The 144,179-nt window shown below is 39.7% G+C and overlaps 7 protein-coding genes across 12 annotated transcripts; 4 read left to right on the plus strand and 3 right to left on the minus strand.

Moving 5' to 3' along the window:
- Positions 1-11,143: 11,143 nt before the first annotated feature.
- Positions 11,144-40,186, minus strand: pgbd5 (piggyBac transposable element derived 5). Its single transcript, XM_086259221.1, has 7 exons — positions 39,425-40,186; positions 33,742-34,172; positions 29,356-29,490; positions 23,537-23,717; positions 19,943-20,140; positions 19,197-19,302; positions 11,144-17,803 (listed from the first exon to the last, which is right to left on the minus strand). The coding sequence occupies exons 1-7, from the start codon at positions 39,819-39,821 to the stop codon at positions 17,608-17,610; spliced, it is 1,644 nt and encodes a 547-aa protein (XP_086115347.1). The 5' UTR covers positions 39,822-40,186; the 3' UTR covers positions 11,144-17,607.
- cog2 (component of oligomeric golgi complex 2) lies at positions 39,472-50,915 on the plus strand. Of its 2 annotated transcripts, XM_086259218.1 has the most exons (18): positions 39,472-41,047; positions 41,870-42,031; positions 43,663-43,728; positions 43,814-43,894; positions 44,012-44,115; positions 44,360-44,468; positions 45,087-45,266; positions 45,459-45,583; positions 46,000-46,126; positions 46,240-46,379; positions 47,148-47,209; positions 47,300-47,451; positions 47,612-47,797; positions 47,951-48,023; positions 48,154-48,296; positions 49,334-49,473; positions 49,691-49,874; positions 50,024-50,915. In XM_086259218.1, the coding sequence occupies exons 1-18, from the start codon at positions 40,991-40,993 to the stop codon at positions 50,120-50,122; spliced, it is 2,190 nt and encodes a 729-aa protein (XP_086115344.1). In that variant the 5' UTR covers positions 39,472-40,990; the 3' UTR covers positions 50,123-50,915. The 2 variants fall into 2 exon arrangements, with proteins under 2 accessions (XP_086115344.1, XP_086115346.1); XM_086259220.1 differs by lacking the exons at positions 39,472-41,047; positions 41,870-42,031 and having other exon boundaries at positions 43,687-43,728; positions 43,814-43,893; positions 44,010-44,115; positions 50,024-50,911.
- A 1,191-nt stretch (positions 50,916-52,106) lies between these two features.
- Positions 52,107-56,315, minus strand: agt (angiotensinogen). The gene is made up of 7 exons (XM_086259222.1): positions 56,222-56,315; positions 54,538-54,992; positions 54,024-54,390; positions 53,525-53,649; positions 53,270-53,418; positions 52,875-53,031; positions 52,107-52,786 (listed from the first exon to the last, which is right to left on the minus strand). Exons 2-7 carry the CDS (start codon positions 54,952-54,954, stop codon positions 52,610-52,612), a joined length of 1,392 nt encoding a protein of 463 aa, XP_086115348.1. The 5' UTR covers positions 54,955-54,992; positions 56,222-56,315; the 3' UTR covers positions 52,107-52,609.
- Positions 56,316-60,366: 4,051 nt separating this feature from the next.
- Positions 60,367-68,109, plus strand: cuzd1.1 (CUB and zona pellucida-like domains 1, tandem duplicate 1). 3 transcript variants are annotated; one of them, XM_086259223.1, is made up of 23 exons: positions 60,367-60,430; positions 60,595-60,690; positions 61,620-61,758; positions 61,868-62,055; positions 62,235-62,333; positions 62,597-62,650; positions 62,731-62,829; positions 63,065-63,097; positions 63,196-63,294; positions 64,516-64,554; positions 64,643-64,741; positions 64,883-64,930; positions 65,012-65,110; positions 65,308-65,337; positions 65,428-65,526; positions 65,619-65,651; positions 65,737-65,878; positions 66,048-66,253; positions 66,468-66,643; positions 66,743-66,973; positions 67,060-67,220; positions 67,602-67,846; positions 67,946-68,109. In XM_086259223.1, the coding sequence occupies exons 1-23, from the start codon at positions 60,379-60,381 to the stop codon at positions 67,990-67,992; spliced, it is 2,514 nt and encodes an 837-aa protein (XP_086115349.1). In that variant the 5' UTR covers positions 60,367-60,378; the 3' UTR covers positions 67,993-68,109. The 3 variants fall into 3 exon arrangements, with proteins under 3 accessions (XP_086115349.1, XP_086115350.1, XP_086115351.1); XM_086259224.1 differs by lacking the exons at positions 60,367-60,430; positions 60,595-60,690; positions 61,620-61,758; ... (1 more) ...; positions 62,235-62,333; positions 62,597-62,650 and having other exon boundaries at positions 62,829-62,921; XM_086259225.1 differs by lacking the exons at positions 60,367-60,430; positions 60,595-60,690; positions 61,620-61,758; ... (2 more) ...; positions 62,597-62,650; positions 62,731-62,829 and having other exon boundaries at positions 63,043-63,097.
- ikzf5 (IKAROS family zinc finger 5) lies at positions 67,502-73,180 on the minus strand. 3 transcript variants are annotated; one of them, XM_086259227.1, is made up of 4 exons: positions 72,965-73,180; positions 72,223-72,389; positions 71,304-71,480; positions 67,502-71,227 (listed from the first exon to the last, which is right to left on the minus strand). In XM_086259227.1, exons 2-4 carry the CDS (start codon positions 72,353-72,355, stop codon positions 70,263-70,265), a joined length of 1,275 nt encoding a protein of 424 aa, XP_086115353.1. In that variant the 5' UTR covers positions 72,356-72,389; positions 72,965-73,180; the 3' UTR covers positions 67,502-70,262. The 3 variants fall into 3 exon arrangements, with proteins under 3 accessions (XP_086115353.1, XP_086115352.1, XP_086115355.1); XM_086259226.1 differs by having other exon boundaries at positions 67,503-71,227; positions 72,561-73,177; XM_086259229.1 differs by having other exon boundaries at positions 67,503-71,227; positions 71,304-71,477; positions 72,561-73,176.
- A 20,656-nt stretch (positions 73,181-93,836) lies between these two features.
- On the plus strand, positions 93,837-96,831 carry hmx3a (H6 family homeobox 3a). The gene is made up of 2 exons (XM_086258084.1): positions 93,837-94,467; positions 95,250-96,831. The coding sequence occupies exons 1-2, from the start codon at positions 94,179-94,181 to the stop codon at positions 95,870-95,872; spliced, it is 912 nt and encodes a 303-aa protein (XP_086114210.1). The 5' UTR covers positions 93,837-94,178; the 3' UTR covers positions 95,873-96,831.
- A 5,372-nt stretch (positions 96,832-102,203) lies between these two features.
- hmx2 (H6 family homeobox 2) lies at positions 102,204-104,292 on the plus strand. Its single transcript, XM_086258085.1, has 2 exons — positions 102,204-102,681; positions 103,296-104,292. The coding sequence occupies exons 1-2, from the start codon at positions 102,408-102,410 to the stop codon at positions 103,841-103,843; spliced, it is 822 nt and encodes a 273-aa protein (XP_086114211.1). The 5' UTR covers positions 102,204-102,407; the 3' UTR covers positions 103,844-104,292.
- Positions 104,293-144,179: the final 39,887 nt, after the last annotated feature.

A 144,179-nucleotide genomic window follows, 5' to 3' on the forward strand; every position in this document is an offset into this window, starting at 1 on the left:
AATACTGTTACTGTTAATTCTACTCTCTGCAGTGTTTAAATGCTTACATATACACACAGTTACTGTCCCTCCACACATACGACTCTGTTCTGCTTCTATGCCCCAGCTTTGTTTACTTTTTCCCACCGAGGCTTCTAGACTTCTGATTGGCCAACATTTCTGCATGGTTAGGAATCTAGCGCCACCTGCTGCTTTGGCATGTTCATAGCAGCGTTTTCCTTCATTTCTGCCTTTATGTGTGGACGGGATTATTTTTTAAAACGAAAACGGAAAATCTCCATTTTCAAAAATACCCGTGTACGTGTGGACGTAGCCTCAGTCTCTGACTGGAAGCGCTAATTCGTCATTCGGCTTTTGTCAGACTAAAGTAACTGTTAAAACTGTTTGAAAAGCTAAGCTATACAACAAGGAGAGATTGAGAATTTCCTTTTAGTTCTCAGTTTATTTGATATTGACAAAGGTTAGTCAGTTTTGTCTGTTCTTCTGTAAAACAAACTAAGATTTATTTTTAGAATTAATATTTTGTTTCTAAGTGGAATTGACAATTTAGTCTGTTTCGTTTGTTCTATTTTGAAACTTAAACGCTTTAGCGGCTGCCTTTTGTGTAGTTTGCAATATTTGCCTTTATTTATCTGAAAAAGTCTCATGTTCCTTAAGTACATCTACCCTGTTGAACTTATTATGGGAAATAAATATTTAAATAAAAACAAGCTGCTGATTATTTCACATTTTACTTGTGAGCAACGGCACATTTAAATCTTACAAATATAGCTATTTGGCTTATATCGTGATAGATATCGTTATCGCCTGAAATGAAAAAAACATATCGTGATATGAAAAAATCTCATATCGCCCAGCTCTACCTGAAAGTAAGGTTCAGTAAACCAGTGCAACGATACCCCGGTGTAAGGCTGAGTTATTGTATTTTTATTTTTTGAAGATGCAACATCTTTTTGGCGACGAGGACGTTTAGGGGGAAGGAGTTTGGGCGATCGGACTGAAAGAAAAGAGAAGAAAATAAAGTGATGGAGTCGGCTACAGGTTTGGCTAGCTTTTCAAAGAATGCAAAAGTTTTCGGCTGGAAATAGAAGGCAGTGACCTCGAAGCGGAAATGGCTACAATTGGTACGCTAGTAGCGTTCGATCCAAAGAATCAGACTTGGGATGAGTACACGGAAATACTCGAGCAGTTTTTCGCAGCTAACGGGATCGACGATGCAGAGAAACAAAGAGCGATATTAATAAGTGTCGTCGGAGCAGCGACGTACAGCTTGATGCGAAACCTTCTCAGCCCGGCCAAGCCCAAAGACAAAACCTTCCAAGAGCTGGTGCTTCTGATGAAAAATCACTTCGATCCGAAGCCCAGTGAAATTGTGCAAAGGTATAAGTTCGACTCTCGCTCCCGCAAGCCGAATGAAACCGTCATGGAATATGTAGCGGAGCTGCGTCGCCTGGCACAGGATTGTAACTATGGCAACACGTTACAACAGATGTTGAGAGATAGGATCGTCTGCGGAATTAAGGATGACCGAATTCAGAGACGTCTCTTGTCAGAAATAGATCTCACTTTTGACAAGGCTCTGTCAATTGCAGTAGCCATGGAGACTGCAAATAAAAATGCACAGGATCTGCAGACCTCAGGGGCGTCAGCAAAATGTTTCAGTCTCGCTAGAGGACAACAGGAGAGTCGTACCTTTAAAGCAGAAAATAAAGAGTGTTATCGTTGCAAAGGAACCAAGCACACAGCAGCAGACTGTAAGTACAAACAAGAAAAATGTCATGCTTGTGGTAAAATGGGACACATAGCTAGAGCTTGTAAAAGCAAGACTAAACTGAACCAGAAAAAGTATGGATCGACATATGTAAAGAAAGAAAAAAAGCAGAGTTCACACTACAGTACTCACAATGTGGGCGAGAAAGCAGATAACAACAAAACTGATAGCTCTGAAGATGACTCTTTTATGTTGAACTGTGTCAAGTGCAGTCAAGGGCACAAAAGAAAACTGTTCAAGTTAGGGCGTGGCAGTGCGGTACACTTAAGAAGAGTAGACCCCTACACTGTGGATATGCAAATTGATGGAAAAAAGGTGAACTTTGAAATAGACACTGGATGTTGCCTAACAGTCATGAACGAAGCAACATTCAGAGAAACAGGGAAAGACAGCAAGCCCCCCAGCCTGCAGCCCATCAAAATCAAGCTCGAAACTTATACAGGGGATCCTGTTAAGGTGATTGGTGCAACACGAGTCAGCGTCAAATACAAGCAGCAGAAAAAACATCTGCCCCTGGTGGTGGTCGAAGGCGACGGCCCCAGCTTGCTAGGTCGAGCTTGGCTCGAGGAAATTAAATTGGACTGGGGTGAAGTGAAAAACAGTCCTAACAACAGAAAGCTGCACCAAGTCAAAACAACAGAGAAAACACTTCAGCAAGTGTTAAGTAAACATGAAAATGTGTTCAAAGAGGAGTTGGGCACCCTGAAAGGAATGAAAGCTGCTATTCATGTGAAAAGTGATGCCACCCCACGCTTCTTCCGTCCGCGTTCTGTCCCCTTTGCTATGCGAGCAAAAGTCGACGAGGAAATAGACCGACTGTTGAAAGAAGGCATCATCTCGCCAGTGAAATATGCTGAATGGGCGGCACCAGTAGTGCCACTCCTGAAGCCCACAGGGACAATAAGACTGTGTGGGGATTACAAGCTTACTGTAAATACCGTGGCTTCACTGGAGCAGTACCCCATACCCAGAATGGAGGACTTGTTTGCCACACTGTCCGGGGGTAAGCAGTTCTCAAAATTAGACATGAGCCACGCTTACCAGCAAATCCTCTTGGATGACGAATCGAAAAAGTACGTGACAGTAAACACATCTCGGGGGCTGTTCACGTATAACAGATTGCCTTTTGGAGTGGCCTCTGCTCCAGCAATATTCCAGAGGACCATGGAAAGTCTTTTGAAGGGGATACCTCATGTAGCAGTGTATTTAGATGACATCTTAGTGACTGGAGTGGATGAAGTAAGCCATCTACAGAACCTGGATGAGGGGGTCGGTTGGAGGAAGCTGGGTTGAGGTTAAAGAGGTGCAAGTGTGCCTTCATGCAAGAGAAAGTGGAGTACTTGGGGCACATAGTGGACGCCCAGGGGCTCCACCCAGTGGAAAAGAAAGTTAAAGCAATCATGGACGCACCTACCCCCACAAATGTCACTGAACTGAAAGCATACTTAGGTTTGCTAAATTACTACAACAAATTCCTTCCAAACCTGGCAACCCGGTTGGCACCCTTACATGAACTTTTGAGACACGAGGTACGGTGGACATGGCAAAAGAGACAAGAGGAAGCATTCCAGAAATCTAAGAACCTGTTGAACTCAGCAGAGGTGTTAGTTCATTATTCTGCTGACCGTGAGTTGGTTCTCTCATGTGATGCATCCCCATATGGCGTAGGCGCCGTATTGTCACATAAGATGGAGGATGGAAGCGAGAGACCTTTGGGGTTCATGTCACGCACACTCTCTCCTGCTGAGAAAAAGTATTCTCAGCTTGACAAAGAAGGTCTAGCTGTTATATTTGGCATCAAGAAATTTCACAAATACTTGTATGGCCGAGTTTTCACGATTTACACAGATCATAAACCCCTAATCTCACTGTTCAATGAAAAGAAGCCTATACCTCAGATGGGCTCACCAAGAGTGCAAAGATGGGCCGTGACATTGAGTGCTTACGAGTACAACATCAGGTACAAGCCAGGAAAACATCATGAAAACGCGGATGCGCTCAGCCGGTTGCCGGTACCAGACTCAGCACCTGAGCGAGAGATGGCTGAGCAGGTTTTGATGATGGATGTACTGGATGACACATTAGTGGACACTGCACAGATCAAACGATGGACAGCTAAGGATGTCTTGTTGTCGCAAGTCCACGAGTACACCTTAAAAGGCTGGCCAACTGAGACCGACACCTGTTTAAAGCCGTATCGACAGAGAAAGCTGGAACTGAGTGTGAGGGATGGTTGCGTGCTCTGGGGAGCCCGAGTAATTATTCCCACCAAAGGCCGAGACAAAATATTGAAACTCCTGCACCAGACTCATACAGGCATGTCGAAGATGAAAGGCTTGGCAAGGTCGTATGTATGGTGGCCAGGGATGGATGAGAACATTGAAAGAGAAGTGCAGGCATGTGAGGAGTGTCAGAAACACTCCAAGTCACCACCTACTGCACCATTACACCCTTGGGAGTGGCCGGAGTCACCATGGTCCAGAATCCATGTGGACTATGCAGGGCCTTTCCTCGGGGAGATGTTTCTAATCATTGTGGATGCTCATTCCAAGTGGATGGACATTTACCCTGTGAAATCCTCTACATCACAGGTAACTATAGAGAAACTGCGCCAGAGTTTCAGTGTGTTTGGACTACCTAAAATGTTAGTTTCAGACAACGGAACATGTTTCACAAGTGCTGAATTTGAGTCATTCATGAAGCAGAATGGAATTGACCATGTAAGATCAGCACCTTTCCACCCTTCTTCAAATGGGCTGGCTGAGAGGGTGGTCCAGACCTTTAAGGAGGGGATGAAGAAAGTCAAAGGTGATACCTTGCAAACCAGACTGTCCCGATTTCTGTTCAGTTATCGCATCACACCGCATGCCACTACTGGTTTATCACCTGCAGAGTTGATGATGTCACGGAGACTCAGATCAGTTTTGGACTTGCTCATGCCTGATGTGAAAACAAAAGTGCAGCACAAACAATCGAAACAGAAAGAAAATCATGACACCAAGAAAAGACTGAGAAGTTTCACACCAGGAGACAAGGTCTTCATCAGAAACTACTCCTATGGCCCGAAGTGGATTCCCGCAGTCATTGTGAGAGCATCGGGTCCAGTGTCTTACATTGTTACCATTGGATCAGGTCAAACTGTGAAGCGGCATGTGGATCAGGTGAGAGCAAGAGTGGCTGACACTGTTCCCAGTACACTAGACAGGGAGGTGGAGCCATTGCTTGACAAAGAATCAGTGCCTGAGTGCTGCTTGCCATCAGAGTTGGACACATCGCCACAACCTCCGGCAATGGAGTTGCCTTATGCTCCGGAGACTCCAGCTCCCGGAGACTCCTCAGGGACACCCGTGTTGCGACGTTCCCAGAGAGAGAGACGTCCACCAGAGACTTTAAAGGACTTTGTTAGGTAGTGTGAGATCTTCCAGAAATAGAGCAACAATGCGCTCTGATCTCACAGGAAGGACGTACCTTCCTAGTTAGAAAAAAAAAAAAAAGAGAAACATGGAAACCTATGTACAGTTGTATGGTTGTATGGTTACCTTAATTACATGTTGATTGTTTGTTAAGCATTCTTTAGATAAACAGTTATTTTGTAAGTCAAGGGAGTTGTTGACTTAAGGGGGGAGGAGATGTGGTATCGCAAGAAATAAGTGGTTATATAAATATATGAGTATACATAATAGTTATTATTCATAGATACCTACATCCTAAGTTCCTGTTAATCTTCTGAAAGAAACAGAATGAATGTGTTGTTACAATGGTAATGCCAGGAGAGGCAGTATTAGTTCTGTGTTACATTAATGTGTAAGGAAGTGGAAGAAGAGTGTGTCCTGTAGGAGGCAGTAGAAAATGGATGCTCATGTTCTGTACATGCCCTGAAAGTAAGGTTCAGTAAACCAGTGCAACGATACCCCGGTGTAAGGCTCAGTTATTGTATTTTTATTTTTTGAAGATGCAACAGTCATGTTTTCATTATTACAGTTTACAGTATTCTCTCAGTGTTTCCCAATGCAAAAAAAAGGTCAGAACTCGACACTACCTGAAAATGCTCAAGGCAGCACTATACACTTTTTGTACAGCCATTTACAGTAAAATCTACAGTAAAGTTGGACATTCCTGTAGTTAGGCAAGTAAGGGAGTACAAGACACTGAATACGTATGTTTCATATTTTTACTGTTTAGGCTGTTTGTAATTCTACAACACTGTGTAAAAGAAAAATACCCTACAGCCACTTATTTAGAATAAACATAAATGGCCTGCATTTATATAGCGCCTTACTAGTCCCTAAGGACCCCAAAGCGCTTTACATATCCAGTCATCCACCCATTCACGCACACATTCACACACTGGTGATGGCAAGCTACATTGTAGCCACAGCCACCCTGGGGCGCACTGACAGAGGCGAGGCTGCCGGACACTGGCGCCACCGGGCCCTCTGACCACCACCAGTAGGCAATGGGTGAAGTGTCTTGCCCAAGGACACAACGACCGAGACTGTCCAAGCCGGGGCTCGAACCGGCAACCTTCCGATTACAAGGCGACCTCCCAACTCTTGAGCCACGATCGCCCCAACACTCTTTTGGTGGAGCTGTGCACAAATGTGAACAATATAACAGTACATATTGTAACTGAATATACGTAAATCATTCTGGCACATCCAGACGTTCCTGTCTGTCTTGCCACATATTTTCATCTACATCCCTTGCAATGCAGTGAGGAAAGTATCTCTTGGAGACGACATCACTGCATGACTCTGCTGTGATGTCGTCACATGCTGCATCCATGGCTGCTAGCAGGGCCATTTGCGCATGTGAATGCCGGTCATAAAGCTTCCACCTCCAGGCAGAGAAAAAAATCCTCTATTGGATTAAGGAACGGGAAGTAGGGAGGGAGATATTCAACCAGCATTGTGTCGTGTGCTGCAAACCAATGTCTGACCAGATGTGAGCGGTGAAAACGGACATTATCCCACACAACAACATACTTGTTGAGTTGGCCTCCACCCCTCTCATTCTCAGGGACTATGTCCCTGTAAAGAGTGTCTAAAAACGTCAGGAGCCGTTGTGTATTGTATGGACCAAGAAGGGGAATATGGGTGAGAATGCCATTGTCTCTCTGTCCAATGCCATTTCTTCCACGCCTTCTGCCTTTGGCAAGATTGAAACCCACCTCATCAACGTATATGAACGTGTGCAGTGGTTCCCTGGCTTCCAGCTCCAGTACACGCTTTAGAGAGAGAGAGAGAGAGAGAGAGAGAGAGAGAGAGAGATGTGTAGCATAATGCGTTCTGTATGTTCTGTGAATATATATACAGAATTGCTAGTCTACTACATAAAACTACACAAAGTAAAACAGTTTACAGTGCTGTACATTAAAGTATACATAGAAGACATGTTTTACCTGTACATACTGGTGATGGATCTCCTCCACTCTTTCACTGTACCGTTCAAATGGCACTTTGTACAATTGTTTCATGCACATTTCTTTCCTCTGGAGCACTCTGTCAATTGTTGCAATTGACGCAGATCCATTATTGTCACCGTTATCCTCTAAGACAGCACTTTGGATATCTTTCAACTTTATTGCATTCTTTGCAATCACCATTGCACAAATGGCTTCCTCTTGCTGCGGGGTAAAAAGGGGCCCTCTTCCACCTCTGCGAGGTTGTCTTTCAATCCTTTGTGGTGCAGATTACAGTAAAAATTACAGTGATGTACACTAAACATAAGATATTATGAGATGTTGGATTACTGTCCAATACTATACATACCTGTTCTCCCTACGAAATGTTTGAATGATTGAATTCACAGTGGTTCTTCCAACATTTGGTTGCACCCTCCGACCAGCCTCATCCATTGTGAGGCCGTGATTGACAACATGGCCAACAAGTGTTGCCCTAAGTTCATTAGGAATCTGCCTGTGTATTTGGCGTCTTTTCCTTCTTCCCCTGTTTTGTCCCCACCGCATCCTCACCCCTCTTCCACGATGACCTTCCATTTCTGTGTTGAGGGTTCATGGGATTGATCCATGAGTGACTGTGAGCAAGTGGCTTGTCATTGGTTACAACTAATACTTCACACACCTCCTCGTCAGTGAAAGCTGAAGTTCACCTGAGAGAAATTGTTCAATTTAGGAGACATTTCCAGGAAAAAATAATAACAAAAGGTATAAAATTTGCTTGACAGAATTTGATAACTAATTCAACAATTTTGTATGTAATGACTCAAGCAATCAAATGAAGACTATTAGTTTGATTAGGAACGACTATTCAGCATCCAAAAGTATAGTTCATTTTGACTGACATGACATAAGCAAATGATAATGTTATAAAATGGCAGAGAATTGTATGAAAGCAACTGATACATGTCCAGGAGCATTTGCAATTTGTTCAGAGGAAGGAGAAATTGCTACTATGATGTGCACAAATGACTAAATGTTGCGGAGGTTGCACTAATGGTTTTGAGAATTTTCATTCTGATCTGAGAAAAGCACCAAAGGAACTGTGAAAAACTGTAACAGCACAGTTCTCGTGCAGGGTATTCAGCTTTGCATTTGAACCTTCAAATCGGCCTGGCCTCTAGTAGTGACTTTCCTAACTCATATTATTTTATGTGGTCTCAACAACGATGTGAAAAGATGAAGATGAATATATATTTACAAGGACCATTATTTTCTGGCAACTTTGAAAAGTTTGAAAAGTAAAACTCATAAACTTTACGTTTATATCTTGTTAAAAGAAAAGAAAAGCTTCTATTATAAAATGTCTTACAATTCAAACCACAGTGTCTATAATATTAATGCTGCTTGTCAGGCATGTCCTATTTTCCTCTCCTTAATTCCAGCAACACTGAGGTTATTGTACTTGGTCCTAAAAATTTTATAAATGTGATGTACTCTCGATGGCATTGCCCTGACCTCCAGTAAAACTGTGAGAAAACATTTCTGACAAGGATATATCCTTCAATGTGCACATTAAGTAAAAATGGTAAATAAACTGGTACTTACATACCGGTAGTACTTTTCTACTCAGATGAAGACATTTACACTCACATTCAAACTCCGACGGTGACAATGCAGCCAACTGAGGTTTCAGTACTTTGCCCAAGCATACTCTGACATCCCAAAAGTCAGGGATCAATCCCCCAACCTTCAGACTGGTACACCTGCTCTACCACCTGAGCCACAGCTAATCCAACCATGCATTATGTTAATGCTGAAATATTGCAATTCTTTATTATCAGGCTATTCTCAAGACTCCCTGAAAAGCTTTCAGTTGATCCAAAAAAGGCTGCAATTAGAGTACTAACAGCAATTAGAAAGACAGATCATATTTCTCCCATGCAAGCTTCTCTTCACTGGGTCCCAAAATCTTAAGTAATCAGCCTCCCTTGAGCTTATAAGTAGGGATGAATCAGGTGACCCTGAACCCTGTGTTAGTTATGCTACTTATAGGCTCAGGGTGCAGGGGGACAACCCATGATACACTGAGCACTTCTTGTCCACTCTCCTATAGTGAATGTTTGGTCCCCTTCTCGTTCCTCTCATCCCTCAACTACTTTTAGGCTCTTTAACCTTGCAATTCTAAAGCACTTTGTGTCATCTGTTGTTGTGAATTGGTGCTAAATGCATAAAACAGAATATAAAATTGAATTGAATTTAGTTTCTTTTTGATTGATGTAGCTGCTCTTTTGTCACACCGAGTTCTGTTTTGCTGGTATTGTGGAACTGCAGTGCACTCAAACCTCTTTTCAGACATCAACCCTTTGCTTTCGTATTCTTCATGTCATGCTCTGCACAATGAAAATTATTTTTTATTGACATCATGGCCAAACTCTTAAAAGTGCCTCAGATTGATGTAGGGATGGAAGTCTTGCATTTAAATCTGGTGCAAGGGCAGTTTTTCCATACACTCTTCCCTCCCAGTTTCTTCACTTTCGCCTTGTCAATCCAATCAGCACTTAATATGTGAAATGTTGCTGTGGGGGCTTTAGCACTCTGCAAACCTTCTCTGAGTACTTTATGGAAGAATTCGTGTCAGGTTTTGCCACCTAATCTGCAGAGAAAAGCAGGAATGGGAAATGAGTCTGAGTCTGCTCAAATGTTTTTGAAAGCCTGAGGGCTGAAGGTGAATTTATTGTGTTTCAAATGACTTAACAAAATCATTATTTTTGGAGGGAAAACAGGAATATTTCATTTTTTACACGACTGAGTAAGACCGGATGAGATTATCACAGTTTGCCTTTAAGTAATCCCCTTTACCATGGCTCTTCTTTCAAAATCTTATTACATTGTCATGGCATTTAATTTCAATAACTAAATACTACTAAATCACAGCAGATACGAAACCATTTCTATGACATATGAGACCCATTAGTTATTCCCATGTTGTATGTAATTATGTAAAAACAGTTCCCATCACATACCTTCCATAAAAACAAGTCTCCTGACAGGACATGTTTGCCAAACCAGAAACATTTATTACATATTTCGTGTGGAGCTTTCAGCCCTGCCCTTCTTGAATTAAAACTTTGGAATAAAGGATATGTTTATCACGAGTGATGCCTACTGCTCGTAGTATAGATCTCCTACCATCATTGTGGGATAATTGGATTCAAACAGTGGCACTCTAAAGGAAGCATAATAGTATAATAAACCAGTTCTTTGACAGTAGGGGAATAAAATCATTTGTTCAATTACAAAACCAATTTGCACTTTCCCCAAATTACTTTCTTTTGCTACCTACAACTAAGGCACTATATCCCAAGGCTGAAGAGAGCAGTGGGTATTGAACAATGTTTTATTACTGGAACTGGAAAATATCTGCTAAGAACCATATTCTCGCACATATAGAGGATGCTAGTAAATAAGATTGCAGAAAACACTCTCAACAACAACAACAAAAAAATAGTGGGAACTTTAATTAAATTTGGACTCTGAGGACACATGTATGAATAATCACAAACCCATTAGTAGCAATATATGGAAGGAATTTAATTGAAGGATCAAAATGTGTGTTTTTTAAAAATCTGAACATTTTGTAAAGCTTCTCCATCGCCCTTGTTTTGGAAAAACTGCCGACTCATAGGTGATCTTTATGCATGTCTTGTGGAACAGTGCTCCAGAGGTATTGGAAGGATATAAAAGAAGAGATTGAAGAAATGTTGAATGTTATTCCTGTGGATCCTATAGTGTTTGCACTTGGAGTTCTTCCTCAGCAAAATAGTTGCGGTCTGTACTCTGTATAATAAAACTGATTGCCAAGAAAATCACAACTGTTAGTTGGAGGAACACTAATCCAGTTGACACAAAGACTGAAACAAATAGACATAATGAGGTACATGATGGATACAATTCTCTCAAAACAGTCATAATGCACTTGAATGTATAATTCCTTTAATGTGACTCTGCGCAGATATAGTCAGCTAATATATATTCAGTGTCCACTGTTCTGTACAAGATTTAAATAAAGCAAAAATGAAGATGGCATGCGGATTAAATGGGGGGTATTTATATTTATGCGGATACGATGAGACAGAACAATAAACAGGTGAAATGTTGCTAAGTGTTGCACATAATTTGTTTTGTTCTTTTGGCTGCTTGAAGCGTTGGCAGCTTTTCAAACTGAAAGAAAGATACTCACGGTGAGGCTGACAGTGTGTATATGAACGAGTACTTGGCAGGAACAGTAGGAGCTGAGTAAATCCACAAAGCGACAAAGGGAGCAATGCATGGGTGAGTCTGTATTTTACAATTCAAACAGGAGATCAGACAAAGTGAGAAATGGCATGAATATGCATCCCATCGAAACCAAAAAAAAAAGTGTAGTGAGCTGGCTGTGTAGCTTGCAGTTCTCACATTGCAAACGTCATGCTCTCTAGTCTTAATGCAGTTCTCATGTTAGCATTATCACAGTGTTTTTTGTGCATGCTGTTGTGGTTTCTGCTTTAGCATTAAAGATATTTGTTATTGTGTTGACACACTTCTCATTTGAATCTCACAACTCATCAAAACAGGTGTTACGTGTGTGTGTGTGTGTGTGTGTGTGTGTGTGTGTGTGTGTGTGTGTGTGCGCCTCTGTCAGTGCGCCCCAGGGCAGCTGTGGCTACAATGTAGCTTGCCATCACCAGTGTGTGAATGTGTGTGTGAATGGGTGAATGACTGAATGTAGTGTGACTAGAAAAGCGCTATACAAATGCAGGCCATTTATATATATGTATATGTTATTACATTATTACATTATCCTGGGTATTGCAAGGTTAGACCCCCTTTTTCTTCAGTGGTGCAGGGAGGTGCTGGAAACATTCCTCAGATAATTAGTTCCTTATTGACATCATAGCATCCCATAGTTGCTGCAGTTTTTGTTATCTATTTATTCCAAAGGTGCTCTACTGGACTGAGCTCTGTGGAGGCCACTGTAGTGTAGTGTTTTTCCAATCTTCTGTTGTGCAGTTTGTTGAGTCAGTGGGAAATGTAGCCTCAATTTCCTGTTGGTAGGTGATAGGAGTGGCCCCCGGTGTAGTCTTCCGCTGCTGCCCATCTACATCAAGGGCCAGTGTGTTGTGTGTTCACAGATGCTCTTCTGCATACCTCATTTATAACGAGCGGCTGACTGAGTTACTGTTGCCTCAGCTCAAAGTAGTCTTGTCGTTCTCCTCTGACATCAAAAAGGTATTTTCACCAACAAAACTGGATTTATTTTCTCCTTTTCAGACTGTTCACCGTAAAGCCTACAGATGGTTGTCCAAGAAAATCCCAGTAGACCAAATCTCTTAAGGAATGTTTTCACCACCTTGTGCTGATTTGATTGAAAACACTAATTCAATGCTCTTGATGAGTTGTGAGATACAAGTGAAAAGTGCAACAACACAATAACAAATATCTTTAGCAGTGAAGTATGCACAGAAACCATAGCAGGATGTATAAAAACAATGAGAAAGGATAATGCGTTACTGATTTGAGAATTGCATTAAGCGCAGTGAGAATGACTTCTGATTTGAAATTTCTTTATAAATGGATTGCATTAGATCCAAGTGAAACTTTGTGGAAAAATGAGATACAAGTCAGGCTCTGACGCACATTTGACACAAAGTCTCAGCATTCCTTGTGATTTACAGTTACCTGACGAATAATAAGTCTCTCCAACTCTTTAATGTGGCACTTATGAGTGGTGTTTTAATGAAAACACATTTACACGACAACGTTGTACAGCTCATCACCACACACATTTTAGAAAGTTATTTGGTCCAGCATACACCGGTTATTACATTTTTTTTTCAAACACAGCCAGCTTTAACATTACATGCACATACACACATCCTTCTGGCACTTCTGTGAAGCTAGATAACACTTAGCCCACAGTAATCGCTTATGCCACATCCTGCAGCCACCATTTCAATCCAGAATCATGGGAAGCGGAACATTTTTACCACATTTTGGTGTTTAGTAATATTGTTATTTCTGACATTTTATCTGGAAATAATAGCAGTACAACTCTTGCAAAAAAGCTCCTGATTAGAGCAATAAATCTACAGTGGTTTGAAAGCACCTGATAAGGGTATATATGCTATTTGTGTGAGTGAATATATAGTACAGCAATTAGTCATGAAGCCCTGAGGTCAGTCACTTGAAATCTTTAACATGTCCAAAGCTATCGCTCATCAAAATGCTTCAGTATTACATCCGTCTCACAGATAGCGACAGACATCTGTGAGACACTGTGTGGAGATGATAAACCGGTACATAACGCACAAACACACATGAAATGAGTCTGACTAATTTCACGTTATCTTTTTGTAATAATTTACATGCAGTTAACGTTTGGGCAACATTTTTTCTTCCTGACGAATTCAAATGAAAGTCAAATATTTCTGACCTAATGGCTCCACAGAATTCCCTTCTTTATCATTAACATCTTGTTTTCTCACGTCTACATATTATGTCTAGATGTATGAGCATTAATGGAAGATATCAGACTTAATTCAAAAGTAAAAAGACACAAAACACTCACATGTTTGTAGTTTATAGTTTTTTAAGGCTTTAAATGCCAATCAGATGTCAAGATTTCCAGTTTTAAGGGGCTTAGCCATACTTTTTTCTCCAAAATAGCAATCTATCGACAGTGACTGGGATGTTTTATTATTATTTATTAACAGATAAAATTAACCCCTTGCAATAGACTGGTAACCTGCCCAGGATATACCTCCTTTTTACCCTCTGACATCTGAGACAGACTCCACGCTACAACCGTGAACTGGATAAGTCGAATATATTAGAAAAAAGTCTATTGTCCATCTATTAATGGCCTTGAAACGTGTTCAGAAACTCACACTAATAGATGTAGTGTTGATACACAGTGACCCATAACAATCACTTAGATAGTTACTGCACAGGGATAATGATAGAGAGCTGGACTTTTTAGCATTAACATCTCTGCAGTAATTGATTATTTAAATAGGAGCAGGCTGACACAATTAAGAGCTCCAGTCAAACCTCAAATGATTGAATCTTATCATTTTTAAAATGTGCATAAAATGGAAACAGAGATTTTTAATTCATCTGTATAGAAATTAATTCTTCATTCCCTACAGAGTTAAAGTGAAAAAATCTGTCCTTACCCTTGCATAATAGAAAAAAACCCTCTATGAAACACAAGTGCTCATCAGTAGCAAGAGTTGCTTTGCATTTCCTGTGTAAATGATGCAGAATGCACAATTTGTGTTATTAAAACAAAATCCATCTAATGGTCCAATTTACTTTCATTGTTTCAGCTCGGAGAGTGTTGCCAGTGAATGCAGCACGGTGGCAGACGGCTTCTAAAATGTCTACGTCTGTATTTCACGTCGACATTATGATACACTTCAAGTGAATGGCAAACTACGCAACAAATCTGTGGATATCAAATATTGTAATCGAAGGAGGAGTTGACAAACATTTGACACGATAGAAGAGCCGGCTAAGATTCAGAGTGTTACTTCGGGGTGAACAATGCTACAACATTCAGTGGCTTTTTCTCACACACACACAGGCAAGAGTAACGGCGACAACAATGCTTTGGATTAGTGAAAAAGATTAATAAGAAATCACAATCTCGAGTGTCAGTAAGAGTGTGATTATGGACATACACTCACAGTAATTTGTAAACAAAATATACACAGACGTACAGTACTGCACTTTCTCTAAATCTACAGTGGAAGTAGAATTCTCTGTTTTGGTTACAGTCATTAAATTTCATTCATATATCATTGGTGTATTTTCTTTTAATACAATCTATTTCATGTATCTACTAATATTTACAAAATTCATCTGTGAGAGCAGAGAGTCGTTTATTTTTTCAATTTGAAATCAAAATAAAATTATTATTTAATATGTGTGTTGCTGACTTTATAGCTCTCCTCAAAGTGCAAGAGTGTGACGGGGGTGGGACCAATTCGCTCAGCAACTCTGCTTTACCAGCATAAAGACTGTCATCATACCAGTATATGAATACACACTTTGAACCATGCTGATGGGGCAAGCACGCACCGACACCTTTCACTTACAGTCTTCATGACACGGTTCAGCACAACAATAAAGTGTTGACCTTGTCCTTGTTAAAGCTACAGACAGCAGTGTTATAGCCTGGGGGGGGTGTTTTTGGCTCATTTACTGATTGACAGTTGAACATATTGAAACAACATGAAATCAACTTTGAAACAAAGTTTTCAGGGGCTTTAAGAAAGTTTCTTTCTGTCGTGTCTAAACTCTTTAGCGTGGGATGTTGTGAACTGGTGGCGTACTGCAAATCATTTAGCACATTTAGCCTGATGACTAATCACTATTGTCTCGAATTTTTAACAGTTATTAACTGTATGTGTCTTTTTGTTCGAGGCAGGTCAGCTTTCTTTATATTTAGTTTTCCGCTCCAAAGTAAGAAGCTTCATGGTGTTTGGTTTAACACATTCCTCTCAGATCAACCGATGGGATACACGATCAGGTTAGCATAAAAGGTGTAATTCAGGTGTAAGAGTGCTATAAAACACATTCATAGAGCTACAGTGTGACAGCAGGTTGTTAGAAACAGGCAAAACCTGCAAAGGGAGACATTTTTTTGGTCTGTATTGTGCTATGTAAAGTTGGGAAAAACATTTTGGAAATGACAAAGATTAGGAACACACGTCTAGTCGGTCATTCTGATGAAAAATTCGTTTTCAGCAGCTCGGTTTACCGTTGTGTGATTTGTGAGGACAGAGAGTTATTCACTGACCGAGTAAAATTTTGGGACGTGCATTTTTCAAAAATGTGCTGAGAAATAATGTTTGGTGAAATGTGCCAAAAACAACTGAGAAAATATAATAATATATAATTTGTTCAAACATTTGTTTTGTTAAGACGTTTTATAAGCCACCAGTGATTTAGTTTTTACTTTCTGGACCTAAACGCTGCCAAGGAATATTACCCAAATCCCTGTCCATTGGCCAAGATTATACTCATTGCCTAGCAACACTGGCTCATTTAATCGAGGAGATTTGAACATGTTCTTCCTTGCAAAGCTAAGTACACTAAAGTGTAATGAATCACATGATTATGACGAGTTTCCTGCCAAAAAAAGTGTTCTTGGTACAAAAACGGGACGCAGATGTGACAGCATTTGTTGTTAGAGTTGTTGTTAAAGACCCTGAATGCCTGTTTATTAACTAGTCTATTAATTGCTTCCTTTGTATAGGCCTTTCAATCCTACAGAAAAAGTCACATATATGTGTACCAATCAAGATTGGGTAATATTTGGTAACAGTTGTGGAGTTGTTAATTTCTGTGGTCAAATAAAATCAACACCTACACACACAGCTAACCTGAGTTCAAGAAGCAAACTCTTTGATAAACAAAACAAAACCTAGGAATGTTTTCCTAGCTTTAACTTTATTGCCGTTTATTTCATATTACTTATTACAATTAAAAAAAAAATGGAAGAAGGAACTTTTTAAAGACTCTTTTGGTCTTTTCTGGGAGGCTGTGGAGCTGTGGCACACTGCTGGGTGTGGCTTTATAGCGACTGACTTTCTCTCATAGGTACAATATGCAGCAACACAACACATCTGGGTCACAAAAGCCATACATTTACATCCTCTGGCTCAATGTCGCACACACAAACGGCAGTTTCCACTTACTAAATACACACGTACAAATTTTCAAAACTCACCTGGAGCAGAAATCATTTTCACACCGAACAAGTAAACATCACAATCGAGATTCTTAACGCATGCAGCGTGTGAACACACCTTATTCCTGGTTTACTAAGACTTTGTTACAGGTGTTTTTGCAGAGTGTAAATATTGAGCTACATGTAGCCTTTCAGCCTGACGGTTATGGGGTTTGGACACTTTGTGCAGAAGTTTCATTCAGGCTTGTATAAATAATTTAACTCGTTAAAACTTGAAGCTGACATCATTTAGGAGTGAAATCTTCTTGCTTTTCCTGTTCCATCATTCAGCTCTGCTTGTGAAAAAGCTCCTGTTGACAAATCCTTAGTAAATCTGCGGGGTTAATGATTGCAGTCGAGTCTCATGGCTCACGATTATTGTGTAATATGCAGTTGTGTGTTAATGAATATTTACAGAGCCACAAAAACCACTATAGGAAGAGAGAAATAGGCTTGGCACTGCTTCAGTATTATCACATAGACACAGAGTGCAAAGTCTGTAAGGTTGAGCGTGAATGTATGTATGTGTGTGTGTGTGTGTGTGTGTGTGTGTGTGTGTGTGTGTGTGTGTGTGTGTGTGTGGGGAGGGGGGGGGGGGGTTGTGTTAAGTGTTTTTGTTGTGAGCTCCTTCTGTCTTCATCAACCTCCTCCTTCTCTTCCTCACTGTGTGGGGGAGCAGTCGTCTAGATCAAGCAGCTCTCTGACCAGTCTCTCTCCAAACTGCGCTCGACTGTAGCGTTTGACTGTGTAGGCGTCAGACATCTTGTATAGGATGTACGCGTTGTTGATGGCAATACTGATGCTCAACCAGAACACCTGCTGCCATGTCTTGTTAGGCTTGTGGAAGATGAAGTACCTGTGTGGAGAAATGAGCCGGTTACTGCTGAATCTCTTTGCAAAGATGTAAATAATATGATTTCGTTTGACTATCTATAGTTATTGTCCAAAAACATATAGGCCCAACAGATTTTTCAATTTTGTCTCTGGGTTTTTAAATCAAACAATCAAGATGTGATCGAAGTGCAGACTTTTAGCTTTAATTAATTAATGTTAACTTTTTTTACAGTCATACATAGTCCTCCATTTTTTTAGAGGCTTAAAATTAATTGGACAATTGACGGATATAGTTTTATGAACGGGTGAACACGTTTATTCCAAGTGTTGAACTTGCGCGTTGTTTTCTTTTTTAAATATGAGATCCAAAGCAATTTCAGTGCAAACAAGGGCCAAATCAGCAGGTTTAAAAAGAAGAAATGACCTGGATGGCTCAGTAACACCCAAAAAAGACCACAGAAGAAAACTAAAAAAGGACACAATCATAGAATTATTTCTGTAGTGGAAAAAAAAAAACAACTTCACAACATCTAACCAAGTCAAGAACACTCTTGAGAAGGTGGATGTATCGTTGTAAAAGTCTACAATCAACAGATAACTTAATGAATGAAAATACAGTGTTCACAACAAGGTGCAAACCACTGGTTACAATCAAGAACAAGAAGGCCAAATAAGACTATACAGGAAAACATCTAAAAAAAGTTTGCAAAGCTCTGAAAAAATATATTTGGACAAATTAAACCAAGAGAAAAGTATTGAGCAAGACAGAACAGTTCATGATCCAACATCATCTGTCAAATATAGTGGAAGTAGGGTCATGTATGGCTGCCAGTGAAACCAGGTCACTAGTGAGATGAGATCAGATTCAAATTCAGACAAATGGTGAAAAATTGATCGGACAGTGCTTCACAGTGAAAAGGAATAATGGCCCAGAGCATACTGCAAGCGCAAAGCAGAGAAGAAGGATATTCTTCAATGGCCAAGTCAGCTACCTGATCTCAATCCAATAGAGCACGCTTTTTACTTATTAAATTCAAAAGTGAAGGTAGAAAGACCTGAAGGTGGCTGCAGTTAAAGCCTGGCAGAGCATCTCATGGCAAGAAACTCAGCATTTGATGATCTCCATGGGATGTAGACGTCAGGCAGTCATTGACTACAGAGGATTTTTATCCAAATAATAAAAACAATCACCACATTTGAAATAATTTCGGTCTGTTTAATTACTTTGAGCCTCGGAAAATCGAGCACTACGTATAAAAATGTGTGTAAAACCCCCAAATCTAATGTAACACTTTAGTCAAAGCCCCTGAATTAAAGTTGAAAGTTTGAAAACATCTTGATTGTTTGATTTAAAATCCATTGTGGTGTAAAATATTCTTGGTAACAAGTAATGTTGTGTAAAACGGTGCACATACTTGCTATACTTGTCGTCGTATTTGCAGATGTAGCTGAGGTGTGCCGCAAAGGCCTCAACAGCCAAAGGACACGGGATCTCCCCACTTTTCCTCTTAATGATCAGCCCTGACGCAAACACAGTGAGAGGCAAAAACTAGACCCATTTAAACTAATTACCGTATAATTATTGGCAGTACAAAAGTAAAATCCATCAATTAAGTACTACAAGCACAAAGTGAAAAACAGTCACACACATATACACGCAGAGGGGAAAGGAAAATCAATGCCGGATGATAACAGCCTAACTTTTCCTGCTTCACTGCAGCACTCTTCACTCAAAGAGCACAAACGCAGACTGCAACCTTCATTTAGAGTTAAAACCTAACAAAACTGGATAATGAAGAGTGGATTATTCTATAAGAGGAAGGGAATATCATGATTTTTGGCGCCTCCTGGAAATGGATTACCACGGATTAGAAGCTCGCACTGATTCTCTGTGACATAAATGCTTAATGATGTGCCAGTTTCTCTAGATGGTGACTTGCATCCACAAATGACAGTACAGTTAGCCAAAGTTTCCCCCAAAAAACTCCTAATTCTTAATAACGACAACCGAAAGTCTTTGCTTTTGTGTTTTTCTACTAAAATTAATGGATTTTGTGCACTGAAATATTAATAATTTCTAATAGTAAGCTCCTTTTATTTAATTCCAGGAAAAACGAAGTTTCCTGTAGTGGAGAAATGCTTTGGGAAATGATCTTCTTACCTTTTTTTGTTGGGGAATAGGCATTGGCAAGGAACCTGAAGTGTCCTTTGTTGTACCAGCTGATCAGCGACATGCTGCCTTTCATCATTATGCGAGACTGGCCACGCTGAGCAGGCGTGGAGCCACAGACCAGCATGCTTTGCGGTAAGCCTGTACAGTCGCTCTTCCTGGTGCTAAGCAAACCACAGCAATAGATATCTGGAGAGGGACAGAGAGACAATTAGGATGATCGTGGCAAATAGCAAAAACTGCAGTTCCTAAAATGGCCACTTGAGGGTAAAACCACGTCATCAACTATTAAAGAGGCGTTAACCCAGAAACATTTGCAGAACTGTGCTGCAAAAAACAAATACATTTTAATTTGAAAATGCAGTAGATATGATTCATTGTCTTTTTCCTATAACTGGGCTGTACAAGGCAGGGAGGACATGCATAAAAAAAGAAAAAGAGTCAAGTTTGGATTTTATGTTCTCCCATTCTTCAGGGTTGAAGCAGATGTGCTCCAGGCAACAGTCCTGTTTACACCTGACAAAGATAATCACACCATTTCATACCAGTGACCCCCCCATCTGTCCAACCATCTGGAAATAGTACTCATGGGTGGTCTTAAAGGTGTAGGTGCGATCATCCTTCCACAATAAGTATGCAAAGTCTTTGAAACTGTCCTTTCCTGGACATTTGATTACTAAGAATCTGTAAATTAGGGTTGCTCTAAGGTTATCTCCGGCGATACAGGTGCCAGAGCTTTCCGCAAAACAGCTTAGGGAATTTTGCAGTCATCATTTCTCCACTTTTGAGCCGTTTCCATGGTTATTTGAGGAAGGGTTGTTTTCCAAACTGCAAAGGTCTCTAATGGCAGTTCCACCTGCTTTCTGACTCCTGGAGAACTTTCAGTTTGTAGGCTCTTTTTGGTTTTCGACAAGGAGAATATACTGTCATGATAAAATGGACAATGTTGCAGTAGAAATAAACATCTTTACATTCTCTATGGATAATTTCCCCCATTCATAGCCAACGTCTGGAGGTGAATTTTTGTATAACCCACTCGTATATATTGTACTAAGGCTTAAAATGACTCATAATTAAGGGCAAACCACCTTGGGATGACATGTTGCTGCAGGCACAGCTGGCAGCTATTTGCTTCGTGCTGCCTCAATTTATTTTTACTGGACGTCTTCATTGTGCTTGTGATATTCTTGCCTTTTGATGCATTTTGGACACAATTATCCGACAAACTGGCTTCTGAGCAGATAATTGTACTAATAGACAGTTTCTCAAAAGACTTCTGTTGTGTGAAATGAATGCTTTTTTGCAGTCTTGACTGGACTAATCAAATCTGTCAGCTAGGGCTTTTGGGAAATTGCTATGGGCATTAGTCATTTTATACACTACACTAAATTATTGAGTGATTCTTTAAGGGAAAAAATGAGTCAACAATTAAAGTCAGGAGTGATTGTTAGTTGCAGTGATTTTTGTGTATCCCTTTCTTTCCTGAAACTTTCTCTTTTTTTTCTTCCATCCAGCAGACACAAAACAATCATCTGGCTGACTGCCGCTGATTTGGTCTCCATTTGCAAACTGATTTCTATCTGTGTAGTACATGCACGCATGTCCACAGTAAGTACTGCGGAGTAATATGGAGTAATTACCTCAGCTAATTAATCCAGCAAGATAAATTTGAAGGAAAGATGTCAGACGATGCATTCACAGGCTCAGAACTGGGCTTTTTTGGGCTGATTCAACTAATTAGAAAAAGAAAATGATGATTATATCTGCAGGCTTCATTTTCTTGACATAATGAAGCTCCGCTTGGTTGAGTTTAAAATTGCCAATTATTCTTCAGCAAAAATACAACAAAAAAAAAAAAAAATGTAAAAATGAAAACTTATCAGAGGAGCTGTTGAGCTGAATGTTTATTCTCTGCTTGCATTGATTGTGTTTAGCTTTTATAGCATGTTCACATTATCCCACTTTCAGTATTAATGTAAAAGAAGCAAACAAAGTAAATGTATATTTTCATATTAAAATAAAAATGTATAATGAGCACAAATATCAGAGTATCACAGCTGGATTGACAGCATTAAAACATTTAAATCCCAATATCTCCGAAACAAAAGCATCGGTTTTATGACTCCCGCCACAGATTATGAATAAAACATACTGAGAGTGACTCAAACACTTTTGATTCAGATTTTCATTGTCAGGTGTTTGAATGAAGTGTCCGGTAAAGTGTCTACTTTACCTGTCTATTGATTTTTCAAGCTCCAACAAGGCAAAACGCTTAATCTTTCATGATTTACTATGTAAGTCAAAAGGCAATAAACAATCTTTTGCAGTGCATTGCAAACCTGTAAGGATCGATGTCGAGCACTAGTAAAAAACACATCCATCCTAACAGTCATGACAATTCGTTCAATTTTTTAATGCTACACTCACATTAGGAAAACCAGTTGGAGACTGGTACTATCAAACTTGGCCACTCGTAGTCATTTGCCACTTTCAAAGAGACTTTGCTGTGTCTGCTTCAGTCTGCTATTGGTTTGTGACAGAACTGCATCAAGTTGGCAAATACATGCAATCTTTTTATGATAATACAGGGATCAACTGTGTCAAATTGCCAAAAATCACAAATATGTTGCATATCTACCTACACAGAAATTCACACAAACTCATTAGTTGCTTACATTCAAAGTCCAGGCCGAACCTGGCTGGACGCAGTTGCTGCTAGACAGCAATTGAACTGCAAAGTCGCTCACCAAACTTGTTTTTATCTAGCAAATACAACCAGCAACTATTTGAGTTGACATCTAGTGATGTTTCGAGCACACCTGCTCTTAATCAGATGATGGTCTGATGACCAACGTCACTAGATGCAATAAATAAGGAATCTGGAGTTCTTCAGTGTGTGAACTGTTATTTCTTCTTCTCTCACATTTTTTTTTGACTCAGCACCTGCCCAACAGGATGACGAGGGTGTGCGTGGATTCTTCTTTGTGACTCTGATTGACTGCAATGTGTTGCCTGCTTTTATAAAATAGATGGCAATTATTTGCAAACATTAATCAATCTGACTGAGTGAAATTGCAGACACTCTCAGACAGATTGGCTATTTGGAGACGATGCAATCGCCTTATAATGTTCCACACTCAAAGTTCCTTTAACTCAGATTAGTTAGCTTAAATGCTAGTTAGCTTTAAAAAAATAGATAATTTGGGGGACTGACAAGTTTGGTGAAAGCACTGTTGGGAGAGTAACAAAGGCATCTGTGTAATTTAGCAAGTTCATCCTCAGTATACGGATAAGAGATGAAAAACTAAATTATTCGACATGCATACTGTCTGGCTTTGTAGTTTTATCTTAGAATAGAATAGAGAATACTGCTGTCCTGTGCGTGCTGTTTCGCCTGGGGATGGTATAATCACACCATCATTAAAAATGAATAACCACATTTTTTTAAAGTGCAAAAAGGGGAGGTATGGAGAGATGGAGATAGATTACAAAGTGCACAAAGTAACAATTAGGGAAGGGAAAAGAACAAGACCAAGCAAAGAACAAGCAGCAGACATAATCTGCTGCAGAAACTTCTTTGCATACCTTGTTTGCTGAATTCTGTGAAGAGGCTGAGGCTCGTGATGGATGGCCCAGTGAAGATGATGGCGTTTTTTCCGGAAATGTTCTGGCAGAGCTGCTTAGCCACAAGGCTGTGGAGCTGAGGTTTGTTCTTCAAGGTGGCCAGACCATCTGTACCCTGGCCATCTTTCAGATGGACTGCGATCTGCAGAAGAGGGGGGGGATCAAGTCAGGACGTGTGGATGCAAACATTTTTACTTTTCTAGCTTACAGAGGCTGCTGTCTAAACCCTAGAGAAACTGTAATGTTCAGTTTACAAAATTGCAGTAGAGACTTTGAATTAAAGTGTATCCTGAGGGAGAAAATACTGTGGAACTGAAATAAAAATGTATTTGGACTCATAAAACATCGGGTTACATTAAGATGGAGACTCCAGCATGAAATATCAGGGGTATAAGTACAACACTAAAGGTAATGCCAGTGGCATGAAATAATATTTTGGTGCTTCTTAGGATATTCTGTGAAATTTCAAACCAAATGTAGCTGGTTTGATCTGTGAGTCAAGCTACTGTCACACCTGACTCTACAGTGGAGATTTGAGGAGGCTTGTTTTTCCAAGATGAGAATTACCCCTTTAAAGCCTGAACCATAAAATGATTGGCAGAAAAATTTTATTTTTGTGGATCAAAATTTCCTTAAATATCTCAGTTTCTGGATTTATTTTCATGATCACCCACTTCAAGCCACTTCAAGCCATGAAACGAGGGGCGGCTCAAGACTTTTGTACAAACTATAGATCAATGCAAGCTGAGCTTTGCCTCCTAGTTTAACATACATGAAGCATTTGTAGATATGATTCCTGGAACATGATGCAGTCCTTAGGGCCCAAAGAAAGCTATTATCAAGACTGAACAAACAGAAATGTACACCCATAGATGGCTCTGTGTGCCTTTTGAACTTTCTACTATCGTTTGGGAGCTGATTGGCATTAGCCTGATTAGCCGGCATCTACGCAAGACCCATAGCTATTAAACTAAGTGGCCTGTCCATGCGTTTGTGTGTGTGTGTTTTGTGGATCCCTGTGTGGTACACTGGCTAATGGAATCTCATTGATTCGCTCCATTAACTCATTTTATTTCTTTGATTTTTTTTTCCCCCCTCTCCCTCGACGCAATTAATTTAGACACAGAATTCAATGGAGACACACGTCAGTGTACAGAGGACTGGTGAACACTGAGTGACTGCCAAACGCCTGCAGTCACCGTGAATGCTAATGCTTATTTGTTAAATGGATGGGATAATGGAATACGGCTTTAAATGACAGGCTCTGCGATGCTTCTTGCACACAACTTGTTTTAAACGGTCAGATTACAAGAAAAATAATGAATGGTTTGATTATTTTATTTTATGTAAAGCAATTTAACTAAATGAAAAAGAAAAAAAAAGAAGGGAAATTAACATTCTGTGTAGGATACTCCTCACTCCACTAATGCTATTCTGGCCTACTTCCAGGCTAAAGAAGGAAACACTTACCCTTTAGTGTACACAGTTGTATGCCAAATGTTGATCTCATCATAAAAAGTATCTGACTCTCAAAGTTGTATTATTGTCTTCTTGTTCTTACAACCCAACTGTCCAAAAAGTCTGGGTCAATTTGTGCATGAGCAGAAAAATGTTGGCATGCTCTACTGCTAATCTCTGTGCATTCTGTTTCTGAAGTTGCACAAGTATTGGTCCAATCTTGTCTTGTCTCTCTAAAGAGTCTTTATGTTGTTCTCTCTGCTTCTGTATATTTTTCCCCTCTATTGAAACTGTGAATTATGCAACTGAGTTTTATTCAATAGGTCGTTTGATCCTACTCCAGATCATGTGTTTACATTCTTTAATCATCTTGCTTTTCTCTCCTTAAACAGCTGTACTCATGAACATCCAGCCCTTGAAAGTTGTTCTGATATTTTGTCGATTTTTTCCATTGCAGCATTTTTTCTCTAACAAAATCAAGTGATGGAGGTTCTCAAACTTAGGCTACGTCCACACCAGCCCAGGTAGATTTGAAAACGGCGTTTTCGTCTGAAAACGCTCCGTGTCCACACTGGCGTTTTCAGTCGTTTTCACAGTTGCGCCTGAAACAGCCGAAAACGCTTAAGGTTCCAGTCCTGCGCATGCGTGAAACGCAAGAAGATTCGGCCTGCTTCATTTCTGTCTGCCGTTTATTTACTTTCCGGCTCTTTGAAACGTCGCTGCAAAATGTCGAGGAAAAGCACCGAGTTTTTTAAATGGATTAACAATGAGGTGGAGTTGTTGTTGCGAGTAACACAAAAGTACAAAGTTGCAAAAGCGAGTGAGAGTTAAAGAATTTGAAGAAAAGCTATCTGGAGCATGTACAAACTGATATTAATCTTTAACAGGGCAAACAAAACTGCTGTATAATGCCCTCCGCTATCTTTGTTTAATTGGTCACATGACTGCATCACATGACTAACATGCGTCTTCGTTTTCGAAAGTCTCGAAAATCAAATGTATGCATTTTCGAGAGCGTTTTGAGAATGATGCGTTTTCCTTCGGGAAAAACGTAGTTTCAGTGTGGACGGGAAGCCAAAACGGAGAGAAAACGATGCATTTTTGAACAAAAACGCATTAGTGTGGATAAGGAATTTGAATTTTGGGTGTCAGGAGTGATTTGTGACACCAAGTGTGAAAGGTTTACAGGACGGCAGCGACATTTGCTATGATTCATGGTTTAGAGACAAAAGGATGCTGACAAAGAGACAAAGAACTGAACCGGAGATGCCAGAGTTGCAGGTGCTCATTTAATTCTAAGTGACCATAATATACACTGAACAAAAATATAAACGCAACACTTTTGTTTTTGCTCCCATTCCCCATGGGATGGACGTAGAGACCTAAAATTCATTCCAGATACACAATATAACCATCCCTCCCAGACAGTGGTCACAAATCAGTCCAAATGTGTGGTAGTGGGCACATCTGCTATATTGAGATAATCCATCCCACCTCACAGGTGTGCCACATCAGGATGCTGATCTGACATCATGAGTAGTGCACAGGTGTACCTCAGACTGCCCACAACAAAAGGCCACCCTGGAATGTGCAGTTTTGTCTCACAGCAAAATGCCACAGATGCCACAAGCAATGAGGGAGCGTGCAATTGGCATGCTGACAGCAGGAATGTCAACCAGATCTGTCGCCCGTGCATTGAATGTTCATTTCTCAACCATAAGCCATCTCCACAGGCGTTTCAGAGAATATGGCAGCACATCCAACCGGCCTCACAACCGCAGACCTCATGTAACCACACCAGCCCAGGACCTCCACATCCAGCAGGTTGACCTCCAAGATCGTCTGAGACCAGCCACCCAGACAGCTGCTGGAACAATTGGTTTGCACAACCAAACAATTTCTGCACAAACTGTCAGAAACCGTCTCAGGGACGCTCAACTGCATGCCCGTCGTCCTCATCGGGGTCTTGACCTGACTCCAGCTCGTCGCCGTAACAGACTTGTGTGGGCAAATGCTCACATTCGATGGCGTCTGGCACGTTGGAGAGGTGTGCGCTTCACGGATGAATCATGGTTCACATTGTTCAGGGCAGATGGCAGCTGAGAATGTCCCAGTTCTTGCATGGCCAGCATACTCACCGGACATGTCACCCATTGAGCATGTTCGGGATGTGCTTGACCGGCGTATACGACAGCGTGTACCAGTTCCACGAATATCCAACAACCTCGCACAGCCATTGAAGTGGAGTGGACCAACATTCCACAGGCCACAATTGACAATCTGATAGACTCCATGCGACGATGTGTTGCACTGCATGAGGCAAATGGTGGTCACACCAGATACTGACCGGTTCTGGGTCCCCAGACCCCCAATAGCGCAAAAAACTGCACATTCCAGGGTGGCCTTTTGTTGTGGGCAGTCTGAGGTACACCTGTGCACTACTCATGATGTCAGATCAGCATCCTGATGTGGCACACCTGTGAGGTGGGATGGATTATCTCAATATAGCAGATGTGCCCACTACCACACATTTGGACTGATTTGTGACCACTGTCTGGGAGGGATGGTTATATTGTGTATCTGGAATGAATTTTAGGTCTCTACGTCCATCCCATGGGGAATGGGAGCAAAAACAAAAGTGTTGCGTTTATATTTTTGTTCAGTGTATGTATATCAGAGCATCGAGGAGCTTGGAGACGAAGTTAGAGAGGCAAGGCTGAGATGGTTTGAACATATGAAGAGGAGGGATAACAGATATACTGGACAGGGGATATTGAATATGGAGCTGTCAGGCAGGAAGAAAAGAGGAAGACCAAAGAAAAAAAATCATGGATGTAGTGAAGGAGGAAATACAGAGGACGGTGTGAAAGAGAAGGATGTTGGGTATAAGGGGTAGATGACCCGCTGTGGCGACCTCTAAATTGAGCAGGAACAAGACTTTCTTGTTTAAGGGAAAATAAAATACATACTGCATTTGTGTTTGATCTCTTTTATTTTTACTTTAAAACCCAGAAGACTTTAAAAACGAGTTCTCAGCCTTCATTGTTGGTGGTCAGAATAAGATTTAGGTTAAGGTAACGGTTGGGGTTCCTATTTACTTGATGACATAGCTGTGGTGATTGTTGACCAAATAAACGAAAAAACAAACAAACAAACAAGTTTCACCCTATAAAACTCTTCCTCTAACAGAAGTGATATGTCTGAGTAAGTAGGGCAGTCTTTCTGGAAATATGTGTTGATGTTGAATTTCTAATGTCGTTTTTCATTGCTGTGAGCACAAGTGAAATTCCATTCATCTCCACTGAGGGAGCAGAAGCCTTTAACTAATAAACTGTAGCTGGGTATCACTGGTATTAAAAACATGGTCTCCTGTCAAGTATACCAATGCAAATGTTTGTGTGTTTGCTTGCGTGAGCTTGCATGTGTGTGGGTGGCTGAATGTGGGTGACCTGCACAACATGCACACTATGATTAACACTGAGGAAGGCTGATGCATAAAAAGTGCATCAAGTTTAGCAAAAAAAACTGCACGAACAAAATCTTTTGGGGCATGTTCTCTCTTGTTTCCCCCCATGTCATACTGTGTATGGTTGTGTGTGTGTGTGTGACAAATAAAATTTGAATTTGAATTTGTTTTCCCACTGTATAATGAGCTCTGTAATGCTCAGAGTTGGACAGGTCTGTTAGTCCTTCCATGCAGGGTCTCAGTTAAATGGGTGTATTACATAACCAACCGGCGTAGGAGTGGAAGGTTGCAGTAAGGACAAGGTTGTTAGTCAGAGCAGCTCTGCCTGCCTGAGATGTGCCTGCTTGAGCTAGTAGCGCTTCCACTCAAAACCAACATCAAAAGACAATATTTTTTACCCAGAAGGCTTTTCATGTGATCCATTTTAAACTCAAACCGTGCAGTTTGTTGCACATAAATTTACCAGTATAAAAAAAATATATAATAATTTTCTGTGAAAAGTAATAGATTGAATGCTAAATGATGCAACATTCAAAGAATAAGATTTGAAATCTAGCGAAGATCAAAGCCTCTGATATTTTCATGAAAGCCTTTCTTACTTGACTTCAGGCACGCTCGAGACTTCTGTATGCCATATTTAATAAAACAAATTTTATATTTCTGCCATGAAGTTGCAAAGCAGCAAATCAAAATAGAATCAAAGCAGACAAAGACATGCAATCATTTCTTTTTCATCTCCTCTAATGTAATTTTTCACTCTCAAATCACACCTGAAACAATTGTGATTCTGAAGGAAGTTTCCCACCTCCGTGTCTCCAAATCACATACAAACACATCGAGTATTGTGTGCAGATACCTGACAGATAAAACCGGTGGAGGTGCACTGTCGGACCCAGAGGCTGAACTTCCTCTTCTTTCTCTTCCTCAGCTCTCTTTCTGTACAAGTGGCGATGAACACTGGGTCCTCATCTATCAAGGGCTCATGAAGAACCTGAAACATGGGTCTAAGTGAATTTTTACATACATACATTGCATAGCCTCATCAAAAGCAAAAAGGTGCTAATGAACATAACTAGTTTTCCCTTGTGAGGCTTCCTGTGTGAGAGATAAGAATGAGATTGTGTATGATTTAATACCACACCAAGAGTTTAAAGAGAGAAGGCGGCCAACTGAAGATTCTCGCAAGTCCTGTATGTGTTTGAGCGTGATAGTAAAAAAACAAAAAACACTTTGTCAGCAGAAACATGTTCTCACTCGTGCAGCTCTGTTTGCAAACCCCTCCGAAAAATAACTTCTGCCTTGTCACTTTCACTTCATTTTGATGTTTCATCTTCACGTTGTCCATACCTTTTACATTTATGCATTATAACTTCCTTCTCTGCCTGGATTCATCCAAACAGTGGAAGCCTTTTTATATTTAGTTTTCTTTTTAGCATGGATGATTCTCCATTCAAATGAAAATAGACAAAAATATATAAAAAACAAAATAAAATCCCCAAATAAATAAGGTGTGACTAACTTTTTCTCGGAGTGGCAAAAATAGAGAGAGAGAAAAAAAGGTGTTCATTTGTATAAGAAGAAAATTCAGGGTGCCCTTAGAAACACACGATTTTATGATTCTCATTCTTTAAGACAATCAATTTAACACACACACACACACACACACACACACACACAAAAAAGAGTTAAATTACTCATTACTCATAAGTTCTTTAACTAAAACTGATTTTCTTTGCTTTCTATGACACTAAGCTGAATATATTTGCATTCTGGACAGCTGTCAGAATTGGGTTTGATATGAAATGTACAGTTGTTACAAACTGATTTTTATTTGTATGTTCTATATTATTTCCCCTAAGCCCACAGTCATTAAATACTAGGATGAATGTGCAAGTCTCCCCCCCTTATTTTCCTAATGAGTCATATCAGATACTGAAGAGGAATTTCCAAATGGTGAACGAGAAACAAAGAAAGTATTTTAAAAGCCAACAGTCATAAATCCAAAGATACACATTGGTTTTGATACTCGGCAAATATTTGCATTTTAAATTTCTCAGGGCTCTCCCTTCCTCCGGTGTTTTCCCTGCCTCTTCTTCCCGCCCAGCCCATCATGATTTGACTAACCGAGTGGCGACCAGCACTTCTGTGCTGCTCTAGCAACAAGTCATTTTCCAGTCAAATATGGAATCACGGAGTCATAAAAGTTAAAAATAAATGAGGCCATCTAGACTTCGGATGGATGATGTCACCCAGACCACAACAGCCTAAGAAATAATTCATGTTGTAGCTGCGGCACAGCTGCACAGTGACGTCTTCTCTCATCTTATTACAGCTGAAACCAAAGTGATTACATTTCAAAATGTTTGAAGTAAATCATTTGTCTGAGAAAATAAAACCATTCATTTGTTCACCGTCTTCGAGTGGATGTCTTCTAATGGCTTTCTGAATAATTATTTTACACTTGCAAATCAATACAGCAGCAATAAAGCAGTCCAGACATGATCTGAGCGAATGCAAAACTAACCCCAGCACAGATCTAATGGACATAGAATATGTGACGCATCACTGTTAGGAGTATCTCGAGGAACATGCTAGAGTTTGTTAGAGAAAAAAAAACAGAGCGCATTTTTCCCCCATAATTCTTCTCTACATGATTAACTGTTAGATGCAAACTATGTCTATTTTCAATATTGCATTGCTAAGCCCCCCCTACTCCTACATTTACCTGTCTGGGAGCTGACCACCTAGCTGTTACCCATGTATATTAGTGACCTCTGAAATGGGTCTCTTGATTTGTTCTCCTGGAGAGCTGAACAATGACTGTTTCCCCACTGTTGGAGTTGCACTATATTCAATTTAGTCTAGTTCAATTTTATTCATGCAGCAGCAGTTCACAACAGCTGTCACCTTCAGGGCCTTACTCCATACTCACTGGAGAGGCAGCTCAAGGACTGCGTGGAGCCCAACAACAGCAACAATAAGATAAGATAAGATAAGCTTTATTAGTCCCAAACGTGGGAAATTTGTTTTGTCACAGCAGGAAGTGGACAGCTGCCAATGCTGCCAATGCCAATCTGTAGGCGTCTTCTTAACCCCTGGTTGAGAGCCTGGTTCTGCTGAGGCCTCTTCCTGTCAAAAGGGAGTTCTTCCTTCCTACTGTCACCCACTGGGATCGTCTGATTGTTGGAAATTTCTCTTGAATATTTTGTAGGGTTTTTACCTTGCAATATACAGCCCCTTGAAGGTACTGCTGAAATAAAACTGAACTGAAAGGATCGAGCTACCAGGCTAGCAGCAACATGACTAAAAAAATCAAATACTTAAATACATCCCATTTAAAACCATTATTATCTGCCATTCAGAGTTCAACAACTACACTTGTTTCTTTCCCTCTTTCTCAGAAGGCAGTCATTTATTGAGAAGATTGCTTTTTCCTTGCCAGTGGAGCTACAGTTTCAGACTGTCTGTATTTTCTAGTCCACTCTGAGAGACTATCGGGAGCAGAAAATACAGAAAATGAACTGATAAAACAAACTGGCCTAGATTCACATAAACCCGTCACTGCCAACGACACTCACTTGCTGACCTCACTGGCTCAGTTTTGTCATTTTTAGATTTAAGTTAACACACTTCACCCAACCAGTGACTATGCTGCAATGAAATAAAGAGTAAAATATTGATATTTAAACTATTTACACAGATGAATTAGATGTGGATGATATATGAGGAGGGCATTGCTTTTAAGTGCCTGTGTTCCCAAATGCTCCCATCACAGAACTGGCATCATCTTTCATAATGAAGATGATGTTGTAGCACTCATACAGTAGAAAGACAACAGCAAATAAATCAACTTGTTCACTTATTTTTGAAAGCAACCCCAGTGTCCTGCGCAAAAGACTGAGAATATTAAGTTGCAATATTTTAGCTATAATTATGAAAGAAAGAAAAGCCCTTATAGGAACTGTATGCAATGCCGTATCCTCTACTAACAAATACTTTAAGAGTAAACTGCATCTTATGTAAGATCTTTGTTTTTTGCTTGAACTCTGGGAGCAATCAGACACATTTTTAATGTTACATTTTCATCAGATTTACGTAAACAAGGTCGTGGTAAATTCTGTTGTGCCTTTTTGCTCAAGAAGAACACACCTAAAGAGAAAACTGATTCAAAAGCTTCCTCTTTTTGCTGTCATGTCAAAATAATACAAAAAAAATTAAGTTAAAAAGGGCACAGTGGTGAAAGATCAGTCTGATTTTAGGCAGGCTGGTTATTTGGGGTACTTTTAAATCTCCAGTGATGCAGAGTGATGAATTCATCCAGAGAAGAAAGTAAAGTAGGAAAGTTGAAAAAAAGTCCAGCCCACCCAAAATAGAGAAACAAGGCTGGCGCTCCACTGGCCTCAAACAGAGACTCATTGCTGGAGCTATGAGCTGGTTTGCAATACTTGAAGCATTGTTAAAAAATTTACTCGCCGATGCACATCGGAGTGTGAATGCGAGTGAATGTTAGATAGAAGCACTAAAAAAAGCCTTAGATAAAGTGCTTGTGTGAATGCACGAGTTGTATAAAGCGCTTTCAGTGCTCAGTGAGAGTAGAAAAGTGCTACATAAGAACCAGTCCATTTACCATATTTAAACATATCCTCCAGTGAAACTGCAGCACTGCATATAGCTTTCTCAGCTATATGGCTGGCCTTGTGATTTGGTGCTGTATAAATACAAATTGAATTGAAAACAGTCATTCAACAAATTTCTCTTTTGCTTTACATCTAAAACTAAATAGCTCAAATGATTTTGTCAGAGAAGAGATAAACTAATTAAATTACAACTATGTATAAGACAATCTCTTGGCATACCCCTTGCAACTACACCTACATGCAACTCATACCCCACCTACTGATTACTGTCCTCTTCCTTCTCATTCTGCATCTGTGTAAATGTGTTATGGCTCCAGGTCAGAAAGTTAATATTGCACTGGAACACATAAACATGCTGACACAGCAAAACTTTGGATGTGGATGGCTAAAAAGTGATTTCCTCAACATCATCACCTGTAAATGACTTCTGGAACTTTGGTCGTTTCTTTTTATACTACGCAATTCATGAGGCATAATAAAATGTAGCTGTGCTGTTAAAATGTGGTGCTCCTAAAGGCAAGAAGAATCTGTTGCCAGCTGAAAGAAAGCATCTAAAAATATCAAGAGAGGCTTGAAGAAAACGCCACCTGTCGCAACGCACACACCTGTGTTTGTGATGGTCTGAAAGTGCAGCTGAAGGACTGCTGCAGCGAGTCCAGGAAGGGCTGGATCTTGTAAAGGCCCTGGTTGCTTCCTTGTGATGGCCGGAAAGCCACAATGTGGAAGTACTTGAGGATCTTCTCAAAACGCGACTGACTCATCTTCAAGGCGATGCTTTGGTTGCTGAAAAAGCCCGAGCTCCAGATGCTGAGCACTGACTCACAGCGGTGCACACTGGTGGAGGTAACAAAGCCCAGGAACGCTTTCATTTCCTGGGCCGTGACGGGACGCCAGCCTTCGTCTGAGCCGAACCGCTCCTGAAACTTCTTGGCATACATGTTAGTCTGAGTGACCATGTTTTGGATGCAGTTGTCCGGGACAAAGAGCTGGAAAAAGTCCAAGGCTGTAGCGGTGGCCGGCATCTTTTGAGCAGGTCCTGTGTTGGGAAAAAGGACAAAAGTGAAATGTTATGACAAAAAAAATTATGCTGATTGACAGACAGAGAATCGCACATGGGATAAGTCGCACACAGCACTGTCACTTACGCCCAGCTTTTTAACTTTGGTACGAAGCCTTCAATTTCATTGACTTTGCTGAGTAGAAGGGTTTTTTTTGACACAATAAAATATCATTTTGTTGAGCTGTCATCTTCAAAGCTGTGTGGGATGCACACAGGCTCATTCTTGCTTATATAAACTCCAGTGACATCTCAAAAGAATCTTGAGAACAGTAACGTAAAGCATCAATTAATTTTAGGTGTTACATTGTAGCAAAAAACACCCCCAAAAAACAAAACATCAGAGGAACGCAGTACACTTCGTGCATCAGCAGCTTTTGGGTATGAATGTCATAAGCCCAGGGCAGCAGTTAGAAAGTTTACATGACCTGACAGCCACCACACTGTGGTGCCAGTCAAAGTGTGGCATTTCTATGCTTGCGGAAGGCTTCAGTGTCTTGTTGCTTTTGTGTTACGGCAGGCAATAAGTCAAAATCACGCTTTAATGTTTGCGAGCCATGAGCCATTAAAAAACATCTGCACTATTTCAATTAATTTGACTGATGGTTTTGTTTATACAGAATGATTTGCCTTTTTATTAATGAAATTTGAATGTATCTAAACCTGTGGAATAACACAGAAGCTTCACTTCATCTGTGTGTGGTTGTAAAGTTTGTGTGATCAGTGTACAGTGTTTAGTCCTTATAATGTACTACTTAAATCTATTGAAAGTCTATGTTATCAAGCAAGAAGCTTCTTTTTGGAAACTGCAGCATAAGAACAACTTAAAAAGATGTCTAAAAGTGTAGGCCTTGGTCACATAGGCAGAGAGAACAGGTGGCTGTGAAGTGACAGTGACATGAACCATGCTAATTGTGCTGATGATCAAACCGCTCACAAGAAACTTGTCTGTGCAGCACCGTATATCCCTTTTAGATCAGTTTCACCTAGTCACTGCCAGCAACCACTCACTAACTGGTTGAGGCATGCACAATTTTCCCTAGGAAGCGGTGGTTGCTAAGAAGTCGCCAACTGGTCTCTATGCCAGACTGTGGCCTATGTGTGACTGTGGCTAACAGCTTAAAGAATAAACATTCAAAATAACACTCACGTGGCCAAAATTTCAAATAACAACACTGTTTGAGTCGTTTTTTCCCGCTACTTTTAGACATTGTCAAATACAGGGAATACTCTTAATATGGTGTTCACAACCCACAGCTCTAGACACATGCTGTTCAAACCTTCTGTTTGTCAGGTGCTGCCAATCTGAAGAGAGTTAGCCCAACATAAGATAAATAAGGACGCGGTTAAACTGTAAAATATGGAGATGGGACTGATCCATCCTTTAAAGTACTGAACGAAAACTTAAATTGTTGGCTTAAAGTAAAGAAGCCCTGACACAATTAAAATAACTGTATTTACAAACATTAACATCAAAGAATTGTTAAAAGCAATAGATAAATGCTCAAATATGAAAAAAAAAAAGGTTCATCAGCTGCGGTATAAATGTTTGAAATGGCATAATTAATGAATTAGCAGCAAAACTAGCTAAAGGCAATGGATAAATAGGTAATTTAACTAAAATTAATCAACAAAGAATCAGAGCTGTTTTCTAAAATGTGCTAATGGCAGCAACAGTGAAGCGTAGTCGGGACTTTTCTGCCTGACCTAATTATTCTCCCTCGCTGGTTAAGGACGAGATAACATTTATCTCCCATTTAAAAAGCTCTCCGTCCGTCTGCCTTTGGATGTAGCTTTGGAGCCACACAGTCAATACTCAGTGCAGTTAACTGGCTTTGGTTCACTCTCAGGTTGTTGGATCCATGAGAGGTAATTTGGACTTTGAGCAGAACATCTTTTGGCTCGATTGAACAGCACAATCTCATTATCTCAGAACAACATAAAAAAAAGGCTTTTACTCTCCCTTCTCAGGCCCTGTGTAGCTGGCTGCAACTAAAATAATGAAGGCTCTTTTCTTTGCGGATTTAACGATAACACACACGACTTCAACCTATATAGTACACTGTTAAAAGTGTGCAGGAGGACAAGACATGAAGTGTAGAAAAGACAGAGTGGGATACAAGCACTCCCACTCAGTTGATGCTTGCAGACAAGACAGAAATAGCCAGGGCACAGCTCAAAGATCAACTCATTCACATCCAATTAGACTTGAAAGCTGAAGGTAATATTCAACATGACTTCCAGTCCACCCCTGAATAAAAACATCAGACGTTCAGACTGAAGATCTACTGAGGCAAAATGATTTAACACGACTCATCTCAGAAGGGAGGTACGAATACAGCGTGAGGAAGGACTCGTCATTTTCCTGGATAATAGAATTGTCTCATCTGCTGCTGCTGAGCAAACACAACCTTCCTCTTTGAGTAGCCCTGCCAGCTCATCGTCAGTCCAGCCCGCATCAATCAGATGAAACAGGATTAATCATTTACATAACTCTTCTTTCAGCTGATGCTAGTCTATGTGGCAGTCCTATAAATATCGATTTCCCACATTGCTCAAAAGAAAAATCCACCTACAGTGCACACACAGACAGGTATAATCCCTCGCGATTATCAGCTGTTGTGGCATTTCCATTGTCCCAGGACAAACATCTGTCTCATAGAGCTTTTATAGCCATGGATTTAGTAGGAGAGATTACTGTGTATTTGAAGTGCATCAACCCTTACATAGACTAAATGTGTTCCGAGTTCAGTTTTTAGTGGAAATTAAAGAGACAGCACCTAAGTGCAATTTCTCACCACCGCGACTATTGATTACATTTTTTTTGGACTTACAAATAAAACAATATCTACTGTCTTTAAGCAAAAACGTTTTCATTTGTGTTGTTTAGTCCAATTACTTCAGCGTTCTACCTTTATGTGATTGATAGAGAATATTATGTATAAATATAATAAAATGCATCTTTGTCTAAGTGTTTTTAATGGCTGAGAGATCTCATGCAGACAAGGTAGCAATACACAGTCAGGCAGATGAACTGACATATGGACAGGAGCAGTAATCTTTCAGTCAGCTTCAGCAAAGTGAAGCAATAAATAGTTCTTTAATTCCCTTCGACATCATGATAAAGTGCTTATATAATCTAAGAGCTACAGTTCATAATCTTTGGTCTAGTCATTTGCCACCCGCCTCGCACTGCAGGGGCAACCATCACAAACTCATTTGAAGACAGCATATTACATATGAACATCCTGTGTCAGCACGCACTGACTGACATAGAAATGGGCAGGCAGACAGATGGGCACTGACCGACTTTGCTGAAACGTCATTCGTGCCATTAAAATCTGCGGAGACGCACATTTATGCAGACATGCTGCTCAGGATGGAGTCATTCTTATCTGTTCGGGCTGATTAAGTCAGAGTAAGGTCTTGGCTACTTGAGGTCTGAAGTGTGATTATGCGCTCTGGCAGTACTACATCCACGCTTTTAATCATACCTACCCTGATACAGGATGGCAGGCCTAGAGTTGCAGTGGCTTGTGCAAACAGACACTGACTGCATTTTTAACAAATCAGACCAGACCATACAAACACACCTGCTGCCACCCTAGCTTAAGTCAACAAAGTCACAACAGCTAAATAGAGTCAGACAGTCCAGGATGTAGAAGTACTGAACATCCTCTAACATTTGTGGCACAGCAAGAACCTCTTATGGTACCCCAGCTCAGTGCAGCTTGGTTCAGACTATTTTGGGTGCTTAAAACAGACACCACTTTATATACAGGCTCAGATTATCCCAGAGCAGGATTACTAAAGTTAGCTGGATCTGAAAAAAAATAAAATAAAATAAAAAATCCAGAAATAAATGTTATTTAGTATGTGTCTTTTTTTTTAGTTTTCTGTTTATTGGAACAGGCTGTTTCTTGAACCAAATAGCTCCAAAACAACATTTAAAAGCTTTATCTCATTTGTTCATATGTGGGTTTTTTTTTTAATGATCATGTAGTACATTTCGGTGTTTGCTGCACTGGAACAGCTTGGGAACAATTCTTTGCAAACAGCGAGTGCTGTTCACTTACTTTGCAGTGGCATCTTGGCAGGTTATCTACAGCCAGGGCTTTTTATTCATTTGAATAAGTGTGTTCCTACTAGGTAGTGTGCCAGCACACTGGGGCTTGGTCCGTATCTACTACAGCCATATGCCGATTCCCCTCCAAGTCTGCAACAGTGCATCCTGTCACGGTGGAAACAGGATGGCATTCTCACAAATCGTTTTGGCTTCAGCGGAGGCAGGAAAGATGGACAAGGAGAACCAATCCAAACATAGCTTGACTGAAAGAGCTGCACTATAAACCCCAAACCCCACTCTCTGATCTATAATGGACTAAATAAATAAATACTGTTCTTAAGACTGACAGTCTAATGGTGTGGTAGAGAGGAAGGAGCAGTGTGGGTGCACACACTGCTGTTTAACTGTCACGATTCATGCACACAAATGTCTCTCCTTTGCGCACACACACACAAACAGACCTGCAGAAGTGTGCAGTTAAAAAGGAAAATAACCGAATGAATAAATCAGGATTCTCTGAGCTTGTGTCTCACATTTAAGCTGTTGGTACCAGTGGACAAAGGCTGGCATTTGTGCGTTAGTTCTGCATGAATGCACACACCTACATAGCATCAGAAGGCATGCATGCTAGGTTAAGTTGTGGCTCTACAAAGTGCATAGATATTTCTTGTTATGCACATTGAGTTTATATGCAACAAAATGTGCCATTTATTTATTTATTTTATTCTAAAATTTGCACATAATACATGTGCATGGAGCCAGGAGAGGCTTCATGCCGTTTCTCTAAACGAAACAGCTCTGAAACATGAGCACATACACATAAGACAGCATGTCTACAACAGCACCAAGGGGTGATGCATCAAAGGTTAAGCCTTTGCCATTAACTTAATAAAGCAATTAACGATGCATGTGTCACTACACACAAGCAAGAAGCGCACACATACACAGAGAGAGGGAGAGAGATAAAAACGAGAGCAGTATTCAGTTGTTTAAAAAAAAAAAAGCAGTAGTTGCTTTGTGGCTGTTGTGACAAACAGAAATGGCCTGCCTGACCTGAAAAATGTGAACACGGACGGCACTCCTGTCTGTGTCGATCCAATCACTACACAGCCGTGAGCATTTGCTCCCCACCAGTGCAAAAATTAGCCCATCCATCGTGCCTCACCGTATGTATCATTGTACGGCGGGACCGTGACATCCTGCAGAGTCTCCGTCCAGCCCTCCTCCTCTGCCTGACTACGGGATAGGGAGCCGGGAGGTCCTGCTGCGCTGCCACCTCCTGTCCCCCCGCTGTGTCCACTCTCCTTATCGCCTCGTTTCTGGTGGTGATGGTGGTGGTGGTGGTGCTGCTGCGGTGTCTGTTGCTGCTGCTGCTGCTGATCCTCCTCACCTACCTCGGCTATGTAGTTATCAGAGTCGGAGTCTCCGGAGGTGCTGTAGAAGGGATTGTCGCTGCTGTCGTCCCCGGACTCGCCGAACACGTCGTCGGATATCTGCAGGCTCTCGTACCGGGAGCGGGCCGCTTCCAGGAGAGACAGCGCCTTTCGCCCGCACTCCGCCATCTCTCTCTCTGTAGTGATGCTCCTCTCTCCTCCCCCCCTTTCTCTTTCTTCCACTCTCTTTCTCACCCTTTCACTACCTCCTCAGTGGCGTGCAAGTGGTCACGATCTTGCAGGAGCAGGAGACGTGTTTGCCTTCAGTGTGGCGATCACACCCTCCCCTGCCGTCCCGGCTCGGATGCGGAGCCCGGTGGTCAGCAGAGTGTAGATCCGGTGGCAGCTGTCCGCTTCAAGGGTACTGGAATATTTCCGCCCCCTTGCTCTGCCCACAGCGCTGCTCACTGGGCAAAATCATCAATAGTTTTGGCTCAGCATCCGGGTTGAGAGACCAGCAAGTTATTTATCCACTCCGAGGAATAGCGAGAGTAGTGGCTGGCACTGAATCACCTGACGCCGTAGCGCTGCACCGCCAGCCAATAAGATTTCACTTTCTAAAGCAAACTCGGACAGGAGCGGTGCGGCTGATGGCAGCTGCTAAAGCTGAGGTGAAGGAAGATTATGATGACTAACGATAATTCAGTGCTAGAATAATAATGATGGACGCAGAAAATGACAACGAGGAAAATTAAAATTCAAAATTATTTTATTAGATTATAGATATAATAAAATTACAACTATTATTTATTAATTTATTTTGATATTTAGAAGCATTTTTAGCGAAAACAGACTCATATTTTGGCCATCGCGAATTATTAATTAAACAAGACCTCAATATATGGATTAAAATAGATTTTTCTTTTCATATCTACTGCAAAGAAAAGAGAAACGCTGTTGATGTTGGAAAGGACTGTCACAGTGAATGCGGATTTAGTTTTAATTATTTTTTTTCTATATACTGCAAATTAACAAAATGGCATTTGGAAATAAAAAATTGAGCACCTAAAAGTTTTGAGCAATTTTATGTGACTACTCTGAAATCCAAAATTATTAGTAACAAACCATTTTATTTATTTACATATTAAAATATTTAGGTTATATTCAACAGCGACCCCTGCGGTCTTAATGCACTGTGGTCACATTGCATGGGGCCTCTAGGGGGCGCAGGAGTATTATCTTAATCATTGTCTTCTTCGTCGGTGCGCTTGCCATGTTTGCGGAAGCTTGACTGCAGCTAGCTCAAGGCTGGTCGTCATTTCTTTGACTGTAGCTTCAAGTTGTGTTTTCTTATAAAAATGAATCTACCAAAGGGACCGGATTCTCTGTGCTTCGATAAGGATGTTTTTATGAAGGTAAGAGTGTGTAAATGCTGGTTAAAGCGTTACGTTGTCAAACTAGCTAGCATTAGGCTAGCTAAATGTCGATAGTGGACGTTCATTCTGATGCTCCTGTGTCAGTAAAGGTTTACCAGTCAGTAGATATGAATGTTTTTACCGAGCCAGCAGAGTAACCTTAAATAACAGGCAACATGCAGGCGTTTCTGCGTGAAACAGTCGACGCCTGAGGATTGCAGTTTGAGCACTTACCTGACACTTTGTTAGGTACACCTGTCCAAGTGCTTGTTAACTCAGAAATGTAAATATGTAATTAGCCAATCACATGGCAGTAATCCAAAGCGTTTGCTCGTGTGGACGAGGTTTAGACTTGGCTTGTTGAAGTTCAAACCGACCATCAAAAGGAGGGATGAGACTGATCAAAGTGGCTTTAAACGTGGCATTTCCCTACACGACCCTCTATACGGTTCAGAGAGAATGGTGTAAAAATAGAGAAAATATGCAGTGAACAGCTGATCTCTGGGTGAAAATTCCTCGTCGATGTCACAGGAGAATGGCTGATAGAGCTGCAAAAGTAACTAAAATAACCAGATGTTACAACCAAACTATGCAGAAGAGCATCTCTGAATGCACCACACACACCGGTGCCTTTCCTGTTCTTGAAATGAGTGGCATAGCAAGAACAGGAAAGGCACCGATCTTTCCGAATCTATGTTCAGTCTATCACCAGTCAATTAAGGCAGTTCTCAAACCAAAAGGAGGGCCAAGATGTACCTATCAAAGTGACCAGAGTTAATGTGTCGTTGAATGCATGCTGCCTTCTTCCCTTTGTGTCTGCAGGATGACTTTGACGTTGACCAGTTTGTGGCTGAGTGTCGGAAACAGGTCCAGCTGGAAGAACTGAGAGAGGACCTGGAGCTCTACTACAAGCTGTTGAAAACAGCCATGGTGGAGCTCATCAACAAGGACTATGCAGACTTTGTTAACCTCTCTACCAACCTGGTCAGTTGTTATTCATGTTATCTAATGGCAGTAACTGTAATTTTAAATGTGTAAAGTTTAGAAACAGTAGCCAACAGGAGGATGTCCCTTGGTGTAATTTAAAATTTAACATAATTGTAAACTGCCTTGATGAAATGTAGCTAATAAATCAGTCATTATTATTGGTAGGTATTGTTTTATTTATGTAAATAAACAGAATGTATGTCTTGTCAGTTATTAGATCTACTCAATGATTTAATTTGTAAATTAAGTGATGGGAAAAATGGCCAAATCTGTAGAACTAATCAAGCAAACCTTTGCTGGTTCAACTTCGAAAATGTGAGCACTTCATACTTTTCTGTTTCAATAAGGAGAGGCCGTTGGGAACAATGATTTAGTAAGAAAGAGAATTGAATTGGCGTTTAGACTCTAGCCCATCATAGCAGAACAAAATCCTAGCAGTGTACAGGACCCTAACTAGAGGAGAAGATGAAGATGGAGGCTTGGATTGGGCTGTAAGTGATCAGTGTGAGATGGCAATGGGGAGAAGGCGGCTGCCTGAAAGGCAGAAAGATAGAAGAGCAGTGAGGTTTAAAGCACATTGAATGGGGACTGATTGGTGTGGAGATAGCAGGCAAGAAAATGATTGGATTAAAGTAATGATGGCTGTACTGAGTTTGACAGCGTATCAGCCTGAACACCCAAGAAAGCAGGCAGATGAGTGATTACGGATCTTACTTATTGAACTTGCATTCAAGTTTTTAACTTTTCATGCTTACTAGACTTCAAAACTTTGAGATGAAACTGTAAAACAAATCTTTCTTGGTGTATCTTTTAATGATTATTTTTAACTGGAAAATGTCAAACTGTATCCATCCTTTGAATTTCTGTGGTGCAGAACTTATCCAGAAAGATGAATACTCATTTGTAGTATGTTCATAAATTATTACACTTGTGGTTTAAAAATGCCAAAAGGTATTCAAGCCACCATTGATCAGTCACAGTCCACACAGCGTTATCGTCACAGGCTAAGTGCGCAAAAGTCTGCTGCGTCACAAAGTTGGCAAATTTTGGCAGAGCCAAACATGGGGTTTTCCACTTATAGTTGAGAGGTTTACCAGATAAGGCCAGTGCACTGTTTATTTGCAGTTTTTGCACCCAAATAATTGTTACTGTTCAGTAAAAAATAATTGTTACTGTTCAGTAAAAAATAATTGTTACTGTTCAGTAAGAATTATTATTTGGATAGTTTTGGGAGATCTTTGCAGAGTTTAAGATTATAATAATAAACATTACAAATATTGGTTGTTCTTGATTGCATTTGGCCATTTTTGAGTGCAGCTGGGGCTCTTGTGTCCTTCGCTGGCTTTTCCCATGCTGAATCACAAATTTGTTTTGGACAAAGTTTGACTATAAATTGTCAGCTTGTGGCAAGAAATCATAACAGGAATTTCCATCTTTTCCACTTTTTTTTTTTTTTTTTTTCCCCAGAGCAATGTATTCCGCAAAATATCTGTGACTTACTGTTATTAACAGTTATGAATCTAGTATTTGGTCTGTTAATATGCTTCTGAACAGTTAAACAAATCCTACAGTTTTAATATTCTTAAATAAAGCCTGGGCCTAATCTGACATCTGCTCCTTCATCTTAGGTTGGGATGGACAAAGCACTCAATCAGCTTTCTGTGCCATTAGGACAGTTACGTGAGGAGGTTATGGTACGTTCTTCTCTGAATAAATATACTTCCGACTGTAATTACTTCCTGCCACTGAGTACTTTTCTCTGGTTGCTATTTGTTGCAGAGTCTGCGGTCCTGTGTTAGTGAGGTGATACAGGCGATAGATAACCAGCTGTTGAAGCACGAGGACCTGCAGAAAAAAAAGGTTTGGCTCCTCTTTTTACGGTCAGACTTTATGCTTTGACCAAACTGTATTTTGTGTTAATTTTATGTTAAGCCCATAGCAAGCTCAGTTCTCCCTTTCATTGTCACCATCAATCAGGTGTGTGTGATGAGGCTGATTCAGGTTGTACGATCAGTGGAGAAGATTGAGAAAATCCTTCACTCACAGAGTTCCAAGGAATCCAGCTCTCTGGAGATCAGCAGGTAGAGAGCTGACATGCTAATCTAGTCAATCTGTGTATTACTTGGTAGATTGTTAAATTATATCTGAAATGATTAAGAAAAATTCAAACCAGATCCCAGGCATCACATCAGGAGTTATGTTTTGTTGAGCTTGGTCTTTGCAGGGACATAATGCTATCTTGCGAGTCAGACCATTTTCCATAGATCCTCTTTTTTTATTATTATTTTTTTTATTGTGAGGGTTTTTATTTTTCTTTATTCACAGCCCCTTGTTAGCAGGACAGATCCTAGAAAGGATTGCAACAGAGTTCAACCAGCTGCAGTTCCACGCTGTACAGAGCAAAGGCATGCCCCTGCTGGACAAAGTCAGACCTGTAAGTATTAATGAACCAATCACTTAGGGTGTTTGCGGACCTATAATTCATTTACTCTGGTCTGAATCAGTTGATGAGTTTGTAAACATGTAGCTTTATTCTGTGGTTTGGATATGTTCCCACAGAGAAAAATCAAAGTGAACTCCCAAATGTGTCACTACAACTCATGTGAAAAAGTTCAGTCTGCTCATTGGCCAGATGTGTCTGGGGTGGGAGCATAAAAGTAAAGACAGGAAGAAAGTGTTGTGTGAGAAAATGGAAAATTTACATTCATTTCACAGCTAGTTGCTAGCTCGTGCAGAGGTTTGCACATCTATAGTAACTTTCCACATCAAGAATACAAAGCATGCGTGGCTATCTGTTCATTCTTTAGCTCAAACTTGTAGCACACACCTAGTAGTTGGTCTGGATCGGGGTTAGATCACATTTACCCCCAAAACAAACTGCACTGGGGTTTGTTTGGAACATACTGAGACTAACTCTTTTCAAAGGGTCTCAGTGTTTTTTTTTTTTTTTGGGGGGGGGGGGGGGGGGGTTGTTATGTCTGCACCTGAGTATGACTACTGTGTTCACACCTGCACAAAACGAACCGCACCAAGTGGGAATGTCTTCTGCCAGCGTATTGCAGGGATCACGTCTATGCTGCAGCAGTCTCTGGAGGGTCTGCTGATTGAGGGCTTGCAGACATCGAATGTGGACATGGTACGTCACTGCTTGAGGACTTACGCCACCGTAGACAAGACTCGAGATGCTGAGGCCCTGGTAGGACAGGTGCTCGTCAAACCATATATGGACCAGGTAAATATGACACACATACCTCAGCTTTTTGCGTAAATATGTTTTAGATATTATCTAACATGAATGGGAGCATTATTAGTTTATAATAAATATGGCAGAGAAAATTCTGACTTTTTAAAAAGACAGATTTCGATGAAATACTGAAAAAGAGATACAAAATTAATTTAATCCCCTGTCATGTTCTTTCTTTAGGTGATAGTTGAAGAAGTGGTAAAGTCCAGTCCAAGTGGTCTTCAGATGATGTACTCTAGACTTTTGGAGTTTGTTCCACACCACTGTAGACTGCTCAGAGAGGTGACTGGAGGAGCCATATCCAGGTATTAATGTTACGGGCGTATTCATCCAAAGCACATTCAGTGTCACTGCATTTAATATATGAACCAGGTTATGTGATTATCTTTACACCATTTTGGTAGCTATTTTTTTTAGTTAAGTGATGTCATTTCTTGGCCATATGCTTGGGGACAAATAAAAGGACATTTTGGGATAAATTAAAAGTTTAAGATTTGTGTCAAATAGGATATTTTTGTCCTAATTCTGAAAATTTGGGAGAACAATTTTGAAAAGCCAAAAAACAATATATTCTAATAGTTTCACTGAGTAGTGGCTTTCAATTTTTGTACAAAACTGATAATTTCTACTAGTATTACGAACACAAAGTAAGTCAGTGGCTATAATAGTGACTACTGAATAAAGTTTCAAAGCATATTTTAAATGTACCCTTTATTCTCAGTGACAGAGCTGACATAGTGCCAGGTTATGATTTCCTGGTGAACTCTGTTTGGCCAGAGATGGTCAAAGGCATAGAGGAAAGGTTGGCCTACATCTTTAACCCTGGAAACCCCGACATATTCTACGAGGTAAAGCTGCAGTGACACAATTAGACTGTGTATGCATGTGTATGGTCACATAATGCAAGGTTTGATTGTATAATTTTTTCTTGCGTTTCCTTTTCGTTTTATCATCTTTTTAGCGTTACAGTGTAACTATGGAGTTTGTGCAGAGGTTTGAACGACAGTGTAGCTCACAGGCCAGTGTGAAGAGACTGAGAATACACCCTTCATATACAAGCTTCCAGAACAAATGGAACCTGCCTGTCTACTTTCAGTTACGGTGAGTATTACCATAATACACTCAAACACTCTGTGTCTATTTTCCAGAAGAAGTTTGTCATTTTTATAAACATAAAGGGCCTTAACTGTTCAGTCATGTTCACAGTGTTACTTTAAGTATGTTTGTATATTGTATGTTTGTTACCCATAAGCTGAAAATCCAAAAACTTTTTAGGGAATTGGTTGAAGTAACATTTTTTTTTAATGTAGAATAAAAATCATACACAACTTTTAGTTATACATTTTTCTAACAATATTGATATTATATAAATAAAGATGTGTACAGCATGTACTTTTGAAAAAAAAATTGAGTCTTTCTTCAAGAACTTAAGAGAAATGTTTGGATTAAAATGGCAACCTGTCAGCAATTTTGGGGGATAATACAAGTTGGCAAATGGTCAGGAAGTTACTAAACATAGTCCATAAACATGCTGCTGGACCTTGGCTGAAAGGTGATTGATCTCTGTGGAAAAATAGAGAAGTTGTTTTTCAACCTCTTTCCACCCCCACAGACTCGCACACTGTAAAGCATACAACACAAATACACACACACATTCATCATTGCACGTCAAGAGAAAGATTAGGGTTCATGTCTTTATTTCACAACCACCACGGTTAACCTTTTCTGGAAAGTTGAAAGTTTCCATTACACGTGTTGTTGCTTCACGCTATGAGCACGTACACATCAGAGCTGATGCAAGAAAGAAGCTGATAACAGATTGATTGTCTTCTTCCTTCCCTCTCTGTGTTGCTAATTTTGTTTTTCCAGATACAAGGAAATTGCAGGACGTCTAGAGAATGCTATTAGTGATGGATTGGTGGCAGCACCAGGTGGATTTATTGTATTTTTTAAAATTGTATTTGAATTTTATCTGTTCCTTATACAGTACTTAGAGTAACTATGTATCTGCTTACGTTCAGCTGGCAGTGCATACCACCTGCAGGTATCTGAGGTGGTGTGGTCCTGCTTAGTGAGATGTTGGTCAGACAATGTCTATCTGTCACCTCTGGCACATCGCTTCTGGAAGCTTACGCTGCAGCTGTACTCAAGATATGCCAAGTTTCTTGATGAGGTAAACTTAAAATATATGAATGATTATTTATTTATTTATGTGATTATTTATTTATTGATTATTTTTTTTATTTATGAGATTTAAAAAAAAATGCCAAAGAAGCCAAATTAAAAGCCAGTTGTTATAACCTGTTTCTCATCTTGATTGTTGTCTTGTGCAGGTGCTGACTAAGTCTCCGCCCTCTGAGGTGACTAAGGAGCCAACCAGGCCTCTGCCGAGCTCAGCTTCTTCTACATCTAGCAGAACATCACTGGAGGAAGGCGGCAGTGAGAGTGGGAGTCCTGCCTCCCTGTCCACCAAACAGCTGGTTTACATTGCAGCAGACATCCAAAAACTGCAGGAGCAGGTGCTCACAAACAAACTAATTACATTTTTATCTGTGTAGTTCCAACTTGTTTACATTTAATATATTACTGTTTAGCCTGATTTGCAGTTTCTTAAAGGATTTTCCTCTTTAGTTTCCTTTTTTTCATCTCACAATTGGCTTGTCTTTCTTTAGATCCCAGAGTTGTCAGAGATGGTCAGAAAGCGGTTTGAAGCCATTGGATTCAAAAACTTTTCTCTTGTGGAAGGTGACTTACAGTTTAGGTTCACTTCTTATGCAGTATTTCCTATCATTTCTTAAATCTCAGGTTTTTCCACTTCCTGATGTTAGCTCAAGTTGACTGTATGTGCATTAACGAGTGCTCTCCTCTATGTCAGATGCTCTAGCAGACTCCAAGGCTTCCCTGTCAAGCAGCATTCCCTCTCTGAACACTAGGATGACCCAGCATCTGACCGAACGCAGCTGTCGATTCCTGAAGAGTGCCTCAGAGGTTCCACGACTCTACCGCAGAACTAATAAAGTAAGAGAAGTTGCAATTATGTATACAAATGTCTTTATCCAATGTTTTCATAAGGTGCACTCTCACATATCATATCTTAGATGCCGTTGCGTTCAAATGGTTGTTTATGCAGGAAACACCATATGTAAAATTCAAAATCTTATCTTGGAAATGCACAACATATTCAACTCAAAATTAAGCTGAATTAACAACCATGGGTAGATTTTCTGTTTGATATTCAAATCCCAGAAGGCTTTTATTGAAATGAATAACGCTTCAGTATGGGGCTGATTTGATTTATTGATTGTGTGTAAAGTCGTGTAGTCACTGAGCATAAAGTTTCATTATGATTTTGTTGTAAATTGCAGTTTCATCAAAAAAAAAAAGCAAGAGAAATTTACTGGACTTTTAAATGCTTTGACTTTATTTTTCTATTGAACATGTGTGTTCTTGCATTCATTCACCAACTTGCATGGTAATTTGCTGCAAGCCCTTTCAGCACATCACTGCAGTGCTGCTGGACTTTGCATAACTACATACATCTGAAATAGTCTGTTATTCTGATTAATCAGTCATTTCTGTGGCAATGTTGGCAGACTCCTTTATTATTAGTGATTGATAATTGTAGAGTGAATATCAGAACAATATCTGCCAAGTCTTTATAATCAATGTGATCCAAATCATTGCAAAATGAGTTCCACTTTGTAAACTCGGTCAATATATAAGGCAAAACAATGCTAATCTGAGTTGGTTAAAATATATTAAAAAGAAACTCATTAAATATCTCTAATTAAAGGTTTTTAGACATGTTGCACCTGTGACTGGTTGTTTTTTTTGTCTGATATTTGATCCACTATACTTGTAACTATGTACCAACTTACACTGCAATACTCGCACAACAAAGCAAGTGGTTCACAATAAGAGGCCAAGAAAAATAATTCAGTTTATATTAATTTATTTTTTACATTTGGTCAAAACAGTATTAAAATGCTTAATATAAAGCTTGTATATTGATTTATAGTATATAATATCATACTTTGTACCTCCTCTCCATGTAGGATATACCGGTGCGTGCATCAGCGTACATGGATAATGCCTTACGCCCGTTACATCAGTTACTGACTGATTCGACAGGGCTGGTCACCCCTCACACAGCACAAGAGTGGCTGCGAGTTTCACTGTCTGAGTGCACACAGAAGTAAGCATTACACATATCCACCACTAAACCCTGATACAATAATAGATTTGATGACTTAGAAATATGGCCTGTGATGATGTTACAATAATGTTTCTTTATTGCAACAGGGAGAATATTTTTTTCTAAAAGCTGGATTGTTTACATTTTATAAAGATTTTTCCAGCCTCAGCCAGCGAATTAAATTTGTTTCTGCTTTCCCATCTCGTGTTGTGTTCAGGTACTATGAGACCATCTCAGAGGTGCTGAGCTCAGTCAGAAAGATGGAAGAGAGTTTGAAACGCTTGAAACAAGCCAGGAAGGGTGCAGCCGCGACTACAACAGCAGGAGCAAATGGTGGACTAACAGATGATGGCAAGATTCGTCTTCAGCTGGCACTAGATGTGGAATACTTGGGGGAACAGGTGGGTGCTATTCCATGAGTGCACAACCACATGTAGTCCAAGTATGAAGACACATATATGAACATGTGACAAGCAGTGCACATTTATCAGTCAACAAAAATATGTTTTTAGAAACTCATGTCATAACTTTATACTGTTGTGTGCCTCAGATTCAGAAGATGGGTCTTCAGCCAACTGACATCTCTATGTTCTCCACTCTGATGGATCTTGTGAAGGAAGCCAGAGAGCTTGCTGAACAAAACCAATAAAACAGACTCTGCAATGACTGAAACACTGATATGCAGCACTTCACATCTTCACATTTCCTTGAGACTTGTGGAGGATAAAACTTGTCCGAGTCATGGGCTGGTAAGAGGTGGAAAATAATGGGAAGAATTAACGCTACTGTAATCATTTTCAAACATTTGTACCAAATCACTTAGTTCAATGTAAACTTTGGAACTAGGCTGTAAATTGTTGGCTGACACAGCATAGAAACTACTGCTGGAGCATCAGCAGTTCTGGTGTAGGCAAAATGGAGAAAAGGGACTGGATGGTACTATGATTATGTAATTTTATGTAACTACTGTATTGTACTTTCACTGGGCCAGAAAGTTGCATAGCAAGAGGCTCAAAATAAGTTACAAAGGGAGTACATTGATCATTATTTGGTGATGGATTAATCTAAGAGAAGTCTGTTAATTTGTCACGTGTGCAAAACAGTTGTATAATATAATATGTTTAACATGAAGGTAATGAAGAACTTTGTACAGAATGTTATACTGTGTGTGGTTTTATTACAAAGACACATTAGCAAGTTATACTTAATGGCCACTTTTATTAGGTAAACCTGTTCAACTGCTCATTCATGCAAATATCTAATCAGCCAATCAAAATGCAGTTAACCTGCTGAGGTTCAAACCAAGCATGCGAATGAGAACAAAAGTGATTTCAAAAACTGCTGATCTATTGGGATTTTCCCCACATAGCCATTTTGAGAGTTTATAGAAAAAAAATGTTCCAAAAAAGAGGAAGTATCCAGTGAGTGGCAGGTCTCTGGGTGAAAATGATCCCAGAGATCAGAGGAGAATGCCCAGACAGGAAGGCAAGAGTAATTCAAATAGTCATTCGTTGCAACCAAGATGAGCAGAAGAGCATCTCTGAATGCACAACATGTTCAATCTTGAAGGAGGTGACCACCTGAAGTCTCACTTCCGTGAGCTAAGAACAGAAAACTGATGCTAAAATTCACATAGGCTCACAAAACTGGACAATGATATACTGGAAAAGCATTCTCTGGTCTAATGAGTCTCATTTTCTGCTGAAAAAAATCACATTTGCAAAATGAAATAGAAAATGGTTTCATGAACATGAAAACACTAAACTCAAATGGCCTCCACAGTCACCAGATCTCAATCGCTCAGTCTTAACAGAGCACCTTTGAATGGTGGAATGGGATGTTCAGAAATTCCGAGACAAATCTGCACCAGTATGGACAATGGAAACATTCCTCAGAGTAATATTTCCATGGTCCATTTTGACACAATAGCACCTTGTTGAATCTATGCCATGAAGAAATTAGGCAGTTCTGAAAGCTAAAAGGGGGTCCAACCACATACTAGCTTGGTGTAACTAATGTAGTGTCCGGTGAGTGTATACGAGTCATTGTTTTCACCGCATGCATGCTTATACTCAGTGCTACCAATAACGCTGCAGGACCATGAACCTTTAATAAACCGCAACATTATTACATGCACAGGAAAGCTAAACGGGAGAATAACATTTGTTTTTGTGAATGCTGAAGCAAGTTATTCAAACCCTATAAATCACAGCCAGCCTTCAGTAATGCTGACATGCATGTGCATTATTTTCACTCATTAACTAACGTATATAATTATGTGTAAAAGGTGATAAATAATTGCTAGTACAGTAACCTTATTTTAAGCCATGCCTTATAACATCTTAGTTACAAATTTGCTGAGATCTACATTAAAATTATTTTTGGGATTATTTTCAGTAGATTTTCTCACTCTGTAACTGCTTTTCTATTAAATCCACAACCTGTTCATTACTTTTAGTTACATGGTATGGTGATGGTACGAGAGGCTTATTCCTAATACTATAATCGTTTTACGCACAGAATGTATGAGAATAAATATGATAGTCTGGACTTTCCTTACCTGTTTAAATGACTTCCCACAAGTCTCACAGATTAAGTAGGTCAATTGAAATGCTGATTAAAAACCAGTGAACTTTGTTTGCATTTGGAAACAGATGCTTTATTTCAGCAAAACCAAATCATAACAAAACAAAAATAGACTCTTAGTTACAATATACAACATGCTAGCCGTGCATCACAGACAGTCGTGGTTACTGTACTTCCTGTACTCTGCTGAAAAATACTGTACAGAACTCTGCTATAATAAATTTTACAAAAAAAACTAATTAGGATTTTCACATTATGCTTGAAAACAACTTAAAGTAACATGTTTTCATAAATACTGCAAATCAGAGCCATCAGTAACACTGTTAGATCCTTATTCCGTGTGAGTACACTTAATTCCTCATGCACTGTATGTGAGAATTATTTCAGAAGGAAAACAAATCTATGATTTTAAACACAATGTCTGCAGCATGAGAGATTTCCTGCAGAAATGAAAGCTGTAGATGATAAAGTACGTTGTAAAGAAATAGTCCTGGTATGTGGGAAATTTTTCATGTCAGGGGGGTTTGTTCACTTAAAGCACTATATATCATTAGACCAGAGGATTTATGATCTTGCCCAGCATAAGGATGGAGTTAGAATTTCCTTCTACAACAGAAAAAAAGAAAGGCCTGTTAATGGACAGCTTCAGAGGGACACCCTCTTCCTGTGTCTGGTCCTGAGGTTCTGCTCCTTCCTCTGACATCTCAAACAGCACTTTGTTGATGGCCTAAGAGGAGACATGAAGGTCTATTAATGTCTCATAAATATACAGAGAGTGATTTTTATATTATGACAAGCTGACTACTCAGGCTGACCTTATCTATGGTGAAGGGTTTGGTGTTGCTGAGTTGGCCGAAATCTGCCTCGGAGCCGAACAGTTTGGCCTCGATTTCAGGACTCACGGTAGTCAGCAGGTCACGCAAATCAGTCACAGAGGACATAGAGAACTTGGGGAGTGACAGCTCCAGGAGACTGGAAGAGGGAGACAGAGTTTATAATGAGTGTGTTTTTTGTTTTGTTGTTGTTTTTGTTTTTTAAATTTTAACAGTATTGGACCTGAACCTAAAAATCCATAGCTTTTTTTTTTCTCCTATTTTGATCTTTTGAGTTAAAAACAGCATATAGGCACTACGTTTCTGTTCAAAAAAACAACAACCGTTCAAGGTCAAAGTTTATTCTAAGTCTAGTACTAGTAAAGTTCAATAATCACCCTTCCTGAAGGTTTTGGTGCCAGTCAAAAATTATGTCTGTGCGCAGCTTTGACTCCACATCACCGAGTTTAACCCCCTCATGAGGCAAGACCAACAACATGTAGGAGCGTTTGCTCAGAGACAGCTTCACAATGGTGCATTGCCACGCCTTCAAAATAAAAGAACAAAAATATTAGAGTCAGGTCGCTATGACTTTAACAAGCTAAATCCACCAACTTGTTATTAATCTTTGTTTCTTAAATACAAAGATTTACCTTATCGTTGAAGTAGTGATACTGACCCGTGTGGGTCATCAGTGGAGCCATTACTGTAGTTGTTTGATCCACATGAAACTCCTTCAAGGTCGTTTCCTCTGGTTGGAAAGCTTTCTTCCAGTTTCCTAAAGAGACGAAACCAAACACAGATTCGAATTTTCTATATACGATAAAGACATTTTTAATGTGAGAGATTTAAGCAAAAGTCTGAGGAAAGGAAATGCTCCATGATGAAAAGGCTGAGACTGTGGCCCATCGATATCTCTATGGTACAATCAGCATTGTTATTTGTGAAGTTTGGCATCTGGATCAATGCACATAAAGCTGGTAATTAGAGTCACGATTAATAGAACTGCAAAAAGTTATATATTTATAGATTAGTGCCATACATAATGTACCAGGGTTGACAAGCTGGTGTAGGCTGCAGAAAGCTAGTTTGAACTTTTAATTGTGAATTCTAATCTACGTACTTTGTATAATCAACTTAACAGAGACAGACCTTGGAAGTTGAAGGAGGTGATGAACAGAAGGTTACTGGTGGCATTCAGATCTTTGAAGATGTCCTTCACCTTCCTATCTGACGTCATCTCCACAAAGCTGTTGACCAGCTGCTCTGCTTCCTGAGGTTTGGAGAAGTCCACACCTCGGATAAACGACGTGTCTGACAAGTCCTGTGTGCCTTGAATAAAGTCCTCGGACAGCTGAGCATCCTGACGAGTGAAGGCCCAAACCTGGGTAGTGATTTCATCTCTGGGTCCATCGTCCACTAGAGAATTAATGCCCTGCAGGGTCTTAAGAACTTTGTGTCCATCCATTAAGGACACGCAGTCCTTTCCATCAGTATCCCTACTCAGGCCTAGTAGAAGCTGGATAGAAAGAAATGAATTGAGGTTGTTTACTTCTTTGTAGAGTGAAAGTACAAGACATAATCAAATAATCAGATGGATGGTCAGACAGATAGCCTAGGCTCAGCAGGTTCTACTTCAACAGTGACAACAAAAGTAAATAAATACCTGGAATGAACCGGCTGTCTTCTTGGAGGCTCCCAGGTAGAAGGTGACCAGGGATCCAAAGGTGTTGACTGGAGATAAGAGCGTGTTAGTGCTGTGCTGCTTGCTGCTGAGAGCCTGGTACATCCTCAAGCCTAGAACATTTAATAGCGCTGCCAAAACTGCTGTCCTCTCTGTGATGTTTTGCCTCTGTACATCAACTTTTGATGGATCCCTGTGGTCTGGTGTCAAGACTTCATTGTCAAGGGGAGCCACAGGAAGTGTCTCCAGAGGCTTAACCGTGGGGGCCTGCAGGGACTCACAGCTGACATTCTCGGCAGCAAAAAGATAGAAGGGGTGAACGTAGACTCGGTTGGCTTGGCTTCCTGAGAGGCAGCAGTATAGTAGGAGGACCAGAAGAGGTGACCAGAGTCTCTGCATTTTACCTTTGGTTGGAAGTTACCCTAAAATAGTTGTCTCTGTTGGTGGGGGAGACACATATTTAGTTAGTTCAACCTCAATCACCTCAAGTATAACTGACCATTTTCTGTATCAGCCTGGTTAGGAGAGCGCTGAGTTTGACGTCTTCTGGGAATGTTACGTGACTTTTTCAACAGCTTTCATCACAAATCAGGCTCAATCTGGTTTTCAGCTTGTATATGATTGGCTGGCAGGAACACTGGATGTCAGAGATTGATTGAATTCTTTGTGCGCTTTCTCTCCTGCTGGTCAGTGAGTGAGAGCAGACATTACCCTCGGCAACAGAGGTCGCGTAGATAATGAAGACGTGTTTGTGTGTGTGTGTGTGTGTGTGTGTGTGTGTGTGTGTGTGTGTGTGTGTGTGTGTATTTGCATATGTTCACTGACCCAAATAAGATGGGAAACTTTGTATCCTATAAAAATTTATCTTGCAACGACAGGTACAAACTTAGTGTGCTTAAAATAAATAAAACAACTTATTTATATGTTGTTACTAACTTATTTGTGTGTTTACATAACAAGTCTATTAAAAAAACCATATAAAAAAACCCAAAACACATAGAATGAAAGAATCAATAGAAGTACAAAACAAACTTTCACAGCTGTATAAATGCATAATTTATTTTATAGGTCCAATTTTACTGGACAGCTTTCAAGTCAAGTGACAATTTTCATTAATTCTTTCAAGGATTAGTCTAAAAAGCTGTGAAGCAGAGTGACTTTGGTAAGTGCTCTCTTATGCAAAAATAGGACTTTATCCTTTGACTTGAACATGCATAAGTGTGGACTGATGAACTCTTAGAAGCGGTAAGTAAACACTAGATTTTCATCTATTAGGACATGTAACACAGGACATGGCCTTGGTCCCTGATCAATAAAACCAGTGCATTCGATGTTCCTATACACAACTAACCTATTGTGTACCTGCTTACCTTATTACAGACGTGGTGAAAATATGGGCTACTTCACGACTTATGTTATGAGGTTCAGATATGTGAATAGTTTTCTTGAAAATCTATTTTTCATAAAATCTCTTTCTGTATATAGAAATTTTCAGAAACAAATTTCAATTTAATTTCAATTTCAAACATTCTTGCTTTTCAACACATTTAGTTTTTAATTCAGCAAAGCACTTTGGAAAAAAAAAATCCCTCCTCATCTTTAACAGTTCAAACTACCACACAATCAAAAAGCAATTACTGAAATAAAGAAAAAAAAATTCTCTTACCAGATGGGTCTGCCGTTGTCGCTGGTGAATGAGGTGCTAAGTGAGGTCCTGACTCCTCTGCACTCTTACTTTAACCCACCCGGCCAGCTGTGTGCTCCCACTCTAGTTACTGATTAACCAAAGTACCATTGAGTCAGTCAGGGGCTCTCCTGTCATGACTCATATCCTGCTTTGTACAGACAGCGCTTGAGATATAGATAAATAGGTTTGAGAGTAGGTTTGGGAGACCACCCAGTGCCCTTTTATATAATGACTTTAGGAGAATGGTGCAAGAAAATCCTGAATGGGGTGAAAAGGAGAGCTCAACTTCTATAAAGAATTGGGAAAAGGAGGGATAAACAGTCTTGTTTCAGTTTGTCACCTTTCCAGGGTGATTCACTGAAAAGTCACCATATTGCACACGTATTTATTTGTATGGGGGGATATTGTGTTCTGTATTGATTACGTATGTTCTTTGGAGTTTTTGCTCAACCTAGACGTCAAAGAGGAATTGAGGAAACAAGTTTCATTCAACCCTTTTAAGATTTTCTTGCTTTTTCTTTTTATCATAATGGATCATATGTCTCACATTATTCATTCCATATAATGCAAATTTCTTTTTTAGTGTACTTTTAAAATAACACTCACTAAGCCAGGTTAACAGAGAAACTCTGCGGACATCTGTGTAAGATTTTCATGAGTCTTGAGGGTGTTATCATTGGAACAAGAACTATAAAATAACCCCACCTGTTCTGGGAAAAGAGCAAACACTTTTCAAATGTTCAAATAGCTCTTTATGAGACAATGCATATCATATTTTTTTATCTTAAAATTATTATCTGTGACTACAGTACAGAAAATCCGTCACACTCACACCTGATTCAACAGGACAGGGCACACTAGATTTTCTCACCGGAGAGAACCATCATCAGGTCAAGTGTTTTACACTCCTGCTTTTATCTTTAACAAACACTGTTACAACGTTAATGGGATAAGAAATTTTATTTGACCTTTCACTTCATGTAATGTTTATAACAGTGCGAAGGATTGTTCTTTTATTTGTCACTGATCTCAGACTAATACAGTATGTCTTTTCTAATATCACAGTCTCTGCAATTGTCCTTTAAAATATATAATAACTTTCAGTTCCATTCAGATATTTTTTTAAATAGTGCCTCAAGATGCTTTAAGCTACAACAATAGAAAGAAAATCCCAATAATCAGATGAACCTCTGTGAGCAAGCGCTTGGCAACAGTAGGAACGAAAAACGTCTTTCTAACAGGCAGAAACAGACTCAAGGAAGTGCAGCCATCTGCTGCAACCAGTTGGGGGTGAGGAGAAAGAGAAGAGACTCAAGAGAGACCGGACACGCAATGGGAGACAAAGCCAGAGCTAAATAATGACACATGGAGAGTGAAAAGGGAGTAGAGAAGAAATGCTCAGTGCATCATGGCAGCCTAGGCCTATTGTGACATAACTATGGATGGTCTAACAATAAGCTTTATTGTAAAGGAAAGTTTGGACTCTAATCTTATGGTAGAGAGGGTGTCTGCCTCCTGAATCTGAACTGGAAGCTGGTTCCGCAGCCGAGGGGCCTGAAAGCTGAAACTCTAGATCCACGAGTAAGCCAGCAGTCTGGGAGCAAAATGCTCTGTGAGGATAATATGGTAATAAGATATGATGTGTCTTGATTATTGAAGACTTTGTATATGAGAGGGAGGATATTAAATTTAATTCTGAATTTAACTTGGAGCCAATGAAAAGAAGCCAGTAAGCTAGAAATTTGAGCTCTCTTTCTAGTCCCTGTCAGTGCTCTTGCCACAGAATTTTGGGTTAACTGGAGGTATTGTGTTTTTTTTCATGGCACAACCAATAATAATGAATTACAAACATCAAGCCTAGAAGTAATAAATCCATTAACTAGTTTTTCAGCATTACACTCAGGCAGTAATGGCAGAAATCAGTCCCATATATTTGTTTAATGTGGACGTTAAATGACTTATCCTGACCAAAATACACACACACACACACACACACACACACACACACACACACACACACACACACACACACACAATATATATATGTGCACACACTTACTGTATATATGTGATGTGTTTTTTATTTGAATCTTCAAATGCAATTTAACTTAACTTTTAAATGCACCTTACAACAGACATGCATCAACACTACACATGAGTGGGCGGAAGTAGGTTTGGAGTCTTTGCAGTCTCAAAATTGCAAAGCTTCTGAAGCGTGATCTTCGAACAATCAAGCGTTTCATTTAAAATAGTCAACAGGGTCGCAAGAAGCGTGTGGAAAAACCAAGGCGCAAAATAACTGCCCATGAACTGAGAAAAGTCAAGTGTGCAGCTGCCAAGATGCCACTTGCCACCAGTTTGGCCATATTTCAGAGCTGCAACATCACTGGAGTGCCCAAAAGCACAAGGTGTGCAATACTCAGAGACATGGCCAAGGTAAGAAAGGCTGAAAGACGACCACCACTGAACAAGATACACAAGCTGATGGATGGGCCCGTGGCTGGATTGGTAAAGGTCAGAGAGCTCCAGTCCGACTCAGACGCCAGCAAGGTGGAGGTGGAGTACTGGTTTGGGCTGCTATCATCAAAGATGAGCTTGTGGGGCCTTTTCGGGTTGAGGATGGAGTCAAGCTCAACTCCCAGTCCTACTGCCAGTTTCTGGAAGACATCTTCTTCAAGCAGTGGTACAGGAAGAAGTCTGCATCCTTCAAGAAAAACATGATTTTCATGCAGGACAATGCTCCATCACACGCGTCCAAGTACTCCACAGCGTGGCTGCAAGAAAGGGTATAAAAGAAGAAAAACTAATGACATGGCCTCCTTGTTCACCTGATCTGGACCCCATTGAGAACCTGTGGTCCATCATCAAATGTGAGATTTACAAGGAGGGAAAACAGTACACCTCTCTGAACAGTGTCTGGGAGGCTGTGGTTGCTGCTGCACGCAATGTTGATGGTGAACAGATCAAAACACTGACAGAATCCATGGATGGCAGGCTTTTGAGTGTCCTTGCAAAGAAAGGTGGCTATATTGGTCGCTGATTTGTTTTTGTTTTGTTTTTGAATGTCAGAAATGTATATTTGTGAATGTGGAGATGTTATATTGGTTTCACTGGTAAAAATAAATAATTGTAATGGGTATATATTTGTCTTTTGTTAAGTTGCCTAATAATTATGCACAGTAATAGTCACCTGCACACACAGATATCCCCCTAAAATAGCTAAAACTAAAAACAAACTAAAAACTACTTCCAAAAACATTCAGCTTTGATATTAATGCGTTTTTTGGGTTCATTGAGAACATGGTTGTTGTTCAATAATAAAATTATTCCTCAAAAATACAACTTGCCTAATAATTCTGCACTCCCTGTGTATTTTTTGTCTGTTTGTTTTGTTAGTTTTTGTTTTTTGCCCTTTATCACTGTTCCTCTTCCCTGCTGTTTTTTTCCCTACCTCTTTCTTTCTCCCTTTTCTTTCCCCCAGTCATGTCTATCCCATGTGTAGTAAGTGAAAATAAAATAAAACAACAACAATAACAACAAAGGTGAATCAAATAGACCAATATGGCAAGGCCGGGATGGTCCATTTGGTAAAGTAAATTTGTTGGGCATCTTTCTTTGCCTTTAGACAAGAATTCTGATGGCAAAAGAACCAAAAAAAAAAAAAAAAAAAAAAAAAAAATGCAATTTAACTTTAATCTCTTAAACCCTGTTTAAAATTCTCATTTTTCAATTCATTTTAAAATTCTCAGTGAAAACCCCTCCAGATTTACTCAGCTCCTTCCCTAGAATCCAAATTTGAAAATAGTTACACCTTTATAACAGTTATTCAGCAAACACTGATGTTATTGAAGTTGATATTAGAAAAAAACTCAGCTTTATTATCAAGTTCCTGAAACTCTCATGTATATCTTAAGCAAATACATTAAAACATATCCTAAAACTAGACTGAAAAATATTTGCACACAATTAAACAAGTGTGTGGTTCTCATGGAAAGGATTAATGGGTAATCTCACTAAACATTTGGTGATATCAGTAATTTTGTAGGTGCTAAAACAAAGTGTCTGAGTCGGCTGCTGAGTATATAAGCTGCAATGCTCAGTACCTCTGACAAATTGGAAGGTGAACGAATACAAACATGTGGACTCTCTTGTTCCTTTGTGGTGTGCTCATCACACATCAGGTGCAAGGTACTTTCCATTCGTTTCTTATCATGCTTTTTTTCTTTTTGGATTTTCAAGCAAATTTGTTATTTTGTCATTTGATATTTTCAACAACATTTGCAAGTTGATGGCTTGTCGGTGCTGCATTTGTAGTCTGAAATTGATGTTATCTTTATGTCATTATCCATCAGGTGTAGATCGTGGCGACGCTGCTCGTTATTGGTGGACTACAGCAGATTATTGGGAAACTTCAAGAGATTATTGGGAAACTACACCAGGTTATTCAGGTAAAAGGAAAGATATATGGTACTGTCTTTGTCTGTCTTAATATTGTTCATTTAATCGCTGTGGTCAACAGTTTACATCAAATAACAGTCATGAACAAAACAGAGTATTAGAGAGATTTTTTAAAATGGACATGAAAGCTAAATGTATAAAGGCTAATTTACACACTGAAACAGTTAATTTACACAAACTGACATAAATGTAACAATGTAGCTGGAATTAAGAAATAAGTGCTACAAGTTAAAGTTTTTAAAACATGTTTAGTGCCATCTTTTTCAGTACAGAACCTGAGTTGGTTGGTTGCAATCAACTGACTTACATTAGTTCATATAGCTAACTAATAACAGAACCAGCTAAAAATCTCTTTTGTTGTAAACTGGTTGGATGTACTTGGGAAGAGAAAGATTATTTTATTGAATAAAAACCACTGATAGCATCGGCTGATTCTGACTCCAGCTAGTAGATCCAGTGAACCACCTGTCACCTGACTCAAACAGGTTCTCCTCCACACTGGTCTCTTTTATGAAGTGCTTTAGAAACCCGAACATTACGGCTAACAGCTAGATTTCCCTGTGTCAGAGCAGCTAGCTAAACAGCTAAGAGCCACTTACTGCTAAAGGTAATGAGACAACACCTACATACAATTTTTTTTTTCAATGCACCCGTTGCTGATGCAACAAATGCAAATTGTGCAATACATTCATGATTCTGGGCCAATTTGTTTTCTTTAGAATTTATATATATGACACATGCATATAAAGTTTATAAATAATATTATAGTTCTGGATATCTGTTTATGCTGTAGCAGTTACAATCTTATACATTCAAACAACTAAAATGTTAAACTCACTGTCCACAAAACTTATTGTTAATTGATTAGCTTTTTAACATTTATTTAATAGATTTTTTTAATGACTCTGTGTTATTTCAGGATGTGGTGGTTACCTGTATGGCAGCAGTGGCAGTTTTTACAGCCCCAACTATCCAAACCTGTACCCAGACAATTCTGACTGTATATGGTACATCAGACCAGGCAATCAAATTATTCAGCTGGAGCTGTCAGATGTAAAGTAAGCAAGTATTTTTCCATACCTAGGATGAGTGTGATCACTCTTTACTTTGGTTGTATTATGGTGACTTTTAATTCAAAGTTGTGTTCTTGGTTTGTGTTAATCACAGCACTGAGTGTGGATATGATGATGTTTACGTCTATGATGGCTCCAGTACTGGAAACCGGCTTCTGGGAAAGACATGTAACAACACCAAAAACAACACTTTCTATTCCACCAGTTATTATTTGACTGTGCGCTTCAGGAGTGATGGCAGTGTAAGAAACACAGGATTTCATGCTTCTTACAGAGTTGTGTGTAAGTCACACCTGTTATGATACCTTTATAAATAAAGTTAGGTACCATGTCTACAGTTTATTTGTGGATTTTATTGTCAGTGAAAGAAAACAAACAAGCAAAAAAGAAGTAAAAATCATAATCTTGAGATTTTAATTAATGGGAATTTTTTTTGTCTTTTTTGTCTATCCTCCTTGAAGCTGGAGGTTCCTGCATTCACAACTGTGGTTACCAGGTTGGATATTGCTCTTGCTCTTCGAGCTGTGTATACAGAGGGGACTGTTGTTATGACTACGAAGGTAAGCAATGCTGAAAAGTGCCAAAACGCATTTATTCAGGGCCTGTATTTAATGACAATTTGCGCAACTTGTACTTTATTTTGTGGAACGAGGTATACAAACAAAATACGATAAATAATTCATGAATAAGAAAATATAGTACCCAAATATTTGAAAACAGCATGATCAGAGTATGTTTCTTTTTCTTCTTTCCTGACCCAACGTGCCTGTTATGATACACACAAACATAAAAGAAACTAGATCTTAAAATCTTTATCCCACAGATCACTGCGGATCCACAACAGTAACAGATATGCCAGAAACAGATGCAACAACAGGTAAATAAAAAGAATTAAGTAAAGATGCTGTTTAAAAAAAAAATTAGATTAAAAGCTATAAAGTAAATGTTGTCTTCCAGATCTGTACTCATGTCTTTACAACTGTGGCTCACACCTGGGAAGCTGTTCCTGTACTAGCTCTTGTGAATACTACGGCAACTGTTGTCATGACTACTACTGTAAGTATTCTGTCCTTCAAAGCTCAGCAGAAGGAGGCCCTGCTCACTATGATCACACTTTACAATGAAAATAATTTTTTCTTGCACTACAGGTGTGCTGCCACACTTCCAACGGTCTCACACTTACCCAGCCTATTAAACAGTCACGTTTATTCAAAAACAAAGGGGTGGGGTGGGGGGGAGCCAAAGATAAACTGTTGAGTTTTAATCTGTATGGTTTGCTCCTTTGTTTCAGCTTACTGCCCAAGCACAGGAGATCCAGTCACAGGTATAAAAGTCTGTATGGGGAAACATTTTTAAAGCAGCAGCTCAGTAAAAGCCATCTCATAGATTTTTTTAAATACTGTATCTCTCTCTGTTTTCAAGATCAGCCATCATGTCGTTACAACTGTGGCATGCACCTGGGAAGCTGTTCATGCAGAAGCTCTTGTCAATACAATGGTGACTGTTGCTATGACTACTATGGTAAGTGGCAAGTCTTACAGATCAACGTTGTTAACCGTCTCTGCAGCCATCTCTTGCAGGAGCAAACAGTCTGTCAGATTCCAGTGTAATGGTTTTCTGAAAATGACACATGACATTGTGACTTTGTGTTTAAAGAGACAATTTTCTTTGGCCTTCAGTGGGATATACTGTATGCATCTAGATTGTTTTGGTTGCTCAGTTTTGGAGATATGTCTGTCATGTTTTGAATATAATGAAACTCCCTTGTCATGCTAAGAAAGACAAATAAATGAGTAATAAACATAGTTTTTTAAAAAAAGGAAAAGATCAGCCGTAATGTCTCTTTTCAGAAATTATGACCCTTGCATAATGGGTCATAATGCACAAACCTTGTTATGAGCAGCTTTATCCACTGACCCATACTTGCTTGTGTCTGTGTGTGCATCCTGGTAGATCTGCTTTTCCTTCTGCAGAATGATATACTTGGTAGTTGCAATTTGGTAGAAGACAAACAAACAAACAAAAAAACCCAACAACAACAACAACCAACTGCTTACTTGTTTGTGCTCATCTGAACTTGGGTTGCAGTGGCAACAAGCTAATGCAAGATATTCCAGACATCCTTCTCCCCAGCCTCAATTTCCAATTCCTCCTGGGGGATCCTGAATCCAGGCCTTATTAGAAATGTAATCTTTGCAACACATTCCCTGGGGTCTCCTCCAAGTTCAGCGTGCCCAGAACACCTCTGAAGATAGGCAACTAGGAGTGATCCAAACCAGATCAGAATCACCTCAACAGGCTCCTTTTGACATGTTGGGGAAAAGAAAGTCCCTGCATGAAACTGCTCAAAACAAGGTTTTACAATATTTCTTTGACAAACCTGGTCCTGATTTCTGAACAGAGACATTCCTGTTGAGTTTTCAAAAATATTTTAGTGCTTTACACACCACAACACAATTACCATTTAGTTCCATTATATACTGTATAAGAGAAGGGAGACATCTGCACAGCGGACGTCTCCAAAACTGAACAATCCAGATAAATAAATGGCACTCCAGGCTGGAGGGAAAATTAGTGTTTGTAATTTTAAAACTGCCCCCATCAGACTGCAAAGCAACAATTTTTGTTATATTTTTTGGAGAGTGTGGGAATTATGTATCTAATTCCCACATCCACAATAATGCCCAATTATTTAAATACTATGTTTTATTTAGAAAACCTTTTCTTCTTTCTGTCAAATAGATTACTGCTCATCAACCACTACGTGGCCTGATGTTACAGGTGCAAACCCTTACTTAATTTTTAAAAAAATCAATAGTTTGATATTTAATGATTTGCCTGTAGTCTTATGTCCCCATGTGTTTTCTAGCTCAGCCTTCGTGTCGATACAACTGTGGCTGGAGCATGGGAAGCTGCTCCTGCTCAAGCTCTTGTGAATACTATGGAAATTGCTGTTATGACTACTACTGTAAGTGTTCAGCCCATCGAATTCATTAGTGCTCATATTAACATAATGTGAATAAGCGGTTTGTTAAACAAGCACATTAAATAAGTAAGAAAAGGTTAAACTGGCAAAAAGTCAAAATATTTTCTTTCCTCTGTCATGTAGCATACTGCCAATGGTCTACTGACATGCCCACTACCATGCCTGTTACAGGTATGACAATCTCTCAACAGACTGAATGACAAAAAAAAATTAAACACACCAATTATTCAAACACACTTTTACTCCCCACAGAACAGCCTTCATGTCAATACAACTGTGGCTGGAACATCGGAAACTGCTCCTGCTCAAGCTCTTGTGAATACTATGGAAATTGCTGCAATGACTACTACTGTAAGTAAAGCTCAGACGAGAACGTCACTGCAAATGGTGATCACAGTTCCTGCTCAACAGTATAGTGTATGGCTATAAAATTCACTGTATTTGCTGTATTATTTAAATCAACTTACGATGATGCCCATAAAATAAGTAAATTCCTGACAGTAAGTAACTTGATCTAATGTTGTAATTATTTTCTTCACTTCTTCTAGATTACTGCCAGTCTCCTGACTTTACCACAGGTACGAAAACCTCAGTGACCTCGAGTAAAACCAGAAACTGTTAATGCCTCTGGCGAGAAAGCTTACTGAAATGATTTCTGTGTCCCTCAGCTCAACCCTCATGTCGATACAACTGTGGCAGTTACATGGGAAGCTGTTCCTGCTCAAGCTCATGTGAATACTATGGAAACTGTTGTTACGACTACTACTGTGGGTATCTGGTCAAGCAATCTCAACATACATTTATTGCAATATTACTTAAAAAGAAAGTATCTAAAACCTTCATTTCTCCCTTTAAACAGCCTACTGCTTAGTCTCAACTAGGGAGCCAACAGGTAGGGTCCTCGATGTGCAGAATTAGTCTGGAGCAGTTTTGGTCATTGCAGTGACACTTTTTGCTATTTTATTAACATTCAACAGGGTCATGTGGAGGCAATCTGTTTGGCTCTGGCACCTTCTCTAGCCCTAACTATCCCAGCTACTATCATGACAATGCCTACTGCATGTGGCAACTAAGAGCTGCATACGACCAAAGAATCTTCCTGCAATTCACATTCCTACAGTAAGTAAATAGAAAAATGAGCAGCATTGTTATGTGAGGCACAGATGGATCAATCATGTGAAGACAGAAGTTACATGCAGATCTTCTTTTTTTAAAATCTAGATCTATGTTTCAACTTTTAAGCTAATTTCTAATTTATGGCTTTTATTGTGTTTAAAAAAAAACACAGGCTGGAAAACTGCTGTTCCTGCGACTACATTGAAATCTATGATGGGCCATATGTTTATTCACCATTTTTGGGCAAAGTCTGCAACAACAGTCTGAGCACTTTCTTCTCCACTTCCAACTATATGACTGTGGTCTTCCGGACTGACGGTTCTATGGTTGGTCGAGGTTTCAACGCCGAGTTCACGAGCTCTTTGACACCAAGCTCAGGTACGCTTATTAGGAAGTAAAAGTCGGGCTATTTTGGCCTCTGCTTCTTTGATTATATCGTTTTTCTTTTTTAAAACATCATGCATATCTGTACCATTTTTCATACTGTAAAAAGTGGCTGAATAATAATTCAATAAGAACCAAAATGTAGGACCGACAAACCCTGAAAAAAATTCAAGCTGCTGTACCAATCTTGTTAACAACATGCTGTCAGGTCGAGTGGACTGCTCCTCAGACAACATGAACATCGTGATTGAGAAGTCTTACTTGAACAGTTTGGGTTATGATGGTCACAGCCTGTACCTGAACGACCCACACTGCAGACCCCAGATTTCCTATTACAATGTGGTCTTCAGTTTTCCTCTCAACACTTGTGGCAACACAAGAGAGGTAGGAACCCCAAAACTTTCTAAAAACAACAAAAAAAAAAAACCCATTAACAGCAGTATTTTATAATTTTCAAAACAACTGATCTTCTTCCCTGAACAGTTTGAGAATGGCAAAATTGTGTACACAAACAGTCTTCGTGCCTACAACTCCAACTACGGCGAGATCACACGCCAGTCTAACTTTAAGCTAAACGTCAACTGCCGAATGGAGGAAGACTCGGTATCTCAGATTTTATACGAGGTCCGTGAACTAGAGAACACCACCATAACGGGCACAGGCAGATACAATACCAGCATGGTTTTCTACCAATCCAGCAGCTTCTACTATCAGGTGTGTTTGGGCAGTGAAGGTTTGACTAGAGAGAAAACTCCTATCGTTATAGTTATATGATGCTGATAATTTTCTTTCACGCTCAGGTGACTCAATTTCCATATGAGATAACACTAAACCAGAACTTGTATATTGAAATCGATATGAGGAGAGGTGACAGCAGTCTGGTCCTCTTTATTGACACCTGTATAGCATCACCATCAGCCTTTGATTTCCAGTCAAGACCCTACTACTTGGTTCGCAATGGGTAAGATAATGAGTGCCCTCCACGGGTCAGTTTAATTCGCTAACTACACTGGTTTTTGTCCACAATAAGAACAAAGGGATTTGTGTTGTAAATACTAAAACTCCCAGTGAAAATAACTGAAAAAAGTACAATATTTAATAAGCACTATAATTTAGTATGCTTTTGAGATATCTGTAGCTTATACTCCAGCTATGGTTACTTTAAACATTAGGATTTCACAGATACAATTTAAAAGATACAATGATCTCATAAAAGGACATTATTTTATAATAAATTAATTGTTCCACCACTTTATCTAAATAATGGTCTCTTTTTGTAAGCAAAAAACAAACCAGTAATGCGTGTATTTTCCAGTAACATCTCTTTCTTTATCATTCTCAGTTGTCCAATAGATAACACCTACTATGCCTACACTACTGGCACCAGCCCGTTTGCTCGTTTCACTTTTAAGGCCTTCCAGTTCTTGCGGGCCACAGAAGACGTGTACCTCCAGTGCAAGGTCCTAATATGTCCAGCCTCCGACTACAACTCCCGCTGCCGCCGCGGATGCACCAAACGAGTGGCCAGAGACGTGGGGTCTGAACATGAGAGTGAAACTCTGGTTGTGGGTCCCATTCACCTTTTAGGTAAGTGCGACTTTGTACTTTGTTTTGAATTCTTGTGCTAGAAGAACAAAAAGTGAACAAAGTATCTGACTATTACTTACTTTTTTTTTTTTTTTCTAGACCCTGAGAAAAAGGAAGATGCGAATGATGAGCAGAAAGAAACTTAAATCTTCTCCACTTCTCTCCCTCTTCTTCACACCTTCACTCTAACACTGAATATTATCCACCCTTTCTTTTTTTTCCTTTTCTTGCATTACATGAATAAAGGCATCATCAAAAGACAATATGTGTTTTTGTTCATTATGTCAACTGTCATCATCCTGTAATAAAAGGACAGTGGTTGATTTTTGTTCTTGAAAACAAAACAAACAAAAAACGAAACAAAAACAAGAAGACATACCACAACTCAGTTAGAAAACACTTTACTTATAAATTAGTTAGATTAATCCATCTCACAATGATTCACCATCCCAGAGGGATGTCACCGCCAGAAGGCTTAAACATTCACGATTACCTACGAACCTACGACACAATGAGAGAACATAAGGCAGTCATTACTGGATGCCCCCATTACTGGTAAGTAAGGTAACAAGGTGGTCTTAAAAACAGATAACTATGTTCTTCACACATGTTGCTAAGCAACAGACAACAGTACCCAAGACACAGGACAATCTCGCTAAAGGAGCAGTCTTAACTGCGGCACGGTTTTGCTCGACACTGAACATCTATCCAACCATTCAGAATACAATACTCAGTAAATATTCAGAAAAATCACTGGGATCAATATGATGAATTGGAAATCTCAGCGTGTGTAAACACAGAGGCTAAAACGTGGCAACCCAGTGCTACGTGGCCATTCTGAATGTGTTCACATGACACACAAGACTTTGTAATTCTGTCCTAAACATGGAGATACTGGATATTAAAGTGACTTCATACAATATCGAAAGGTCAGAAAGTGACATGATGCAATTAAAAGGGTCCACAAAACCCTTCTGACAAAGTAAGTGGAGCTACTAGGATGGATTTCGGGAAACGGCACTCTCTGGAGGAACTTCAAAACAACAACTTCAAATATGGTCTAGGTTGACAACTTAGCTGGCTGACCAAAAACCAGTGATACACAGTTTGGCCAGATTTTACTCTCAATGCCATCTTTATAGTACAGCTGGCACTGATTCTTACGTTAGTTAGCAGCATTCATGTAGCAGAATTTTGGCAAAAAATCAAAAATAAATCATGGCTACCATAGAAAACTACAATGGCCAAACTTTTTTTTCCTAAGGTTCTGGGTCTGTTGGTTACAATAAGAAGAGGCTAGTGTAACAATAAATCTATTCATCTTCAAAGTAACAGTCCTTTCTATCTACTCAAGAAAGTGACTATATCAGGCACTGCAAAGAAATTGTAAAAATGCACCAAGCACTGAAATAATTTCTACAAGGCGGCTTAACAAAGATACCTCAAGGCCAACAGTGTCACTCCTGAGTTAGTAATATTAGAGCAATACTTGGTTAAAGCTCCAGGAGTATTGAGAATTTATTTGTGTGGAGTTTCTTTTTTTTTTTTTTACAACTTTCTAATTTTGGGAAAGGGACATGTTGTTAATGCAAATTTGATATTCTAGTAGACCTTCCCTCTTTCACTCTCTTGGCAAGCAAGCAAATATTATGCAGTACTGTTTACAGAGATTTCAGTGAATACAACACTGAACACTGGGCGCTGTCAGTGTTACCCCTCATCCTGTAAGATGCCTCTATGGCATCAATTTCAAGTTTTGAAACTTGACGTCTGACCTTGAACTTAAGGTCAACGTCACTGGGATGGGAGCTGGGATTTTTTGCAGGATACACCCAGGGTATCAATTTCAAAATCCTATGTTGCCTCATTCTTGCAGCGTTTCACCTGTTCCATTCCCAAATGCAACATTAAAAGATCATCTACAAGAAACTGCCAAATAGCTGAAAGTTATTCATTCAGCAGTCACTGGTTTTACCTTGTAGAAAAAATCTGATCCGTTTGCCTGTGGGGGAAAGGTCCACTTTGAGCAAAGTTCTTTTTCTTTTTTATACCAAAGGAAAAAGAAGATTGAAACCAACATGGTAAATTTAGTAGCCTTGAATAAAGTGTCTTACATTTCACTACATAGTCAAGCTTTTTCCTGATCAATGACAGTAGGTGAATGTCACTGCAACTGCTGTCACAAATAAATTCTCAACCTGTTAAAAACACTGACCATCCCTTTGTAATACACTTGAATGGGCACCTTTAACTATACAAAATTCATCTGAATGTTGCTATTTTCCTGTTTAAGTACAACTTTCAAAGACAAGGCTACATAAAGGCCAAATGAAAGATAAATAAATAATATTACTATAGAAATAATAAAACATAGGGGTCCATTAAAAGTTCTTTTAAAGTTTTCCTCATTCATCCATTACTTGTGTTGCCCGCGTGCAAAGTGGCAGGCAAAGTCGTACTTGCTCTTGCACTTGTGGCCGCAGATGTTGCACTGGAATGGGTTCTCGTAGCCATGGCAGCCCATGTGAATGGTGTAGAGGATGTTGTCAGGGAAGTAGATATCACAGTGCTGGCAGTGATGCAGCATGTGGGGGTCCTGAAGTGGGGCGGACAGGCCGGGAGCTGGCGTACTGGGCTGGCTGTTGGAGATACTAGGGGTGCTGGTGCGCCCACTGTGCTCGCTGCACGGTCCCGCTCCAGGACTGCAATTACTGTGGGGAGGAGCCCGGGGTTCTGGGGGGATTGGGGATGAGGAAGAAGCATGGGCCATATTGGCTGTCACAGCAACAGGAGCCGTGGCAGGGTGTGGCTGCTGGATGAGGAATGGCTTCTCATCAATGATAGACTCTGCTCCTGGAGACATCGAAGGCTGAGTCTGGGGCTGGGACTCTGAGGGGAGACTGGCCAACTGGCCTGCCAGAGTAGACAACTGGTTCAGGGGGTTATCCACGACCATATCATGGTGATGGTGATTTTGGTTTGCGGAGAGAGCGTCCTCGCCTGCTCGACTTTGATTATCATAGGTTTCCTGACGTAAGTGGGGCAACTCATGGGAGAAGTCGTTCACATTGTCAGCCTTGTGCACCACCATAGAAGGGGGGCTGAAATTGATAAGGAGCCTGCGGCCATAGCCCAATGAACTGGCTTTTTTCTGTAAAACACTCAGCATCTTCTTATGGGACAGTGAGCGGGCGCCTTTCATTGGCAGGAGTTTGTGACGTCTCCGGCGATGGTGTGACAAGTTGCTACGATCGCTGCAGCGGAATGAGCACAGCTCACACTTGTAAGGCTTCTCGCCAGTGTGCGATCTCATGTGGGCCTCCAGGTGACGCTCGTAGGCCGAAGCAAATGGGCAGAGGTGGCAGCGGTGAGGTTTCTCTCCTGTTCAAAAGAAAACAAGCTGAGCACCAAAATCTCATCAGTGTTACCTCCTGGAGATTAGCCGTTTTAATCTTACCTGTGTGAATTCGAATGTGTTCAATGAGCCGTGCTGTGCCTCTGGTAGCATAGTTGCAGTAGCGGCACTTGAGCTTGCCATCATAGGTCCTCTCGAAACCATCTACCAGGATCCCTGAGTTGTCCTCCAATGACATGTCCACTGAGGGGTGATCCAGTCCATTCTGACTGCAGTCTGCTTATAGGAAAATTAAAATGATTTTTTACATAGACCAAAAATAAATAAATACATACATACAAAATAACAATAACTTCCTGACCCCTGCTTGCCTGCAGCAGTTGTGGCAGTTTTAGGGTTTGGGATGGGGTAGGGGGTTAGGGTCTTGTATTGGACTTCCAGTGTCAACAGCATCTTGGCTTTGCACTACTTACGTGAAATCAATTACTAATCCCTCATAGTTGTTTTACAGATTTTACACTGGTACTTGCTGAGTTGATACAATTTAAACTTCACCTGAATGGAAGGACTTGTCCTTGTGCGGTAGGTCTTGAAAAAAAAAATTAATATCAAAATAATTCAACAAAATTACCTTGTCAGTTATACAGCACCATCTGGAAATGCAAAGATTTTGTTCTACATGGACAGTAACATCTACTGGTATTTTTTTTAAATCTTTTGTAGTACCTGTCATATTTGCTCAAACTAGAAGTAAAAATTTAATTTAATTTTTTTAATCTTTGTGATTTTCTTGTCAGTCGGCCATATAAAAAAAAAAATCTTCAAAACTATTTAATAAATGAAGCTAAAATTTCACAGCAATAATTGTATATGTCCAATCCTTGAACCATAAGGTTTTTAGGCATATCTGAGATGGTCGAGCAGAAGGCCTACGGGGATTTGAGATGGACTCATCCTGATTCAAACTTCACCACAAAGCACACAAAATTAATAGAGCGTTACAAACACAGCTTCTTGTTACCTGCTGGCAGCTCATCCGCCTCCTTGACGCCGCTGACAGAGCCTGATATCATGTTGACATGTTGAGTCTGCTGGCTCAGATACTCCTGAAAATCCTTCACAAAGTCCAGCGTGTCCGGTTTTTCCTCCCCCATCGAAAGAATGTGCGAGTGATGCAAAGGTCCAACACTAAAAAGACGTTCAGACACGTGTTACTGACCAGCAAAGACGAAGACACGCGAGGTCGGAAGAACAATTTTCTGAACTGTTTAAGTAAAAGATTACAGGAAAACAACCGGATTTGAAAAAGTCAAAGCATGACCATCATCAGCTAGCGGATTTTAAAAGAAGCACACCCACCTCTTCAAAGCTAAAACAACGACTTAAATGTTTCGATGGGTTTGATCTGAAATTCTGTTTTGTGGTAATCCAGACACACAGACAGGATAACCCTGGGATAATATGATTGACAAGCAGGAAATCGCCGCTTTCCGACGTCTGCTCCGTCTGTCCTACACGGTGCTCCTCATCTTCGCGATGTTGTTACCAAAGCTACGCTACGCTACATTAGCCGAAAAGCTAACTTTAGCTTATCTTGAAGAAAGCATCTCTGTTAAAGAGCTACCCCGGATTTCTGGTCATCATTTACGCTTAACTAGATCCTCAATAATACCGGAGCGATTAAATGTTTCCCTCTGTCGACAAACTAGTAATTATTCACACGAAAAAGAAGCCTACTAAATCAAAACAATAGCCCATTTTACCAGGGTTAAAGTTCACTCTGTGTTCGTCCGCAAAAACCCTCCTGCCACAGCTACGGTGTAAAACGAGAGTTCCTACGAATAAAGCTCTAACAAACCCAGGAACGCGTGATATGTTAGTTACAGATACAAGAGGCCACCGTAGCTTCTTGTCGAGCTAGTTGTACTTTTTTTTTTTTTTAGGAGAAAACAGCTTACGGTTTGACGTGACGTGCAGTATGATTCTGGCTCTCTGAGAATTCCTAGGAAAATGTGAAATATGTTCAGCAATTTACTGAATTAAGAGCAAACATAGACGGAATTTGAGTATATAAGGAAAAAACAGAGTTTGTACAATTCTAACGATCTTGAAAGTCAATATTTGGTATGACTAACTTCTTTCTTCACCATAGCTTGAACTTTCTTAGACCAGCTCTCTTGTAGTTTCTTTAAGTAGTCTCCAGGAATAGTTCTCCAGACTTCTTAAAAGACATTAAAAGTCTTTCTTTCGAGCTTGCTTGCCTTTTGTTCCATTCTCTATCAAGATCATCCTACACTGCTTCAGTAATATTGAGGTTCAGGCTCTGGGGAGGCCAAACCATGACTGAAAGTGTTCTTTTGTGCATGTGTGTGTTTTTTCTATGTAGATACACTGTAAAATCTAATATTGAGTTTAATTAAAAATATTAAGTAGACTGAACTCAAATTTTAACAATTTGTTATTAGAACTCAATTTAAGTAAGTTACCAGTACTTTTTATTCAAAAAGCTGATCAACTCAATTTATTTGAGTCATTTAACTTAGAAAAACGAAGTAAGCTGGAAATGTTGCTTCTCAGTGTATTCTTTTACTGCACTATCAGCGTGTTTTGAATTATTGTTATGCCAAGAAATTAATCCATTGCCAATCATACTTTTTCTAAATTACATTGAAAGCTGGATTAAAATTTGATGCCACTGTATTCATAATTCCATCAATTTTGAGAAGATGCTCCAGACCACTGGCTTAAATGCAGCCCCAAACCATGACAGAACCTCTAGCATATTTTACAGATGGCTGGAGACCCTTGCTTTTGAAGGACACACACCATGTTAAGATATGCCAGGAAATGACCTTATGCTTTTCAAACTGTGTTATCTTTGGCATTTTGATTGATTCAACTAAAAAAATAGAAACAAATTATATGTTTTTAACACTGTGCTGGTAGTAAGTACCTAAAGTTGTCTGTTATGTGAAGACCCAATACTGTATTATCCCTTGAGGTAAATGGATTTTTATGAATGACTCATAGGTCAGTTAGGTGGCTTAAACAAAAAAAAAGTATTACTCATTCAAGTCTGGAAACTTGGAAGACAAATACAAAGAAACTGGAGGTAGCTGAAGGCTTTTGCACAGTACTATAAAATCTTGTTTTAGATATCTTGATAGCTACTTAAAAATGCTTAGGATTTAAAAAAAAAAGAAATCCTATAATTGTGTTGTTATTTACCAGTACAGTTGTTATTCAAGCACACTGTCATGTTGATATGAATCACCCATCTCTTGCCATAAGCTAAAAAAAAGTTAAAAGATAGCCTGTCCATTCAAATCCATGTCAAAGCATATTTTCACATGTACATCTTGCAGTTATGCGCAAGAGGCAAATGAGGCACAGCAACTGCAATACTGTCAAAAGCTATCGACTCATTCATGTTTCATCACAATCAATAATTTACTAGTACGCGCCTAATGAAGATCACATTCTCCCATTTGTGTCAAAGTTGTAGAAGAACCACTGAAGAGAAGATAATAAATGACCAAAGTAGAGTGAGACCACTGTATCCTTTTACCATGTTGAAACTACTGTCAGGCCATTAGTACTGCAGCAGTAATGTAAACCTGTTGCTGGTGAACCCTTTGTAACATGAGTTACTCAGTACTGTATTCTTTATAAGGAGTATGGTGTGTCTGTGAGTCACTTTAGAGAAGTAAGAGTATTTAAACACGATAATATAATGGTTTTTGATGTGCATTTGGTTGCATGTGCTATTGCCTGGAAACATGTAAATACAGTTTAACAATTTGGACACTAGGTGGTGCACATGCCTCAGTGGTGAAATAAGTTCTTTCCATTCTCATTTAACCGCATGCAGTTTTTAAACAAAAGTACTCCACGTGACGCAACATACAAAGCAAACACAGTAATCTTCACAAGTCCAGAGTTCATTTTATTCGCCATGTTTACGCAGATTACAGCTCAAAGCTGTGCCCAGGCACGGGAAGCTCAGTGTACAGTACCCTACAGTGTGCGTCAGCTCCCAGTCCCAGGGACAGCACGAACAGGACCAGCGGAAGACATGACAGTCGACCTCATCAGTTGAACCATGACCACCGGAGCAGCCAATTACATCACCTTCTAACAGCCTGTCCACACTAATGTTATTTTATTGCAATTTAATTATGCTCAGGTTTCCTCTGGGGCCTGATCCTGTTGAATAATTTACACGCAGCCACAATGATTTGTCGCCACCAAAAGACAAAGTGCGCACTTCTCTGTGCTCTCATTTGTTTCAGTAGTTTTGTTTTTAATTCCTGCCATATCAATTAGTGAAGCAATAATCTTGTGTTGTACTTCCTGCTAAACATTTCCTAAAGTTAGAACCAATGAGGCCTTTCACTTTGAAGGTGTAATTTATTAAGTCTAAAAATACTTAAGGTTCAAACTTAATTTTGCATTAATGCAATGCTCAACAGTGAGCAATGTATTATAAGACTGACAGCAGGTGCTACTCTAATAGAGTTTATTTGGACTTACATTTACACATGGTATGTGATTTTATATGACTTTCCTATGTAAAAGGATGTGTTGAAGCTTACTGTCAAACATTGTACAAACAGACACATGGATTCTACATCAAAATTTTGGTCTATTTGAATCACAATCACTCATATACTTAACATTTTCTAAAGGTCTGACTTGAACTCAAAGCCTTTACATGACTAATCTAATTTATATGAGTGAGTTTGAATATACACAGTCTGCCACATGTAAAATTTGCGCTGGGATAACACCTGCCTTTGAGAAGGCTACAGTGTTATCCACTTACTCTGATTCACATTTAAAAGGCCTGAATGAAAAGGTTCCCTTCTCCTCTTAACCGCTTGATTTACAGGCTGTTTGTGGTTTAATGCCACACGGGACAATTAATTTGCTCTTCCTCTCCTGAAAGAAATTGGAATTTAATTTAGAGAAGGCCTTGACCAGTTTTTTAAGACTTGGTGTCATTTGTTGGGCTTGTGTAAGAGCTGCATTAGAGATCACCCTTCTGGAAAAGCTTTTTAATCCTAGACAAGTGCAGCCATAGTAACGGTAGACGGGAGCCTCTTGGAGGGAGAAAGGTGAAGGGGGACTTTGACGAGATTTATTCTTCTTCTACTGAGACTGTTTCTTTCTTGAGGTCTCCTGCTCCACGTGGAGCATTTGAAAAAGAACTAAGAGGTGGGGGATAGGATAAAGGAGGTATATATTAAGCTTTTCTTTCCTCTCACCACTTAATTTCCTTGCAGGCGCGCCTTGCGCTGTTGTAATGAATGTAATTGCCGCCTTTGATGAGAATGCTATTATCTGGATCACACTTTACATGGGCAAACAAGACTGCCTCTCCCTCCACCTCCACCGCCCATTTAACTCAGCAGTGAGACCCCCCAATTATGCAGGGAACAAGTGGCTTTTCATAAAACCAGCGTGTCGCTCTTGATTGGTGAGGCTTGGAGCTAGCTACATGTGGACAAAGGATAGATTAGATTTGATATAGGCACACCAAAAACCCCATTTCCTTGATTAATTTCCTGCATGCCTCACAGAAAGGTCCCACTTTCTCCTCACTGAATTCTATCTCTCCTTTAAAGACAAACTTTCATCTTATGATAGATGTGGCAACTCAATGGACAGACAGACACTTTATTGACCCAAGTTTGACCATAGCTGCCTGGGCTGCAGGAGAGAATATGAACAAAAAGAGAAATGTTTCAGTTCAGTGGGGAGGATGGGCTTATTTTTCTTACAAAACCTCAAAAATCTTTGTGATCCTACAGTATTTTCGCCTTGAGCTGGGATCAACTCACGTTTTGTGCCGATCCTTTTGTGTTTTAATGTCATCACCCACAGCTCGCGGACACAATTGAGGCCGTTCACTCATTCTGGTGTTCTCTCTTTCACACACCCACACACAGGCACACAAAAGCACACTAAACACCCATTTGATAATAGTGGCGAACAGATATGATGGGACTTTATGAGGTGATGCGTGATAAAGCCGCTGCCACCTTAGGAAGTCTAAGCGTGTTCTTCTGACTCCCTTATTACCGTATTAAAGCACCTCTCGACAAATTCACACACATCTTAGCCCAAATCTCACAAACTGGAGTGATTCTGTCCAATATTCCACCGAGCTGAAATATCCAGAACAATCAAATAGACTGTCACAAGTGACAAATTATACTATTACTCCTCAAAGATTGTCATCCTTGAAATGTATTCATAGCCATTTCTTCTTTATCGCTGAGTGATTATTCCTCTAAGCAAGCAATTCCCCCAATGATAAATTGGTAATCAATTCATTTGACTGTTGTGCTCAAAGAAAGGCTGCAAGGGACTGGCAGCATTGGTCAGTCTCATTCACTTGCATATGTATCCAGCACTAACTCATGGTGTTGCTGAGTATGATGGATGCCATCATACCCACCACCTCACTCTTAAAGGTTTATACCATCAGAAACAGGTTGTCATCCGGACCCAGTCACGAACGAGAAAGAATTGGCCAATATTTTTGACTGAAGTGGCATTTTAGCAGTATTTATTTGATGGTCCCACTACCAAAACCGTGGACCACAAATAAAGAAGATGGTATAATAGCTTTTGACTGGCCAGCTAGCTCCCAACTTGAAATGAAGTGTCCAGTTGTGAGTTATCGTGGCCAAACGTCATTTGTACAGCCTGAAAAGTGGGGACATTTTTCTACCTTGTCACTCTCTTGCTATAGCTCATTGTCCTGAATGATGCCTCTGAACGCACAGTTGCCCTAATACGAGCGTTTCACTCTTGCTGCAAGAAGACTGATAATGGATTAGCCTGTCCATAGGAAGATAATATAGTGCATCCACTGGCACATCCTTAAATACCTATGGGGAACACAGAGCGTCAACTCTCAGCATGCGTGATACACTGCTTAAAAAGAGACTTCAGTTAACCAATGTCTTTAGCAATTAGTCTGCTAATTGTTTTCTAAAGTAATTAGGATATGAATTAATTTTGCTGTATTTAAAATTGAACATTAATGTTTCCTATAACTCAAAGTAAAGTTTTCATATTGCTTGTTTGACCTGATTAGTCATCAAAAGCTCAACGACAGTTAGTGAACTAGTCACGCAGCATATCCTGCATGTTCGCTCTAGAAACTACTTAAAAGATTATCTGATATGAAAAAGGAGTTTGATTATTCTTCTTTCAATTGGCAGTTACATGATTTCAGTTTGACTTTTAGTATTTATGTTCACTTTTGTTGGTTTTACCTCTCAAATTACATTGATGCTATTTTTTACATTTTCTTTGAAAATACTATATTCATGTCATTTACCCGTTTCATTTATCATGTCTTAATGCTATGAAACAACTTCTTACTAATTTATTATTGTAAGGTAGCACAGAATATGAATAAATTCCCCCTACCATCTCTTTAAGTAGAACACAAAGTCCCAGTGTAATGAAAAATAAGACATAACAAGAAAAATTGTCCTCTTTTTAATTCTGAGTGTATAAATACATAAACCTAGGAGAAATATTTTTTTTCACCCATTTCTGTTGTCCAAAAAACCAAAAACAAACCCAAACCTGAATAATGCTCTGTTATTTATCGATATCAAGTTGTTAACAAAGCAGGTCCCAGTATTCCTGGATCTGAGTGGCTATTGAGTTTGAGTAAAGAGTTGTCTGAATTGGACAGTTGTGCTAATGTGAAGGAAGTTTTAGATTAATGAGGCTTCTGCCCTTTGAGGATATTGATCAAATGCAATCTGGCCAGAAACGATTTCCCATGCTCCCCTGTAATATTAATAATGTATCAACGTCACGAACAAAACTGGCCACAGTATTCCTTCGGGCACCTACAGGATAAAAACCCCAAAGATCCCAGAAAGGTGAGGGACACTTAAAATATCAACTGAGTTTTAATGTTTGTGTGACTGGCTTAGAGCTGCTTCCTTATCTCTGCTGTGTAGAGCTTTGAAATGGACATCTCTAATAGGAGCGGACATCCTAGATTATAAAATCGGCTTCAGCCGTTTGAAGGCAGATCTGTGATATGCTTTTATTTTTTAAATCTCACAAAGATACATAGTTGATACATACTTGAAAATAATTAGTGTACAAAACTTTACTTCTTGAAGTTGTTCATTGGCTTAAAGGCAAAGAAAAAGGACTGAAGGAGTTGCACTCATGTGTGTTATGTAACAACTGACATCCTATACAAAACCGAACAGATTAAACAGACAATATCAAAGTTCAACAGAACACTTTGAAATAAAGGAAATGTTATTTGTTTCAGAAACAAATCCAATTTGAGGGTAATTTTAATATATTTATAATTTAAAACTAGAAAAACAGTAAAGATGTCAAGATAAGAGGAAAGAGGTTCACTTAATTTTAATTTACAGCCACTAGCTTTGACAATATTCATCATTACAAAAAGTGTAACGTAATGAGCAGAGTCAATAGGCTTAAAATTATTGATTAAACCAGTCTGACCAGTTTCCCATGATCCCCTGCTGTTTACTTTGTTCTTTTCTGACATTAGCCAGAGGCTAATGGGCTGATGGGACTGTCTTTTGCCCCACGGCGGTGGTACATATTCAGTGCTTCATGTGTGGTTATTCAGCAAGATTACACAAGATTACACAAAAACCACAAAGATAAATTTGGTAGCACAGTGAAGCATGGAAGAGGAAAAACTCTCAAAATTCTTTAATAGTGGGGAACGCGAACATTCATCTAAAATAAAATAAAATGAAATTAAAAAAAAATATTAGTAAACTATTTTCAGAAAGACAAGGATCCCATGATTCAATAGATGGCAAACACTATGGTCTTTTATTTTATTTTATTTTTACCAATATTGTAGTTTTTCTGTGTCAAGCACATAAAAAAAATCCCTCATATTTTCTCACATAACACATTTAACATAAAGGAAACTGCATTCACTACGCAAACATAATTATTCCTGCTACTTCTTAGTAACATAACATGAAACTTGCCAAACATGGTGAAGTTTTTTTAACAGTGCTAACAAATCTCGTAGGCAGGAAGTTGAAACCAAACCATTCTCAGTTTGATGCTCCAAAAGCTGCTCTCTGCAGTGACTCCATCACTGGACCTCCTCCAGGCATCGTTAGCCAGATGATGATGGGAGCTACCTTGGCCATAATAGGAGGGTTGACTGACCCCTGACCCCGTATCGATCTGCTGGCTGTGTCCAGCTGGGCCTCCCCAAACGCAGTCAGCTGGAGAGGTGTTTAAAATCTAACACCCCAGCTCCTATCCAATCCACTACACCCTCATTAATTACATAATTTACCTGTGACAGTGACAAACCTGCTCAGCCACACCGCAGTTTATTAAGGTCGCTGTATAAAGCCCAGGCCAAGCCCAGATCAAAAGTGTGTGTGTGTGTGTGCACGCCTGTGCTCAATGGGGAGTGAAAGACCCCATCTCATACAGTATGGGATTATGAGTATAGATGCATGCTCCTAAGGAGAGTGTGACTGCTTTGTCCTGCCCTGTCGAGCTCCTTAGTGGGGAAGTTTATTTTGATTCATTTGATATGTTGAAAAACAAAGATTACCAATTTTCTTGTATAGACAAGAATATGAGTACAGATTACAGAAACACGGGGGAGAAAAACACAAACAAAACGCCCCGGTAAAGTTTATCATTGTAGACCTTGTAAAACACTGTGCTTGGAATGGTATTTGACATGTTTTTGGATGAAGTATAAAAACCCAGAGATTTAAGACCACTTTCTTTTTATGTCTTTTCTGGTTTTACTTTCTTCAGTTTGCTGACTCAGTTCTTGTCCGGTCTTTGTTGTCTTTGCTGCTCCAGAGCAGAGCAGAGCAGCTTGGTGTTTGTGTGGCATTCATTCCTCAGCTTTCACCATTGCATTGCCTCTTATTTCTGCAGGTGCCTCCAATTCTATATCTGCCTAAATCCCCCCCCCCCCCCCCCCCCACTCTTACCCCTCTATCGTTTCACCTCCTTCAGTATCCCCCTTCCTTTTCTCTTTGCTATAGCCCCCTACACAATAAAAGACTATTGGTTTCCTCTTGCCATACCTTTCCCACTACACACTGGTATTTCAATCTCGACTCAATCGAGAAGGCTGACCTGCAGACATAAAGAATTGGCTTTAAGGCTTTCAAAATGGAACTAAATCTGCTGCAGGTCACACTGGGGGAAAATAAGCGGCAAATGTAAGTAAGCATGAAATAGTTTTTCATAAATAATCCAAATGACAGCAGGCTTTCTAATGGTGCCAGGGGGCTGTAAAAGAATATGTTGCCAATTTCTCCCCTATTAAAGTGAAATAGAAAGCCAAATACATAACGTGCTGACGGAAAAGTTGCATACTTGGGCCCATTAGATGGGAGATTGAGGACACAGTTGGGTATTAGAGGTGGTTGTAGTTGGAGGTAAGGTGGTGGAGTGATTGCTAGCCTTACAGTCAAGGTTTTTCCACTGTGGGGAAAAAGAATGCCCCTCCTTCACATCAAATCAATTGGTCAATAACTGCCCCCTTTTTCCAGCGTGTGCACAGGTAGGCAGTTCTCCCTATGCACTGTTGATTTGATTTGCACTTATGTTTTTACAAATAATCAATGTTCCATTTTGACTGATACAAGGCGTAATGACTGCATACACTGTCAAAGAGGGAAAAAGGAAAGAAGTAAGAAATATATATTTGTAACTGAAAAAAAGGATCAATGTGGGAGTGCTCAGCCAAGAGCCTGAAATAGCACAGATTCAACAAACAGGTTACGCAATTCCTTCAGGCCAACGAATGTTGACGCAAGCGTTATCGTTTACTTATGTAAATACACAAATACTAAAATAAAAAATACAAAAAGAAAAATTTGCTTTCATTTATGTGAATTTATACAACAGTTATTAACAAAATCTATTTAAACATCTGAAAAGTTCACATAATTCCCTGTCTTTTAATATTTTATATTTCTGATGCATTCATTGATGACAAAAATGCATGTAATAATACAAATAAAAATAAAACATTTATATGTATAATTGAAGTGTGATTTCTGCCCAAGTATTTAAATAAATTTGTGCAGTTACATGAAAGTAAGCTTTGTATATCAACAGCTTTTTTTCTTGTTGTCGATTTGCTTTTATGCCTCCCAACCAAACAACAGAGTGCACAATTTAGCAATACAGTGCGTATTATAAACATGTCTTGTGTTGTTGTCTGCATAAATGGAGGAAAAAAAATGTGTTACATATGCTCTTCTATCTCAGTCATAAAACATTTGATTGAATTTTTTGGTGTTAAGCAGCTATGTGAGGCTACTCATTGTGTGTATGTGCCTAACAGAGAAAGTGATTTGAAGTCCCCTTGAGTCAGACTCTGTTATTTATTGCTATTAAATGGTTAATTTTCCTGGGTGCCCTGAGGACTTTGGCATGTGTTAAGATGTGAGGAAGATAGAGTTGTCAAGGCTTGGTCTGAATACTTGACATATGAAGAGAGCAATTTTGAGAGGCCCATTAACGATTGGTATAGGACAAATGCAAAATTCTATTATCTACATTATATGATTTATCTGTATATGTACTATATATATGTCTTTATTTGTATAGACACTAAAGCCCTTACTTATCAACCTTTTAAATAAAGCAAAAATATTTTATACCCACTTAAAACTCTTCTTATTCTTATTAAATTCTTCCTCAAAATGTATTTTATTTTGAAAATTAGCCCATACAACAACACATGAAAGTAAAACAAACCCTTTGAGACTCAAACTGAGTGCAGAAAACAAAAAAGTGTTATAATGAGTAACTAAGTTAACTTATATGTTATACTTTTTTTCATCTTCAAATGTATTTATTTATGTATTTATGTATTTCTAATGTAAATCCAAACATTAAACGAGGTCCTTTTGTAGCAAAAGACAAGGGTGTCCACATAGTACATAAACTTACTCTGCATATGTTCAAATTCATATATGTGTATGTGCAGGCCTCTCTTGTCTTTGTTGAAATTACCTGTCATTAGGCAGTCCTGAAAGCTGCTGTAAGAGGCAGAGGACACATACTAATCAGTTGACAGCAATAGCACTTGTTACCAAAACATGACAAGAGAAGGAGAAGAGAGAGCAAACAAACGCCAATTACTGTCTGTTATGGGGAGGGGGAATTTGTATTTGAGCCCTGTTCGTGATCATATACTCCTTGCTATACTCACAAACCAACCAAGAGGGTCAGCAAAGCTTCGCCCACAGGGAAGATATGAGCATTAGTGTCTAGTAGAAAAACACGTTTTTTTGTTCTTTGACCTGGAAAAGTGAGATTTTCGTTGAGTTTAATAGTCTTGCTCCTGTTCTGTTTTTGTTATTTCCCCAGTTATCCTCTTCAGTTTTGGAGCATCCATCCCCCTATGTGTCAGAGAGCTGCAGGTTTTCCACTAGAGCTGATGGAAAAGCAGAGACAAAGAGGCAGTTAAACTGCTGTTAGTTTTGATTGGTTAGTAATGGGCTTTTATTCATTACCCAATTTATTGATCCATCAGTAATCAATTTTGGCTCATTCCCAACCCATGAGCTGAATCTCAATCCATTTTCTGAAGTGCCTCCTTAATTCTACGAAGAAGCACTGGTGAGTCTTTAATGCGGCGGTCTCTCTCATTACACTGGAGCGCACACATCAGTTACATGTATTTCTTACGGGCCACTGGCTTCTGTGGCAGTCTGACTGAAGTCGTGGGGAGATAGTCAGCTATGTCTGGCCTGTGAGTGCACTCTGTCTGTGTTTCTGGGCTCACTTGAGGTGGTTCCGCTGCTCTGCTTGTCGAGGTCTAAGGTGACACTTTCTCATCCCTGTCAGGATCACATCCTTGATACCAACAACTCTTCAATTATGCAGTGACACAGAGAGATCAGCTGTCTCTGTGGATGGGGACAAGATAATATGGTGACGCTGACAGTGCATTACACAAGTTCTCTGGGTGTGTAGCCAAGCTCTTTAGAGGACAGTACAGCCAGTTAACCTTATCTGCATATGTCTCTGCTATCTGATGCTCATTGTAGAGGTAGGCTTTTTGAATTAAGCCACTGATTCAGACAGACTTCCAGAAAGCTACTCATTCAGTAAATTACAAGGATAACTCAGTACAATTGGTTCAGTTAAGATTTTGCAGTAAAGGTTTGCTCTAGTATCTGCTGAACTACTCACTTGGTCTACTAATATTACAAAGTTGCTGAACATATAGTCATCAGGCAGACTATGTGTACAAAATGCCCCATAACCTCCCAGTGCCTGTATAAATTGGAAAAGTTTGGCATATCCTGCTCCAAATGTCTTTTTAAAACATTTTTTAGATTACATGTGAAGCTGGAGCAAGAAGCAAATCCTTCTCCTTACATTCAAAGTCTTGAATAATCAGCCCCATCTTATCTTGACGAAAGAATAATACTAGACGATCCCAAAAGGCGGTGGTTAGCACTGCCGCTGCACAGCAAGAAGGTCCTGAGTTCAATTCCACCATCAGGCTGGGGTCTTTCTGTGTGGAGTTTGCATGTTCTCCCCGTGTTTGTGTTCCCTCCAGATACTCCGGCTTCCTCCCACCGTCCAAAGACATGCAGTCAAGTTTGTGGGGATTGATTAATCCAAATTGCCCATAGGTGTGAATGTGAGCGCAAATGGTTGTCTGTCTCTGTGTGTTAGCCCTGTGACAGACTAGCGATCTGTCCAGGGTGCATCTCGCCTCTTGCCATATGACAGCTGGGATAGGCTCCAGCACTCCCCGTGACCCTGAAAAAGGATAAGCGAATGGATAGATGATCCCAACAGAGCAGTCCCTGACTACTGGTTTACTTGTGGTTCCAATAGAGTATTTAAAAGTAGAATGGGAAGCAGAGTCTTCCCTCTGCTGTAGAACCAGCTCCCAGTTTGGATTTGGGAGATGGACACCCTCTCTACTTTCAAGATTAGGCTTAAAGCCTTCTTTTCTGATAAAGCTTGTAGTTAGGCCTGGATTAAGTAACAGTGAATCAGTCGTTAGTTAGTGTTTCTTTTCCCCTCACTATGTGTTTACACGTCTGTGCATTTAATGCTTAGTTATTATTCATCTCTGGCTCTCCTCCAAAGTGTGTATCTTGATCTTGACCCGTCTTCATCCCCTCACCCCCAACCGGTCGGCAAATGGCTACCCCTCCCTGAGCCTGGTTCTGTTGAATGTTTCTTCGTGTTAAAAGGGAGTTTTTTCTTCCCACTGTCGCCAAGTGGTTGCTCAAATGAGGTCAGTTTGACTGTTGGAGTTTTCTCTCTATTATAGTATTGCAATATAAAACATGTTGAGGAGCTTGAAATGACTGTTGTTGTGATTCGGTATGTAAATAAAATATAAAATGTAAATAAAAGTGAATTGAACTGAAGCTGCAGCTAATTAGTTTTACTGGAGATCAAACTATGTCTAGTCAGGAAATAGCAAAAATTACTGAAGCCTCATGCAGCAGTTAACAAATAACTTTTACTGAATTATACACACTCTCACAAATTTCCTTTTTCTTTTTAAGTGTTGAGGATTTTCAATGAAATCTGCTCTACGAATTTTGGGGGGGGGGGGGGGGGGGGGGGGGGTTAACCTTTGGAGAAAGCCAGCCTAGCTTTTTCTCTGTGTTCTCATACAGACACACAAGTGTTGTATAAATGCTTTTTTAATGAACTCTCAGCAAGAATGTAAAGCAGCAAATTTCACAAAATGTCTAACTAATCTTTTACCATATTTTGCAATCAATTAATTACGTGGTTAATAAGATATGAGACAAACAAGTTCCTTTTTTAAAAAACTACATCCTTGGTTGAGTGGGTCGCCCGGGCCACATTTAGATATTGTTAAGTGGCTTTCAATAGCTCCCTTGATTTCACAGTTCCAAATGACCCACGATAATCAGGTCATTAAAATGAGCCCATTCTCCACATCTGACACACTTCCACTCCCGCCTCATCTGAATAACAAATCAGCTCTGCTGTGCTTTCTCAAATAGAAAGGGGGAGAAAAAAGAGGGAAAACTAACTTTGTCTTAAATTCCAGGTTAACCTTATCTCTATACTCAGAAGTAAAGATTGTAAGTAAACTAGAGGGGTAAAAGGTTCTGTCAAAAGTGCCTGTGCCTGTGTGAAAGTACCCGGTTTTCTTAATTCATCCCTTAGGACTGGATAAGTCTATCAATCTGTTAAATTGGAAAGCCATTAGGTGCCTTGGTTTATGTGTTTCAAGCTGTTAACTATAGGCTGATTGATTGTTGTTCCTTTGATGGGATATGCTGATCTAATCTCACTGTGTGCACGTTTGCAATAAATTACACAATTCATTTCCCCCATTTAGGGAGGGGGCGGGTGGGGGGAATCACACCTCCAGGCATGCCTTCTCTCTGCAGGCAAAAGAGCAGGGAACCTATTTTATGGTGCCATTTAGCCGGCAAGCTTTTAGCAATCCCAGCCTTCTTTCTAACCCCCTCTCTCACCCTCTACCCTTCCAAAAAATCGAAGCATAATCAAGGTGTATGTTTAGAAAATTTATTGTTATAATTTTCCCCCATAATCTCTTCCATTCTCCTGCCGCCGCACTGACATAGATCATCATCTAAAAAGAGAAAATGGATAGCAGTTTAAAATTTATCGGTCTTTGATTCTCAATTATACGTGTTTATGACTTCATCTGTCTTCAGTGACTTCAACCTTTTCCATTATGGTGGAATATTATTTGTACGGAATCCATTAAATTCACAAGGCAGGACTCTAATGGTGGGGCTGCAGCGATTTGCAGAGGGAAAAGTTTTGAAAGGTTGGCTTTAGGAAAAGCGTGGATGTTATGACACAAGAAATTGCTTTATTGATGGTCTGCTCTGTTGCCTGTGCATTTGGCCATTTGTTACCCGGCCCATATCTATATCTCAGGCTGACACTGATGAGAACTTTTTTGCTACCCTCTCCAGATTACCGAGTTGTAATGACACATACAGGCTGCCTAGGTAAAAGCTTACAATCCAGGGCAGAGTTTCTGGAGGTACAGAGGATGGACATTGAGCCTGTGTGCCTGGAGGGCTCAGATGAAGCTGCTCATAATGGAGAAAAAGGACTACATCACTCCTATGACTGTTTCCATCCAAACCTTACAGAGGTCATCATCTCTGCTGAGGAACAATAAAGAAAGGGAAAGGGTGATAAAATGTAGATAAAATGATAGCAGCAAGGATAAAAAGGAGAATATATCTTCTGTGTGCCCACATCTGTTCATAAGGTGCTAAGCAACATGCTTTTTGATTATTTCTAAAAGAGAGTCGACACACATATATCGAATATTATGGCCTCGTGTGACATAAAAACATTTGCCAAAAGAGCTGTCATCTTCATACGTGTTGTGTTCTGTTTACACAAGAAGCAACAAGATTCAACCAAGTGCTGCCTGAATGACATTGAGCTCCTTCAACTAGCTGGTGCAAGGAGCCAAGTAAAAGCTAATCAGGCTGTAATTCAAGATTCGCCTGGCCACTTGCAATCAATACCTGCACAATCCCAATTAAAGCTTGCCGGGTCAGTGGACGGCCACCAATTCCTTTACAAGTTAAATGCAATACTTAAATCTAAGCAATCTCAGTGTGGCCTTCATTGGTTTAATGGCTCGTTCCAAGTGGAGTGGACAGTTAAAAGTGCAAGAAGGACACAGGTTGGACGGGTTTCACTGATCAATGGCGTCGTCTGTGTGGATGCAGTTTGACTCTAAGACCTTGTTGTCCTTCAGGGTTCTGTGTAAAAACTCTGTTTCAGAGTGACGTTTCGTCAGCTGGCATCTGCATTTACCTAAGCAGGTCATTTGCACTGTTGGGCTTCAGTTACAGTCCAAAGTACAGTAAAATACTACTATATTATTTTAATATTAAATAAGGCTGTTATCGTTTTAATTGCACTAAGTCCTTAATGAGTACACAATCTCATAAGCTCAGAACCTGTAGTGGAAAGTAACAAGGCTCCTTTTTGGAGTACTTCTGAGGTACCTGTACATAGAGTCCATGTATAGTTTTCACAGGACTCTGCAGTCCTTAGAAAAACTCTCCATGATTCTTCAGCTTGCAGAACCCCCTTTAGCAACAATAACTTGAATTAAATTGAAATAACTGCTTTCTGTATGACTTTATCAGTCTCTTCCAAAGAAGGGTTGCCAAGGCATACTGACAATTTAAGTTTACTGTCGTGAACTTTAAGATTTAACATGCTGACTGAGGCCTGTAGCTTTTGGATTTCTTGTAATTTCTTTGAGCATTGCATGGTTTGACCTTGGGTGAATTTGCTGAGACAGACTCCTGAGAAGAACGGCAACTGTTTTGAATGTTTTTCCAATTGTTAATACACTTTCCCACTGAAGAATGATGAACTTCACATTGTTTGGAAATACACTGTTAACCCTTCCCAGACTGATGGGCAGCAGTGATTGCTTCTGAACACTCCAGACCAAAACACTGGGTTATTGAGGTGCCCACACTTGCTGATGATCAGTCAATCAAGTGTTTGATTAGCAATACCTGGCTGCTACTTATCCACTTAATTCTTATGAAAGCAGTGTACAATGTTTCACAAGACTGCATAAAAACCTGTTAAGTCTTTCTTTTTTCACATGACTGTAAATGAAATGATTCTAGTCTGTATCTGGGGTGGCTGTAGCTCAGGGTCTAGAGCAGGACAACGACAAACTGGAAGGTTGGTGGCTTAACCCTTGACTGCTCCAGTTTCCAGTTTGCCTGTATCTTGTCCAAAGTATTACTCCAAGATACCAAATCTAAACTAGCTCTTGGATGTGTAACCGGAAGGTTGCCGGTTCGATCCCCAGCTCTGTCTGTCCTGGTTGTTGTGTCCTTGGGCAAGACACTTCACCTACCGCCTACTGGTGTTGGCCAGAGGGGCTGATGACGCGATATGACAGCCTCACTTCTGTCAGTCTGCCCCAGGGCAGCTGTGGCTACAACTGTGGTTTGCCTCCACCAGTGTGTGAATGTGAGAGTGAATAAATAGTGGAATTGTAAAGCGCTTTGAGTGTCTAGAAAAGCGCTATATAAATGCAATCCATTGTTGTTGTTGTTGTTATTATTATCCATCCATTCACTTCCGCTTATCCTTTTCAGGGTCGCGGGGGGCACTGGAGCCTATCCCAGCTGTCATAGGGCGAAAGGCGGGGTACACCCTGGACAGGTCGCCAGTTTGTCACAGGGCTAACACATAGGGACAGACAACCATTCACACTCACATTCACTCGCACATTCACACCTAGTGACAATTTGGATTATCCAATTAACCTATCCCCACAAGCTGCATGTCTTTGGACGGTGGGAGGAAGCCGGAGTACCCGGAGAGAACCCACGCAAACACGGGGAGAACATGCAAACTCCACACAGAAAGACCCCGGCCTGATGGTGGAATTGAACTCAGGACCTTTTTGCTGTGCGGCAACAGTGCTAACCACCGTGCCAGCGTGCATTATTATTATTATTATTATTCATCAGAGTATGAATGTTAAAACATATATGCTTGTATGAACGGGTGTAAATGGATAATTGAAGCATGATGTCTAAAGCGTTTCAAGTGCTCAAGTAGAGACGAAAGAAAGAAAGAAACCATCACATTTTAGTTTTACTTTTTTCTACACTGCATTAACAAAGAATTTGGTTTTTAAATATAACCACCTTCAATGCTTTTTCATGCTTTAAGTACATTTTGCGATTATAACATATAATTTTCTATGTTTACTTGTAATGGAGTAATTTTTAGAGTGATAATGGTATTTTTTTTTCAACTTGTATTCCTCTATCTCTCACCACATTAATCTTAAAGCTGTTTAGGCACTAGTTACTTTGAAGATCATGATTTTTACAAAAACAAGTGTACAGTTTAAAATGTAACAATGAAAGATGAAACAACAAAACAGTATAAATGTGCTAAATTAGCTTCACCGTAACAAATGACAATGGTAAAAATACTTGCTAGAAATTGGAACTGACAATAATAATAAAACACAGGAGCATTGTTTTACATTATGATTATACTTTTGATACTTTAGTAAAAGTAGACAAACAGAAAATATACTTAAAGTGGCATTTGCAGTGTCGAGCTATCACTGGTAAGAGGTTGTTTTTATATAGCAGTACTACTATTTTTACTCATTTAAAGGATCTGAAAACTTCCTCCACTGCTGCTCACATCTCCAAAAACCAAACCCACAAATCTACTGTCAAAATCTCGTACCCACCTATTTTTCCCCCATTCTCTTTCTAGTTTTCTTTCTCCGAGCTTTCGCCTTTGCAGCCATGTCTTTTATCACAGTTTTTACCCACAGAAAGGAATTCTCACAAGATATCAAAACAAAAATCTATATTTAATATGGGCGCAATTACAAAGCAAAGTTGGCTGCACAAGGCTGTTGTCACCAGAGTGCGTGTTTTTCATCAAATAGGTCATTAGATGATGATGGATGTAAACCTATAAAGTATCTAAACTGGACCTTTTAACAAACCACGAGCAACACTATCATTTCTCTAATAGAACCTGCTGACCGTGTCATTCCCTCCTGCCATTTGTCATTTTTCCTTGTGAAATAATCAATATCTGGGCGCTTTGAAATAAATAATATAAAAGTCATAGTAACCTACCCGAGGAGCAACAAAAATAGACTTATGGAGCATTCAGAAGGCCTATATGGCTTCTGGGCAACGTCTACTGCATGTTTCTAATCAATGCATAATATGAACTGTACTTTTAAAAAAACAAAAAACAAAAAACAAAAAAACAGACTACGGGATCTGAGTTTGTACAGTTTGTTTTCAATATAAGCATTAATTGCATTCCTTCTTTTTCCCACTTAAGAATGGTTGTGTTTATGGAGTAAATATTACTTGTCAGTCATTTCTGTTGAGTCACATCACAATAAATAGGTACAAGAGTCAGTGTTATGCAGGGGTTAGAATATTAATACAGACTGGTGTTGTGACTCCAGTCTGCATTAATACATACAGAACAGTTTTCAAATTACACAGGTTATCACATAGATGGTTATTAGGGATTAGATGCTTTTAAACCCTCCATTTGCTTGACTGTGCGTGTGAATGAGACTTGTAGTTAGAAAGTGCTTTGTGTGGTCAAATAGAGTAGAAAGGTGCTATATAAAGTACCGGTCCAGTTACAATTTCATAGGTACATTAAAGATGTTGTATCAGTTAAGCAAAACCCTATCTTATACTAAGAGCTGGAAAAGAAGATGACTTGTTTACATTTCTTAACTGTTTGATTTTTTTTCTTAATTCAACACTAAGCTATACGTATGAGAGTAAAGAGACTGGTAGAAAATAGGAGAAAAAAATGTCAGTGAACTTGACATTTACTTAATGAAGAAAATACACCAAAATTTAACCATTTGTACAAAAATGTCTCGTTTTATAAGCTAGCTGTCATATAGTCCACAAATATGTGCGATGAATACTAATTACAGAGCTAAATTTGGCAATTCAATATTTATAGCTACACAAAGTAACCCCTTTGATGTGAACCAATTTAGACTTATTAAAAAGTAGTTCAGGATTTGAGGCCATTGTCATGAAATGCTTTTTAACATTTAACAGTGCTGTATAACACAAATCCTGCAAAAAAACCCCCAAAACAAAACAAAAAAAACAAACAACCTCAGCATCTTAGAGACAAACATAACTGGAACTTACTGATTTCAGTATTATTATTGTAGTAAATTGATTAAAAAAAAATTAAACTACTATAAGGGCTATATGAAAAAGTTCAAACAGGTGACATTTGAAAGATATATACAATTAGAATGATGGGGTTTTACAGTGGAAGTGTACACAATCTCCATCTCAGCCTTTGGAGTGCACACACATGCAATGCTGCCTATAAGGAAATGCTGTAATGACATCCCTCTTCCAGGATATTTCCACTTGCAGAGCTCACTAAATGAATTACACGTGGTAATTGCACAGACATGCCAGTGCATAGGAACTCTGATGCTGATGTAGAAAATGAACCATAATGCCGACTATAACCTTCATATCCCTCCTTATCTCTGCATATTATAGGGCTAATGAATTTCTTCAGGAAGCAGGTGATGATGATGATGATGAGGATTGATAGCAAAAATGAGTGTATCAGTCAGGCCACACATGTAATGAAACTGTGTTATAGGGCGAATAATCCATGTTTGTCCTGAATTCAAACATACTTTTTTAGTCTCTTTGGGAGAATTTTACCATAAATAGTACAGAGCTGCACATAAGCATAACTAAAATCCTCAATGTATACTGCAATATTTGTCTCCCAGTTTCCTTAATACCACATTATGCTAACACTCTTGCCACCTTACTGTGCTTAACTTAAACACACAAATATTTTCCAACATGGCACACACATGCAGTTTCTCCTTTTGGCCCACAGAGGACGCTGTCTCCTCGTTCTTCTTCTTCTACAGCAGCTTCCAACCAATGGACTTTTTTCCCCCCTTTTTTAAACAACTCAATTAATATCAATGAGTGAATATACATAGCACATTTACAAAGAGTGCAATCTGAGGGATGAATTAACCAAATCGATTAGGGAGGAAAAAATGACCGTGCGACCCGCAGACATTGTGGAAGTGGCCCTCGCTGAAAATCAATGAATTAGAAATATGAATCTAATCGCCCATTGGTGACATGTTGAGCAGCTGCAGCCTGATCTCACGCCTTTTTCATATCGTGTCGCAGAGAGCCAAACAAAAATTGAGGAACTACAAACGTGCGCTATTTAGCAGTTGCAGTGCTGGCATGGAGGCCATAGCACCTTAGTGATAGGCAAATGTCAAGTAAATATGGAAATGTTAAAGATTATACGGGCTGGAGATTTATAAACTGAAAAACGTCGCTGAGGTTTTGCATTATGTTTTGTTTTTATTAAGGTTATTTTACAAGTAGAAGTAGAAGGCCTTATATTATCTTGACCTGATACTCTATCATGACTGGATTTTATTTATTTATTATGCTCGTTTTACACTATTCGCTTCTCATTAACAGCGATTTGTTTAAACGGACTCCAAATAAAAACATCACATTTAGGCCTCACATATTTGACGATAAGTTTGGACGTGCTTTAGCCAGCAGGTCACCCAGTTATTCTTTAGAATAGGCCTCGACTTTTTTTTTGATGATCATTTAAAAAGTCATATGTAAAACGGTGTTTCGTTGGGATATATTACTCAAACAATTTCCAAAAAAAATGCGGGACGTGATTTGAGACTGGATTCAGAATAACCTCGCGCAGTAAATCTGGGTCTCGTTGTAATGTCAGCTGTATGATGGGACGCTTGTTCTGACGGTCCAAACCTCCCTTTTTGGCGGTAACAGCCCCGTGTTCATTTGCTGCTAATTGGACTATATGAGACCAATAACAAGCGAGCGCACACAGCCTGCAGCTAGAGAGCACAGAGAGGGGAGGACTCCCCCCCCCCTCCCTCGCTCTCTCTCTCTCTCTCTCTAGTCACCGTCTCTCCCTTAATCCCATTTGCCATTGTACATGCCCAATCGCCTATACTTTCCGCATTTAACTTGGATGACATTTTTATTTCATCATTAGCATCAGACACCAGACTGACTGACACGGTGGACCCAGTTTTTGCGTTTTAACGGAAGAGCCCGGGATGAGGCATCTCCATGTTTCTAAGCGCGTGTGCTCTTTTTGCCTCTCGAACAGTTTATTTCATTATTTTCTAGCCTAGACGGACGCGTTTCTTTTTGGTGAGCTTTTCGGCTGTGAAATCAAGTTTCAGAGAATAAAACAGGAACTCCTCGTAGCCAGGATAACGACAGCCTGTAAGTCAACATTGCCTTCCCCCCCTTTAAAAAAAAAATCCGGCTTCCGTGGTCCCCTCGCGCTCAGACCACAACAACCGCGATGCCAGAGACAACGCAAGAGACGTGCGCTTCGGCCAAGGACTCTCCTTTCTTCATTAAGAACCTGCTGAACTGTGATAACAAACCGTCCAAGCCCAAGCCCGTACTGGCGGCCACCAAGGCAGCTTTAGAGGGAGGATTTTCCTTTTCCCAGGTTGGTGACTTCAACTTTCCACGCTTCGAACTGCCCGCACAGAGATTCAGTCTACCCGCTCACTACTTGGAGCGCACCTCAGCGTGGTGGTACCCTTACACCCTCAACTCAGCCGCCCACCTACACAGAACTGAAGGTAAGCAAACAACTGTTGCGCAATTATCCAACGAATCCACTGTTTTTGTATGAGTTCCTTCTAATGAGTAAGTAGAGTAAAGCAAACTTCTAAATTGAAAGGGGAGATTTGTGCGGTTTCCTGATAGGCATCATGCACACATAGCCTCACACCAGAGTGTATGATTTAACACCTTGTCCTCTGAAGGCCTATTTTGTTATGCCACGACGTGGGATAATAGATCAATAAAGAAACACACATAAAATGAAGTAGACATCATGAAATCATTGGAGGAGGGTGACGATGCGCAGCGTGCTTTTGATTTGTCTATTGGCGCACATCTTACCTCTGAGGCTTGGCTACTGGGAGCCTTTTATCTGCCTTTTTCTGTGATTTATTCACCTGGAATAAAAAAAAAATAGACTAATGTGGATGGCATTATGATAGCCTAATACAAAGAAAGCGATATTATTTTACGTTTATTTAGTTATTTAGGCTGTAGTATAGGCTGATAAAAATAATGAATAAAATAGGTGTACATAGTTTATAACTTAGGTCTATTCAAATTACTGTTTAATGGGGTAAAAATGACATTTTCATCATTTTTGAAGATGTTGTGTACAGTTATGTCTACCTCTGAAATGGTTTATGTCATGACGCAACGCATTTTCTTCTGCCACTATTTATTAGCAACCATCTGTTTCCCAAAACCCACTGACTGTCCAATATCAACAGGCTGTAATAAATGCCCGATAGACTCCAATATTTATGACTACGTCTCCCTGCATGTATCCCCATTTCAGTCACCGAGAAACCAGGAGCCAGAGACTCCTCTCCAACTTCGGGCACGGACAGAGACTCGCCGGACCTGGCGCTCAAATCCGAGCCAGACACCAAAGATGACGACGAGGACGACGAGCACAACAACAACAAAAGCAGTGACGAGATAATCCTGGAGGAAAGCGACACGGAAGAGGCCAAAAAAGATGAGCTGGAGGAGTGGAAGAAAAGGGACGATGACAAGAAGCCGTGCCGCAAGAAGAAGACGCGCACGGTGTTCTCACGGAGCCAGGTGTTTCAGCTGGAGTCCACCTTCGACATGAAGCGATACCTGAGCAGCTCGGAGCGGGCCAGCCTGGCCGCTTCCCTTCACCTGACGGAGACTCAAGTGAAGATCTGGTTTCAGAACAGGAGGAACAAGTGGAAAAGGCAGCTGGCCGCGGAGCTAGAGGCTGCCAACCTGAGCCACGCTGCGGCGCAGAGGATAGTCCGGGTGCCCATCCTCTACCACGAGAACTCGGCCTCGGAGAGCGGAGGGGCCACTGCCAACGTGCCCGTGAGCCAACCGCTCCTCACTTTCCCGCACCCCGGCGTCTACTACTCCCATCCCATCGTCACATCTGTGCCGCTGCTCAGACCAGTTTGAAAATAGTTGAGTTTTTAGGCACAACTTGGTGTCTGTTTCCTATATCAACTCATTAAAAAAGAAGAAGAAGAAAGAAATCAAAAATAAAAAGGACAAAATATTTTTATACAACCAGTGAATGAAAAAAGAAAAAGAAAAATGAGAGACTGTTACTGTCAGGCTTTCATGGACCTATTTTTGGCAAATAGATTGTTTCATTTTTCATAAAGATGCCGTTTACACGTGATCTGACAATTTGAATCCCATTATTACTATTATTATTATTGTTATTATTATTATTATTGTTATTATTATTACCTCAGGAGTCCACTTGCTTACACTGCCTGATGAGTGTCTTTATTATTCGTTTTCCTCCCAGACTGCGTTTGTATCTGGACACGTCAGCTGTGTGACTAAAAAAAAATCACCATGTTTACAAAAAGTGTCGGCCTGAAGTCGACATCTGCTCATCATTTAGCATTTGATTTTATTCACATTTCAAGAATTGATATCACGATGTGCAATACACGGCATGCTGTGAATGAATGAAACAGGAAACATACGTTTTGTCATCTGCTCATGTTAAAATATTGACAAGGATTTGATGTAATTATCATTATTTTTATTATTATTATTAATTATTTTTGCTTTATAAAGCGTTTGTTGGGGGACAATCAAGACACTCTGAGCTGTAAAATACCCATGTAGCTTTATGTTTAGTTTTAGTAATTCTCACTCTAGCCCCCTCTTCATGGACACGTCTTTGAAGCACAAGTGTGAGGTCCAGTGTCTCCTGAGCTTTGTGTTTTTTGAGCAGGAACGGCAAAAATATCGACTACCCTGGTGTACAAAATATGTAAATGTATATATTTAATGAGGCGCGGGGAAAGGCGATTCCTCATACGGCTTTTTCTTTGTACAGTTAAAACATCGTTTTGATATTGTATTGCTGAACCATGTTGTGAAATAAATGGAGAATATTCCGTACATTTTAACACATTTTTTGTCGTCTAAAAAAATAACAGGTTGTTAAATAGAGCTATGTTTAGCTTGTTTTCTATATTTTATGCAGAAAATTGAATTATTATAAAACAAACCCCAACAACTCTGTAGTCGTGCACGCGTGCGCATGCCTGAATAAGCTCTCTAAGCTTGAGCAGGTGGGCTTCTGTAATCATCTTAGTGTTATGCACTTTGAAGCGTGATTTTACATAAAAAGTGGCTCGGTCAATTAGATGCGTAATTGCCACCATCTTGTCAAAATTATGGATAATGTATTCAGAAGTGGAAATTACTCCCTGTGCATGAGCTGCTGTCTTTTAACACTTTTCTCTCTCGTGACCGCGTGTTTTTTGTAGCTGTGTGTTGGGTTGTGTTAGCGTGCGTGTAAGGATGTCGGCATCTATGACAAGCATCCCCACCTGATGTTGCTAAACGCCGCGACCTTAACCATTCCTATATATATATATATATATATATATATATATATATATATATATATATATATATATATATATATATATATATATGTACGTACACACACACACACACACAATAATAAATAATAAATAATAAATATTAGGGTGGGAAACTGTGCAAATTACAAAAGGAAGAAGAAAAAACAATATAAACAATATAGAGGGAAATAAAAAGAAAGATCATACGTACAGATGTCTTTTTGTTTTTTACTTCCTCACAGCGTTTTCAGTTGAAGCATATTACTCTGCAATGCTCCACATTGTGGGTGCTTTCTAATGCATACAATCCTACAGGTGTCACTGGACATTGAAAAGCCACGCGTGGTTTCTGTATATACCTACATTTTTCAAGATTACATATATACATATATATATATAAAATAAATGTAGACAGTTCTTCCGGTTTATATAGCAAATAATCAGCCTGTAAGTTTTCTCGGAACAGGAACACAAATTCTGAGCAAAAGTGGAGATATTTAAAGAGCCTTCTAATTTTATTGCGTCATTTCAGAGAATCAGCGGAAATGTGGACACTGCTGGAGCTTTATAAAAGACAAACAGAATCACATTTTTCTATATTAATATTTTTTTTGTTTGTTTCATCAGATTACACATTATATCAAGTCTAAATGAACCATGACTGATTTTTGAAAATCTAATTACATATGTTTGTTTTTTAAATGTACATTATTATTATTATTATTATTATTATTATTATTATTATTATTATTATTAAATATGAACGTAACTAAGAATTTATGCGAAAGCAACACCGATCTGGGGGAGGAGGCTATGAAAAGAGGGAGGCAACACTCGTCATCCTCTGTTTAGCTGAACACCAGTCAGGCCGTAAATAGCAACGATAACTGATAATAATTTACTGCAAAAATAAATCCTGGTTTAGACAAGAAATAGGATACAATATTTTATGTCTACGTGATTCTATTCTTTTTCTAATGAATCTGAGCAGAATCGACCTCTAGACTGTGATTAGGGATCAGGTGGATCAGATGCAGGATCCAGAAACGACATACAGAAACTACGGCCTGCTTTTTCACAGTCCATTTAATTAAAACACGATCTCTCAGCAAGGCTTCATTCGCTGTGGAGTATTCCTAGTGTCTGAGGCGCGGGAAGACAAATTGCTTCTAGCCTCACAGTTTGAAGACAGTTTTAGGAGCCTCTGCAGTTTTAGCCTGCAGTAGAGTGGATGGCAAATCTAATAAAAGACTACTCTGTGGTGTATTTGCATTCCCCAAACACTGAAAACATTACCATAAAGAATATTTTTGAAATTCAAAATCCAGCTCAGAGAAGCGTTTTCCTACATCACAACAACCTTTCCATTTGCAGGCTAACACAGTTATTGGAAATGAATCAGTCAGCTCTAAACTCTATATGATGACCTCATCGTGAGACAAAGGGTTCATTCAAATATCGTCAGATCATAGAAGTATTAACGTGCAACTACTATGCACGCGCAACATGGCCCCATTACTGCAAATTAATAGATTGTTATGGGATTATTGTTCTGGCTCATATTGATCCGTAAACGTCTGCAGCATATTGCGTCAAGTAAGAGCAACGTTCACACGCCGCCTGGCTCGGCTTATGACCTTGATTTGCGCGCATAAATTGAAAAAATTACCACTCAATAATTTCCATTTGTGCGACATCTTTATGTAAAGGAGAAAGGGGAGCGAGCGGGGCCAAAATCAGATAAAGTAGCTGCATTTGCAGGAACTGGGACAAACGGACGTGACCGGGGACTGCGCTTAGTGTATTACATTAAAATGGAGCACTGAATTGGTAATTTTGAGCCCTATCATAGGTTTTAGTGCCAGTTTGGAAACACACAAGTGGCCCGACCACCTTGCATAATGCTAGCCTCTTCTTTGTAGCCACTTGCATCCCCTCAAATGTGTTACATATCATTATAGCTGGACTTAAAGGCTTGATATTAAAGCATTTATTTTGACAGCAATAAGCAATGTTTTATTGTCTTTAAAAAGATATAAATATATATATGTATGTGTGACAAAAAATAAAGATTAAATAAGGTCCCCGAGATCTTTGGGGAATCTGACGTTTTCATACCAAAACAAAAATCACAGGAGTCCCAGTCCGAATCCACGTTTGTCCTCAAACCCTGACCTCTAAAGTTTTCGATATCTTTGAAAAGTCATATCCAACAGCAAACATCATCTTTCCTGGCTTCTTCTGGCAAAATGGGCCAAATTGTTGTGATTGTGGGTACAGAAACGTTTAAGCAAACCTCCTTATAAAGGATCTTCGGCTCTTTACTGCAAAAAAAAAACAAAAAACTGCATACAGTCATATACAAATCGTATACCAGTGAATTCCCTTAATCTGCGTGCAGATAAAAGCGACGTCGACACCTCAAGTTGCCAAAGTCATGCGTTTGAAGAACTCTTTTGACACTTCTCAAAGAGGAAATCTTGTTTTAAACCCATCCCATTTGCTTTCCTGATTGAATGCGAGCATCAGATTTTCATCAAAGTTCTATTAAGTGAAACATAGGTTGCGGGGCACCGTCTGATTGGAACAGTTTAAATTTTAATTGTGTTTTTAATTTGACATATAGTTGCTGTGAAGAATGACACTGAAACGCCGAGGGGCGGTCGATTTTCTTAATTTCTCCCCGAGGAATTGATGAGTCTATCAGGGCAGTAGATTGGAAAGCCATTAAAACTCAATGGTTAGGTTGTTAATTGGAACTTGATGGATAGGAGCCCTTGGATAGGCTGTACTGATCCAATCTTCCTGACTTTGTGTTTTCCAATAAATTACCCAGTTCATTTCCACACTCAGATTACATAAATTGTACACCTCCAGGGCTTGGGTGCTCTGCTTGCGTTTACAACTCTCTCTCTCTCTCTCTCTCTCTCTCTCTCCCCCCCCTCTCTCTCTCAGGCGCGCACACCCTCATACACACAAAATATGCGCGCACGGAGGCACCCAAACGCCTCCTGAAAAAAGAGCAGGCCCCGCTTTCTTGAATGAAAATCGAAACATAATCAACGTTTATACTTAGAAAATTTATTGATATCATTTTCTCTGGTAATTTCCTTATTCTAGACTTGGACACGCCATATATCATAATACACACGTGTAACGGGTCTTTGTTTAATATTTATCGAAGCTTGATTCCCAGATCAAAGCGCCTCATAACTTCATCTGTCTTTCTCAGACCGTTCTCTCTTGCTAAAGATCTTGTTCTGTTATTGCGGTAGGGCGGCCATACACCACCTATCATTGTGATAGAGCGCGGACTTAGGCCCACTCCTTGCTGTTTGGGCTTCGCCGGGCCTTGAAACGTATGTAACATAGGTAAGGGATGAACATTTCCATTCCATTAGAAGGACCTATACTGCTCAGCCTGTACTGCTGGTCTATAAACACCACTTTGACATTAAATAAAAAAAAATAAAAAACATGCTTAATTTATTCTCTGCAGCACAATGGCAGTCTGTTATGTCCACTATCTCCGTGATGAACCAATCTCACTTTGCAAAAGTCGTCTGAAAGTGATGAAGGCGCCTGCGCCGACAAAGGTCTTTGTTTGAAAGGAGCGGCATATAAAATAAACCCATTTAACTGTCATTGCAGATTTCACGCCTTATGTGTAACCACCATAAATTCAGCATCCACCCTGGCTGCCCTCATATATTTGCCCCCCTTCAGTAAAAGCCTCCCCTGCGTAAGCGTTTTAGTAAGATCATTTAGCAGCTGCTGGTCCCACTGCCAGTTGAGGATATTTACGCGTGGATCCGGATGCATCCATCTGACTGCCGTGATGCAGCTGCTGACAGAATCGGCCGTCAGCAGCAGCATCAGGAGCAGCATCACGTCCACAGCCACCGTCTTCTCCCTTTTCCAAGCTGTCTTAACACCGAACGCCGCTTGGGTTGCTACCAGGAAGGGCGCTGACATAATGATTAAAGCTGACCATTTGTAATGTGTCTGGGGCTTCCTCACAAACCAGTAAAAGAGGGATAATGTGCCCGAACCTCGAGCTCAAGCCCCGCAGCTGTCCCGCATCCACACACAACCAGGGAGAGGCACGGAAAGAGCATGGGCGGTGAAGGTGGGAGATGGGCGGTGGTGGGAAGCAAATCCCCTCTTCACACACACGCGCGCGCGCACTCAGCCCCCACCACCTTCAATCAATTAGTCAATCAATTAGCCGGCCTCCACTCCACGCGCGGTCATCACGAGGCAGATTAGCTCAGTAATGATCAAATTAATTCTTAATCGTAGATAATGGACGCGGAATGAGTTTATTATTTTCAGGAAAAATGAGTTACGCCTTTGTCTTAGTTCCAAGACTGTGTGTGCGTTGCCGTCACGCCAGCCAGTTTTATCATAATCGGAAAAAGCCGACACGACAGTTCCTCTTTTCTTGGATGGGTATTATACATTTCCATAACTAATAAACTGAGATATACTGTCTGAAATTATGGAAGGCAACGCAATTTAGACGCACTTACACCAAGCTGTTGTAAGCGTTAAAGCGAAATACTTTAACACACTTGTAAGCAATAAAAATACAGGAAAAGAAGTCAAAGTTTGGTGACTCTTCTGAGTCATACAGACCATAGTCTGCATATTAGGGCGCCTAGTCTGAGTGTTTTAAGTGAATGTAAAAATGAAGGCCAATACTCCTCTTCGGCTTTCTCCTTCTTCTCATCATATCTGAAAAAAAAAAACCCGAAAAAAAACTAGACAGGAGTTTGAAATTTCCGGGCTCATGCTGGAGGCTGCCATTGGCTCACGAGGATCTTACCTACATGCAAATGAAGCAACGCAGCCTTGCTGCCTCTGATCCAGAGCGTGAGGAGGAGGACCAGGAATACACTCATGTACCTCGAGCTCTAGAAAAAACACCTCCAACTCCTTCAATGTTGAAACTCCACAATTAAACCGGATTGTGTTGACAAAAGCCGACAAAAGGCGCTTTCGTAATTTTTTTGCGCACCAACCCCGTAGAAAGCAATAACGGAATACAAGGGGACAGACCGATTCAGTCAATACTTCAATACTGTTATGAAGCGAGAATGAGCAGCGCAGAAGACAGCGGGAGCAAGTGCTCGTCGGGGCCGATTTCCAGCTTTACTATCCAGTCTATTTTAGGCACGCCATCCGATGAGCCGCGCTCCGGGACCAAGGAGCTCTCCAAGGGGCCGCCGCCAGCGCCGCGGAGGCGCTCACTGTCGGTGTCGTCCGAGGAGGAGTGCAGTGGCGGGGAGGACTCAGCAGACTGCTTCTGCTCCGACACGGGTCACAGCGAGCCGTGCACCCAGCACCAACCCCATAACTTTTCCTGTTTAGGTAAGGATTATTATTATTATTATTAAAATTACAAACCAAAGAAATATTAAAACAATATTATCACCCACAGATACACTTTCAAACTTATTCAGCTGAGTTTCTTTTTTCACAGAAATAACAGGTTTAATGCTTTGTTTGCACTTTCATTCACTTTTCACTAGCTTGTGTTTGAAATTGTTACACTGACACGCAGACCATCCGCTGCCACTTGTACGTTCTGCGCAGACTATCGCATCAGCAGCGGAAGAGTGGAAGGTCTAATAATTAGCCCTCTGTCTTTCCTCTCATTTCAAATTTAATTGAACCTCCTAATTGACGAAACATGTTTCCAAAATGGCTGCACTACACGTCGTCAATTGAGCGTTAAATAGAGCTGGATTTAATTAATAGCTTACTGTACACCGTGCACACTCACGCTGAATTGTTTATTTAAAAAGTCACAGGCTTTCAGCAGTCGATTTAACAAGTCAGAGTTCACACTTGACGAACTCTCAAACTGAGTATGTCTAAAAAATGTAAAACATTTTTTTTTCAGTCGTTTAAAAAGCACGCTTAAATCATAGACCGCTTATGATAGCCTACTCATCACATCTTTCTCCCCCTGCTGCGTTTAGGTCCCGCTAAAGGACTTCTGTCTGGAAATGACGGGCTCGCACGGCGGCCGCACCTGTCACAGCCTCTGCTGCAGGATTATAAGGAGGAGCAGGAGAGACCGTGCCATCAAATGTCACCTCTGTCGGAGGAGAGACAAACAGACGGTGCGGACAAGCAGGGCAGCTCGGCCAAAAAGAAAACGCGCACGGTTTTCTCCCGGAGTCAGGTGTACCAGCTGGAGTCCACCTTCGACATGAAGAGGTACCTGAGCAGCTCGGAGCGGGCCTGCTTAGCCTCCAGCTTACAGCTGACGGAGACTCAAGTCAAGACGTGGTTTCAGAACAGGAGGAACAAATGGAAACGACAGCTCTCTGCTGAACTGGAGGCGGCCAACATGGCCCACGCCTCCGCACAGACACTAGTGGGGATGCCGCTGGTTTTCAGAGATAACTCCTTACTGCGTGTTCCCGTCCCTAGGTCTATCGCGTTTCCGACGCCCCTGTACTACCCGGGAAGCAACCTGCCAGCGTTACCTTTATACAACTTGTATAACAAAATCGAGTACTGATTGACTCTGCTGTATGTTCACTGCAGTCCACGAAAAAAGCATTACAAAACAATACGACATTCTACGTGTCTCATAAGCCTTGTATATCAATTGTATCACTTTTTTTGTTGAGAAAACTCTTATTATGCAGTTATTGTATGTCTCGAAAGAAAGCAATCAAGCTTCCCTATATGTATAAAATACACCATGTGTATAATTATTATAACGATTTTGTATTTTTATTTTAACTTCCTTCTTCTTTAAGTGATAAAATACTGGATTTAATCCTTCATATCACATTTGAAAAATACGTTAAAAAAGGCCGACTTTTACACTGTTTTTTATTCCGAATTGGTTTGTCAAAGATATTTTAAGTTTCACTCCACCTGACGCAAAACTGACAGGAAACACTCAATTCTTCCATTTAAGGAAAAATATCATTGTTTCTATTGTAATCTAGACCTTCAACAATAACCTTCTCATTCAATAAATTTTCTATTTCAGTGAAAAATTTGGTTTGCTTGGTTTTATTTGTAAACTTTGCCACTGGTACATCCCCCCAGCACACAGGGCTAAGAATTATTGTAAATAAGAAAGAAAGCAAAATTATTTTCAGCTGTTCTGAGATTCCTGAAGACCACAGTAGCACCCATCCTTTTATGTTAATGGGTATTAATTTAATATATTTTTTCTCGTTGTATTCTTGAATTAACTGTTTTATTATATGTAAGATTTAACCACAACTAAAATGTGTGTCAGGGGAAAAAGGGGAAGACACTGATAGTAAATTCAGAAACACTAGACGATTATTGGCTCTCACATTACACCAAAAAATATTAGTTATTTTATAATACTAAAGGTTGTGGGATTCTTGTGATGTGCATTTTAATCTGACTACATTTTTAAGAAATACAAATGTACTTCGAGGGAATGCGGTGTGAAATATTGATTGCTAAGTACACTAGCCTGGAAATACTCTAAAATACCAAACTCTGTCTAAATCTATTGAGTTCATCAGAGAGATACAGCTAAATCTGATTAGTTTGCCCTTTTTAGTCATATTTTTGTATACGCTAGTGACCAGCGAACTCCTCTGTAAATTAAGAGATTGGTGACCAGGGCACATGGCTTTATAAGAAGTAGATAAAGCACATTTCAGGCTGGAAAAGAGTTGCTTACTATCACTGGCCAATCACGCCTCTGGGCGGGATCTTCTCTCATTTGAAGTCTGCCTTCTGCGGCTCTGAAGCATCAGGACTTGTAAGGGGAAACCTAAGAAGGAGGCGTTTTGTCAAACTTTAAGACTGGCTGTCATTAGACTGTGCTCTTTATCTGTCTGTGTAGTTAATTATTTTATCAGCTCCCTTAAGAATTCTGGACACCACATGTGGTGTGTCTGGTTAACACATGAGCTTGTTTAGGTTTTCAAGAGGCGTGTTGCACTAAATCAGCTCACCCTGTCAGTGTTTACTATCTATTAACAATTCACTACATGTAAATATTAACCATAAACCTGACCATAATCTCACACACATACACGCACTCACTCAGAAGCACATGCACGTGTCCTGTGGTTGATGGGGAGCGATAAAATTGTGTCATTTGCCAGCTTTTCTTGGGTGTCACATCATGTACAAGCCCCCCCAACACACACACCCAACCAAGCCCTTCTACCCATCCCACCAATCTCTCACTGTGTGCTAATGGCTACATTACCTAGCAGAATCATGACTAGCCAGGCTCTGCTGCCCTGCAGATTATGCCTGACCCAATTTCTGCAACAGCCGCCCTGTGTTTCTGGGAAAATGGATAGCGTTAGACAACAGCAGTGATTTATGGGCAACTCCAGCAGCAGCGAAGAGGTGAGGTGCAGGAGGATGAATTTGTGACAGATAGGAGAGAGAGTGAAAAGAGAGATAGAGAGAGCGATGGGGGACAGTAACACTTATGAAAAGGAGCAATAGCTTTGGTTGAATGAAGTTGTTTATTAGTTTCCAAGTGGTCATTATGTCATCAGGTGTGACGGTAATATGCTGCTCTTTTGGATGAATGTTTGCACCCCACTGACTTCTGGGAAATCTGCATGACCTGTCACCTGAAGTTGTTTGATTTAGAAGACAAGGCGAGAGGGAGAGAGATGTGTGGAGAAAATAAGAGTCAAAGTGAAAGAGAGGAATAGGTGGGGTGGGGGGGATGGGGTTCGATGTAACTATGTATCACTGCAATGGCAGGCGTGAATTACAAATTTTAATAGCAAGGCAATGAAAATGATTTGAAGTGGTTTAAACTGCGAAGAGACAGCGACTGGCATGGTGATGAAGATTTGTTGAGATGATATGTTGTGCCTTAGGATTCATCAAACCTGCCTGGTAAGGTGAAAAGCAAGTGTAATTCACTCTGTGGTATAATTTATGATGGGAGTAATGGAAACTGTGGGCTACACACAGTGTGGAGAGGGAGAAGCAAAGACAGCGTGCACCCGGCAAATTGATTCTCAGGATAGTTTTTATAGCATATTTACAGAATTGTAATGAATTAAAACCCCCAGATATCACCTCTTTTACATCTTGAGATAAAATGAAGATCAAAACTAAATTAATTGAGACCACATTAAATTGATATAGGCTGCAAAAACACTATCTAACACTTTACTTTTTCATTAGTAATGCTCTCTTCTAACATCTGAAGATTTCTTCTTCTTCTTCTTCTTCTTTTTTTTTTTTTTAAATATCCCTTCCTTTCATCATTTATTTGGATGAGGGCTTTTCAACTACCTCCCAACATATTTACAGCACCAATTTGATTTAAAGAGGGTATGTGTGGCTTCATATTAGAGTGGAAGGTTATGAAGTATAACACCACGAGCAGATGCAGAGCCCCGGGTCTGCCTCAAGACAAGAGTTTTAAAAGCGATCGCAATGCATTAAGCCAGACAACTCTCAAGACCTGTTTGCTCCCTAAATGAATTTGAGAGGAGCGTAACAAGATTTTTGAGGCAGGCCCTGTCATCCGCTGGCTTTAACCAGCTTCTGTATTTATGGGCTAATGGTTAAAAAGGAGAGCTTGGAGCAGAAGTGATTTTTCATGATTCTGTTTTATATCAACTGGAAATGAAGGAGCTGAAGGGAAATTGTGTTTGTCCCCCCTCCACAGCCTCTACCCGCCTTAACAGGGGAGGAATATGCTACCAGGCAAATGGCCGCAGTAAATGCAACATATGGACTAAGTTTATTAAATGAAATAAGGTAAAGTTACAGCTTTATAAATTACTTTAAACCAAAATTGTAATGAAAACCTGTAATAAGGAGCTATATCTTTTAAATAGATAAATACGCCTTTTAAAAGTTTAAGTCTGTTATTTGATTAAAAATAACAAAAATGGTGTTCAGTCTCAAAATCAGTTTAGTTAAACTTGTGATATTGTGACTGTCTACATTAATATACTGTATATTTTAAGCTGTTTAAAAACTGAAGGCCGAATAGAAAAATCTCTTTTATTTGAACCATAATGAAAACCTTTCCATGCCTAAGTCAAACTACTCAAGAACAATATTTACCCAGTAATGTGGACTAGCGCTTTAATGGCAAAATGCACTGTGCGTAATTGTAAAATTACCGACCATTTCTTGAAACTCTCATTCTGAAGTGCCCTTCTCTGGTCAATATGCATCAAACTATTATAGACTACAGTATGTGCAGAGAATTTGGCTATTACTTTAGAGATAAGTCCATTAGCATTACCTTTGACACAATAATGGATGTGAGATATAATTTTGTGCACTCCATTTTGTATTTGTAAGGATAATAGGGGGGTTATCTTGAAGGCCTTATGCTACACGCTCAAGCATGAGACCACAGAGACAGAGAGCTCTGCAACAGTTGTTTTCACATCCTCCCCTCTCTCCCTCGGCCCTCCCCTCTGCTCCAAGACCCTCTCGGAGAGAGGCAGGGAAGATAAAGCATGTCATTATTCTATTAAAGACCTACAATTTTTGTAATGGGACTTGCAGTGGTCGGCAGAAGTGCAGGCAGCTTCTTCAATATCCTGGACATTATTTGCTCGTTTAGTTAAATGATGTTTCTAATTCCCTCATAATTACTTGTAATGAGGCTGTCTCCCTCGTTTTGATGCGGCTTCATCTTAATACAGCATGGCATTCTTTTTTAGGGATAATTACCTCTCATGAGGCTGTGGAGCAAGGCTGGGGTTTGTTGTGCGCTGCACACGTGGCAAATTGGCTTGTTTCCTGCCATCTTGTCTTCCTGCAAATTGGTAAATTAAGTTTCTCGGCTGGAGCATTAGAACTGTTAAGTTTGCTTTCTCGGCTCCTTCAAATGATTGGATTCACTGACAGAGAGATGGCCGCATATTCTCTGTTTTGTCTCATTAACTTTGTACGCTTTACAGAGCTGAATATTGGAGCATTAACAAAACTGTTACAAACACAGTTTTAAAATAATCTGGGCATGTAACCCAGATCACAGGGGAACACAAAGCATGCTAATTCCTTAAGGCTACATTTTACATTCATGGTTTACTATTAAGCCAGTGAGTCTAAACTTTAATCCAGTTTTACTGAGAGACAAATCTCAACACTGTTTTGGGGGAAAAAAAGAAGCTGGAATCCAAATTAGGTCAATTTGTTATAGCACTAAAAGACAACAGTGGTGCCATAAAATGTATCTGCACTGCCACTGTGTCAAAAAAAAAAAAGGTACTGAACCAGTTCCGTAATTTTCCTCTTGATAACATTATCAGGAGAGCTGCTCATTACCTTATATTGTAGATAATAAATAACTATGTTATATTCAAGAGTTTAAACATGCTATAGACATGCAGAATTTAAGCTTACGATGGATTTTCCCTTCCTGTTCCCCATCAGTTAGTAGACCTGTCTGTGCTGTCCCTCTGAAATGATCCAGCTGCCGTTCTCCAACCGCAGCCATTGCAGGGTTGGGTGAGGGGTTTTTATTTCTAAGTGCTGATGTGTCGCAGACAGTTTGGCTCTACAAGGGCCTGTTACACGCCGATTAAAGAGAGGGAAGGAGTGCTCCCGCAGGGCGGCCTTGTACATTTACCCTGACCACAAAAAGGTCTAACGTTTACGCCCTGGTGCTGACATGACCTTCAAACAAGGTCCCTCTGCTGCCTGGGTGGATACTGGAACTGTCTGGAGCCTGCAGTGGACCTAACAGACAGACAGGAAGAAATCATATCTTTTATATCAGGAATGCCCTGTCATATCCTGGGAAGTGAGAAGATATGGCTTTTATTGGAAAATACAAGAAAGGATAGTTATTTTTTGCACTTTTATGGCAATATGTGATTGTGATTTTATAAAAGACTTTGTCAGATTCACTGAATGTTGGAACATGATATGACAATATTCTCGCCATTAAAATCCCCTACACTGAACAAACTGACACACATAAAAGACACAAAATAATTCAGATCCAAATCCAGTCCACAGTCATCTATTGGTGGATGATAAACACATCACTGCTTATTGTTTTTATTAGTGAGAGCACAGGCATATTCTCAAGTGATCCCTTTGTCTTTTCTGGGCCAGTGATCCATTTGTTATGAGATATGATATTGAGGTCTTCTTAACACGAGAGTTGCGATCTCTTTGTAAGGACCAAGTGGTCTCTTTCAGCTGCAGGGGTCTCACGTATAGAGAGATGATCTATCACTTCAGTCTGAGACTGACTGGTGATCACATAGCCTGCAGTGCAGCAGCAGGCAGTACAATGAAAGCAGCACACTATCACCTGACAGCTAATTAGGGATCACTCCCCTGGAAGGGAATACATTGTCTTTGAGGGAATGAAGGAAAGAAAGCAAGAGGTCACTGAAATCTGTGTGAAGTGTCAGTCAAAGCCACAAGACACCTGCAATCTCTAAAGGGAATTTATCAAAGAGCGGACTTCCTGATGTCTGGTTATCTTTGTTCTAAACAGTAAATAATATCTAAATTATAGGCCGTTTTAGTTTTTCTGTCCTGTTCCCCACACGCGTGAACTCAAGTAAGAACTTCATACTGTATCTAGACATTCATACAGTCCTTTTTAAATCTGAGAGTTCAGCAACAACAATTCTCCCCAAATTTGTCTGCTAGCATGGCCATATTCATGGCAGTGAGTGTGTGTGCGTCCATATGCACAGCCAGGAGTGTCAGTCTATGGCTTATATGAGAGAGACCTGGGATTTCTTTGAAAACACATTTGTAACCATTAGTTGAGTGTAAGGTTTCATGTGCAGAGTGCATCCTCTGGACTGGTGTCAGAGTTTCTGTGAGGCTCTGTGGCAGCCTCTCTTGGAGGGACTGCACTGAGAGAAGGAGGATGGAGGTGGTGGCTGGGGGGGGGGGAGGAGGAGGTGGGGGGGATCACTGGAGCCTACGCGTCCCACCAACAATGCATCACGGCAGGCAGGGTGTAACCCGAGCCCCCCCTCTGGCCCTGGTGTGGCCTGCCACCGTGCACTCCCTCTCGGCCCCTTTTGCACCCCCCAAGATGCTTTTAAAGAGATTTGGCCAGTGAGAGACTGGTTCTTCAAAAGAATCGTCATCACATTAGAAAGGAATTAGCCAGTCCTAAGGCCAAGGATTCCCTGACCTGACTAATTCTGCACCTCTAAGCAATCCGTCTCATGCCTAGGCGGCTGGCGAGGCACGTTCCTGGTGGACAGAGGAGGAGGTGCTTTAGCAGGGGAGATTCCAGTCGTCCTGCAGGTGGGCAAACTTTGCATAGGTGCTCGGGAAAGGTTACTGGATAATCCATCAGAATAACATCTGCAGGTAGAATGTGAAAGTATAGCTATATGTAAAAAGGCATTCTAAGGATTTGCAATGAAACAAAGTCTTATTGCCGATTGAAGCACACAAACAGATTTATTAATTCAATGTATTTATTTAAGAATTTCATTCAAAAAAAATTCTGAATCTGCTTTGAAATTAATGGATAGTACGATCTAATTTATTTGCTAAAATCTTTATGAAATCTTGGATACAGGCCTCCATTAACATAATTTCTTCAGTTCAGTCCAGAGAAACCATTTCAGCACTTGGCCACCTGTTCTTCTAAGCCTGAAGGGCTCACTGGCAACAACCTTCCCTCTCACTATTTAGACAAACTAATCTGATTGGGGAAAAGAAGGAGGTGGGGAGGGGCAGAAACTTACAAACCACATGCTGCAGGGTGGGACTCGACACCACCTCTTCTCCAGGGTCTCTGATCGTTAAGGAGCTACCATAGCCATCAGCATGATCAAGCTAACACACAGTAGGAGGAACAGTGAAACAGACAAAAGAGAGAAAACACGCAATACTCCCAGTGGCATACGCAAACTAATTTCAACACATTTTAAAAGCCTGATTGGGTCACAAATGTATAAACTTAATTATTATGTGGTTTCAAAGGCGCAAATGCAAGTGAGCCCTTAAGTTTTTTATTCTTACATCTCTTATAGTACTTCACTATTTGATCCTTTTCCATACATCAAGCGTGTATGATTCTATTATGGTAGCTCAAAAGACACACTTTAAAACCACTGATCTGGAAAGACACTGGAGAGTGTGTGAAGTAAAACATACACTTGTTAAACCAGCATGACCCAAGCAACTTGCCAGTTAGGAAGTGGTCCATCATGTCAAACTCATTTGCAAAGAAAGGGATTAACCCTTAAGGTTCGAAGGTCGAGATCAAAAGGTGTCCCCCTTGGGACCGCACGGAGAGCCTTGGAGAAACGCAGATCCAAGCTTTTGTAAAGGAATCTTCTAATTACAATAAATCTCCACTGCAAGGTAAAGACAGAAGTGCTTGGTACAGTGGCTATATGATATCTCTTTCCCGAGGGCCTGCAGGTAGTCTATAGATGTTTGGATAGAAGACTGATAGGAGAGAATGGTTGCCACCAGGGTAGTGGCCTCTCATTTGCCCAGGTCAGAACCTCAGTGAGTGATCACAGGTTTCACAGCTCAGGCTGACCAGCACCTCTGAACTTTTATAGCCTCTGGTGTGTAACTGGGTCTTTGACCTTGCCCACAGATTAGTATCAGTATCAGTCTTAGTACTGGATTTAACTCATAGTTCTCCTTCTTTTATTGTTTTGTTTTCACATGAAGGCATGTCATGGTTGGGTTCCTTTCCATAAGAACACTCTTGAAGTTGGGACTTTAGGTCTCTATTGTGAGCTCTTGCAATTGGTTTCATGTTGTACTCTGTCTTCGGTCACGCTGTGTGAAATTCCAGTAGACACAATTTTAAAATCGGTGCCTCATGAATACCCCATGTGCATATGTTTAGGCTTAAGAAATGTTTGATTTTTTATATCTAATTATAGCTAAAACAAAACAATATTTTGCACTATATGGCCTAAAAGGCGACCACGCAGCATCCTACCTGGCAAGGTAAAGTTAAAGCTATGTCCTGAAGATTTATATTGATTTTTCTATGAGATGGCTGTGGGGAACTCAGTATGTTCGACTGTTTTCCCCTCTACATATTGAATATCGCTTGCAGAACAACCTTCTTTGTTCCCTCTTCATGTAAAGTTGTCTAACACTCTCTGTGCTTTCCAATGAGCGCTACTGTTGTCCAAATGGGTGGAGAGAGGAAAAGGAGGGGAGAATAGTAGTTTGTTCTTCCTGCAATTAGCATTCACGGTTAGCTAAGCAGAACTAATGCAGCGAATCTTTGAGTCTCACATTACCTGTCCTCCACTGCTGGAGTAACTGCAGGGCAGATTAAACTGTAGCAAGACGACAAACCCCCGTGTATCCATTACAAGTCTTTTATTATTAGCTGTGTTATTGGTAATTCCTTTTGAATTGCCATGACAAAAACTATGCAATGGCTAAGACGGGCTTCAAAAAATAGGATACTGCATGGGTGTGGATAACGTGCTAGTGATACTGTAATTTTGAAAACAAATTGAGAGTAAGAGTTACGCCTGCACTGCTGTGGTATTGTTTGGCAGTGCTGACGGAAGGCGTAACTCCCAGCGGCGCATTTTGATCTGGCCTGTTTTAAGTGATGGGCTTCCCATGACAACAGTTAGCCCTGTCACATGTCAGGACAAGAGGCATCTGCCCTCAAACGTCAACCCTCCTCGACTTTCATTCATATTTTATGGCCCTGTCTTTCTCATCTATTTTTTTAATCTTCAACCCATCAGAGATCAGTTCGGTCAATTACTTTTTACTCATGAAAGGAGCAATTTGCATTTTCTCATGCAACATAAATATAAAAGTTAGTGAATTCAATCAGTTCAGTAAATATTATGTTGCAGAAGAAAATGAGAAATTGAGACAATGGGCTCGTGCACAGTATGTTCTTTAACATCTGGGTCAAAACTGAATCTCATGACTCCCTTTTCATGTGGGGGAGGATCAGGGTATGGGCTCTGCGTGTCAACATTATGGGATATGGATGAAACTGTGGTGATCTCATGAGTCTTCAGTGACAACAAAATACCCACTTACTACACCTTGTCACGCAAGAAAATATCACAATGCAATTTTCAGCTTAAGGATTTGTGTTCTTGTTGGGCATTATAGTTAAAACACCCCTGTCTAATAAAATTAATAATTGTGTGTGTGCGTGTGTGTGAAGCAAAATAGTGAGAAAACCAAAAAGAAGTACTACAGTTTAATTAGAAGAGAATCAATGTTGCTCTTCCATATTTTTCTTCATTTGCTCCTCCTGAGTATCTTGATTTGCTCTGTTTATCCTCAGCTAATCATTATCAGTTGTCTGAAGTGCTGTCTTATCAGTTACAAACAGGTACAAGCAGCACAAGTGCTCCCAATTGATTCACTAAAGGCCCCCAATGTGACGAGGCCACTGTCTAGTCACACGGAGCCCAAGAAGAGACACTGCTCAAAATCAATAATTCTTCTTGTGTCACTGGCTCTGCTAAAGTCCACACTTCTTGTAGCCCAGCATTGATGATATTAACTGCACAAGTTGTTTTATGCAATATGAAACCCAAGTGATGTAAATATAGTTTGAGTGCACTTTGAAAAACTGGTGTTATGCTGGGCTACTGGAATTGATCTGGATATATGTTTGATTTTATTTTCCACTTTTTTTTTTTTTTGGTCATGACTTCTTCTACAAATGTCTCCTCTTTGGCTTTACCTGTGCTATACTGCAGTTCTCTCGTTTATTATTGTAAGGGACTAAAATATGCTTTTCAGTTTAAAAAAAAAAGAAGAAGTAATAGTTGTTGCAACAATCAATGGGCAGTAATTTCTGGAAAAGGTTATGGCACATTCTACCAAATGGTTAGAGGCAGTTTCATTTATTAATTAATGGTGTAGTCTGTGTTTGACGTACATGGTTTTAGCAGACAATTGATAATGCTGCTGGACAGCCAGGCTCAGAAACCTGATGCTATTTGCAGGGGCATTACAGGAGAATCTTGTTGCAGCATATGGATTTAAAAAATAATAATCACATTTCACTTTGATTGCCTGGTGGACACAGCTTATATTTGACTCGGTGATTTAGTTTTAACCAGAACCCGACCAAATTTGACTAAACACAGAGATCTGATGGGTTTTTCAAAATATTCCGCGAATATGTTTTGAAGATTGAGGTACAACTCCAAGTGCTTCTGTCTCTCACTTACATATTTCTGTTTGTATCACCATGTCTCCTTGTTGAACCACAGCTACTTCCCTCTACTTGATGTGCAATCTAAATAAAAAAGATTGTAATATAATAAAGGACCCATAGTCCCTACTTATACGGTGCTTATTGAGTGGAACATTGAGATTTATATAACTCCTCTCAATGAGAGAGAAAAGGAGAGAAAGAGGGAAAGAGTATTTCTCCATGATTGCGAAGGGGGTTTAAGGTTACCAACTAATTTCCCAGTCGTTACTGCCGACAGTGCCACATCCGGCTTCCTCAGTGTTTTTCAACGGGGAACAGTACAATCTGTTATACTGGAGGGATCATCAGCTCTTCCTCAACCAATGATTACAAGTAATTACCTGTTTTTCGCTCCCTCCATCCATCCCTCCTCCTCTATCTCTCTGTCTCTGTCTCTCTCTCTCTTCTCCTTTCTCCCTTGAGCTATTACCCTAACTGGCTGTTGTGGAGCAAAGAGGAGGTGTGTTGAGAACAAGGCAGGCTTTTATGGACTCCCCACCAGCGCCACTCCACACCGCTCCATTTTGAAATTATCGGGTCCCCTTGCTTTTGAAGTCTCTGTAAGCGCACCCTCCTATTTACGAGATGGCTGTGTACTTAAAGGTCACAGATTGATCAAGAGGTCCTAAAGATGGCCTTTTCACTGAAAGCACTGCAATACTGTGGCTTCCACGGGCCACATCTGTAGGGAAAAAAGGAAAATAAAATGTATCACTCCCCCAAAGTCAGGCATATTCAGACTTTAATGTACAATTCCATTTACCCTGGAAAATGCCACAATTGAGTATGGAATTCACAATGAGCACAGCAATTTATCAGTGCTTTTTTGTCCATTTCTGCTGGCTCGGGCTTAAGAATATTTTACTTACTGATTACCTGCAGGTCATTTTATAAATGTGTCAGACTCTAACTTTGTTTGAACAGGAGACCTTCACTCCATTGTTTTGTCCATTTTAAAAAATGCATTTGACACACTCACAGGAAACAGCAGCATCAATATATTTGACAGTGTCTATGCTAAAAAACAACAACAATGATCCGCCAGCAGTATCCTGAATTTTATAACCCAGTATGATTTTATTGTAAAATCCCCAGTTAGATCATTTTACACCTTCCGGGATATCTATACCTTTTTTTGTCTTCTTCTTATTTTTAAATGAATCAAGAATTATTTCTAATTCCTAAATCAATGACGAGCTTGTTTCAGTTTTCTTAAAGTATTTTATGCAATATGAACATGTTTTAAGTACATTGCATTAACAAAAAACAGGTGCAACATTTTGTATTCATTTAATATTTTTTTTGTCATTAACCAAAGCATGTTGTAATTTCCACAACATAAATAAATATATGATTTCTAAGAATAATGACAAAGCACCGTATGGAGACTGAAAAAAAAACTCCTACAGATTTGTGAATTTGTTCATTTTTTTTATTTTTTTCTAGGCTGTCAGTTTATATTTTTAAACTCAGGTCTGTGTTACAGATACAAAATAATGCTCAGTGCAGAAACGTCACTGACTTTAATTTATGAAGCTTTTAATTTTTCTGGTAAAAGCCCCCAAAAGGTCAAGGTAAGGATTTTTTTTTTTGAAGACTTTTGTGTTACCTGACAAAAATGCTTGCTTTACTGCCTTTTGGATTACCACAGAATACACTTTATGTTCCTTCTGATGCATAAAAAAACATTAATATGTTCATCCAGTCATTGCATCCTGCCAGTTGAGAGACCCCCCTCCTCCCGGAATAAATAGGGTAAAGGAAAGATGATGTGTCACTTTATGTGATGCATTTCGTACTCATTGCTCATTTTAAAAGGCTGAGAACAGCATCCAGCTCTTGGTTTTGATCACACTCTGGCTTTTCTGCCTGCCTGTGACAGGCAATATTAGTTGTGTCTCAATCTATGGTGTTATAATCTGAACCTGCGATAAGGCGCACCAGTTCAAGATCGAGGCAGCATCATATAGTCAGTATAAAACTTATTAAAACAACCCATTAACTTAACTCAGGTTGAACAGAAACTATCAAAGCCACAGGCTTTGATAGTTTCCCATCCTAAAAGTTGCATTAAAAATAGGTCCTACAGTGGGTCTTAATTTAGATCTGTGCACATTCAGCCACAGCTGAGGGTGTACTGATTTTCTCTGTATTCACAACCACTGGTGGTGTCTTTTGTCCCTTCTGCTTCCCCTCACTCCTAACCGGTCGCTGCAGATGGCTGCCCCCTCCCTGAGGCTAGTTATGCTGGACGTTTGTTCCTGTTATAAGGGAGTTTTTCCTTCCTACTGTCACCAAGTGCATGCTGATAGGTTGTTGTTTCATTGTTGGGGTTTTCTCTGTATTACTGAACACAAAAGATATTTCAAGAAAAAAAATTCTTCCAAACTCCCGATGTGATTAGAGATAATGTCGCTATTAGCGGACCAATCAAAACTGATAAAAAAAAATAAAAATCATCTATAGCGTTTCCTTTTAAATTTATTTATCTAGTAATAATATTTACTCTCATTACAAGCAAGAAATAAACCAGTTCCAGGCTCCAACTATTTAAATCCCAATGGGATGTTGTTGTTTTTTTATTATACCAACAGTTATCGCCTCATATGAAAATTTCTTGCTATAAAAAAATCAACAACTGTGTTACCTCAGTGGGAAGATGGCATTTTAAGACAACAAAGTTAATTAACCAGTAATGTATATGCTTAGAATATTTCAGCAGAGTTTATCCAAACAGGATAGATGGACTGAGGCAGAGACCATGGCTGATCCCAGTTGTATTTTTGTTTTATTAATGTAATTAATCTGAATGTTTGTCTGAGACTTACTCGCCCAGAACACCAACATGTCAGCACTAAAAACAAAAAACGAAAAGCTGTTCAAAGGCATGCAAGCTTTGTTCATCATAACAGCCTCAAACTTAACTCACTCTGTTATTATTATTGATAGTCGGTGCCTTCAGCGTGTCTTATTAACCCACTGGGAATGAATGAGAAATAGCCAGGCAGCACCATGCCAATTTAACTCTGTTTTAAAATATGCACGCAGGATGGGTACCTTGGCAGTGGGGCTGACTCTGAAATGTTATTGATCGTATCACTCGTTGATAATATGACGCATGTCGCATTCAACAACGATATAAGAAGAGGGGTCAGAGCTGTAGGACTAATGAAACTGTTTTGCGAGGTGAGAACGGAGAGATGGATGTTGTTTTCTACAACATTAACCTTGCAAATGGCTGCCAGAGAGCAGCTATGTCTCACGCCACACATGCGCGCACACTCACACTGTCAACTCTGGCAACTTCCTGATGGTTGACATTAACACCACGCCAAAAATCTCAAACCATTAAAAACACCTGTACTCATGCAGGGAGCTAAAATGAAGCCATATATTTCCAAATAAATGAAAATCTTATTAGCATCACAACAACGCTCGTGGCAAAATACTGGGTGATTTGAAAAGTGTCTCCTGCTGTCTGCTAGCGGGGATGACAGATGAGGTGAGGACGATGTAAAGGAATTGGTGTGGAGAAGGGTTGGGGTTGGGGTGTTTGGAGTGGCTGCAGAGAAACAGACCCTGAGTTAAACCCCTTCAAAATGAGTAATCTTACATAATAATATCCTCATGTGTCTTGATAAGAGCAAACCCTGAACAAGCCGACAGCATCCATCAGCATATCTATGAAAACCCACTAACAATGTTATGGATCCTGAAGGCAGCTATATCCATGGCAAATATGCTCTGTGAACCTCTGATTTGGAAAGTATATCTTTAACGACACCATTACCAGTGACTATCACGATTACTGCATCCACAGCAACAATCCTCGCAAAATCCATGATGTGAAACCACATTAACGCAGCTCCCATTGGCTCAGGATGTTGCTGTGCTGTTACACAGATGTACAGGCTACAAAGTCAAACAACCAAAGGCATTAAATGGTCTCTACAGACTGCATGGGCTATCCACTATTGTTTTAACAGGGAGGTAATTAACTGACTTTGTCAATAGGTGGGATGGAGAGCCAGTCTGCAAGGTGTTTATAGGTCCCAAGAGTCATTTCTGGGGTGAGGGGGCAAAGCAGAGCTCATCTATCCAAACTCAATGACCTGACAGATCCTCAACTAAAGGCTCACACTCATATCAATTATTGATGAGATAAAAGAGACTTTATTTAGGGACAAACCCCCCCCCAAAAAAACACTGCTGTCACCACTGTGCAATTTGAATGATACAGATTTGTCTGTGTGCTTGACTGACTGTGCCCATGTACGATACATGTTTGTTGGAGGACGTGTTTGAATGTGCACAACTGTGTGGGTGTGTGTTAATCAGACATACTGAATGTGCACCCTTTTTATTTTCTAACACTCTGTATGGAAAGGTGCTGCGAATCAGTAAATGGCTCCCTTTGCTAATCATCTCTGCTGTAGCAAGGGAAAAAGGGAGAGATAAATGTTTGAGTGGAGAGGTTGAGGGCGTCTCTTTCAGACCTGCCCCTGCTGTCTGTGAATAAAAGCCTGAAAAGGAGCTACGACGACAGGCTAGAAGTGAGTCCAACTGGGCTTTGAAAATGCTGCCTCTTCTCCAGGCCTTGGTGCTAATGCATCTGACTCAAAGGCTGTAAGCCAGCGAGAGAGAGAAAGGCGGGAAGAAAGAAAAAGAGGAAGAAAGGGGTTGAGAGACAGGGAACTGGTGCTACAAAGGACAAAGAACTCCAAGGTGTGCACTCGGTATTCAGTAATTGGTAAAAGAAGCTTCATTTCTTGCAGTGATTTCCTGTCTTTTTACCGTCTCTGACAACCGTGATGCTTTTAATAGGGGTATGAGTAGGGGCTATTCTGTGCGTCCACACCCCCCTCCCCTCGAGTCCCCTCGAACACCAACCTGTCTGGCTGCTCGGTGCTCAGCCTGACCACCCCTCCCGTCTCCTTCTCTCCTCACAAAATAGAAAAAGAAAAAAGCATTAACCATATTCTTTCTGTCATTCTCTCTTTTTGAATACCTCAAACCCCTTTAGCTTTAATCATTTCTGGATCAGGCTCAGTCCAAATAAGCCAAGCCATTTTCTGCACTCAATTACTCCCTTAACAGCATCAAAAAGAGAAAGGATTCAGGTATAGTGAGGAGAGAAAGAGGGTGAGAGGGAGAAAATTGTGAAGCATCTTCATCTGCCGAAATGCTTTGAATGCTTCAAAAGGCTTTCTTTTTTAATGAAAAACCAGTAATAAGAGATGGTTCTGACTATAACAAAATGTTTACTGTCTGTTCGCTAGCTGTGAGCTCTTCACTCTCCCCAGATAAATTGTTGAAGAGGGAGAGGGGGAATAAAGGCTTGAAGAAATGGGCCTCCAAATTACTACATTTCCACCGAATCCTACTTTCATTACCAAGGAAAATATATCAGAAGGTACTTCACTCCGAAAGGTATTTTAATAATACATTACTTTTCTCATAACTACTCTTAACCTTTAGATACAATGCATTTTGGATGAATGCATCTGTCACAGCTTGGTGTACAGATAATGAGACATCCAAATCTTATTTACTGTTGTCTGCCTGAGCAAGATATTTCGCACATTGTACCGTGTGGCTGGCCCTTATCCAACCATATATGGCATATATATATATATATATATATATATATATATATATATATATATATATATATATATATAACAACTCAGCCCAAACTATAGGCCTGAATGAACTGAATAAAGGGGCAGTTCCATCCATTGCTTCGGGGTATTTCATGAAATGTATGCAGAAAGTGCATCTAAATAGGTTCCTCTTTTTCATGAAGTAGCACTCAATCTATAAGCATGGGCTCCGGGCTTGAAAATGCTGCCCTGTTTTTCCTCATTGCCCAAATTGCCCACATTGTTCTAAATGCCCGCCAGTAGATACAAATCAAGTATGAAATGTGTGAACACCAACAGAGGTCAATAAAGCATGTCCACAGTAATATAATGTGATTGATTTTTCTCTGAAGCTCTTTCTATACTGGATTCTGCAGTGTGCACATTGCCGATGATAACACAAAAACTGCTGATGGTTAATCATAATGGCTCAGGGTGAGCACTTTACTTTCATACTCCCTCCTTCTCATACCCCGCGCTCATTTCCCCTCTTAGCCAGCTGATAGCCAGTAAGGTCAACATGACATGCATGCATCCCAGAACGCCATCCATACAGGCAAGAGCGGAAGCTGCTGTTTGGGTGCCTCACAAAGAGCCTCTACTGGCACTGGTAGTTTCTCTCTACAGTCTCTCATTATATCAGTAGTGATGCAATGGGGGCTGAGGTCGCACACTGAGCGCAGGGTGGCCGCTTTTCTAGGGTCCTCAACAGAAAAATAATATCTTTGCCTGCCAGAGGAATGCAAACAGTAAACAGAGAAAGTAAACAGGCAGATGTGAACCTCTTGTGCTGCAATCAATACCCCGCTCTGGACCACCAAAGGAACAATTCCATCAAGTGCTCACATGTTCTATTTTAAGTTACTTTTTATGTTTTGTTATTCTTGACAAAATGTTACAGTGTCATCCTGTTTTATGCACTGTTTAATTAAATTGTTATCTTCAATTTGAGTCAGGGAGTTGTGTGTTTGCTGCTAACAAACCTGAGGATTACACATATTCTTCCCCTAATTAAGGCAAATTACAAAAACAGGGACAGGGAATGAGTGCAAGGGTAGTATACTGCGTTGGAGTCTAATAGGTTACTTTGGTATTTTAAGCTGGCAAAGAGAAGTTATGCATTTGGGCTATGAAAAGAAGGCATCTGCAATGTCTCTGCAAAGCACCTTTTAAAAACATACTCAAAATTATAGCTCTCTTCTTTGCTAAGATGATCATTTACAGCACACGAACAAAGCTGCCAGCTATCTAGGGTGTTAATTAAATCTGGATGCCTTTTAATGCATTTAAACACCCACTTTATATTGTCCGCTCTTCATCTGTCCACAACGTATTTTACCATTCCCTTATTATGCTCTTTAAAGAAGAAAATCTGGGCCAAATGAATGTTCACAGAGAAGAACAGAAGCTTTGACTCTTAATGGGCATGTTAGCACGGCAAAGTCGCTAATGGACGATGTTAATTATCACAAGCTTGGAAGGTCTCACAAAGGGAGTGGATCAATATGTGATGCGCTTGTTCTACTCATTCATAGATGTTGGATGATGACATTCGCTCGCACTAGACAAGAGTGCATTGTATGGCTGGGATGATGGCAATGACTGGGAGGGTGAGGACCAAGAGTGTTCTGCTCTTTCATTTCCAACGTGTGTTGGCTAATGCTTACATAAAGGCAGACAACGGGTGGGGGGAAGAGTAATGTGTGCTGGTGGATAAAGGGAAACGAGAGCCTCAGTCTTAATGAATGTGGTTGTAGAAAAGATGTAAACAGGTAGCGCCTAGAGAGAAAAGTGGTGCAGGAACTCTTGAAGATGTGTTAGTCATAATTTTTCACAAGCTACAGCATATGCCTAAATTTTTAAAAAATATATATTGTTCATTGTGATCATTGATTGATCATCATAGAGCTATAATTGTATTAAAGTGATATGCATTTATCTTCTGTCTACATGATAGAGGCAAAATATCAGGATTTCCATGTTGATGCCACAAATCTATCTATTATGAATGTATGCCTGCAAGAATTTGATTGGTTAAGACAGTGCGTTTACCCTATTTTGGCACTTGTTCATGCCATTTTCAAACCTACTAGTTTTCCAGATTTATAGTGCATCTGCAGAATTGCAATCTGCCAAGTGATCATGTCTTAAAGAAAATGTTATCAGGTAGCAATTCCACCACCAAACTTGAACTAAACTGAGTCCAGATAGACCTTTTTTGTTCTTTACATTGTCTTTCTAGACCTCAGCAGAATAAACCTTGTTGAACACTTCTGTTTTATTGTAATCTGTAATACTAGTCTCAAAGCCAGGTAGGTGTGGGGTGGGCATACAGCCAAAACAGACAAGTGAACATTCAAACTGAAACATCTGAACAGGTAACTGGATCCCACACAACTTTGGGGGTAATTTGGACATGGTGTGGCACACTTTCTTGGGGGCAATATCCTGCTCTGGACCCCTCCTCCTTCCTTCTCGGCCCAGAGAGACCCATTGATCCACTGTCTGGTGAGCCCTGTGTCTCCAGTATCAGGATAATTCCAGGTGGGATTGGTTTTCCCTTGTTACCTTGTAGTTGGGAGCCCTATTCCTGCCCCTTCCTAATTCTCTCCGCCTTAACGTCCCAATGGCAGTGGACACGGCTAGCAGACAAGAGTTTCTTTGTCCCTTGTTTGTGGCAGGAAGTAGAAGAAATTGAGTTGGGAATTGAAGAGAAGTAGCTGAAAGGTCTAAAGAGGCAGCTTTTTCTTTATCAACAACATGCAAAAGTACTAAAAAAATTGTGAAGGCATGCCATTGTACTGTATGAAGTACCTGAAAATCCATGTGAAAAGTTCTCTCAGTTATCCAAAGTTATATTGCTGAGACTGATTTTTGTGTGACTGAAGTGCTATGCTTCCTGAGAATTACAGTAGCTAAAAACAGACAAAATTTTTGTTGTTTGCTACAAGATTTTTAAAAATGTAATTTAAAATTTAATTAAAAGAAGACCCAACGTTTCAGTATTTTGTAATACATCTTTGTATTCACAAGTTAGATCGCTATTTTACACAAAAGTAATTTGTTATACTACTTGTTAAATTACTTTTATGTTACCTGAAATGCACTGTCACATTTTCCAATAAACAATATACACCCACAGGCTCACACACTGACACAAATCTCTATCTTAATGAAGACACAGCAGACAAACTTTCTTTTAGTATTTCAGTGTAAAAACAAAGCAAAGTTGAAAAAAAAAAGAGACTTTCGTGCAATCACCATCGATTCTACTGCAGCTGTGCATGTAGAAATAGAGGCTACAAAGCTATGACCCTAACTGCTCGTCTTAGTTACTGAAGATCAGGATCTGGCTGCTTAGTTTGGTCAGCATATACTCAGGTTTAACATCACACTGGGTTCTTCACAACTTTTGTGTTAGTGTAGTACCTGTGCAGAATGCTGTTTTCTCTGACCTGGATGCAGTTTGCTCTTTTCCATCGCACACTTGTCCTTTCAATCGATTAAAAATAAAAGTTATGTCAATATCTGCATTTCCAAAAAATTCCCTCATCAAAAGGTGAAGACCACACCACCATTTTCCTGGAGAAATTTTTTTTTTTTTAAATCTTTTTTATCAGTCCATCCTGCAGATGACTGAAAAACCATTGTAAGAAAAATAACAATATACATGTAACTCTAGCATAATTAATGAATTAAGTACAGGATTGTGTTATATTAGTGTGTTACTAAATAAAATGTAATGTGATTGCAGTAGAACAAGTGATAAACAAGTTCAAGTTTGGTTAAGACATATCTTTAGGTAGGGTAAGGAAAGGTATCTTTGGATTGCTTGGATTAAGTTGGGTTGAAAACATATTATGACCAAAGTCTTCCTATAAGTCAGTTTCACCCCTTGAACACGTGCTTAGTTTTGAGGCATTATCTAAATTATTTTAATTTCAGTTTTCACAATGACAAAAAAGGGCATGTGTGGAATCACCAAAGACATGTAGAAGCTATACTACCATCATCTTTACTTTCCTCAAATTCTCAAATTACCTGGCATCTGCCAGATAGATAAATAAATAAAATCTAAATAATTTTCAACAGATCCTACAAGTCACAAGTCACATGGAATATTCCTATTCCATGTGACTTGCCATGAGGAAATTTAATAGAAACAAAATCAAAAAGAGCAAGGGTTATATGGCCTAAATATTATTTCATCTTTAGAGGTAGAACGTATAGATGAGTGCTAACAGTACAATGACTCTCTTAAAAATATAGTTATTTTCCAAAATAAGAATTTGGGCTGCCTGTGACACTAGACATCTCTTTTATCCTGCTCTTCTTTCCTCTTGCCCCAAATAATGCCACGAGAGCTTTCTCTACAAAAGTTCCCAGCACACAGGCAATTCTTATTTTCCTTTCATTGTCCCTGCTGGACAACACAAACAAGCAAACAAGCTTGAAAGCGCATCATTTCATTTCCATATAGATGAAATGTGTGCAATGAAATAAGCAAGTGTCCATTTGTACACAAGGCACAATGGTTTTCATCTTGATGCTTCAGTATTGTTCAAAGTGCTCCATGAATTACCTGAACAAAACACTAGATAGGATACTATTCACTGCATTGAAATTCTCAAAGGGTACTAATAGATTTTGCCAGTGTCCGAGCACTTGAGACATGAAAGAGGTTAAAGCAACACTGGAACTGAGATGATAGTACCCCTCTTCACTCATTCCTATTTACACCAGATGTCATTATACTCACTTATCCACACTTGTGAGTGTATCCAGTTCCTTTTGGGTCTTTTACTATTTAGTGTATGTGCAGTCTAGGAAAGATTCTGTATGGATCAAATTGTAAAGCTACGTGAACTCTTTATCCCCACTGGGCAAACAAATATCTTTAAGACTGAAGGTAACCTTCCAACCTAGCAACTAATATTTATCAAGTTTTATCAAAACAGGAAACCTCAAGTTGTTGTGGCAAATGGTCCAAAATAACATCTGCTTATGCGGAACAGTTAAAGCTCTGAAATGATTCCATTGAAGAAGGAAACAGTGCGAATTTGATTATGCTGGCATAGCCAAAACATCCAAGAAATTCCGGTATTTACAATGCAAAGCGAGCGGGCGCATCATGCCACAACACATTTTAGGTAATTTGCACTGAATATTCCCCCTTCGATGCCTTAGTCGACAATATAATTCACTGTTGACTATCTGAACTTGGGCAAATTAACCACTAATAACTTCAAAATAAAAAGCCTGCACACTGGTCATGCTCCTGAGCTAATGCACCTTCTTTGGGCTTGAATACTGTGAGCTCCTACACTGAAAACTGACACTTTTTTCTAGGTTAGAGACGGAGATCCACCTCTCGTCCGTGTAATGGCCCTCAATATAAGAACTGGGTTTAACACAGAAGCTGCTGCTTGCTCTCTGTACGAGGTGTATGGACAAGCAGACAGAAAAAGGATTTCAGGGTAGAATTAGACTGCTTCTGAATCATTTTCTCATGGACTAGCTAAGAGCCTCAAAAACAAAACGTTGCTACATTCAACGGGCGTCTATGCCCGTTGAATGTAGCAAGCACAGTGGAGCAATGGTTAGAACTGCCGCCTCGCTGAACCTTGCATGTGGTCACTGTCCCTGCAGCGATTTGGCTTGAATCACTGAAAAGCACAACTTCTGTTGGAGCTATTTACACTGTGAGTTCCCCTTTTTATATGTATTACTTATACACTGAGGTGTGGACATTTTTGTTCTTTGACTAAAGGTATGATTCTCATTGCAACACGGCATACGGTGTAAAGCCTATAGTGTACATTTTACAGGAAAATATTAAAGTCTTTATTTTATTACAGTTACCTGACAGCTTTGGTGAGTAAATATGTTGCAGTGGAAGAGGCTGAGTAGGTTATACTCTAATCAGAGAGTTGGTGGTTCAATCTCTGGCTCCTCCAGTCTGTATACCAAATATCCTTGGGCAAGATACTAACTTCAAGCTGCTCGCTGATGACTCCATCAGAGAGCGAATGTTTGACAGAAAGCACTTAAGCATGTTAAAGCGCTTTGAGTGCTGAGGTAGAATGGGAGAGCGCCATATAAAACTAGTCCATTTACCATATTCAAATTTTGACATGTAAAATACACCTGTGACGTGTAAATATAACTGTATACAGGTGAGGTGTTGAGCAGATATGCTGGTAAAGTACACAAAATATTTATGACACCTGCTTTTTACATGTGCCAATTTGTTAGTTTCCCCCTTGATAATTGATAGGTTTAAGGTGCTGGAAGGAAAAGCAAGCAAAGTCACTTTGAGTGCTGGAAGTTTTTCTTTAAAATTCAAAGGTTTCTGACACTTACTAAGGCTGGAGCAAAGCAGTTTGAAAAACATTAAACAGGCAGCCTTTTCAAATGCAGAGTGTCACTGGGCACCTGACAACTGAACAGAGCATCCCTCTGGTTGAACCACCAACTATCACATGACAGTCTGAACACTGTCACATGGCAAGAAACACAGGTCAAGTTTTTGTTGTTGTTATTATGGTTTTCCTTTATTTTTTTAACCTCTGGGCCTCCTCATCCGTGAGTCCCACAAAAGATATACATCAAAAACGAAAATGTCTGAGAGCTATAGGGTTATTTTGTTTATCTTTAACAAATAGCCTTTGCTCTGCCGTTTGCACATCCTGGGTGTAAGTGAGAGATAAGGAAATCTGGGAAAAAGTAAATAAAAAACAGGTAAGCACTTAACTAAAAGCCCTGTTCTAAATTTTGATGATATTATTCAATCTGAACAAAATGACAGACTGAAATATTGGTGAATTTTTTTTTAAAAAGTTCAGACTTCAGAAACCTACACACAGCTCTGATAGATGAATGATCAAGGTTTATATTCCTTTGATCTGCACAACCCCAGTTCTTTACCAAACCTCTCAAGACCGGTTTCTGGGCTTACACACACCAGTATCTCTCATCTTATGATGAAAAAGCTTGTGCGGTACACACAGCTAAACAATATTTCACTCCCAGGTTCCAGGTCCCATTTGAAGAGATCACATCGGGACATGAAAGCATTCTTTTTTCCTTATATCCAACCCCATTCATGCTTGCCTGAAGCGCCGATCCTCTGATGGTGGTAAATGAGTTAGAGACAATCCAAGTCTTGGGTAAATGGAGTAGTGAGCTGTTAATGCTGCTCGAGTGGTTGTAACAAAGCACTGAAGAGACATAAAATGCAGAAATCGAAAAAAACACCGTACTGTCTTAGACATGTCGAATGATTGGAGATAAGCACAGACAACACATTAGTGAGACACTCAGATCTGAAGAAAGCCAGCATGTGCATTAAACTGGACCCTAAACTTACTACAGTTTTAGTATCCAACTGCTGACAACAGTTGTTAGTCAGTTTTCATGATTATTGTGGCAATGTCTAATTAAGCATCCCGGGATAAATTATGCTAATGTAACCGTTGAATAACTTTTCTCCTCTCATAAGAGGTTAGTTGTTTTTAATCTCGCCCAATTAGCACATTAAACACAAAGCGCTACAGAACCGAGCAGCACTGGAGCAAATGAGCCCACCAATCTAATTGGGAATTAATGAATGCTTTAAAGTGCTAGAAGCCGGTGCAATTGTAATTCAAAACAAGACAAAATTAATCACAATAATTTCTGGGAAAGAAAGTTAGCATTAACATAATTGAAGCAGAGACGATAAAAAGGCCACGGCAGCATAGGGGAGTGTGACGAATCAGTAATCCTCTATGGAGGAAATTGTTTGTTATTCCAATTAATTATCCACCGTACTTAATCACCTAAATTGCAACTGAAATCAATTTTTTTTGGCCTTTTTCTCTAGCTTTCATATCACAGAAGATGAACTGTCCAAGAGTGTTTGCTGGTGGGTGGGAGAGAGGTCACTAAATTGGCTGCAATGGGAGCAAAAGAATCTGAGTGTGCTGTGACAAAACACTTCATGTACATGGTTTAATCTAATAACTAGCAAGTTTTAAATATGTATGCATTCCCTTTTCTCATTCTTTTCCCCTTACTTCTAAAGGCATCATTGCCTTTCAGCTTCCTATGGGATAAGATCACACCCAATGCTTATGAATCATCAGCTTGAAAAATTGGAATTCACTGGCAGCGTTACAGCCTTCTGTATATCCTTTGTTTTTTACAGTCCCATTGCAGGTATGATAGTCCTAAACAAGCAGCAACATTTATCCTGGACATGGGCATGATTGTAATGATGTTGTGAGAGAATGTATCTGTTGCTTTCAGAGCATCTGTTGCCAATGCAGGCGCAATGGCATTAGCAGCAAAAAGCCATGGAACATTAACCGCTCCCAACAGAACTTCCAGATGGATTTTGTTCTAATGGCATCATTATACGCTAAATTAAAAGGCGGGTAAATGGAAGTGTAAAAATTTAAATGACTGAGGAAAAAAAAAATCTCTCAAGCTTGAGCTGTCTTTAGTGGAGGCCTCCGACAGAGAGATTGGGAGCTGAGCCATGCAATGAGTGTTAATCATACGCATATATAAAATAGTAATGAAGAAATGAATAGTACAGTAGGGTTGCAGTACACATTACACTCTGTTATGTTTAACGCACCAGCTGAGGCTGAAGCGTTGGCTTTGCAGACGATGCGTAAAGCTTACATTTCACTTGTTAACCTGTTAGAGCTTTATCAAGATAATGTGATGTCTCTATTAAATCTTGAGTTGTATGTTTGTTGTCACCGATTTCCTGTTTGTTTTCTTTATTTGCAAAATCATTTATTATATCTGTGAATATGGTTTTTGGTTGTTTTTACTGTAACAGTGTTCATTAAAAATAATAATAATGAAGAAACCTTACATCCATCTGTGAATTTTCTTCCACGTGTCTGATTGAAGTTGGCGGGGGGTAATGGAGCCTAGGGGACACCCTGGATGGTCGCAGGGCTAAAAGAGAGAGAATTCAGACAATTCAGACAAATATCAAAATAAAGGATCTGGGCGTAATTTGGAGCTGTAAGAGTTATTGTCACCCTCAATTCTAATATTACTATTATTAAAGTCCACTGTATTACATTATGCTACACGGATACCTGAAACATGCCATCAAAAATCATATTTGCAACCACAAATTGAGTCAAAAACAGAATATTTGAGTTTTAAATGCCTGATTTTCTCCTGGTGCAACAAAGAAGGGAAGCCACAGTGAAAACAGTGCCTAATGCACAGACATGAATGCAACAAGCAACTGTGAGTGCAGACCTGGGGTCATTTGGGGTCTTGACCCTGACTGAGACCTTATGACCTCTGTCTGTGCTCCAGCAGACACTCGTGGCCTTAACCTTTACCCTTTGACAAGCTGTTATGTCCAAAATCATCTACAAGATCCATGTCTAAGGTCTGGTTCCTTCCTGGATCGATCAAGCTCAAGGAAGGGACGTTTCCGAGTAAGGATCAAGGCCTTCTGCATATAGAGGTCATCACACGATACCACAAATCTTATCTCCTGATTAGAAGCTTTCGACCACCCTTTAGAAAATACTCGTTTCTCTAAATTATAAAAAGCAGAGCTATTTGAACCATACAATCATAACTAATAATGCCTGATTTATATACTTTTCATGCAATCGCTGATTTTCTTTGTTCAATCCACTCTCGGGAAAGAGCTCCAACGAAAAGTAATTGAGGCAATGTTTTACACCAGCAGTACAGAGCGTTCTGTATTGCTGTGGGAAGGGTCGGCAGCACTCACTGTTGTGAAGAGGGATGAAAAAGAGGGAGTTTGAGCTGCTACCCTCTGACCTGATAATTAAAAAGGAGAGATTCAACAAAACGCCATTATCAAAACAACTCTCCTAAACCCATTTAACACGACTTACTTCCCGAACACATAACAGCTAATGTAACTGAGCAACCCTCTTGGTAATGATTGTGACTAATGTTCATATTGTCTACATTTAGCATATTTTTTTAATTGTGTGAATATTTTTTTTACTCACTGCACTCATGTGGTTATGACTGCTATCATTCACTCTTTATCTCGTCAAATAGGGAAATTTCAGTCATGTTTTCTCTGGACCCTGCATCACAACTATGCTGCCATTAACATTTATGTGAATTTAACTTTCATGTGAAAGATCATTTTTGAATGATTTCGCCCATTTCTACCTCCTGCTCCTCACCCAGTTTTGAGTGTCCCTGCACCATGTTTGTCTGCCTTGACAAAAGCTTCATTAGAGAGCCCCAGCCATCTCAGTAATTGGGCCCATTTATTTCAAAGGTACATTTAATGGTGTCTCTTATTTTTCAGCGGCGTGTTGAGGATTAAAGTACAGTAGATCACAATGCTCTTTTTCTCGTGGTTCTATTTTCTTCATTTTAGAGGTGGTCAATTATTAAATTATTTTCACTTTTTCTTTCATCTCCAACATACAATAAATTGTACGAAGCTCTTTGGTTAATGGCACTGGCAGTGGGTGTCTGTGTGTGTTCACACCTGTGTGCACTGCATGTATGTGAGAATGCATACTGTGTCTGTATTTGTACATGTGCTTTTCTTTCCCCCTTTTGGTTATCTAGTGTATTGTATGTACTATAAATGTGTGTTTTTTCTCTCATGTGAGACTGTATTTTTGTGTGCACCATGCATACTCTGTATCTTCTTGTCTCTGTGTGTGTCAGTGTGTGTGTGTGTGTGTGTTTTTAAAGGGCATTTCAATATCTACTCCAAAGGCGAGTCGTGCCAGACACCCCTCAATCCTTTTATTATACACCCCGAAACATCAAAAGCCACGTAAGCAACCAAGGTGGAGAGAAATTACTTTGTGTGTGATTTCTCTGCCTCTGACTCTCCTGTCAGCTCTCCCCTTTATGTCAGTAATTGTGGGTGATTATTTTAACTGTGAAAAGGGTAGCAGGTAATAGAGGCTGATTAAATCCAATGGACAGCAGCCCAGACAACCCTTAAGACACAGCCGTGTAATAATAGTGAGAGCCGGCATCACCTACACAGCCCGTCCACTCACCTTATTTTCAGTGACATGAGGCCACATGCAATTTAATGCATTTATTGTGCTGTTGGTCCATATATTGACAGCTGTAAACAGTTGTGGTTAAACTGAATCTTGCCGTCCTGCCATAGTTCTATGGTAAAGCTTATGATAGTGACACAATGTGCTGGTATATTTCAAAGTGAAAAGAATACACACACACACACACACACACACACGCACACACACACACACACACATAAAGGAGATGATATACTAACATTTGGCAACCACAGACTGACACAACAGGGATTAGTGTCAGTGCCGAGATCTTTCTTTGAAAAAACCTAATATGAAAACTATTATTGCCAAGAAGCTCCTCATTTTTCATTCCCAAACAAGACACCTTGTAATCTCAACTCCACATATCCAGTTAAAAGGCCTGTTGGAACAAGTGGAGTACAGCCATAATAGATAAGCAAATGACTCCTTTATGTAAGGAGATTATGCTATGCCAGTTTATGTATCTTATTCAAGGGTAGCATTTACATGACTGAAGACACAATGAAAAACGTGTAACTGATCAGAGGCTACATACTTAAAATTACACACATTCAATGTGCAACAGAAGGGCAGAAAACGGTACCTTTACACTGCAGATTACGCCATTTCTTTAGCTACAACACATGCTTCAGAACTGCTGAGAGTTTAAATTTCTTAGACCAAAACAGAGATTTTTTTTTTCAAAAGCATTCTGTATGGAACCGAAAGAGTTAAAAAAAACACTCCACAAAGCTTTGAATTAGTGGCTTTCTAAAGGTGAAACAGGCAGGCAATAGTTTAGCTGAGCGTCAGTATGTGAAAGTCCTCATGAAAATGACCTTTCGTGTTAATGGGCAGTTGAAATGGCTCACTGTATTGTTGGTCACAGGGCTTCAAAACAAATGGAAACTTCCTGTAAAAAATATGCAACATATAAACCTCTATTTTTTCCACGCAGGAATTTCCAAACTCTAAAGCCAAAGAGAGTTGTATGTTTGTGCTAGCATACTGATATCTCAGAGCTCCTTCTTGCATCCTATCTCAAAAAGTTTTACACCAGGAAGAATAAAAAATCAGTCCTATTGCCTCAAGCCACTTCCAAAACGTGGGTGACTATTTATTTAGAAAAACTCTGCAGAAATTAAATCACCATCTACTGAGTTTGGAGTGAATTCTAAATGTGATCTTTATTGATGAACAGAGCTGGTTGAACAGGCCACGAGCACAAAGAAGTCAGTCTGTTGGTGGTGGTTCCAAAGCTGATATAAATCACGTCTCCTCCATGCTATTAACTTTTGGAGCTATAGGGAGGTTAGGAGTGAGGCTGAGACATCCCCTACAGAGACCCTTGGTGGATGGGGGACTTTACACCCAAGTAAACAACTCACCCTGCCCAGAGGGCAGCACCACCAATATCCCATCCATTACAAAGAGTAGAGAAAGAAAAAGGGTGGGAAACAAGGAAGGGAAAGAAACAACAAACATTTATTTACTGTCACTGTCGTCATTTTTGCAGCCATTTTTTTCATGATTTACGACTGACTCAGAGAAAGGCTTGAGGTGAATTGATTGGGTCAGGTGAATTGGTTAAGGTATGGAAGCTGCTCAGAAGTTGCTTTTGGAAATAACTAGAATATAGGAGGGAATAAGAGAGAGAGGGGCAACTTTCATCATAATGACAAAAACGTGAAAACTCACTTTGTCAAAAGCTTGTAGCGCTGAGATACAATAAACAAAAGTAGGAAAAAAATGCATGTTATTATGTCAGGTATTACCTGTAAGTAAGTAAGTAAATACTGCATCACAAAGTTCTAAATGAATATATCTAACCACAACTATATCATTACAGAAATAAACGTCTTGTTGTTCAGAAAACAAAGCCAAAAAGAATCCCTAAATCAAACACAATTCTTCCCATTGATGAATGAGACCCACCTGTCATCTTCACGGCTCTTGCGGGTTATGAATTATGCCTCTTGTCTCCTGTGGTTTGTGCGATAATGACAGTCTGATTATTTTAACTACTGCTGGCCACCAAGCGCCTCAAATGAGGAGGATAAACTCACATTCCAGAAATGTCTTCAGATGTACTATAACTTCTTAGGATAGCTTAGAAACCGCTACGGCGTTACATGACATCCAATCGGCCTGAAATTGTGTTCGCTGAACACACACATTCATAATGTGCGTATATTCAAAGGATTTTGATCTCTTGGTCGTATCTTTGCAACATGCACGTGTAAATCAACAGTAACAGATCATGTATAATACAGTATAACCCTGTCCTCTACATATGAAGTTACCTGGATTATGTGACCTGGCATAGAATGTAATGTGTCTGCCATCAAAACACATTTTTGGGACTTGGACTTTAACGGCAGAATAAAATGGTGAAACTCCGATTAGCTTATATATTTTCAGTAAAGTCCCATGCTGGAGTTTTTAAATGAAAGAAAGAATGAAGTAATGTAAATACAGGAGAAAGTTACTTGAATTTTTGTTTTTGAATCTGGGAATCTGAAAAGTTTATATAAATTGTCCCACCTTTTTTCTCTGTATGTGTTTCATTTTCTGATGTCTCTACCTTAAATGTGACACCGTTCACTTCAGACTTGAAGTGCAACAAACTTAGATATAAGACCAGCATGTTTTTGTTTTGTTTTTTACCTTCAGACTAATGCAAATGGTACATACCTCAAAGGAGCTTTTTTTCCCCACGACTGAAAAAATTGGATAAAGGATTGAGATAAATTTTAGGCTTTACTTTTAATTCTTTCTCACTATTTTTGACAGACGGTTGACCTATAAGCCAAAAGTTGCGATGAGAAATAGAAAAACAAAGGTAAAATGGCAGTGTGGAGAAAAGGAATGGAAAGAAGAGGTACCGCGAGTGATTATTGAGAAGACAAAGACCCCGCTGTCCTGGGCCTGACAGCACCCTCTACATCAGGTGCCCCCCATCCCTCCCTCCATCCATCCGCAAGCTCACCATCCAATTCCATCGAGACAAGGGAATTTCCTCCTCCCCACCGCACACCCATCATCCATTTATTCCTCCATTCATCTCTCTGTTCCCCAACAAATGGAAATAATAACACACAACAACACAACAACCAACAGTTCGCTATCCCTCCTTTCTCCAACCTCACATCCAAATCTCAGCTCCTCAGGATGATGACTCTTTTGATCAGAGCTCTCAGCTCAGTCCCAGTGGGGGAAATGGATACATCTGAATCATGCAAAGAATGTAACTGGCAGGTTTTGGTGTGGTCTAGTCATCCTGTCTACCTGTGAATTCCACACAGTGCAGGCCAACAGTCGAGACGCCTGTGCTAAAGCAAGTATTTGGTGTCGCAGACAAAGCTGGTTTTACATTACATTAGATTATTCAGACACTTTGAGACAACCGGCCAACTCACAATAGAATTACAGATGAAGCGCTTGCTTATAGAGGTTTACATTCTTAAGATAAGCAAGGACAAGAGTTGTTGACTGTGTGCCTAAACACTGTCTGGGTTGGTTTCAAGGGACGTGAACTGACTACTCTTACCTGTGGATTTCCCCATGCCTTCAATCACAGCTCAGGCTGCTGTTACTGAATAAGGTGTTTGTGAAGCATGAGCCACCCGAGAGCGATTTTTGACTCACAAACACCAATTGTAGCTTTGTGTGAAAGGTCAAAGAGTGTAAGAAGCTTTGTTGACTAATGGTACAGATGATTATTTAACAAGCAACGCATGCAGAGATATATATGAATATTGTGCAGCAAGTCTTTTCTGTTTTCCCCAAATCAAGACACTTTTTGCTGGCATCGTGAAGGTTTTCAGGCTTTTTGTGTTGTTCATTCTACTTGTGAAAACTTGTCATTGTAATTTTAAAACCACACACATGCACACACCACACATTTCACATGCTAGGTGTGTTTCGGACACATAATGTTTCATTTTGAGCAACAGGCAGAACAAAACTAATATACAGTTTTTGTAATGATGATATTGACCAACTAGTGTATCAGTCAGGTTCTAATGGCTTACAGTAGAGTAAAGATAGGATGGCAACCACCTTGTGACTGGTGGTGGAAGGAGACAAAATTCAACTGTTGACATGGCAAAGGCTGCCTGATGGGAAGCAAACTGTCTCCAAACCATCATAGACCAATTTGGACAGACTGTAATCGCTCTCAGACAGACTGGCAATGGTTTGTAAATAGTCTGTTGTCCAATTAAAGCAGAGAGATTATTAACAGGTTGCAATCAATCGCAGTCTGTGCTGATGAGTGCAACCTATTTGCAACACATTTCTTTGTAATAGGGGACTCGACTTAACCGGTTGACCATAGATTGTATTCTGGTTATGTTTCAAAATTAAAGCTTAAAGTTGCCAACTGCCTATGTTATTTTGCAGTTAAATCATCATCCTGCATCAACTACTTGCCAAGGAATGTCTTAATTTCTACTTCAAATCAACAAGTTTCTGTCTGGATTCTGAATGTATGTAGTTAATGTGAAATTATGTGTATGCAGACAGCAACAGGTTTATGATTTTCAACCATTCATCACAAGTAATCGCCATATTAACCCAAACAGATTGCATTCACCTGCAAGTTGATATCAGACTAAGAGCAGAACAAGACTGCAAGGTCACTGCATGCAATCATGATAACTTTGGCTATGTCACGATCTCCAGCATTAACAAATACCATTAAGAGATATAAATAAGAAGTCCAATTTTTATAGCTTTCTTTTAAAAGCTTGTGTCCATCAAACAAGAATCGAGGTGTTTAGCACAGAAAAATAGTCTTTATTAAATTTTGGCTATACTTTGGTATTATTTGTACATAGAACCAATTCACTGTTAAAAGCTTTCAGCGCACTAGTATGCTGCAGCCAGTGCATTTAGAAAAGGGTGCATTCCAATATCTTTCCCAGCTAGGAGATTTAAACCCTAGGGGCGCAGACGTTGGACAAAAGAGTTTTAGCTCACACTTGTGACCCAGTGAGCTATGTGCCCTACAGCGTGAAACACAAAGGGAACAACACAGGTGATTCTACACATGCTCCTGTCCTGCCTTTTCAACACTTGTACTCTGTGTCTCTGTCACCCTGTGCTACTCAGTGACATCAACCTTTGGCACACTGACAGCCTAGTCCAGGTTTCAATTTACAGAGCAACAGTAAGTATACAGATATCCAACGACCTTTTTAAAAGTAATTCTTTCACAAATTTCGATTAATTTATTTACAATTTGTATTAACTCTGTGACGCCCACAAGTATCATAGCGTGTCACTACATAGATGACACACATCGATAAAGTCTTTGATGGAGAAGATGACTTTTCCTCATTTTATTTGGATGATGGTGTCATTTTCTTCTTCTCTAAATTTAGTTTCAATTGTACCAACGGACAATACAGTGGTCTCTGGAGATATGACAATAAGAGGTCGGGACTTGAAACTAAACCCATGTCCATAGTGTTTCAGGCGTGGCCAACGTTTCAAATTATTTTTATCCTCCACACCAAAACAAATACTACGCTGGATTAATGTTTTAAATGCTTCTTAACGTCTCTCTTCCTAATTTGACTATTTATAAAAAGCTAAAGCATCACAAAAAGCCCCTTTCAGTCATGCAGTCATTTCCATCCATCTGACGGAAATGTTGCTACCCAGATTTACATATCGCATCAACAAAGCACAGGACTAAAATTCATGCTGTCAATTTAGTAGACAGGCATTCGGTTTATTGGTAGGCTATATACTTTTAAAACGTATTTTTACATAAAGGGTTTATTCTGATAAAACTGTTGTTCTTATTCCCATCATATTTCTTTATTGACTTATTTATTTCTATTATATTTAGTTTTTTTACTTGCTATATTATCACATTTTTTGTTCAGGTCTTATGCCATGTTTTTATTTTTATAAGCCTTTTTACTTTTAATTGTGAGCTTTTTTTTCTCGTTCTGTATGGCACACTGAAAACTGTTGGAGAAAAGTTTCGTAATTATTATTACTATTATTATTAGAAAGCCTCAGATCAGCTGAAACACTCAGTTTATTTAAATCCAGGTTGAAGACTCACCTGTTCTCAGCTGCATTTGAATAAAGCACCAAATCCACACTTTAAGCGTAAATTTCAAAACTTACATTTAACTACTGATTTTATCTACTGTTCTGATTTTATCTGTTTTGATTTTATATACTGTTGTTTGTTTGTTAATTAGTTAGTTAGTTTATTTGCTTGTTTTAATCAATTTTAAATCATGCTTTTTATTTGTTCTTGTTTCTAATGTCTCTGTAAAGCACTTTGAATCACCTTGTTGTTGAATTGTGCTATACAAATAAACTTGCCTTGCCTTGCCTTACTGCTACTGCCTAAGATTATCATTGCACGTCTCTCATGGCAGGTACTTGGTTCACTTCAAAACCTCATTGTTTTCCAGGAGGCCCTGCAATAACAAACCCATAACACCTTGTCTAACCATCTCCGTTTCTCATCTACGATGCACTCTCTCTCCAGTCCAGAAAAAAGATCTCACCGTCTGAGTTCGTGTGCAGGCTGGGGGCAGCTATAACTTGCTGCTGCAGCAGAAGCGCACATAAAAACACAAACAGACAGACTGAGTTGCTGTGAAAATTGCACGGCGAATTAAACATTCAAAAATGTGATTGCATTTGAGTCGATGCTCAGTGCTCAGTGCAACAGATATTTTGCATGTACTGCGTGTAACCAGTGGCTTCCTCGGTCACCAGCATAGGTGTGTCTGACTTAAACTCTGAGGAACATTTATGTGAAAGTGACTGAATATTCATGAATGACAAAATGCCACCACTTTAACAGATGAAGAATAAAAGAAAGATAAGCAGACAAAGAGAAACTATAGGATTTTATCATAGACAGTTTGACTATTTAACTGGCATTGAGCAATGACACATACTTTGTGTGCGCCTGGGATGTGTCATCACTGGCATATTTGCCATTAGATCCGCACAGGCTTTTCCTTGTTAATTTACACAATAGCTGAACATGAGCATGCATGGGGCCACAGTTTTACCTGGAGCCAACAGTGTTGAGTTACAAGTGAACCCAACTTAGAAAGGTAAAGCTAAACCTGCAAAGTCTGAGAACTACAGTGTTCAAGGAATGAAATATGTTGTGTCTGCACGAACTGTGCTTCAAACTACCTAAGGTATGTGGTGTGACCCTGAAGAGTGAGTGCAAATTAAGAGAAAAGGAAGACATGTCAGAGAGCAGTGACCAGAAATGTGAATCCTTTATCCATAGTGTCTTATTACTATAATACTATGTCTGATGGGTAACTATATTATTCCCCCTGATATAGACACTGCTTTTTTGCCTTTTGTCAGATTTTGGGAAAGACACTGTCTTAATTTAATCCACGTTTGGGAATTCCCAGAGTATTTATGGCTATCATTACCGTCTGGGCTGCATTGTGTGATGAGCTACCTGATGCAACCAGACAAACAGTATGCCTGCACTGACAGCATTAAGGGAAATGGATGAGGCACACACATGGGTGGGCTTTATGTGCATTCACATACAAGTACGCACACACACAGATTTCCCCATTCTGGCAGGCTATATTGCTCACAGTCCACATTCTACTGGATTGTTTGGTCAAAAGCCATCCACTCCAACCCACACCTGCTCTGCAACACGACTTAGCATGTAGAGCACTGAAAACCCTCTACAAACATCTGTTTTCAGCAAAAGCCCCATTAGATGTCTAACGTGCTGTTTGGTGACATGCACCCTTTGCCTTAATCACCAGATTTGCAAAGTTACGACCTCAATCACCATTTCCAACTTTAAAATAGCTCTGCCTTCAGCCCGACTTGGCTAACAGGAAACCATTAAAGCACCAGCAATTACCATTCCCATCCATCCACACGGTCCCTATTTTATTTTAATCTGTTTAAGTGCATTTTCTACGCAAGGTTAAAATATGAATCCCCGCCGCCCCCTCCTCTCCTCAACGAGGCAGGGTTTTTCTGGCTTACTTGAGAGCACAATTTACGACTGATTTAATTTAGCCTCCGCAAACATTTCTAATGACATTAGGCCCGGTACATATACTGACTGCCTCTCCCTCTTATTCCATTAACTCCTAAATCAGGTTTAAAGACCATACTGATGCTGGATGCTATTATGGGTGATTATCAAAACAACAGACAATGGGGCAAAGTGTTTACTAACTGGTTTAGCCATAATTTTGCGTAACCAGGACAGATGGGAACACTACAAATTACAGATCAATCTTTTTAATAATGAAGGACCTTCCAGTGCGCTCACTCGGTCACGTCTATTGTTCCATGAAGCAACACATCATGTACAGTTTTTAACTAAAACATTTTTAAACTAAAATTGTCCTCATGAATAAAACACATCATAACAACAGATGCCGGTTTGACTTTGTGTGGACAGGAACAAAAATACACTCTCATATGATCAAGAAAGCAAGCTAAATGCTGGACCTTTCTAAACTGTTATCCATTCATGGCTAAAATTTGAAGTGCTCTCTTAGATCACGCTTATTCAGCTTGTTTGACAAGGACTAATGATGGCCGTCCATCTGCATACATGCTTACAGCTGTCTCCCGTCCTCATCCAGGTAATGATTGTGTTATTAACCCCGAACCCCTTTTCAAATTGTTATTAACTGCTGGGGGAGAGAATGAGACTCAAACTGTCTCCGCTCACCTGTCACCAAAGCACTGCTGAGGATGGTTTGATCCCGACTGGCAATCTGTCATTGTCAGAGATAGACTCAGGAAGAGGGGATAGATAGACAGATAGACTCACATCCTCACTTAGATGAGATTTTGAATAATTTTTTTTTAGTTTTCTGAAATTGTGTTTAAAGTGTCTAAATTAGGGCTGTGCCATATCACATCATTCGCGATAATAACGAAATTAAATTTTATGTGACATCAGTATAACATCACGGAAGAGCTGGAGCCTATCCCCGCGTCTGAATTGGATAAGCGGAAGAGGATGAATGGATTAAGTATAATATCATAAATTATTAATACCGTGACAACATCTATTTATTTCCTTAGCACATATAACAATAAAACAAACCCAGACATGTCTAACAGCGAGAGCCACGAGGAAGCCACATCAACAACTTCCAACAAAGCACAGTACTTTGCAAAATAAGCAAGAAAACCATTCCTTCGAAAGGTGGGAACAACAAACTTGTTTCACCACTTTAGTACAACCAGGCTATGAAGGCGTGCAAGGAGCAGATAATAGCAGCTGGTGATGTGCGACTTAAAAGTAAACAAATAAACAAGTGACTCAGTGTCTGAACACTTAGTAGTTAAACTCGTTATAACAGGGGGAGAAAAACAGTGGAGGGAAATTACAGATGCGGTAAAGCAGGTCTTTAAGCAGCTGGTTAAAAAGCTCAACCCAAGATGCAATAGCTCAGATAGAAATGTTTTTCAACGTCAATTTTATTTTGTGACAATATTCCTTAGGTTCCTGAAGAACTACAAGGTTAAGTTCCTGTAGTTATTATTAGTGTTAAACTACCCTAAACACACTATAGCACTATAATAATACTGCTACTGGCACCTTCTGGCAATAGATTTACACTTTGAATTAGGTAGTCAGTCAATGACAGTTAGTTCAGTGGACAATGGCATAAAATCAGCACATGTGCAAGCTGCAATCACATTAAAAACATTGTTCAGCACTTCGATTTCACCAGAAATATCATTATTGTATCATTATTTGTGCAAATTTCCTCGTGGTATAATTTTGAGGCAATACTGCCTACCCATAGTCTACATATAAGAGGTTGGTTTAGCAGCAAATGATTCACAACTATTAAGTATATTCATATATTTTCTTTTGTATGTACCTGTGAGAGCCAAAAGGCTCACTTCAAATTGTTTGCCACTCCAGTTTAACTGCAAAACAGAAGAAACTCTTTTAAGAGTGAATGCAGAGTACACAGTAAATCCCCTTTGAAAAGTATAAAGTGAATCTAAATTGGAAAGGCGCTGACTTTAAAAAAATATATTAAACTTATAGAAAAAATAAAAAAAATAAAATATAGTTTGAAGTAGACAAAGAGTTGTAATATTCATATCTATTACCTACTGAATGCCTGAAAACAATCTTTAAAATTATTTTTACATTATTATCACTTTTGCTGGAACAATGTGTTATAAAAGTGTCAAAGCAACTTTCCAGTCCCTCAGCTTGAATATGCAAATAAAATATACATGTTTTTTTTCCTATCAGTGTGGCAGAAATTACTGCATTATGAGGCATGCAGTGAATGTTAAAACAAAAACATAAGGCTATTGCACCCGTATTTGTGAAGTTTACAGAGCATGTAAAATTATTTCCTCACTACTTTATGCAAATGCTCCTCTCCTACTTGGACTTGCTATAAAAATGAAAGTTTACCTCTGCATTTGCTACTCTTCCAAACGCAACCACAACTTGAACGGTGGGTTATATGCTTAGATTTGTGCTTTACATATACATTTGGACTTGTATTGTCAATTCCAGTTTGATATGGGATGAAATTTGAGGACTGAAATTTTTGTCAAACTTGATTTCACTCATTCATTCTCAAATGTTAGGGAACAAAGAAACTACATGACTTTACATCATTATTGAAGTACACTTTTTAAACCCCTACAATCACAAATCACTAAGCTGTATGTGCTGTGGTTGTATCTCAAGTAGATATACAGGAATACAAAAAATCTACACCCATGATATATCTTGTGCTGCTACCATTAAATATCTACTTACTATCCATTTTGTCATTTGTCAAGCTAAATATACCACTGTACAGATCAAGGCTGTATCAGAAAAGCATGATGGTGCTCACTGCCTGTAAATACTTTCAAATTTTTCTGACTCGGTTTCCAGAAATACTACCCGATTCCAATAGGTCTATGTGCCAAAAACCAGTAAAATCAAATACACGTGCACATTTCTGTGTGTTTACTGTAAGTTATCCGAGACACGTGAATAAGCTGGGAAAAATGTGTGGTTCTGTGCGTGTAGATCTGAAGAGCAAAAGGTGAGGTTTACAGCCGCAGGTTGGACAGGCCCTTGTGGCCTTTCCCAGTGATAGATATGCTAATGTCCTCCATTCACTCTACTTCACTCCTTTTATTTTCCTCAATTAAAGCAAACGTCAGTGAAACTGTAATTAAGCTGTGTCCAGGCAAAAGACTGCCTGCTGCTTTTAATGAAGCCCCATTGATTCTCTCTTTATTTGCTATTGGTCTCCCTATAACATCAACAGGCCTGAAATAAATGGAAGCTAAAAGTGCAGCTCTTTTCGCCCTAGTTGTACATTGTACAGGACTGTTTAATTAAAAAAAACAAAAAAACAGAGACGATTGCTCTAAGCACATACGGGGATAGCACCATGTGTACTAGAGGTTTGTTCCTCTGTGTACGTGCGCATATATTACTGTGTATCTGAGTAGCTGCATTCATGAGCCAGCCGGTCTGTGAGCTAATGAGCAGAACTACGGTTCCTTCTCAATAAGCCTGAAAGGATGAGAGCCTTACAAGTTTCCAAACAAAAGCAAAGCAAACTCTCTTATTTGTGAAACAGAGATGACCTTGTGTAATCAATAGCCTACAATTTAAAAAAATGCTGAAACCAATTAGCCAGATTGAGCTGTTGCTAAAGGCAAAATTGGTCTGATTGGAAGTCCAATGTGAGCACAATTAAAGATAAAAGGTTTGGTCAGGCAGGAGGGCAGAGTCAAACTGTCAATTGACTAGAATCACAGCTGGAGATACACTGCAGTCATTGTACATTAACCATAATATACATTTCAGTTACAGAACTTAAGTCTTAATCAAACTCAGGATATGCAAGCACTGCCAACATATTAAAAAAGTTCAAATAAAAGTGCATGTAGCACAGCATTACAACACAAGCTGAACCCTGTAAGTTATAAATGCTACATCATTTCTGTAATCTGTATATGTGTGTAATCTTTGCATTATTCTAAACAAGGTCACATGATGCATTTTAGCTATACTTTCACAGTATTTAATTTGAATATGCCTGCATTTGGCAGGTGCTGAACCGGTAATATATTTTTACATTACATAACAGGAAGTGTTGAGAAGGTTTTTGCTAGTGTTAAATTTGCATACAGTTAGGGTCACAGCTACCATGTCAACATTTTCATTTTCATGTCTTCGATGTCAAAATGTGCACTTTCTTCACAACATTATGCCTGTATGAGAATGGTAGATTTTTTTTAAGTTCAAACATTTAATATGTTTTCTGATTAAAATGTGAGTTTATGATTTTTTTTTTTTTTAACACCTTCTGCTTGCTTTCAGATGACTGCCTTTCAGACAGCAGCAGGTAGGTACTTGTGTCAACTTGACTTGAAGGAACAGTAAGACAGGTGTCACAGTGAACTTTGGGCTAAATTTTATATTTGTCAAATTTAAATAAGATTCTCTTTGTAGTACACCTGAATGTGATGATTGATTTCAGGAACTTGCTAACGCTCAAAGACTTGGAAAACATCCAAAAACGTACAGCTTTTCTTGGAAAAAATTAAATAAGTACATTAAACAAAAGCCAATTTAACAGAAACCACCAAATTCAGATAAAATGAAAGATGGCTCATTTTGTATCACTTTTCAGGAAAGACTAATGTAATCAAAAACGGATACAAGTGAAGACTTGTGAAGCACTCAACCAGTTGTTAAACATCTTTTTACTTGAAGTTGAAAAACATAACTCTAAATATTTTCAAAATCTCTTTAGGAAGTTTGGTCATATGTTCCCTTAGATTCATCCATTCATTTGCTTCATTTTGTCCAATATTAATAATAATAATGGATTGCATTTATATAGCGCTTTTCTAGACACTCAAAGCACTGTACAATTCCACTATTCATTCACTCTCACATTCACACACTGGTGGAGGCAAGCTACAGTTGCAGCCACAGCTGCCCTGGGGCAGACTGACAGAAGCGAG

Source organism: Aulonocara sp. 'chitande type north' Nkhata Bay, linkage group LG13 (assembly GCF_057382095.1).
Source record: "Aulonocara sp. 'chitande type north' Nkhata Bay isolate Kocher_YH1m ecotype deep benthic linkage group LG13, A_spYH_male_GT1.1, whole genome shotgun sequence".
NCBI classification, from domain to species: domain Eukaryota; kingdom Metazoa; phylum Chordata; class Actinopteri; order Cichliformes; family Cichlidae; genus Aulonocara; species Aulonocara sp. 'chitande type north' Nkhata Bay.

What these genes read in the sequence shown, in the direction of transcription:
- hmx3a (XM_086258084.1), top strand. Translation starts at nt 94,179, where the DNA reads ATGCCAGAGACAACGCAAGAGACGTGCGCTTCGGCCAAGGACTCTCCT. An exon ending in CCACCTACACAGAACTGAAG is followed by an intron (nt 94,468 to 95,249) that starts GTAAGCAAACAA and finishes TCCCCATTTCAG; the next exon opens with TCACCGAGAAACCAGGAGCC.
- hmx2 (XM_086258085.1), top strand. Translation starts at nt 102,408, where the DNA reads ATGAGCAGCGCAGAAGACAGCGGGAGCAAGTGCTCGTCGGGGCCGATT. An exon ending in CCATAACTTTTCCTGTTTAG is followed by an intron (nt 102,682 to 103,295) that starts GTAAGGATTATT and finishes TGCTGCGTTTAG; the next exon opens with GTCCCGCTAAAGGACTTCTG.
- cuzd1.1 (XM_086259223.1), top strand. Translation starts at nt 60,379, where the DNA reads ATGTGGACTCTCTTGTTCCTTTGTGGTGTGCTCATCACACATCAGGTG. An exon ending in CTGTTGTCATGACTACTACT is followed by an intron (nt 62,830 to 63,064) that starts GTAAGTATTCTG and finishes CCTTTGTTTCAG; the next exon opens with CTTACTGCCCAAGCACAGGA. An exon ending in CTTGTGGCAACACAAGAGAG is followed by an intron (nt 66,644 to 66,742) that starts GTAGGAACCCCA and finishes TTCCCTGAACAG; the next exon opens with TTTGAGAATGGCAAAATTGT.
- cog2 (XM_086259218.1), top strand. Translation starts at nt 40,991, where the DNA reads ATGAATCTACCAAAGGGACCGGATTCTCTGTGCTTCGATAAGGATGTT. An exon ending in AGTTACGTGAGGAGGTTATG is followed by an intron (nt 43,729 to 43,813) that starts GTACGTTCTTCT and finishes TATTTGTTGCAG; the next exon opens with AGTCTGCGGTCCTGTGTTAG. An exon ending in AAACTTTTCTCTTGTGGAAG is followed by an intron (nt 48,024 to 48,153) that starts GTGACTTACAGT and finishes CCTCTATGTCAG; the next exon opens with ATGCTCTAGCAGACTCCAAG.
- ikzf5 (XM_086259227.1), bottom strand. Translation starts at nt 72,355, where the DNA reads ATGGGGGAGGAAAAACCGGACACGCTGGACTTTGTGAAGGATTTTCAG. An exon ending in GGCGGATGAGCTGCCAGCAG is followed by an intron (nt 71,481 to 72,222) that starts GTAACAAGAAGC and finishes TTTTCCTATAAG; the next exon opens with CAGACTGCAGTCAGAATGGA. An exon ending in ACACATTCGAATTCACACAG is followed by an intron (nt 71,228 to 71,303) that starts GTAAGATTAAAA and finishes TCTTTTGAACAG; the next exon opens with GAGAGAAACCTCACCGCTGC.
- agt (XM_086259222.1), bottom strand. Translation starts at nt 54,954, where the DNA reads ATGCAGAGACTCTGGTCACCTCTTCTGGTCCTCCTACTATACTGCTGC. An exon ending in ATCACTACTTCAACGATAAG is followed by an intron (nt 53,419 to 53,524) that starts GTAAATCTTTGT and finishes TTTATTTTGAAG; the next exon opens with GCGTGGCAATGCACCATTGT. An exon ending in AACCCTTCACCATAGATAAG is followed by an intron (nt 52,787 to 52,874) that starts GTCAGCCTGAGT and finishes GTCTCCTCTTAG; the next exon opens with GCCATCAACAAAGTGCTGTT.
- pgbd5 (XM_086259221.1), bottom strand. Translation starts at nt 39,821, where the DNA reads ATGGCGGAGTGCGGGCGAAAGGCGCTGTCTCTCCTGGAAGCGGCCCGC. An exon ending in GCCGTACAATGATACATACG is followed by an intron (nt 34,173 to 39,424) that starts GTGAGGCACGAT and finishes TTCCCAACACAG; the next exon opens with GACCTGCTCAAAAGATGCCG. An exon ending in CTATTCCCCAACAAAAAAAG is followed by an intron (nt 19,303 to 19,942) that starts GTAAGAAGATCA and finishes TGTTTGCGTCAG; the next exon opens with GGCTGATCATTAAGAGGAAA.